Source organism: Rutidosis leptorrhynchoides, chromosome 11 (genome assembly GCF_046630445.1).
Source record: "Rutidosis leptorrhynchoides isolate AG116_Rl617_1_P2 chromosome 11, CSIRO_AGI_Rlap_v1, whole genome shotgun sequence".
In the NCBI taxonomy this organism is placed as follows: Eukaryota; Viridiplantae; Streptophyta; class Magnoliopsida; order Asterales; family Asteraceae; genus Rutidosis; species Rutidosis leptorrhynchoides.
The window spans coordinates 359573135-359717313 of NC_092343.1; the positions used below are offsets into that span (position 1 = coordinate 359573135).

The 144179-nt window shown below is 34.5% G+C and overlaps 2 protein-coding genes across 2 annotated transcripts; both read left to right on the plus strand.

Annotated features, from left to right (window-relative positions):
- The first annotated feature begins 11422 nt into the window (after nucleotides 1-11422).
- Nucleotides 11423-103856, plus strand: LOC139875880 (uncharacterized). The gene is made up of 2 exons (XM_071863172.1): nucleotides 11423-11641; nucleotides 103023-103856. The coding sequence occupies exons 1-2, from the start codon at nucleotides 11423-11425 to the stop codon at nucleotides 103854-103856; spliced, it is 1053 nt and encodes a 350-aa protein (XP_071719273.1).
- A 314-nt stretch (nucleotides 103857-104170) lies between these two features.
- Nucleotides 104171-108183, plus strand: LOC139877491 (lipid phosphate phosphatase delta-like). Its single transcript, XM_071864922.1, has 8 exons — nucleotides 104171-104559; nucleotides 104846-104941; nucleotides 105466-105540; nucleotides 105623-105753; nucleotides 106209-106312; nucleotides 106573-106701; nucleotides 106941-107056; nucleotides 107707-108183. Exons 1-8 carry the CDS (start codon nucleotides 104389-104391, stop codon nucleotides 108115-108117), a joined length of 1233 nt encoding a protein of 410 aa, XP_071721023.1. The 5' UTR covers nucleotides 104171-104388; the 3' UTR covers nucleotides 108118-108183.
- Nucleotides 108184-144179: the final 35996 nt, after the last annotated feature.

A 144179-nucleotide genomic window follows, 5' to 3' on the forward strand; every position in this document is an offset into this window, starting at 1 on the left:
ATTTGAATCGTATGTTTGTTTGGTCCTTCGGGTTGTGGTTGATGTGTTGTACTCAGGTCTAAACGTGGTCCCGAGGCTTTTTGTAAGGCACCCCAAAATTTAGAAGTGAAACGAGCATCTCGATCTGAAACGAGGTACAGTTCTTTTAAGATACATCTGAACAAGCATGTTAGGACCTGAAAATGTTTATTGGAACAAGTTTCTGTTTTTCAAGAATTTCGCGCCGCGGAAGATTTATCAGTTTTCGAAAATGTTCGTTAGGACTATTCTCCCTTGTGGTGAATACTAGTATAACGTGAAGAGTCTCTCCCTCCATTGAGAATTTAGAATAAATATTTCCTTATACGGAAGTACGAGTGTAAGGCGAGAGAAGTTTCCGCCTCGATGTGAGCATACCAAGCATTTTGTAGTTCGTCGATAAAGCTGCGCGAAAACGAGATAGTATACACGTGTAATGAAATGTCCCGTTCTTATTGATTAAAAACGTTCAATATTAATTGATTTCGTTGCGAGGTTTTGACCTCTATCTGAGACGTTTTTCAAAGACTGCATTCATTTTAAAACAAACCATAACCTTTATTTCATCAAAAAAGGTTTAAAAAGCTTTACGTAGATTATCAAATAATGATAATCTAAAATATCCTATTTACACACGACCATTACATAATGGTTTACAATACAAATATGTTACAACAAAATAAGTTTCTTGAATGCAGTTTTTACACAATATCATACAAGCATGGACTCCAAATCTCGTCCTTATTTAAGTATGCGACAGTGGAAGCTCTTAATAATCACCTGAGAATAAACATGCTTAAAACGTCAACAAAAATGTTGGTGAGTTATAGGTTTAACCTATATATATCAAATCATAATAATAGACCACAAGATTTCATATTTCAATACACATCCCACACATAGAGATAAAAATCATTTATATGGTGAACACCTGGTAACCGACATTAACAAGATGCATATATAAGAATATCCCCATCATTTCGGGACACCCTTCGGATATGATATAAATTTTGAAGTACTAAAGCATCCGGTACTTTGGATGGGGTTTGTTAGGCCCAATAGATCTATCTTTAGGATTCGCGTCAAATAGGGTCTCTGTTCCCTAATTCTTAGATTACCAGACTTAATAAAAAGGGGCATATTCGATTTCGATAATTCAACCATAGAATGTAGTTTCACGTACTTGTGTCTATTTTGTAAATCATTTATAAAACCTGCATGTATTCTCATCCCAAAATATTAGATTTTAAAAGTGGGACTATAACTCACTTTCACAGATTTTTACTTCGTCGAGAAGTAAGACTTGGCCACTGGTTGATTCACGAACCTATAACAATATATACATATATATCAAAGTATGTTCAAAATATATTTACAACACTTTTAATATATTTTGATGTTTTAAGTTTATTAAGTCAGCTGTCCTCGTTAGTAACCTACAACTAGTTGTCCACAGTTAGATGTACAGAAATAAATCGATAAATATTATCTTGAATCAATCCACGACCCAGTTATACGTATCTCAGTATTGATCACAACTCAAACTATATATATTTTGGAATTAACCTCAACCCTGTATAGCTAACTCCAACATTCACATATAGAGTGTCTATGGTTGTTCCGAAATATATATAGATGTGTCGACATGATAGGTCGAAACATTGTATACGTGTCTATGGTATCTCAAGATTACATAATATACAATACAAGTTGATTAAGTTATGGTTGGAATAGATTTGTTACCAATTTTCACGTAGCTAAAATGAGAAAAATTATCCAATCTTGTTTTACCCATAACTTCTTCATTTTAAATCCGTTTTGAGTGAATCAAATTGCTATGGTTTCATATTGAACTCTATTTTATGAATCTAAACAGAAAAATTATAGGTTTATAGACAGAAAAATAAGTTACAGGTCGTTTTTGTAAAGGTAGTCATTTCAGTCGAAAGAACGACGTCTAGATGACCATTTTAGAAAACATACTTCCACTTTGAGTTTGTAGTGACCCGAACTAATCCATCCGGACGAAGTCTTCAACAGTTGGTCCCATTGCGTTAATCGACTCCAAGTAAGGTCCTTAATATGAGCTAATGCACAGCGGAAGACTTAAGTCGTACCTGAGAATAACATGCTTTAAAATGTCAACATAAAGTTGGTGAAATATATAGGTTTGATGCTAGCAGCGTTATAACTATGGACCACAAGATTTCATGTTTATACATAATACACTCCTCGTGTATGAAAATTCGTTGAGCACTTGGTAACCATACTTAACATTTAAATCACAGCAGCATATTCTTAAATAAACCCTACACCGTACCAAGTGTAGTAACGAAACGAAGTACTGTGCAACCGTTAAAAACTGGTCGTCCAGCCCGGTTGGGGTTGTCAGGCCCGATAGATCTATCAACAGGATTCGCGTTTACGCTCCTCACGTAAATATTAGCTACCAAGTATAAAGAGATATGCCATGGTACAACTCAACGTAGAATTTATATTTTTGATCACTTGCGTCCATAACGTAAATCATTTATAAAAACAGCGCATGTATTCTCAGCCCAAAATATTTAGAGTTAAAAGGGAACTATATACTCACCAAACTGTATTTTGTAGTAAAAATACATATAACATCATTGAACACGTGTAAGGTTGGCCTCGAATTCACGAACCTATATCATTTGTATATTTATTAATATTCATATCGTAATCGAATAAGTTTGTATATAATTTACTAATTATATCTTCTGTTTATTAAAATAATTATTTTAGTAATACTTAATTAATATTCATAATGATAAATATGATAATCATTTTAATACTAATAATGATAATATTTATAATAATATTTAATGCTTAATAATAACATTAATAATAATATTAATAATAATATTAAAAAAAATGTTAATTTTAATAATAATTGATAATCCTAATAATTATGATAGTTATATATGATAATTTTAATAGAAAAATGGTGATTTTGATAATTCTAGTATTAATGTTAATTTTAATGACAATGATAAAATAATAATAATAATAATGATAATGAAATAATAATGATAATAACAATAATAATAATAAGAATAATAATCATGGTAATATAGTTAAAGCTACCTTCAATTAAATTTGATCTAAAAATAAACTGCCACTCCAAAGACTCGAACCCATGACCTCGTGTTCACCCTGTAACACCCTTGACCATATCACTAAAACTGTTTTTATGAATTATATGTGACCCGTTTATTATTTATTCGATTTCTGATATCCTTCCTCAAAAATTTGATCGGCCAAAGGGATCCTCACTAGTCATAACAGATCCACATAATCATTTATCAGACTTATTTTGTCGGCCCAATCTCATATACAAACACGGCCCAAACATAAAGTTTATAAACATCAACGGCCAAATTAACTAGATATTTGGAATTAGTCATTGATTTATTAGGTCACAAGAAATTCTCCTGTCGACCACAAACGAAAAGGAAGCAACAGAAATATTAACACGTCGACTTCAACTCTTGTAATCATCTCCTCTCAATCATTATCTTATACCGTAAAAAAAATATATCCAGGAATCGTGATGGTGTTTAGGCGAACCAACAAGTAAAATAGAATACTTAAGCAGCGAGCATCAAAGGTTCTATTTATCTTCTTCTTCTTTTCATTATCACCATCAATAATCTCGAATGAATCAGAAACATGAATTTAATCGTAGCAGCTGCAATAGCAGTTCATTATAAGAAGAACAGGAGTATATGTTGATGACAATGAGTGGTAGTTTCGAATTGTGAACAAAACAAACGTTTGCAGCAGTGGTTCAATATGGATTTAAGGGTTTTTGTTCACGACAGGAAATAGAAACAGAAAAACCGAAGGTGGGGATTATTTGGTGTTTGATCACGACTCCAACAGAAAATAAATCAAGAAGAAAGTAGAGAGAGATATAGGGAGGATGAGAGAGAGAGGCTAGAGAGAGTTGGTCTCGAGTAGAAGAAGTGGTGGAGATAGGCGGTTTTACGGTTGCAGGTTTCGTGGTGTTGGCTGCACAGAAAACGTGTGAATTGAAGGAGGTGTTTGTGGACTGTTATTGTTCGAATAGAACACAAAACAATAAGTAGAAGTGAGAGAGTAGTGGTGGGTATTGCAGGCTGTACAGGTGGCAGGTGGCGGATCATGGGTTCAAGGTGGTGATTTTAGTGATATGGTGGTGGTTAAAGATTAAAGGTGGTGTACCATGGTGATAGTCGATGGTGGTTTGGTGTGTTACTTCATGCCGAGAAGGTGTTGGAGGATGGTGACCAATGGTGGTGGCGTATGGTTGTCAGGAGATGGTGAGATGGTGTTGGTTATCTTGGCTCAAAGTGTGATAACAGCTCGACATGGTGGTTTCATGGTGACAATCAAATGGTTGATGAAAGAAATCGATGGTTTGTGCTTGAGGTTCGATATGGGTGCATTTCGGTTTAGCAAGGGATTCCTTGAACGAGTAGGAGTGGTTAAGGGTTCTGTGGTATGATAAATGAAAACGTGGGGTTTTATAACATCAATTAACAACTGTTTTGGATTTATGTAATCAAATGGAAGACATCAAGAATATTTCGTACGTGAAAAAAAAAATATAAAGGACGATTCTAATTGATAACAAATTTGGATTCATTCATACAATTCAACACTTGATTAATACGAATTGGAGACATAAAAACAAATTAACAACAGTTGGAAAGCGATTGAGAAGGGATTGCGTATTTAGTTATGTGTAAATCTGTATATATATATATAATTAGGTATTTTATATATTTATTTATGTATATATAATCTGTATATGTATATATTTATATAAGTATATCTGTATTTATATTTTATTTATATTTATATATGTGTATGTATATCATTTTCTTAATATTTGAAAAATAACTAGTATAATTAGATTAATACCATTAATAATACTAATAATTATATTATTAATAATATTTTTGATAAAGACTTATAATAATAAATGATAATTAATAATATGATAATATTAATACTACATCAATGATAATTTTAGTATTGATAATAATGTAATTGATATAAATATTATAATAGTTTTAATAATAATATTATCACTTATATAACAAATTTTATGTACATTTAGTTTATAAATATTTGTTCGTGAATCGTCAGGCTTGGTCAAAGGGTAACTAATTGTCCAAATATAGATTTCAAACCTTTCTAGACTTAACATTAAGGTTTTTGCTTATCGTGTCGGAAACATATAGAGATTATGGTTTAAATTTGGTCAGAAATTTCCGGGTCGTTACAGTACCCACCCGTTAAAGAAATTTCGTCCCCGAAATTTGGTAGAGGTTGTCATAAATAACAATAGGAATGTTTTCATGACGAATATGAGGTAATAATAGAGTTTTATCATTATTGAAAGATATGGATAAAACAATTCGATCATGTGAAGCGCACGAGTGAAGCTATCACAAAAGAATGAAATGAGTGAATATGGAATTGTTTTAACCGATGACATGATTAGGATTGATTTCCAGAATTTAAGGGATTTAAAAATTTATATAACAAGATTTGGCTCTTTAGGGATAAGAATCTTCTTTAATTTAATGTGGCAATCTGTTTTGATTTCTCTGTCGGATATTTCACTATAAATCTTCCTCCTCCGTTTCCTTATTCTCCACACCTTCTATTCTTGCTTCCTCTACTCATTCCTTAATATGCTTCATCCAATCCTGATTCTTATTATACTTCAAACTTTCATATCTTTCATTCTTCTCTTTCATCTGCCACCAGAAGAATCTATTCACTTTTATGATTTTCTTGGTATTATAATGTTTCTAATTCTCCCGTGTCTTTACGTTGCAATACGTATTGATATACACGGTTTGTAATTTCTGAGTGGTTGTTGAGTTTGATATCTTCCCTTATATTTCGATGTTCCTGCTTTTATCTTCTATAATCATTGTCATCCACAGTTAATACTCTCTTCTATTTGCTGCGATATATACTCCAATTTCTATTTCGGGACATTGTCCCTTCGTTTCTTCTTCCCGTCCTCAAGTCAAGCGAGTAATGATCCGAACTATCAAGACGATATGTTCCTAATACATTTGGGGATTAGATAGAATGTAAGAGCCGTGTAACATGGCACATGATGACGGTACTGTGAATCATCACATTCCATTAGGAACTTAACATGACTTACTGTAATATAATGAAGTTGATCAAGTTTCATTATATTATACTAATTCATGCATCAGTTCCCAACACTGCTTCAGAACATTCCTATTTTAAACTCGAAGGTTTTAGAACTTAGTAACTAACACAGTTTCTTTTATATTGTAACGCAGGTATTACGGAGGAATAAATGATTTCAGATAAGGATAGCTGTGAAAACATTTTCAGAAATATTGAGGATATTTATAATGAAAGATGTGATAATATCTTGGAATTTCTAATGTCGAAGGGTGATGATGAAGATTGACCCTTAAGGGTTTAGATTCAGAAGCAAGATGTTTGCTACAGAATCGTCATGATTTTTTTTTTTTTTTTTTTTTTTTGTACAAGTTTAGTCCTTGTAATTTGTTCAGAGTCTCTTTCACGGTTTGCTCAATCCGGTTTTCAGTACCAAATTTTCTATCGAGCGTTCCTAACACTTCCTCCTTTTATCATCAACTTTTGGTCATTAAGACTGTCTACAACATACAGCTTCGTCAGCATTTCAAGAACTACTTCATAGTTCAAGACGTTTTTCAGAAATTTCACATTCGGGGTATGAAATTCTTAGAGATAAACGTCATAAATATAGCTGGAGAAGTTCTACCAGATTTTCAAAATACGACTTGCGGATTCCGTCAAAAGGATGCCGAGCTGCTGGCACATGATGTCGTGAAAGGTTCTCCAGTAACGACGGCAAAAGGACAACGTATTTATATCGAGATGATAATAAGACTAGTTTTACTGAGAAGTCAAAGTGGAGCTGTGATAAAAGTGGCTAATTTGGAAAGAAATTGCAAAGTTATTTTGGGTAATAATAACACTAAAGAAATTAACACTGCTGCGTGTTAAACGTTGACTCAGTCTCCGAGAGTTTTCGAGTGCATAACTATATGCAAGAATCTTTTCTTCCAGAGATGAGGTGCGGTTGGTTCATTCTCTCGATCGAAATGTTTTCAAGAATTATGAAAGGTTTGAACGCGAATTGTAATTGTCGAGGTACAAATGAGGTTTAGAATGAAATCAAGTGGCAATCTTGAAGAATTGTTTAGTTTCATATGTTATAATCAATATTTTAATTCATTTTTTTTAATCGTCCAAAGTTAGCAGTCCAATAGTCCGATTGTCCAATGGTCCAATAAATTCATATATAAATTAAATATATAATATTCGAATTAATTAATACGTATCGTGACCCGTGTACCGGTCTCAGTGTCGATCACAACTCAAACCATATATATATTTTGGAATCAACTCCAAGCCTGTATAGCCAACTCTCACCTTCACATATAGAGTGTCTACGGTTGTTCTGAAATATATATATAGATGGGTCGATATGATAAGTCGAAACCTTGCATACGTGTCCCGTTATTTAGAGTGCGTAAAATAAATAAATGTATATCATGACCCATTATACAACGTGTTGTCTCAGAATTAATCTGACGTATTGTTGTACATGTGTCCCGACAGTGCAGAAATTAAAATTGCGAGAATGTAAATTGCGATAAATTAAATGTTAATCAGTTAGCTGGGAACAGTTAGCCGGAATAGTTAGCGTGGAATCCTTAACAGATTTTCAATTAGTTAATTCATGTGTTTCTAACAATTTTTAATTTGTCCAATGTTTCTTCTTTATGCCACTTGTTGGATTCTGATAGGTAAAAATCCAAATATGAAATTTGAATGGAAATGGTTATTCTAGAATGAACGGATACGTATATCGGTAGTTGTAAGTAGGATAATAAATGATCATTGAATCAGATTCGAAGAATGTACAGTGTAACTTGTTAATGTGAATTCTAAATATTCCTCGGGTACTACCCACCCGTTAAAATATTTTCATCATTAACAGTTTGTACGAAAGAATTTTTAATTACGGTCTTTATGAAAATATACTTGCATATATATTTTCTTCAGATGTAATTATGGATTTAATGAGTCAATAAAATATTAAACTCATTTGATTTATCGTTAATACTGGATTACATGATCTCTAAAACATTAGAGATTTCATAATCACCATGTCGAACGAAGATATATGAGGTAGAACGTTACGTAAAGCGAAGGTAATCGATGTAAAACGATATATAGAACGAGGATTATACTTGAAATACAGATGATGATATTGAAGCGTGTGATGTTGATATCCGAGGTACAGATCATGATGTTGAGATTTACGACGTGATTGTGGTTGGGGTGTTAAGAGTATTGTCGGCGTTGATGATGATGATACGGATTATGCTGCTGGTACTGCTGCTGATGTTTGTAACCTCCGCACCAGGTTCTCCAAAGCCGTCACACGAGCGCGTAGTTTGTTAACTTCCATTATGCTGGGATGATTGGCGGTTGAGGCGAGCGGCTGAATAAGATTCGAAATATGGGATAGTATATAGTTGTGACGAGATACTCGGAAAAGAGAAGAGAAAATGGTTTCCCCGAACAGGTTCGCCGGTAAGTGTTTTAGGTTCATCGCCAAGAGGCAATTTGGTGAATGGAAGGGATCTTCGATGTGAAATGATTTTCAGGTATCAAATGATATTCTGACTATATAGAATATCTATATATAATCCTAAAGATTTTGTAGACTACGGAGGAATTTACGGCATATGTCATGCAGGTCTACGGATGCGCCAAGATATGAATTACTAGATACGCTAAGATATGAATTTTGTCTATACACTATCGATGCAGTAAATGCAGTAAGACATGTCTAGACTTATGAATGATAAGCAGGCAATTCCCTAAGGATGATAAGTAGATGATTTCCGACTAGATATGATAAGCAAAACTTTTGACATGTAGACACGGTCAAAGTCCAGACTCATTAATGTATCCTAACAACTACTAGTCAGACACACTAATGCAAGACCTGGTTCGCTAAGACCACCGCTCTGATACCAACTGTAGTGACCCGAACTAATCCATCCGGACGAAGTCTTCAACAGTTGGTCCCATTGCGTTAATCGACTCCAAGTAAGGTCCTTAATATGAGCTAATGCACAGCGGAAGACTTAAGTCGTACCTAAGAATAACATGCTTTAAAATGTCAACATAAAGTTGGTGAGATATATAGGTTTGATGCTAGCAGCGTTATAACTATGGACCACAAGATTTCATGTTTATACATAATACACTCCTCGTGTATGAAAAGTCGTTGAGCACTTGGTAACCATACTTAACATTTAAATCACAGCAGCATATTCTTAAATAAACCCTACACCGTACCAAGTGTAGTAATGAAACGAAGTACTGTGCAACCATTAAAAACTGGTCGTCCAGCCCGGTTGGGGTTGTCAGGCCCGATAGATCTATCAACAGGATTCGCGTTTACGCCCCTCACGTAAATATTAGCTACCAAGTATAAAGAGATATGCCATGGTACAACTCAACGTAGAATTTATATTTTTGATCACTTGCGTCCATAACGTAAATCATTTATAAAAACAGCGCATGTATTCTCAGCCCAAAATATTTAGAGTTAAAAGGGAACTATATACTCACCAAACTGTATTTTGTAGTAAAAATACATATAACATCATTGAACACGTGTAAGGTTGGCCTCGAATTCACGAACCTATATCATTTGTATATTTATTAATATTCATATCGTAATCGAATAAGTTTGTATATAATTTACTAATTATATCTTCTGTTTATTAAAATAATTATTTTAGTAATACTTAATTAATATTCATAATGATAAATATGATAATCATTTTAATACTAATAATGATAATATTTATAATAATATTTAATGCTTAATAATAACATTAATAATAATATTAATAATAATATTAAAAAAAATGTTAATTTTAATAATAATTGATAATCCTAATAATTATGATAGTTATATATGATAATTTTAATAGAAAAATGGTGATTTTGATAATTCTAGTATTAATGTTAATTTTAATGACAATGATAAAATAATAATAATAATAATGATAATGAAATAATAATGATAATAACAATAAGAATAATAAGAATAATAATCATGGTAATATAGTTAAAGCTACCTTCAATTAAATTTGATCTAAAAATAAACTGCCACTCCAGAGACTCGAACCCATGACCTCTTGTTCACCCTGTAACACCCTTAACCATATCACTAAAACTGTTTTTATGAATTATATGTGACCCGTTTATTATTTATTCGATTTCTGATATCCTTCCTCAAAAATTTGATCGGCTAAAGGGATCCTCACTAGTCATAACAGATCCACATAATCATTTATCAGACTTATTTTGTCGGCCCAATCTCATATACAAACACGGCCCAAACATAAAGTTTATAAACATCAACGGCCAAATTAACTAGATATTTGGAATTAGTCATTGATTTATTAGGTCACAAGAAATTCTCCTGTCGGCCACAAACGAAAAGGAAGCAACAGAAATATTAACACATCGACTTCAACTCTTGTAATCATCTCCTCTCAATCATTATCTTATACCGTAAAAAAAATATATCCAGGAATCGTGATGGTGTTTAGGCGAACCAACAAGTAAAATAGAATACTTAAGCAGCGAGCATCAAAGGTTCTATTTATCTTCTTCTTCTTTTCATTATCACCATCAATAATCACGAATGAATCAGAAACATGAATTTAATCGTAGCAGCTGCAATAGCAGTTCATTATAAGAAGAACAGGAGTATATGTTGATGACAATGAGTGGTGGTTTCGAATTGTGAACAAAACAAACGTTTGCAGCAGGGTTCAATATGGATTTAAGGGTTTTTGTTCACGACAGGAAATAGAAACAGAAAAACCGAACGTGGGGATTATTTGGTGTTTGATCACGACTCCAACAGAAAAGAAATCAAGAAGAAAGTAGAGAGAGAGATATAGGGAGGATGAGAGAGAGAGGCTAGAGAGAGTTGGTCTCGAGTAGAAGAAGTGGTGGAGATAGGCGGTTTTACGGTTGCAGGTTTCGTAGTGTTGGCTGCACAGAAAATGTGTGAATTGAAGGAGGTGTTTGTGGACTGTTATTGTTCGAATAGAACACAAAACAATAAGTAGAAGTGAGAGAGTAGTGGTGGGTATTGCAGGCTGTACAGGCGGCAGGTGGCAGATCATGGGTTCAAGGTGGTGATTTTAGCGATATGGTGGTGGTTAAAGATTAAAGGTGGTGTACCATGGTGATAGTCGATGGTGGTTTGGTGTGTTACTTCATGCCGTGAAGGTGTTGGAGGATGGTGACCAATGGTGGTGGCGTATGGTTGTCAGGAGATGGTGAGATGGTGTCGGTTATCTTGGCTCAAAGTGTGATAACGGCTCGACATGGTGGTTTCATGGTGACAATCAAATGGTTGATGAAAGAAATCGATGGTTTGTGCTTGAGGTTCGATATGGGTGGATTTCGGTTTAGCAAGGGATTCCTTGAACGAGTAGGAGTGGTTAAGGGTTCTGTGGTATGATAAATGAAAACGTGGAGTTTTATAACATCAATTAACAACTGTTTTGGATTTATGTAATCAAATGGAAGACATCAAGAATATTTCGTACGTGAAAAAAAAAATATAAAGGACGATTCTAATTGATAACAAATTTGGATTCATTCATACAATTCAACACTTGATTAATACGAATTGGAGACATAAAAACAAATTAACAACAGTTGGAAAGCGATTGAGAAGGGATTGCGTATTTTGTTATGTGTAAATCTGTATATATATATATATATATATATATATATATATATATATATATATATATATATATATATATATAATTAGGTATTTTATATATTTATTTATGTATATATAATCTGTATATGTATATATTTATATAAGTATATCTGTATTTATATTTTATTTATATTTATATATGTGTATGTATATCATTTTCTTAATATTTTAAAAATAACTAGTATAATTAGATTAATACCATTAATAATACTAATAATTATATTATTAATAATATTTTTGATAAAGACTTATAATAATAAATGATAATTAATAATATGATAATATTAATACTACATCAATGATAATTTTAGTATTGATAATAATGTAATTGATATAAATATTATAATAGTTTTAATAATAATATTATCACTTATATAACAAATTTTATGTACATTTAGTTTATAAATATTTGTTCGTGAATCGTCAGGCTTGGTCAAAGGGTAACTAATTGTCCAAATATAGATTTCAAACCTTTTTCTAGACTTAACATTAAGGTTTTTGCTTATCGTGTCGGAAACATATAGAGATTATGGTTTAAATTTGGTCGGAAATTTCCGGGTCGTTACAGAGTTTAACCATAATTTTTGGATATAGTTTCATGTTCATAATAAAAATCATTTTCTCAGAATAACAACTTTTAAATCAAAGTTTATCATAGTTTTTAATTAACTAACCCAAAACAGCCCGCGGTGTTACTACGACGGCGTAAATCCGATTTTACGGTGTTTTTCGTGTTTCCAGGTTTTAAATCATTAAGTTAGCATATCATATAGATATAGAACATGTGTTTAGTTGATTTTAAAAGTCAAGTTAGAAGGATTAACTTTTGTTTGCGAACAAGTTTAGAATTAACTAAACTATGTTCTAGTGATTACAAGTTTAAACCTTCGAATAAGATAGCTTTATATGTATGAATCGAATGATGTTATGAACATCATTACTACCTTAAGTTCCTTGGATAAACCTACTGGAAAAGAGAAAAATGGATCTAGCTTCAACGGATCCTTGGATGGCTCGAAGTTCTTGAAGCAGAATCATGACACGAAAACAAGTTCAAGTAAGATCATCACTTGAAATAAGATTGTTATTGTTATAGAAATTGAACCAAAGTTTGAATATGATTATTACCTTGTATTAGAATGATAACCTACTGTAAGAAACAAAGATTTCTTGAGGTTGGATGATGAAATGTCCCGTTCTTATTGATTAAAAACGTTCCATATTAATTGATTTCGTTGCGAGGTTTTGACCTCTATATGAGACGTTTTTCAAAGACTGCATTCATTTTTAAAACAAACCATAACCTTTATTTCATAAATAAAGGTTTAAAAAGCTTTACGTAGATTATCAAATAATGATAATCTAAAATATCCTGTTTACACACGACCATTACATAATGGTTTACAATACAAATATGTTACATCGAAATCAGTTTCTTGAATGCAGTTTTTACACAATATCATACAAACATGGACTCCAAATCTTGTCCTTATTTTAGTATGCAACAGCGGAAGCTCTTAATATTCACCTGAGAATAAACATGCTTTAAACGTCAACAAAAATGTTGGTGAGTTATAGGTTTAACCTATATATATCAAATCGTAACAATAGACCACAAGATTTCATATTTCAATACACATCCCATACATAGAGATAAAAATCATTCATATGGTGAACACCTGGTAACCGACAATAACAAGATGCATATATAAGAATATCCCCATCATTCCGGGACACCCTTCGGATATGATATAAATTTCGAAGTACTAAAGCATCCGGTACTTTGGATGGGGTTTGTTAGGCCCAATAGATCTATCTTTAGGATTCGCGTCAATTAGGGTGTCTGTTCCCTAATTCTTAGATTACCAGACTTAATAAAAAGGGGCATATTCGATTTCGATAATTCAACCATAGAATGTAGTTTCACGTACTTGTGTCTATTTTGTAAATCATTTATAAAACCTGCATGTATTCTCATCCCAAAAATATTAGATTTTAAAAGTGGGACTATAACTCACTTTCACAGATTTTTACTTCGTCGGGAAGTAAGACTTGGCCACTGGTTGATTCACGAACCTTAAGTTCCTTGGATGAACCTACTGGAAAAGAGAAAAATGGATCTAGCTTCAATGGATCTTTGGATGGCTCAAAGTTCTTGTATTAGAATGATAACCTACTGTAAGAAACAAAGATTTCTTGAGGTTGGATGATCACCTTACAAGATTGGAAGTGAGCTAGCAAACTTGAAAGTATTCTTGATTTTATGAAACTAGAACTTTTGGAATTTATGAAGAACACTTAGAACTTGAAGATAGAACTTGAGAGAGTTCAATTAGATGAAGAAAATTGAAGAATGAAAGTGTTTGTAGGTGTTTTTGGTCGTTGGTGTATGGATTAGATATAAAGGATATGTAATTTTGTTTTCATGTAAATAAGTCATGAATGATTACTCATATTTTTGTAATCTTATGAGATATTTCATGCTAGTTGCCAAATGATGGTTCCCACATGTGTTAGGTGACTCACATGGGCTGCTAAGAGCTGATCATTGGAGTGTATATACCAATAGTACATACATCTAAAAGCTGTGTATTGTACGAGTACGAATACGGGTGCATACGAGTAGAATTGTTGATGAAACTGAACGAGAATGTAATTGTAAGCATTTTTGTTAAGTAGAAGTATTTTGATAAGTGTATTGAAGTCTTTCAAAAGTGTATAAATACATATTAAAACACTACATGTATATACATTTTAACTGAGTCGTTAAGTCATCGTTAGTCGTTACATGTAAGTGTTGTTTTGAAACCTTTTGGTTAACGATCTTGTTAAATGTTGTTAACCCAATGTTTATAATATCAAAAGAGATTTTAAATTATTATATTATCATGATATTATGATGTACGAATATCTCTTAATATGATATATATACATTAAATGTCGTTACAACGATAAACGTTACATATATGTCTCGTTTCAAAATCATTAAGTTAGTAGTCTTGTTTTTACATATGTAGTTCATTGTTAATATAATTAATGATATGTTTACTTATCATAATATCATGTTAACTATATATATAACCATATATATGTCATCATATAGTTTTTTTTTACAAGTTTTAACGTTCGTGAATCACCGGTCAACTTGGGTGGTCAATTGTCTATATGAAACCTATTTCAATTAATCAAGTCTTAACAAGTTTGATTGCTTAACATGTTGGAAACATTTAATCATGTAAATATCAATCTCAATTAATATATATAAACATGTAAAAGTTCGGGTCACTACAGTACCTACCCGTTAAATAAATTTCGTCCCGAAATTTTAAGCTGTTGAAGGTGTTGACGAATCTTCTGGAAATAGATTCGGGTATTTCTTCTTCATCTGATCTTCACGCTCCCAGGTGAACTCGGGTCCTCTACGAGCATTCCATCGAACCTTAACAATTGGTATCTTGTTTTGCTTAAGTCTTTTAACCTCACGATCCATTATTTCGACGGGTTCTTCGATGAATTGGAGTTTTTCGTTGATTTGGATTTCATCTAATGGAATAGTGAGATCTTCTTTAGCAAAACATTTCTTCAAATTCGAGACGTGGAAAGTGTTATGTACAGCCGCGAGTTGTTGAGGTAACTCAAGTCGGTAAGCTACTGGTCCGACACGATCAATAATCTTGAATGGTCCAATATACCTTGGATTTAATTTCCCTCGTTTACCAAATCGAACAACGCCTTTCCAAGGTGAAACTTTAAGCATGACCATCTCTCCAATTTCAAATTCTATATCTTTTCTTTTAATGTCAGCGTAGCTCTTTTGTCGACTTTGGGCGGTTTTCAACCGTTGTTGAATTTGGATGATCTTCTCGGTAGTTTCTTGTATAATCTCCGGACCCGTAATCTGTCTATCCCCCACCTCACTCCAACAAATCGGAGACCTGCACTTTCTACCATAAAGTGCTTCAAACAGCGCCATCTCAATGCTTGAATGGTAGCTGTTGTTGTAGGAAAATTCTGCTAACGGTAGATGTCGATCCCAACTGTTTCCGAAATCAATAACACATGCTAGTAGCATGTCTTCAAGCGTTTGTATCGTCCTTTCGCTCTGCCCATCAGTTTGTGGATGATAGGCAGTACTCATGTCTAGACGAGTTCCTAATGCTTGCTGTAATGTCTGCCAGAATCTTGAAATAAATCTGCCATCCCTATCAGAGATAATAGAGATTGGTATTCCATGTCTGGAGACGACTTCCTTCAAATACAGTCGTGCTAACTTCTCCATCTTGTCATCTTCTCTTATTGGTAGGAAGTGTGCTGATTTGGTGAGACGATCAACTATTACCCAAATAGTATCAAAACCACTTGCAGTCCTTGGCAATTTAGTGATGAAATCCATGGTAATGTTTTCCCATTTCCATTCCGGGATTTCGGGTTGTTGAAGTAGACCTGATGGTTTCTGATGCTCAGCTTTGACCTTAGAACACGTCAAACATTCTCCTACGTATTTAGCAACATCGGCTTTCATACCCGGCCACCAAAAATGTTTCTTGAGATCCTTGTACATCTTCCCCGTTCCAGGATGTATTGAGTATCTGGTTTTATGAGCTTCTCTAAGTACCATTTCTCTCATATCTCCAAATTTTGGTACCCAAATCCTTTCAACCCTATACCGGGTTCCGTCTTCCCGAATATTAAGATGCTTCTCCGATCCTTTGGGTATTTCATCCTTTAAATTTCCCTCTTTTAAAACTCCTAGTTGCGCCTCCTTTATTTGAGTAGTAATGTTATTATGAATCATTATATTCATAGATTTTACTCGAATGGGTTCTCTGTCCTTCCTGCTCAAGGCATCGGCTACCACATTTGCCTTCCCCGGGTGGTAACGAATCTCAAAGTCGTAATCATTCAATAATTCAATCCACCTACGCTGCCTCATATTCAGTTGTTTCTGATTAAATATGTGTTGAAGACTTTTGTGGTCGGTATATATAATACTTTTGACCCCATATAAGTAGTGCCTCCAAGTCTTTAATGCAAAAACAACCGCGCCTAATTCCAAATCATGCGTCGTATAATTTTGTTCGTGAATCTTCAATTGTCTAGACGCATAAGCAATCACCTTCGTTCGTTGCATTAATACACAACCGAGACCTTGCTTTGATGCATCACAATAAATCACAAAATCATCATTCCCTTCAGGCAATGACAATATAGGTGCCGTAGTTAGCTTTTTCTTCAATAACTGAAACGCTTTCTCTTGTTCATCATTCCATTCAAATTTCTTCCCTTTATGCGTTAATGCAGTCAAGGGTTTTGCTATTCTGGAAAAGTCTTGGATGAACCTTCTGTAGTAACCAGCTAGTCCTAAAAACTGGCGTATGTGTTTTGGAGTTTTCGGGGTTTCCCACTTTTCAACAGTTTCTATCTTTGCCGGATCCACCTTAATACCTTCTTTGTTCACTATGTGACCGAGGAATTGAACTTCTTCCAACCAAAATGCACACTTTGAAAACTTAGCGTACAATTCTTCCTTCCTCAATACTTCTAACACCTTTCTCAAATGTTCACCGTGTTCTTGGTCATTCTTTGAGTAAATAAGTATGTCATCAATGAAAACAATGACAAACTTGTCAAGGTATGGTCCACACACTCGGTTCATAAGGTCCATGAACACAGCTGGTGCATTAGTTAAACCAAACGGCATGACCATAAACTCGTAATGACCGTAACGTGTTCTGAAAGCAGTCTTTGGAATATCATCTTCTTTCACCCGCATTTGATGATACCCGGAACGTAAGTCAATCTTTGAATAAACAGACGAGCCTTGTAGTTGATCAAATAAGTCGTCGATTCTCGGTAGTGGGTAGCGGTTCTTGATGGTAAGTTTGTTCAACTCTCGGTAGTCGATACACAACCTGAATGTACCATCTTTCTTCTTGACAAACAAAACAGGAGCTCCCCACGGTGATGTGCTTGGTCGAATGAAACCACGCTCTAAAAGTTCTTGTAATTGGCTTTGCAGTTCTTTCATCTCGCTGGGTGCGAGTCTGTAAGGAGCACGAGCTATTGGTGCAGCTCCTGGTACAAGATCTATTTGAAATTCAACGGATCGATGTGGGGGTAATCCCGGTAATTCTTTCGGAAATACATCGAGAAATTCTTTTGCAATGGGAACATCATTGATGCTCTTTTCTTCAGTTTGTACTTTCTCGACGTGTGCTAGAACAGCATAGCAACCTTTTCTTATTAGTTTTTGTGCCTTCAAATTACTAATAAGATGTAGCTTCGTGTTGCCCTTTTCTCCGTACACCATTAAGGGTTTTCCTTTTTCTCGTATAATGCGAATTGCATTTTTGTAACAAACGATCTCCGCTTTCACTTCTTTCAACCAGTCCATACCGATTATCACATCAAAACTCCCTAACTCTACTGGTATCAAATCAATCTTAAATGTTTCGCTAACCAGTTTAATTTCTCGATTCCGACATATATTATCTGCTGAAATTAATTTACCATTTGCTAATTCGAGTAAAAATTTACTATCCAAAGGCGTCAATGGACAACTTAATTTAGCACAAAAATCTCTACTCATATAGCTTCTATCCGCACCCGAATCAAATAAAACGTAAGCAGATTTATTGTCAATAAGAAACGTACCCGTAACAAGCTCCGGGTCTTCCTGTGCCTCTATCGCATTAATATTGAAAACTCTTCCACGGCCTTGTCCATTCGTGTTCTCCTGGTTCGGGCAATTTCTAATAATGTGGCCTGGTTTTCCACATTTATAACAAACTACATTGGCATAACTTGCTCCGACACTACTTGCTCCGCCATTACTCGTTCCGACACCATTTGTTCCTTTCGTTCTATTAGCCCCTGGTCCGTAGACCTCACACTTCGCCGCGCTATGACCATTTCTTTTACACTTGTTGCAAAATTTGGTGCAGAACCCCGAGTGATTCTTTTCACACCTTTGGCATAGCTGCTTCTGATTTTTGTTGTTGCGGTTATTATTGTTGTTGGGATGATTGTTGTAGTTGCTGTTGTTGTTGTTGTTGTTGTTGTTGTTGGGCCGTTTGTTGTAGTTGCGATTGATGTTGCGATTGTTGGGATAATTGTTGCGATTATTGTTGTAATTACTGTTGTTGTTGTATTGGTGATTCTTATCACCGTTTTCCTCCCACTTTCTTTTGACTTGCTTCACATTGGCCTCTTCAGCAGTCTGTTCTTTAATTCTTTCTTCAATCTGGTTCACTAGTTTGTGAGCCATTCTACATGCCTGTTGTATGGAGGCGGGCTCGTGTGAACTTATATCTTCTTGGATTCTTTCCGGTAATCCTTTCACAAACGCGTCGATCTTCTCTTCCTCATCTTCGAATGCTCCCGGACACAATAGGCACAATTCTGTGAATCGTCTTTCGTACGTGGTAATATCAAATCCTTGGGTTCGTAACCCTCTAAGTTCTGTCTTGAGCTTATTGACCTCGGTTCTGGGACGGTACTTCTCGTTCATCAAGTGCTTGAATGCTGACCACGGTAGTGCGTACGCATCATCTTGTCCCACTTGCTCTAGATAGGTATTCCACCATGTTAACGCAGAACCTGTGAAGGTATGCGTAGCGTACTTCACTTTGTCCTCTTCAGTACACTTACTTATGGCAAACACCGATTCAACCTTCTCGGTCCACCGTTTCAATCCGATCGGTCCTTCGGTTCCATCAAATTCCAAAAAATTTGCAGGCAGTGAATTCTTTGTAGGTGCATCCTACACGATTTCCTGTACTGCTAGATCCAAGGTTATTGTTGGTATGTAGCGCAGCCTGTACTGCGGCTATGTTTGAAGCTAGAAAAGTACGGAATTCCTCTTCATTCATATTCACGGTGTGTCGAGTAGTCGGTGCCATTTCCTTCAAAATAGTTAAATGGAACAAGTTAATCATACAGAATATTAAGAGTAGTTAATAGTATTTTTTAGCATAATATGAACTCATTTATAAAAGCTTTTTCTTCATATTAGCGTTTTATAAGTTTAAATTCGGGTAGTACCTACCCGTTAAGTTCATACTTAGTAGCTAATATACAATTCAACTACTACAATTCTATATGAAAAACTGATTGTAATAATATTTCGCGTTCAAACTTTTATACAATATTTTACAAACTTACAATACCGCTTATTTTACATAAAGCATGAAATATAGCACACAATAACTTTGATACAAGATAGTTGTGAAGACAATTCTAGCTAGTACACAAGTCGTTCGGCAAAGGCAATAAAGACACGTAATTCATACGTCCAGAAACAAGTCATGCATTCTGGTTTTACTAGGACTACTTCCCATCCTTGGTCTTGTGCAACATAACCGTTATGGCCGTTGATAAGACAGCGTGTTGTAACGTCATCAAAGGGACGAGGGTTACGTAATGTCCAACAGTCCCGTAATAATCTAAAAACCTCATTTCTTACCCCAATTACCGACTCCGTCACTTGTGGAAACGTTTTGTTTAATAGTTGTAGCCCGATGTTCTTGTTCTCACTTTGGTGAGAAGCGAACATTACTAATCCGTAAGCATAACATGCTTCTTTATGTTGCATGTTAGCCGCTTTTTCTAAATCACGAAGTCCAATATTCGGATATATTGAGTCAAAATAATTTCTTAACCCGTTGCGTAAAATAGCATTTGGGTTCCCCGCAATATATGCGTCAAAGTAAACACATCGTAACTTATGGGTTTCCCAATGTGATATCCCCCATCTTTCAAACGAAAGTCTCTTATAAACCAAGACATTCTTGGAACGTTCTTCGAATGTCTTACAAACTGATCTCGCCTTAAATAGTTGTGCCGAAGAATTCTGGCCGACTCTAGACAAGATTTCATCAATCATGTCTCCGGGTAGGTCTCTTAAAATATTGGGTTGTCTATCCATTTTGTGTTTTTAAACTGTAAAATAGACAAGAGTTAGTTTCATAAAAAAATACTTATTAATACAAGCAATTTTTACATATATCGTAAAGCATAAGAACACTATATTACATATATTACACCACACGAATACAACTATCTTATTCCGACTCGCTCGTTTCTTCTTCTTCGGTTTTGGTTCGTTTTGCCAAGTTTCTAGGGATATATGATGTTCCCCTAATACGAGCCGTCGTTGTCCACATTGGTTTAGAAAAACCTGGTGGTTTAGAGGTTCCCGGGTCATTGTTACAACTTAAGGACTTCGGGGGTTGACGATACATATAAAGTTCATCGGGGTTGGAATTAGATTTCTCTATTTTTATGCCCTTTCCCTTATTATTTTCTTTTGCCTTTTTAAATTCAGTTGGGGTAATTTCTATAACATCATCGGAATTCTCGTCGGAATCCGATTCATCGGAGAATTGGTAATCCTCCCAATATTTTGCTTCCTTGGCGGAAACACCATTGACCATAATTAACTTTGGTCGGTTGGTTGAGGATTTTCTTTTACTTAACCGTTTTATTATTTCCCCCACCGGTTCTATTTCTTCATCCGGTTCCGATTCTTCTTCCGGTTCCGATTCTTCTTCCGGTTCTGACTCTTCTTCCGGTTCCTCTTCGGGAACTTGTGAATCAGTCCACAAATCATTCCAATTTACATTTGACTCTTCATTATTATTAGGTGAGTCAATGGGACTTGTTCTAGAGGTAGACATATATCACATAATATCAAACACGTTAAGAGATTAATATATCACATAATATTCATATGTTAAAATATATAGTTTCCAACAAAAATGTTAAGCAATCATTTTTAAAGAAAACACGGTCGAAGTCCAGACTCACTAATGCATCCTAACAAACTCGATAAGACACACTAATGCAAATTTTCTGGTTCTCTAAGACCAACGCTCGGATACCAACTGAAATGTCCCGTTCTTATTGATTAAAAACGTTCCATATTAATTGATTTCGTTGCGAGGTTTTGACCTCTATATGAGACGTTTTTCAAAGACTGCATTCATTTTTAAAACAAACCATAACCTTTATTTCATAAATAAAGGTTTAAAAAGCTTTACGTAGATTATCAAATAATGATAATCTAAAATATCCTGTTTACACACGACCATTACATAATGGTTTACAATACAAATATGTTACATCGAAATCAGTTTCTTGAATGCAGTTTTTACACAATATCATACAAACATGGACTCCAAATCTTGTCCTTATTTTAGTATGCAACAGCGGAAGCTCTTAATATTCACCTGAGAATAAACATGCTTTAAACGTCAACAAAAATGTTGGTGAGTTATAGGTTTAACCTATATATATCAAATCGTAACAATAGACCACAAGATTTCATATTTCAATACACATCCCATACATAGAGATAAAAATCATTCATATGGTGAACACCTGGTAACCGACAATAACAAGATGCATATATAAGAATATCCCCATCATTCCGGGACACCCTTCGGATATGATATAAATTTCGAAGTACTAAAGCATCCGGTACTTTGGATGGGGTTTGTTAGGCCCAATAGATCTATCTTTAGGATTCGCGTCAATTAGGGTGTCTGTTCCCTAATTCTTAGATTACCAGACTTAATAAAAAGGGGCATATTCGATTTCGATAATTCAACCATAGAATGTAGTTTCACGTACTTGTGTCTATTTTGTAAATCATTTATAAAACCTGCATGTATTCTCATCCCAAAAATATTAGATTTTAAAAGTGGGACTATAACTCACTTTCACAGATTTTTACTTCGTCGGGAAGTAAGACTTGGCCACTGGTTGATTCACGAACCTTAAGTTCCTTGGATGAACCTACTGGAAAAGAGAAAAATGGATCTAGCTTCAATGGATCTTTGGATGGCTCAAAGTTCTTGTATTAGAATGATAACCTACTGTAAGAAATAAAGATTTCTTGAGGTTGGATGATCACCTTACAAGATTGGAAGTGAGCTAGCAAACTTGAAAGTATTCTTGATTTTATGAAACTAGAACTTTTGGAATTTATGAAGAACACTTAGAACTTGAAGATAGAACTTGAGAGAGTTCAATTAGATGAAGAAAATTGAAGAATGAAAGTGTTTGTAGGTGTTTTTGGTCGTTGGTGTATGGATTAGATATAAAGGATATGTAATTTTGTTTTCATGTAAATAAGTCATGAATGATTACTCATATTTTTGTAATCTTATGAGATATTTCATGCTAGTTGCCAAATGATGGTTCCCACATGTGTTAGGTGACTCACATGGGCTGCTAAGAGCTGATCATTGGAGTGTATATACCAATAGTACATACATCTAAAAGCTGTGTATTGTACGAGTACAAATACGGGTGCATACGAGTAGAATTGTTGATGAAACTGAACGAGAATGTAATTGTAAGCATTTTTGTTAAGTAGAAGTATTTTGATAAGTGTATTGAAGTCTTTCAAAAGTGTATAAATACATATTAAAACACTACATGTATATACATTTTAACTGAGTCGTTAAGTCATCGTTAGTCGTTACATGTAAGTGTTGTTTTGAAACCTTTAGGTTAACGATCTTGTTAAATGTTGTTAACCCAATGTTTATAATATAAAAAGAGATTTTAAATTATTATATTATCATGATATTATGATGTACGAATATCTCTTAATATGATATATATACATTAAATGTCGTTACAACGATAAACGTTACATATATGTCTCGTTTCAAAATCATTAAGTTAGTAGTCTTGTTTTTACATATGTAGTTCATTGTTAATATAATTAATGATATGTTTACTTATCATAATATCATGTTAACTATATATATAATCATATATATGTCATCATATAGTTTTTTTTTACAAGTTTTAACGTTCGTGAATCACCGGTCAACTTGGGTGGTCAATTGTCTATATGAAACCTATTTCAATTAATCAAGTCTTAACAAGTTTGATTGCTTAACATGTTGGAAACATTTAATCATGTAAATATCAATCTCAATTAATATATATAAACATGTAAAAGTTCGGGTCACTACAGATGATCACCTTACAAGATTGGAAGTGAGCTAGCAAACTTGAAAGTATTCTTGATTTTATGTAACTAGAACTTGTAGAATTTATGAAGAACACTTAGAACTTGAAGATAGAACTTGAGAGAGATCAATTAGATGAATAAAATTAAAGAATGAAAGTGTTTGTAGGTATTTTTTATCGTTGGTGTATGGATTAGATATAAAGGATATGTAATTTTGTTTTCATGTAAATAAGTCATGAATGATTACTCATATTTTTGTAATTTTATGAGATATTTCATGCTAGTTGAAAAATGATGGTTCTCACATGTGTTAGGTGACTCACATGGGCTTCTAAGAGCTGATCATTGGAGTGTATATACCAATAGTACATACATCTAAAAGCTGTGTATTATACGAGTACGAATACGGGTGCATACGAGTAGAATTGTTGATGAAACTGAACGAGGATGTAATTGTAAGCATTTTTGTTAAGTAGAAGTATTTTGATAAGTGTATTGAAGTCTTTTAAAAGTTTATAAATACATATTAAAACACTACATGTATATACATTTTAACTGAGTCGTTAAGTCATCGTTAGTCGTTACATGTAAGTGTTGTTTTGAAACCTTTAGGTTAACGATCTTGTTAAATGTTGTTAACCCAATGTTTATAATATCAAATGAGATTTTAAATTATTATATTATCATGATATTATCATGTATGAATATCTCTTAATATGATATATATACATTAAATGTCTTTACAACGATAATCGTTACATATATGTCTCGTTTAAAAATTATTAAGTTAGTAGTCTTGTTTTTACATATGTAGTTCATTGTTAATATACTTAATGATATGTTTACTTATCATAGTATCATGTTAACTATATATATATATCCATATATATGTCATCATATAGTTTTTACAAGTTTTAACGTTCGTGAATCACCGGTCAACTTGGGTGGTCAATTGTCTATATGAAACATATTTCAATTAATCAAGTCTTAACAAGTTTGATTGCTTAACATGTTGGAAACATTTAATCATGTAAATATCAATCTCAATTAATATATATAAACATGGAAAAGTTCGGGTCACTACAGTACCTACCCGTTAAATAAATTTCGTCCCGAAATTTTAAGCTTTTGAAGGTGTTGACGAATCTTCTGGAATTAGATGCGGGTATTTCTTCTTCATCTGATCTTCACGCTCCCAGGTGAACTCGGGTCCTCTACGAGCATTCCATCGAACCTTAACAATTGGTATCTTGTTTTGCTTAAGTCTTTTAACCTCACGATCCATTATTTCGACGGGTTCTTCGATGAATTGAAGTTTTTTGTTGATTTGGATTTCATCTAACGGAATAGTGAGATCTTCTTTAGCAAAACATTTCTTCAAATTCGAGACGTGGAAAGTGTTATGTACAGCCGCGAGTTGTTGAGGTAACTCAAGAAGGTAAGCTATTGGTCCGACACGATCAATAATCTTGAATGGTCCAATATACCTTGGATTTAATTTCCCTCCTTTACCAAATCGAACAACGCCTTTCCAAGGTGCAACTTTAAGCATGACCATCTCTCCAATTTCAAATTCTATATCTTTTCTTTTAATGTCAACGTAGCTCTTTTGTCGACTTTAGGCGGTTTTCAACTGTTGTTGAATTTGGATGATCTTCTCGGTAGTTTCTTGTATAATCTCCGGACCCGTAATCTGTCTATCCCCCACTTCACTCCAACAAATCAGAGACCTGCACTTTCTACCATAAAGTGCTTCAAACGGCGCCATCTCAATGCTTGCATGGTAGTTGTTGTTGTAGGAAAATTCTGCTAACGGTAGATGTCGATCCCAACTTTTTCCGAAATCAATAACACATGCTCGTAGCATGTCTTCAAGCGTTTGTATCGTCCTTTCGCTCTGCCCATCAGTTTGTGGATGATAGGCAGTACTCATGTCTAGACGAGTTCCTAATGCTTGCTGTAATGTCTGCCAGAATCTTGAAATAAATCTGCCATCCCTATCAGAGATAATAGAGATTGGTATTCCATGTCTGGAGATGACTTCCTTCAAATACAGTCGTCCTAACTTCTCCATCTTGTCATCTTCTCTTATTGGCAGGAAGTGTGCTAATTTGGTGAGACGATCAACTATTACCCAAATAGTATCAAAACCACTTGCAGTCCTTGGCAATTTAGTGATGAAATCCATGGTAATGTTTTCCCATTTCCATTCCGGGATTTCGGGTTGTTGAAGTAGACCTGATGGTTTCTGATGCTCAGCTTTGACCTTAGAACACGTCAAACATTCTCCTACGTATTTAGCAACATCGGCTTTCATACCCGGCCACCAAAAATGTTTCTTGAGATCCTTGTACATCTTCCCCGTTCCAGGATGTATTGAGTATCTGGTTTTATGAGCTTCTCTAAGTACCATTTCTCTCATATCTCCAAATTTTGGTACCCAAATCCTTTCAGCCCTATACCGGGTTTCGTCTTCCCGAATATTAAGATGCTTCTCCGATCCTTTGGGTATTTCATCCTTTAAATTTCCCTCTTTTAAAACTCCTTGTTGCGCCTCCTTTATTTGAGTAGTAAGGTTATTGTGAATCATTATATTCATAGATTTTACTCGAATGGGTTCTCTGTCCTTCCTGCTCAAGGCATCGGCTACCACATTTGCCTTCCCCGGGTGGTAACGAATCTTAAAGTCGTAATCATTCAATAATTCAATCCACCTACGCTGCCTCATATTCAGTTGTTTCTGATTAAATATGTGTTGAAGACTTTTGTGGTCGGTATATATAATACTTTTGACCCCATATAAGTAGTGCCTCCAAGTCTTTAATGCAAAAACAACCGCGCCTAATTCCAAATCATGCGTCGTATAATTTTGTTCGTGAATCTTCAATTGTCTAGACGCATAAGCAATCACCTTCGTTCGTTGCATTAATACACAACCGAGACCTTGCTTTGATGCATCACAATAAATCACAAAATCATCATTCCCTTCAGGCAATGACAATATAGGTGCCGTAGTTAGCTTTTTCTTCAATGACTGAAACGCTTTCTCTTGTTCATCATTCCATTCAAATTTCTTCCCTTTATGCGTTAATGCAGTCAAGGGTTTTGCTATTCTGGAAAAGTCTTGGATGAACCTTCTGTAGTAACCAGCTAGTCCTAAAAACTGGCGTATGTGTTTCGGAGTTTTCAGGGTTTCCCACTTTTCAACAGTTTCTATCTTTGCCGGATCCACCTTAATACCTTCTTTGTTCACTATATGACCGAGGATTTGAACTTCTTCCAACCAAAATGCACACTTTGAAAACTTAGCGTACAATTCTTCCTTCCTCAATACTTCTAACACCTTTCTCAAATGTTCACCGTGTTCTTGGTCATTCTTTGAGTAAATAAGTATGTCATCAATGAAAACAATGACAAACTTGTCAAGGTATGGTCCACACACTCAGTTCAAAAGGTCCATGAACACAGCTGGTGCATTAGTTAAACCAAACGGCATGACCATAAACTCGTAATGACCGTAACGTGTTCTGAAAGCAGTCTTTGGAATATCATCTTCTTTCACCCGCATTTGATGATACCCGGAACGTAAGTCAATCTTTGAATAAACAGACGAGCCTTGTAGTTGATCAAATAAGTCGTCAATTCTCGATAGTGGGTAGCGGTTCTTGATGGTAAGTTTGTTCAACTCTCGGTAGTCGATACACAACCTGAATGTACCATCTTTCTTCTTGACAAACAAAACAGGAGCTCCCTACGGTGATGTGCTTGGTCGAATGAAACCACGCTCTAAAAGTTCTTGTAATTGGCTTTGCAGTTCTTTCATCTCACTGGGTGCGAGTCTGTAAGGAGCACGAGCAATTGGTGCAGCTCCTGGTACGAGATCTATTTGAAATTCAACGGATCGATGTGGGGGTAATCCCGGTAATTCTTTCGAAAATACATTGGGAAATTCTTTTGCAATGGGAACATCATTGATGCTCTTTTCTTCAGTTTGTACTTTCTCGACGTGTGCTAGAACAGCATAGCAACCTTTTCTTATTAGTTTTTGTGCCTTCAAATTACTAATAAGATGTAGCTTCGTGTTGCCCTTTTCTCCGTACACCATTAAGGGTTTTCCTTTTTCTCGTATAATGCGAATTGCATTTTTGTAACAAACGATCTCTGCTTTCACTTCTTTCAACCAGTCCATACCGATTATCACATCAAAACTCCCTAACTCTACTGGTATCAAATCAATCTTAAATGTTTCGCTAACCAGTTTAATTTCTCGATTCCGACATATATTATCTGCTGAAATTAATTTACCATTTGCTAATTCGAGTAAAAATTTACTATCCAAAGGCGTTAATGGACAACTCAATTTAGCACAAAAATCTCTACTCATATAGCTTCTATCCGCACCCGAATCAAATAAAACCTAAGCAGATTTATTGTCAATAAGAAACGTACCCATAACAAGCTCCGGGTCTTCCTGTGCCTCTGCCGCATTAATATTAAAAACTCTTCCGCGGCCTTGTCCATTCGTGTTCTCCTGGTTCGGGCAATTTCTAATAATGTGGCCCGGTTTTCCACATTTATAACAAGCTACATTGGCATAACTTGCTCCGAAACTACTTGCTCTGCCATTACTCGTTCCGACACCATTTGTTCCTTTCGTTCTATTAACCCCTGGTCCGTAGACCTCACACTTCGCCGCGCTATGACCATTTCTTTTACACTTGTTGAAAAATTTGGTGCAGAACCCCGAGTGATACTTTTCACACCTTTGGCATAGCTGCTTCTGATTGTTGTTGTTGTTGCGGTTATTATTGTTGTTGGGATGATTGTTGTAGTTGCTGTTGTTGTTGTTGTTGTTGTTGTTTTTGGGCCGTTTGTTGTAGTTGCGATTGATGTTGCGATTGTTGGGATAATTGTTGCGATTATTGTTGTAATTGCTGTTGTTGTTGTATTGGTGATTCTTATCACCGTTTTCCTCCCACTTTCTTTCGACTTGCTTCACATTGGCCTCTTCAGCAGTCTGTTCTTTAATTCTTTCTTCAATCTGGTTCACTAGTTTGTGAGCCATTCTACATGCCTGTTGTATGGAGGTGGGCTCGTGTGAACTTATATCTTCTTGGATTCTTTCCGGTAATCCTTTCACAAACGCGTCGATCTTCTCTTCCTCATCTTCGAATGCTCCCGGACACAATAGGCACAATTCTGTGAATCGTCTTTCGTACGTGGTAATATCAAATCCTTGGGTTCGTAACCCTCTAAGTTCTGTCTTGAGCTTATTGACCTCGGTTCTGGGACGGTACTTCTCGTTCATCAAGTGCTTGAATGCTGACCACGGTAGTGCGTACGCATCGTCTTGTCCCACTTGCTCTAGATAGGTATTCCACCATGTTAACGCAGAACCTATGAAGGTATGCGTAGCGTACTTCACTTTGTCCTCTTCAGTACACTTACTTATGGCAAACACTGATTCGACTTTCTCGGTCCACCGTTTCAATCCGATCGGTCCTTCGGTTCCATCAAATTCCAAAGGTTTGCAGGCAGTGAATTCTTTGTAGGTGCATCCTACACGGTTTCCTGTACTGCTAGATCCAAGGTTATTGTTGGTATGTAGCGCGGCCTATACTGCGGCTATGTTTGAAGCTATAAAAGTACGGAATTCCTCTTCATTCATATTCACGGTGTGTCGAGTAGTCGGTGCCATTTCCTTCAAAATAGTCAAATGGAACAAGTTAATCATACAGAATATTAAGAGTAGTTAATAGTATTTTGTAGCATAATATGAACTCATTTATAAAAGCTTTTTCTTCATATTAGCGTTTTATAAGTTTAAATTCGGGTAGTACCTACCCGTTAAGTTCATACTTAGTAGCTAATATACAATTCAACTACTACAATTCTATATGAAAAACTGATTATAATAATATTTCACGTTCAAACTTTTACACAATATTTTACAAACTTACAATACCGCTTATTTTACATATAGCATGAAATATAGCACACAATAAATTTGATACAAGATGGTTGTGAAGATAATTCTAGCTAGTACACAAGTCGTTCAGCAAAGGCAATAAAGACACGTAATTCATATGTCCAGAAACAAGTCATGCATTCTAGTTTTACTAGGATTACTTCCCATCCTTGGTCTTGTGGAACATAACCGTTATGGCCGTTGATAAGACAGCGTGTTGTAACGTCGTCAAAGGGACGAGGGTTACGTAATGACCAACAGTCCCGTAACAATCTAAAAACCTCATTTCTTACCCCAATTACCGACTCCGTCACTTGTGAGAACGTTTTGTTTAATAGTTGTAGCCCGATGTTCTTGTTCTCACTTTGGTGAGAAGCGAACATTACTAATCCGTAAGCATAACATGCTTCTTTATGTTGCATGTTAGCCGCTTTTTCTAAATCACGAAGTCCAATATTCGGATATATTGAGTCAAAATAATTTCTTAACCCATTGCGTAAAATAGCATTTGGGTTCCCCGCAATATATGCGTCAAAGTAAACACATTGTAACTTATGGATTTCCCAATGTGATATCCCCCATCTTTCGAACGAAAGCCTTTTATAAACCAAGGCATTCTTGGAACGTTATTCGAATGTCTTACAAACTGATCTCGCCTTAAATAGTTGTGCCGAAAAATTCTGACCGACTCTAGACAAGATTTCATCAATCATGTCTCCGGGTAGGTCTCTTAAAATATTGGGTTGTCTATCCATTTTGTGTTTTTATACTGTAAAATAGACAAGAGTTAGATTCATAAAAAAAATACTTATTAATACAAGCAATTTTTACATATATCATAAAGCATAAGCACACTATATTACATATATTACACCACACGAATACAACTATCTTATTTCGACTCGCTTGTCTCTTCTTCTTCGGTTTTGGTTCGTTTTGCCAAGTTTCTAGGGATATATGATGTTCCCCTAATATGAGCCATCGTTTTACACATTGGTTTAGAAAAACCTGGTGGTTTAGAGGTTCCCGGGTCATTGTTACAACTTAAGGACTTCGGGGGTTGACGATACATATAAAGTTCATCGGGGTTGGAATTAGATTTCTCTATTTTATGCCCTTTCCCTTATTATTTTCTTTTGCCTTTTTAAATTCAGTTGGGGTAATTTCTATAACATCATCGGAATTCTCGTCGAAATCCGATTCATCGGAGAATTGGTAATCCTCCCAATATTTTGCTTCCTTGGCGGAAACACCATTGACCATAATTAACCTTGGTCGATTGGTTGAGGATTTTCTTTTACTTAACCATTTTATTATTTCCCCCACCGGTTCTATTTCTTCATCCGGTTCCGATTCTTCTTCCGGTTCCGATTCTTCTTCCGGTTCCGACTCTTCTTCCGGTTCCTCTTCGGGAACTTGTGAATCAGTCCACGAATCATTCCAATTTACATTTGACTCTTCATTATTATTAGGTGAGTCAATGGGACTTGTTCTAGAGGTAGACATCTATCACATAATATAAAACGCGTTAAGAGATTAATATATCACATAATATTCACATGTTAAAAATATATAGTTTCCAACAAAATTTGTTAAGCAATCATTTTTCAAGTAAACACGGTCAAAGTCCAGACTCACTAATGCATCCTAACAAACTCAATAAGACACACTAATGCAAAATTCTGGTTCTCTAAGACCAACGCTCGGATACCAACTGAAATGTCCCGTTCTTATTGATTAAAAACGTTCCATATTAATTGATTTCGTTGCGAGGTTTTGACCTCTATATGAGACGTTTTTCAAAGAATGCATTCATTTTAAAACAAACCATAACCTTTATTTCATCAATAAAGGTTTAAAAAGCTTTACGTAGATTATCAAATAATGATAATCTAAAATATCCTGTTTACACACGACCATTACATAATGGTTTACAATACAAATATGTTACAACAAAATAAGTTTCTTGAATGCAGTTTTTACACAATATCATACAAGCATGGACTCCAAATCTTGTCCTTATTTAAGTATGCGACAGCGGAAGCTCTTAATAATCACTTGAGAATAAACATGCTTAAAACGTCAACAAAAATGTTGGTGAGTTATAGGTTTAACCTATATATATCAAATCATAATAATAGACCACAAGATTTCATATTTCAATACACATCCCATACATAGAGATAAAAATCATTCATATGGTGAACACCTGGTAACCGACATTAACAAGATGCATATATAAGAATATCCCCATCATTCCGGGACACCCTTCGGATATGATATAAATTTCGAAGTACTAAAGCATCCGGTACTTTGGATGGGGTTTGTTAGGCCCAATAGATCTATCTTTAGGATTCGCGTCAATTAGGGTGTCTGTTCCCTAATTCTTAGATTACCAGACTTAATAAAAAGGGCATATTCGATTTCGATAATTCAACCATAGAATGTAGTTTCACGTACTTGTGTCTATTTTGTAAATCATTTATAAAACCTGCATGTATTCTCATCCCAAAATATTAGATTTTAAAAGTGGGACTATAACTCACTTTGACAGATTTTTACTTCGTCGGGAAGTAAGACTTGGCCACTGGTTGATTCACGAACCTATAACAATATATACATATATATATCAAAGTATGTTCAAAATATATTTACAACACTTTTAATATATTTTGATGTTTTAAGTTTATTAAGTCAGCTGTCCTCGTTAGTAACCTACAACTAGTTGTCCACAGTTAGATGTACAGAAATAAATCGATAAATATTATCTTGAATCAATCCACGACCCAGTGTATACGTATCTCAGTATTGATCACAACTCAAACTATATATATTTTGGAATCAACCTCAACCCTGTATAGCTAACTCCAACATTCACATATAGAGTGTCTATGGTTGTTCCGAAATATATATAGATGTGTCGACATGATAGGTCGAAACATTGTATACGTGTCTATGGTATCTCAAGATTACATAATATACAATACAAGTTGATTAAGTTATGGTTGGAATAGATTTGTTACCAATTTTCACGTAGCTAAAATGAGAAAAATTATCCAATCTTGTTTTACCCATAACTTCTTCATTTTAAATCCGTTTTGAGTGAATCAAATTGCTATGGTTTCATATTAAACTCTATTTTATGAATCTAAACAGAAAAATTATAGGTTTATAGACAGAAAAATAAGTTACAAGTCATTTTTGTAAAGGTAGTCATTTCAGTCGAAAGAACGACGTCTAGATGACCATTTTAGAATACATACTTCCACTTTGAGTTTAACCATAATTTTTGGATATAGTTTCATGTTCATAATAAAAATCATTTTCTCAGAATAACAACTTTTAAATCAAAGTTTATCATAGTTTTTTATTAACTAACCCAAAACAGCCCGCGGTGTTACTACGACGGCGTAAATCCGGTTTTACGGTGTTTTTCGTGTTTTCAGGTTTTAAATCATTAAGTTAGCATATCATATAGATATAGAACATGTTTTTAGTTGATTTTAAAAGTCAAGTTAGAAGGATTAACTTTTTTTTGCGAACAAGTTTAGAATTAACTAAACTATGTTCTAGTGATTACAAGTTTAAACCTTCGAATAAGATAGCTTTATATGTATGAATTGAATGATGTTATGAACATCATTACTACCTTAAGTTCCTTGGATAAACCTACTGGAAAAGAGAAAAATGGATCTAGCTTCAACGGATCCTTGGATGGCTCGAAGTTCTTGAAGCAGAATCATGACACGAAAACAAGTTCAAGTAAGATCATCACTTGAAATAAGATTTTTATTGTTATAGAAATTGAACCAAAGTTTGAATATGATTATTACCTTGTATTAGAATGATAACCTACTGTAAGAAACAAAAATTTCTTGAGGTTGGATGATCACCTTACAAGATTGGAAGTGAGCTAGCAAACATGAAGAACACTTAGAACTTGAAGATAGAACTTGAGAGAGATCAATTAGATGAAGAAAATTGAAGAATGAAAGTGTTTGTAGGTATTTTTGGTCGTTGATGTATGGATTAGATATAAAGGATATGTAATTTTGTTTTCATGTAAATAAGTCATGAATGATTACTCATATTTTTGTAATTTTATGAGATATTTCATGCTAGTTGCCAAATGATGGTTCCCACATGTGTTAGGTGACTCACATGGGCTGCTAAGAGCTGATCATTGGAGTGTATATACCAATAGTACATACATCTAAAAGCTGTGTATTGTACGAGTACGAATACGGGTGCATACGAGTAGAATTGTTGATGAAACTGAACGAGGATGTAATTGTAAGCATTTTTGTTAAGTAGAAGTATTTTGATAAGTGTATTGAAGTCTTTCAAAAGTTTATAAATACATATTAAAACACTACATGTATATACATTTTAACTGAGTCGTTAAGTCATCGTTAGTCATTACATGTAAGTGTTGTTTTGAAACCTTTAGGTTAACGATCTTGTTAAATGTTGTTAACCCAATGTTTATAATATCAAATGAGATTTTAAATTATTATATTATCATGATATTATCATGTATGAATATCTCTTAATATGATATATATATACATTAAATGTCTTTACAACGATAATCGTTACATATATGTCTCGTTTAAAAATTATTAAGTTAGTAGTCTTGTTTTTACATATGTAGTTGATTGTTAATATAGTTAATGATATGTTTACTTATCATAGTATCATGTTAACTATATATATATCCATATATATGTCATCATATAGTTTTTACAAGTTTTAACGTTCGTGAATCACCGGTCAACTTGGGTGGTCAATTGTCTATATGAAACATATTTCAATTAATCAAGTCTTAACAAGTTTGATTGCTTAACATGTTGGAAACATTTAATCATGTAAATATCAATCTCAATTAATATATATAAACATGGAAAAGTTCGGGTCACTACATGTAACATATGGTTGAAGTCGAAAGAATTTGTCATTCATTCAGAAGCATAAATATGGTTCGACAATAATCGACGATGTGTCCTGGGTATGGTTGTTATCAGTATTCTCGGAGTTTTCGGATGTTCAAACAAGAAAAATGAAGTCATGTACATGGCACATGGTGGTGATTAGGTTGATCGAGTCCAATCACCATCACGAGTAATTAGAACTTTGGTATGACTTACTATAATATAACCACGTTGATCGAGTGTCGTTATATTATACTAACTCATACCTCCATTCCCACATCACCCCATAGATTCAAGTTTGTGTAATCGTGAAGATCTAAAATGAACAAAGTGTAACGACGTCTCAAACGTGACTCGTATTGGATAGAAAGAATTTATGCTACTCTGAAGATGCGTTTCCCGAAGGAAGTGTATAAATGATTGTTCATGTCAATGCAGTTCAAAACAAACAATAATGCATTTAGGTACGAAAAGAGTAATGCATCATGATAACGAATAGTACGCAACTGTAGTGATAAGTAATGATGACGATACTCACCTAGAGTAGTGATGGTAGTAACAAGAAGTGGTAGATAGTAAGGCACACCGGTGTGACACCGATAGTAAATTGAGACGGTGGCGAATAACAATCTGGGAGGCAGAGTTCCCGAATAAGTGTGACTAATGAAGTCGTTATCATCCTTACGCGTATGAATCTTGAATTTACGTGTGTTACCAGAAAGTTGCAGAATACGAGTTCGTATGATGAAAACTTGGTACCATTAAGAAGTTTGCCTAAGAATGATTCAAGTATAATGCACAAGTAGTCAAGTAAGTGCTATCTATAGCAAATGTATGTCAGAATGCAATGGCTAACCATCCGGTTGTAGTCTAGATTCACTAATGCGTCCTAACGACTCTGTCAGACACACTAATGCATATCCTAGTTCCCTACAACCAACACTATGATACCATCTGTAGCAACCCGACAAAATCGTCATTGATGGCGCCATTAACTTAGGTCCCGTTACGTGGTCATAGTCCCTAAATTAGACATGTTTGACCAAAATTATGTCGCATTCATTTGAAACATATAAGACTTACAAAGTTTAGTTTACCAAACGGATCGACAACAAGTTTAAGTTTACAAAAGTAGTAATGTATAAATGAAATAACTTGCGACATAATTAGTTGAAAATCACGGTTGCTATAAATAGCGTAAGTATGTAAACATTTGTTTGAATCCAAAGGTGCTATCACTAGCGTATGCATGTATGCTTGACTCCAAGCAAGTAATCAAAGTGTATGCATGTATGCTTGACCCCAAGCAAGTATGAGTGTACGCGGAAGCATGTATCAAATAGCCCTTCATGAACCTGAGAAACATATAGAAAACTGTCAATGAAAAACGTTGGTTAAATCATAGGTGTTTGTAAACGTTGTTTTTGAACCACAAGATTTTGTATAGTTGATTATCCAAATTGTTTGCATTTTAAAAGTATGTTCGCGAGCACCCAATTATCAAGACTTAACTGTTTTGCACCCTGTTGCGTAGTGTTAGAACATACACTAAACCCGAAAATATATTTCATCCGCTAACGGTAGCTGATATTGCTCAATTACATTATATATATCTCTCGCAATATCGTGTGAAATACTCTAGAATCAAGGATAATGAAGGAGTTTCTACAAGTAATAGACAAAGATATGCAAATTTGTATCGGAAAGTGATTTGTGAAGAGTTTTGATGAATTATGACCATTCGATAAGTTGTGATATCATCATAGTTGATCCCGATACAAGTTATGGTCAAATTAGCGCTCTAAAATGGTAAAACAAGGCTTCAGATATGTTGGACGTCGTCCAAAATGATTGGGACTCCGTCCAAATTAAGGGAGATTACGAAAAAACAGAACAGTGAAATTCAGCACATCTGGACGCCGTCCAGAAATCTGGACGCCGTCCAGCCCTTTACAACTGGACGCCATCCAGTATTCTGGATGCTGTCCAGTCCTTCTAACTGGATGCCATCCAGTTCCTTGGACGCCGTCCAAAAGTAGGTTTCAGCCTACTTTTGACTTTTGGGCCACTTTAACTACTTTAAAAACCAGATGATTGAGAGAGAGATGATTAGATACGAACCAGAGGCGTTAGAAGACGATTTTAGGAGCATTTTTGGAGAACTCCAAGCTCTTTCAAGTGGTCTAACATCCAAGAATCAAGAAACCAATCCTTCTCCATCTAAGATTCATTCTCCTAATAGGTTGTTTTCTTTTTCTCAAACAATGAATTCTACTTATCATTTGATTGTTATTTTGCTTGTTATCATGATTGTTGGCTAAACTCTATAATGTTTGTCTAGATTAATAACCAAAGTATTGGATGTAAACTTATTGATTGAATGTATTATGTGTGATAGATTAAAGCTTGAATTAACGAACCATGCTTATTGATGTTAAATCATTTGTATCTAGTTAATTGATATGTTGTTGATAAAGAGAACTCTTGTTGATGTATCATATTGATTTATAATCAACTTATCTTAGATTGATTGTTTACTAAACCGGACCAAGGGGTAAATTAGATCAAAACGATTAGATGATATAGGGATGAATTGTGTAGAGCGAACGCAAAAGACAATTGGTATTCAAGTCTTTGATCTAGCTAATCAACTAGTCACAAACGAAAAGGTCTAAGTGATAGGGAACCCTCCACTTAGTAATTCTAGTTTGAGTACTTGCTAAAGAGAACTCTTGGCAAGTCGATTTGGGTGATTAGAATATATATCATAGTTATTTGGTTACAAACACGAGAACTATAGAGAAAAGGGAACCCTTGATCTTGTAATCGAGTTTGCGTGTTTACTAAAAGAGAACTCTTGGTAAATCTATTAGGTAACTTACACACATATTCATTCAACCGGGTCTTAACAATATAACTTACATCCAATATCGAGGGTAAAATATCTAGATGAACATTTCGTCTCTTTGATCTAAATCAAACTATCTTATTTGCTTTCTTTGCACTTGTTTTCATTATATAAACTTAAAAGACCAAAAATATTGTTTTTACTTTTAATCTTCTCTGATTTGGCTAAATCGTTAAATAGCCACAAAAACATAATATCTTATACCTTTAAGTTTCATTTACTTAGTTAATCATAATATAGTTTCTAATTCTAGTTTGACTAATACAACTGTCCTTGGAACGATACACGGAACTAAACCATTATTTATACTACTACCCGATCGGGTACACTGCCCGTTAGTGTGTAGCAATATTTAATCGGTATTTTTCCATACTATTTCATACAACAATTCATATACCACGTTTTGCACATCAGTAGCGAACCGTCCGAATGAGGCTCGTCAAGCCCATGTGATCACATAATATAAGTTCTCGCTTACACCCTGCAAATGTAACTAATGATAATCGAATTGAGGATTTTTGTTCTAACTCGCTGTGGAATGTTTGTTTCCGTACTTGTGTTCAAAGTATAAAAGTATGTAGTATAAAACTGTATATGTTTCTCATCCCATGATTTAAAAGTATAAAAGTTGTTGAAAGATGGGAATATGATCTCACCTCGAGTGCACGAGTATAAATGTACTTCACAAAGTAAACGTGTGCATGAAAGTTGCTTAGCCTTGACCTAAATAAGTAAGTTGTATCAATTAACCGGTTACGACACAAGGTCGGGTGAAATGTGTTCAATTAGTCCTATGGCTCGTTATGACTCGAATATATAGCATGTGAATCACGTTGTCAAGTTTCATGCAAGAATCAAGTATAAAAGCATGTTATAATGATTGCATAAACATTTGGTTAAGTTTGACTAAAAGTCAAACTTGGTCAAAGTCAACGAAAAAGTCAACACGTTCGGGTCGTGTCCCGAACTATTTTTCTAAGCTTAGAAGTCATATATGAGCATATTGGCCAAGTTTCATGTCAATCGGAGGTGCATAGCATAGTTAGAATTAAACGTCAATCAGAGGTGCATAGCAAGTTTCATGTCATATATGAGCATGCGCCGCATCTGTCACTGATGCGCCGCATCCAGAGGTGATGCGCCGCATCTGTGTCTGTTTCAGCAATTCTGGGCAGTTTTAAACACTTAAATGATTTCAACTTCAAACAACCATAACTTATGAACCTAAAACATTCAAAACACGTATCTTATATTGTTGGAAATGTATTTTGACGAGAAATACAACTAAACATATTTCATCAAACAAAAACATCATTTACAAAAACAAAAACCTCGTCGAATGATCGTTAAATGTTCAAAATCAAAGTTTCAAGTTCATAAAATGCATTTCATGATCCGGGAATCCAATTTACACATATGATATGCCGTTTTGAAGGTAATGAAACATACAACACAACTAAACACTTACTAACAACATTTAATAGCATTCAATGCATCAAAAGTTCATTTCAAAGTTCATCAAACCCTAACCAAAATCATGAATTCCACCATTTTGTAAATGAAGCTTTTCTAAATCAACCTACACATCAAAATGAAGCTAATGATGCTAGTAACACATTTAATACATGAACTTTCACATTTAAACAACATTTAATCATCCAAAATCAAAGATTAAACTAACCCATTTCAAGTGTTCATGCTAGTTACTCAAAACAACAAATCGAGCAAACCAAACACATGTAGTGACCCGAACTTTTCCATGTTTATATATATTAATTGAGATTGATATTTACATGATTAAATGTTTCCAACATGTTAAGCAATCAAACTTGTTAAGACTTGATTAATTGAAATATGTTTCATATAGACAATTGACCACCCAAGTTGACCGGTGATTCACGAACGTTAAAACTTGTAAAAACTATATGATGACATATATATGGATATATATATATATATATAGTTAACATGATACTATGATAAGTAAACATATCATTAAGTATATTAACAATGAACTACATATGTAAAAACAAGACTACTAACTTAATGATTTTTAAACGAGACATATATGTAACGATTATCGTTGTAAAGACATTTAATGTATATATATCATATTAAGAGATATTCATACATGATAATATCATGATAATATAATAATTTAAAATCTCATTTGATATTATAAACATTGGGTTAACAACATTTAACAAAATCGTTAACCTAAAGGTTTCAAAACAACACTTACATGTAACGACTAACGATGACTTAACGACTCAGTTAAAATGTATATACATGTAGTGTTTTAATATGTATTTATACACTTTTGAAAGACTTAAATACACTTATAAAAATACTTCTACTTAACAAAAATGCTTACAATTACATCCTCGTTCAGTTTCATCAACAATTCTACTCGTATGCACCCGTATTCGTAGTCGTACAATACACAGATTTTAGATGTATGTACTATTGGTATATACACTCCAATGATCAGCTCTTAGCAGCCCATGTGAGTCACCTAACACATGTGGGAACCATCATTTGGCAACTAGCATGAAATATCTCTTAAAATTACAAAAATATGAGTAATCATTCATGACTTATTTACATGAAAACAAAATTACATATCCTTTATATCTAATCCATACACCAACGACCAAAAAAACCTACAAACACTTTCATTCTTCAATTTTATTCATCTAATTGATCTCTCTCAAGTTCTATCTTCAAGTTCTAAGTGTTCTTCATATATTCTACAAGTTCTAGTTACATAAAATCAAGAATACTTTCAAGTTTGCTAGCTCACTTCCAATCTTGTAAGGTGATCATCCAACCTCAAGAAATCTTTGTTTCTTACAGTAGGTTATCATTATAATACAAGGTAATAATCATATTCAAACTTTGGTTCAATTTCTATAACTATAACAATCTTATTTCAAGTGATGATCTTACTTGAACTTGTTTTCGTGTCATGATTCTGCTTCAAGAACTTCGAGCCATCCAAGGATCCGTTGAAGATAGATCCATTTTTCTCTTTTCCAGTAGTTTTATCCAAGGAACTTAAGGTAGTAATGATGTTCATAACATCATTCGATTCATACATATAAAGCTATCTTATTCGAAGGTTTAAACTTGTAATCACTAGAACATAGTTTAGTTAATTCTAAACTTGTTCGCAAACAAAAGTTAATCCTTCTAACTTCACTTTTAAAATCAACTAAACACATGTTCTATATCTATATGATATGCTAACTTAATGATTTAAAACCTGGAAACACGAAAAACACCGTAAAACCGGATTTACGCCGTCGTAGTAACACCGCGGGCTGTTTTGGGTTAGTTAATTAAAAACTATGATAAAGTTTGATTTAAAAGTTGTTATTCTGAGAAAATGATTGTTATTATGAATATGAAACTATATCCAAAAATTATGGTTAAACTCAAAGTGGAAGTATGTTTTCTAAAATGGTCATCTAGACGTCGTTCTTTCGACTGAAATGACTACCTTTACAAAAACGACTTGTAACTTATTTTTCCGACTATAAACCTATACTTTTTATGTTTAGATTCATAAAATAGAGTTCAATATGAAACCATAGCAATTTGATTCACTCAAAACGGATTTAAAATGAAGAAGTTATGGGTAAAACAAGATTGGATAATTTTTCTCATTTTAGCTACGTGAAAATTGGTAACAAATCTATTCCAACCATAACTTAATCAACTTGTATTGTATATTATGTAATCTTGAGATACCATAGACACGTATACAATGTTTCAACCTATCATGTCGACACATCTATATATATTTCGGAACAACCATAGACACTCTATATGTGAATGTTGGAGTTAGCTATACAGGGTTGAGGTTGATTCCAAAATATATATAGTTTGAGTTGTGATCAATACTGAGATACGTATACACTGGGTCGTGGATTGATTCAAGATAATATTTATCGATTTATTTCTGTACATCTAACTGTGGACAACTAGTTGTAGGTTACTAACGAGGACAGCTGACTTAATAAACTTAAAACATCAAAATATATTAAAAGTGTTGTAAATATATTTTGAACATACTTTGATATATATATATATATATATATATTGTTATAGGTTCGTGAATCAACCAGTGGCCAAGTCTTACTTCCCGACGAAGTAAAAATCTGTGAAAGTGAGTTATAGTCCCACTTTTAAAATCTAATATTTTTGGGATGAGAATACATGCAGGTTTTATAAATGATTTACAAAATAGACACAAGTACGTGAAACTACATTCTATGGTTGAATTATCGAAATCAAATATGCCCCTTTTTATTAAGTTTGGTAATCTAAGAATTAGGGAACAGACACCCTAATTGACGCGAATCCTAAAGATAGATCTATTGGGCCTAACAAACCCCATCCAAAGTACCGGATGCTTTAGTACTTCGAAATTAATATCATATCCGAAGGGTGTCCCGGAATAATGGGGATATTCTTATATATGCATCTTGTTAATGTCGGTTACCAGGTGTTCACCATATGAATGATTTTTATCTCTATGTATGGGATGTGTATTGAAATATGAAATCTTGTGGTCTATTATTATGATTTGATATATATAGGTTAAACCTATAACTCACCAACATTTTTGTTGACGTTTTAAGCATGTTTATTCTCAGGTGATTATTAAGAGCTTCCGCTGTCGCATACTTAAATAAGGACGAGATTTGGAGTCCATGCTTGTATGATATTGTGTAAAAACTACATTCAAGAAACTTATTTTGTTGTAACATATTTGTATTGTAAACCATTATGTAATGGTCGTGTGTAAACAGGATATTTTAGATTATCATTATTTGATAATCTACGTAAAGCTTTTTAAACCTTTATTGATGAAATAAAGGTTATGGTTTGTTTTAAAATGAATGCAGTCTTTGAAAAACGTCTCATATAGAGGTCAAAACCTCGCAACGAAATCAATTAATATGGAAAGTTTTTAATCAATAAGAACGGGACATTTCAGTTGGTATCCGAGCGTTGGTCTTAGAGAACCAGAATTTTGTATTAGTGTGTCTTATCGAGTTTGTTAGGATGCATTAGTGAGTCTGGACTTCGACCGTGTTTACTTGAAAAATGATTGCTTAACAAATTTTGTTGGAAACTATATATTTTTAACATGTGAATATTATGTGATATATTAATCTCTTAACGCGTTTTATATTATGTGATAGATGTCTACCTCTAGAACAAGTCCCATTGACTCACCTAATAATAATGAAGAGTCAAATGTAAATTGGAATGATTCGTGGACTGATTCACAAGTACCCGAAGAGGAACCGGAAGAAGAGTCGGAACCGGAAGAAGAATCGGAACCGGATGAAGAAATAGAACCGGTGGGGGAAATAATAAAACGGTTAAGTAAAAGAAAATCCTCAACCAACCGACCAAGGTTAATTATGGTCAATGGTGTTTCCGCCAAGGAAGCAAAATATTGGGAGGATTACCAATTCTCCGATGAATCGGATTCCGACGAGAATTCCGATGATGTTATAGAAATTACCCCAACTGAATTTAAAAAGGCAAAAGAAAATAATAAGGGAAAGGGCATAAAAATAGAGAAATCTAATTCCAACCCCGATGAACTTTATATGTATCGTCAACCCCCGAAGTCCTTAAGTTGTAACAATGACCCGGGAACCTCTAAACCACCAGGTTTTTCTAAACCAATGTGGAAAATGACGGCTCGTATTAGGGGAACATCATATATCCCTAGAAACTTGGCAAAACGAACAAAAATCGAAGAAGAAGAAACAAGCGAGTCGGAATAAGATAGTTGTATTCGTGTGGTGTAATATATGTAATATAGTGTGCTTATGCTTTATGATATATGTAAAAATTGCTTGTATTAATAAGTATTTTTTTATGAATCTAACTCTTGTCTATTTTACAGTATAAAAACACAAAATGGATAGACAACCCAATATTTTAAGAGACCTATCCGGAGACATGATTGATGAAATCTTGTCTAGAGTCGGTCAGAATTCTTCGGCACAACTATTTAAGGCGAGATCAGTTTGTAAGACATTCGAAGAACGTTCCAAGAATGCCTTGGTTTATAAAAGGCTTTCGTTCGAAAGATGGGGGATATCACATTGGGAAATCCATAAGTTACGATGTGTTTACTTTGACGCATATATTGCGGGGAACCCAAATGCTATTTTACGCAATGGGTTAAGAAATTTTTTTGACTCAATATATCTGAATATTGGACTTCGTGATTTAGAAAAAGCGGCTAACATGCAACATAAAGAAGCATGTTATGCTTACGGATTAGTAATGTTCGCTTCTCACCAAAGTGAGAACAAGAACATCGGGCTACAACTATTAAACAAAACGTTCCCACAAGTGACGGAGTCGGTAATTGGGGTAAGAAATGAGGTTTTTAGATTGTTACGGGACTGTTGGACATTACGTAACCCTCGTCCCTTTGACGACGTTACAACACGCTGTCTTATCAACGGCCATAACGGTTATGTTCCACAAGACCAAGGATGGGAAGTAATCCTAGTAAAACCAGAATGCATGACTTGTTTCTGGACGTATGAATTACGTGTCTTTATTGCCTTTGCTGAACGACTTGTGTACTAGCTAGAATTATCTTCACAACCATCTTGTATCAAATTTATTGTGTGCTATATTTCATGCTATATGTAAAATAAGCGGCATTGTAAGTTTGTAAAATATTGTGTAAAAGTTTGAATGCGAAATATTATTATAATCAGTTTTTCATATAGAATTGTAGTAGTTGAATTGTATATTAGCTACTAAGTATGAACTTAATGGGTAGGTACTACCCGAATATAAACTTATAAAACGCTAATATGAAGAAAAAGCTTTTATAAATGAGTTCATATTAGGCTACGAAATACTATTAACTACTCTTAATATTCTGTATGATTAACTTGTTCCATTTGACTATTTTGAAGGAAATGGCACCGACTACTCGACACACCGTGAATATGAATGAAGAGGAATTCCGTACTTTTCTAGCTTCAAACATAGCCGCAGTACAGGCTGCGCTACATACCAACAACAACCTTGGATCTAGCAGTACAGGAAATCGTGTAGGATGCACCTACAAATAATTCACTACCTGCAAACCTTTGGAATTTGATGGAACCGAAAGACCGATCGGATTGAAATGGTGGACCGAGAAGGTCGAATCGGTGTTTGCCATAAGTAAGTGTACTGAAGAGGACAAAGTGAAGTACGCTACGCATACCTTCACAGGTTCTGCGTTAACATGGTGGAATACCTATCTATAGTAAGTGGGACAAGACAATGCGTACGCACTACCGTGGTCAGCATTCAAGCACTTGATGAACGAGAAGTACCGTCCCAGAACCGAGGTCAATAAGCTCAAGACAGAACTTAGAGGGTTACGAACCCAAGGATTTGATATTACCACGTACGAAAGACGATTCACAGAATTGTGCCTATTGTGTCCGGGAGCATTTGAAGATGAGGAAGAGAAGATCGACGCGTTTGTGAAAGGATTACCGGAAAGAATCCAAGAAGATATAAGTTCACACGAGCCCGCCTCCATACAACAGGCATGTAGAATGGCTCACAAATAGTGAACCAGATTGAAGAAAGAATTAAAGAACAGACTGCTGAAGAGGCCAATGTGAAGCAAGTCAAAAGAAAGTGAGAGGAAAACGGTGATAAGAATCACCAATACAACAACAACAGCAATTACAACAATAATCGCAACAATTATCCCAACAATCGTAACATCAATCGCAACTACAACAAACGGCCCAACAACAACAATAACAACAACAACAACAGCAATTGCAACAATCATCCCAACAATAATAATAACCACAACAACAACAACAATCAGAAGCAGCTATGCCAAAGGTGTGAAAAGTATCACTCGGGGTTCTGCACCAAATGTTGCAATAAGTGTAAAAGAAATGGTCATAGTGCGGCGAAGTGTGAGGTCTACGGACCAGGGGTTAATAGAACGAAAGGAACAAATGGTGTCGGAACGAGTAATGGCGGAGCAAGTAGTGTCGGAGCAAGTTATGCCAATGTAGTTTGTTATAAATGTGGAAAACCGGGCCACATTATTAGAAATTGCCCGAACCAGGAGAACACGAATGGACAAGGCCGCGGAAGAGTTTTCAATATTAATGCGGCAGAGGCACAGGAAGACCCGGAGCTTGTTACGGGTACGTTTCTTATTGACAATAAATCTGCTTACGTTTTATTTGATTCGAGTGCGGATAGAAGCTATATGAGTAGAGATTTTTGTGCTAAATTAAGTTGTCCATTGACGCCTTTGGATAGTAAATTTTTACTCGAATTAGCAAATGGTAAATTAATTTCAGCAGATAATATATGTCGGAATCGAGAAATTAAACTGGTTAGCGAAACATTTAAGATTGATTTGATACCAGTAGAGTTAGGGAGTTTTGATGTGATAATCGGTATGGACTGGTTGAAAGAAGTGAAAGCAGAGATCGTTTGTTACAAAAATGCAATTCACATTATACGAGAAAAAGGAAAACCCTTAATGGTGTACGGAGAAAAGGGCAACACGAAGCTACATCTTATTAGTAATTTGAAGGCACAAAAACTAATAAGAAAAGGTTGCTATGCTATTCTAGCACACGTCGAGAAAGTACAAACTGAAGAAAAGAGCATCAATGATGTTCCCATTGCAAAAGAATTTCCCGATGTATTTCTGAAAGAATTACCGGGATTACCCCCACATCGATCCGTTGAATTTCAAATAGATCTTGTACCAGGAGCTGCACCAATAGCTCGTGCTCCTTACAGACTCGCACCCAGCGAGATGAAAGAACTGCAAAGCCAATTACAAGAACTTTTAGAGCGTGGTTTCATTCGACCAATGAAAGGACCCGTTCATATACATTATAAACGATTCACAATAGTTGATTACATCGCGAGGTATTTGACCTCTATATGATACATTTTACAAACATTGCATTCATTTTTAAAAGATAAACTTTCTTTACAACGAAAGTTGACGGCATGCACACCATTTCATAATACATCCAACTATAATTGGCTTAATAATAATCTTGATGAACTCAATGACTCGAATGCAACGTCTTTCAAAATATGCCATGAATGACTCCAAGTAATATCCTTAAAATGAGCTAATGCACAGCGGAAGATTTCTTTAATACCTGAGAATAAACATGCTTTAAAGTGTCAACCAAAAGGTTGGTGAGTTCACAGGTTTATCATAACAATCATTTCAATATATTAATAGACCACAAGATTTCCGTTTATAAATATATGTACACTCGCAAGTGTATAAAAGTATTCTATAAGTTGTAGGCACCCGGTAACAAGCCTTAACGTTCATGTTTTACCCTCTGAAGTACACCAGATCAGGTGTGTTTAAAATAACCTCGAAGTACTAAAGCATCCCATAGTCAGGATGGGGTTTGTCAGGCCCAATAGATCTATTTTTAGGATTCGCGCCTACCGTACATAGACAAGTAGTTTAATGTTACCAAGCTAAGGGTATATTTCTGGTTTAAACCCACGTAGAATTAGTTTTAGTACTTGTGCCTATTTCGTAAAACATTTATAAAAACAGCGCATGTATTCTCAGTCCCAAAAATATATATAAAAGGGAGCAAATGAAACTCACAATACTATATTTCGTAGTAAAAATACATATAATGTAATTTAACAAGTGCAAGGTTGGCCTCAGATTCACGAACGTATCAATATTGAGATTCAATATTGCAGGAAAGTACGTAGACGCAACGGAGATGATAAACACTAGATTGACCTCACGAGCATACCCATGAACCATACCCATCACCACCATAGCTATAACCCATAATTTCCATAGCTTCAACTCATTCAAAAAAACTATTTGAAATCACTCGGACAGCACTCCGTCGTAATATTTTATGTATACTAATAATATCTTAAAATAATACAGAGCAAATATATATATATATATATATATATATATATATATATATATATATATATATATATATATATATATATATATATATATATAAATCGATTGATAGAGTTTAGAGAAATATATTTTCAAGTTTCTATGAAATAATGAAACCTATTGAATTCTATTTATAATAGATTTTTGAATTATTAAAGTGAATTATTAAAGTATGAATTATTAAAGTGAATTATTAAAGTATGAATTATTAAAGTGAATAATTAAAGTATGAATTATTAAAGTGAATTATTAAAGTGAATTATTAAAGTATGAATTATTAAAGTGAATTATTAAAGTATGAATTATTAAAGTGAATTATTAAAGTTAAAGTAAAGTAAAAGTAAAGTAAAAGTATAGTTAAAGTATAGTAAAAGTATAAAAACTATGTATGTATAATACGCGTATAAATATATATAATATTAATTTAAATTGTTATATATATATTTAATGAAATAAAATATAAATATCGTTATATTTATTATACTGGTTAAGTAATGAGTTGTCAAAAGTGATTCTAGATATTTATAAAAGTTATATACGTTTTAATAATAAAGTTCTTTTTAAACTGAAAACGTCTTTGTACGTTTGAAAATAGATCAATAGAATATTATGGAAACCAATTCTCCACTAACTTTTGTCTAACTTTCGTAAATGACACTTTTTGTTTTTTATTTATAAATAACTTTACAAATTATTCTGAATATCGTTAAGAGGAATAGATTTTCTCAAATCATAGTGGACCTCTCAACAGAGATTTGTAATCATAATTGATAATTCAATCATTTAATATATATATTTTTTTAATTTCGTCGAAAATCATATTGAAACAAATACGTTCGTGTAAAGTATTATACGTTTAATACTTTATTAATATTCTCAAGTTATAATATATATACATATACATATCTATTTATATATAACGGTTCGTGAATCGTCAAAATTTGGTCGAGGTTATAATGAATGTATGAACACAGTTTAAAATTCTTGAGATTTAACTTAACAAACTTTGCTTATCGTGTCGGAATAATATAAAGATTAAAGTTTAAATTTGGTCAGAAATTACCGGGTCGTCACAACCAAGCACATCACCGTGGGGAGCTCCTGTTTTGTTTGTCAAGAAGAAAGATGGTACATTCAGGTTGTGTATCGACTACCGAGAGTTGAACAAACTTACCATCAAGAACCGCTACCCACTATCGAGAATCGATGACTTATTTGATCAACTACAAGGCTCGTCTGTTTATTCAAAGATTGACTTACGTTCCGGGTATCATCAAATGCGGGTGAAAGAAGATGATATTCCAAATACTGCTTTCAGAACACGTTACGGTCATTACGAGTTTATGATCATGCCGTTTGGTTTAACTAATGCACCAGCTGTGTTCATGGACCTTATGAACCGAGTGTGTGGACCATACCTTGACAAGTTTGTTATTGTTTTCATTGATGACATACTTATTTACTAAAAGAATGACCAAGAACATGGTGAACATTTGAGAAAGGTGTTAGAAGTATTGAGGAAGGAAGAATTGTACGCTAAGTTTTCAAAGTGTGCATTTTGGTTGGAAGAAGTTCAATTCCTCGGTCACATAGTGAACAAAGAAGGTATAAAGGTGGATCCGGCAAAGATAGAAACTGTTGAAAAGTGGGAAACCCCGAAAACTCCGAAACACATACGCCAGTTTTTAGGACTAGCTGGTTACTACAGAAGGTTCATCCAATACTTTTCCAGAATAGCAAAACCCTTGACTGCATTAACGCATAAAGGGAAGAAATTTGAATGGAATGATGAACAAGAGAAAGCGTTTCAGTTATTGAAGAAAAAGCTAACTACGGCACCTATATTATCATTGCCTGAAGGGAATGATGATTTTGTGATTTATTGTGAAGCATCAAAGCAAGGTCTTGGTTGTGTATTAATGCAACGAACGAAGGTGATTGCTTATGCATCTAGACAATTGAAGATTCACGAACAAAATTATACGACGCATGATTTGGAATTAGGCGCAGTTGTTTTTGCATTAAAGACTTGGAGGCACTACTTATATGGGGTCAAAAGTATTATATATACCGACTACAAAAGTCTTCAACACATATTTAATCAAAAACAACTGAATATGAGGCAGCGTAGGTGGATTGAATTGTTGAATGATTACGACTTTGAGATTTGTTACCACCCGGGGAAGGCAAATGTGGTAGCCGATGCCTTGAGCAGGAAGGACAGAGAACCCATTCGAGTAAAATCTATGAATATAATGATTCATAATAACCTTACTACTCAAATAAAGGAGGCGCAACAAGGAGTTTTAAAAGAGGGAAATTTAAAGGATGAAATACCCAAAGGATCGGAGAAGCATCTTAATATTCGGGAAGACGGAACCCGGTGTAGGGATGAAAGGATTTGGGTACCAAAATTTGGAGATATGAGAGAAATGGTACTTAGAGAAGCTCATAAAACCAGATACTCAATACATCCTGGAACGGGGAAGATGTACAAGGATCTCAAGAAACATTTTTGGTGGCCGGGTATGAAAGCCGATGTTGCTAAATACGTAGGAGAATGTTTGACGTGTTCTAAGGTCAAAGCTGGGCATCAGAAACCATCAGGTCTACTTCAACAACCCGAAATCCCGAAATGGAAATGGGAAAACATTACCATGGATTTCATCACTAAATTGCCAAGGACTGCAAGTGGTTTTGATACTATTTGGGTAATAGTTGATCGTCTCACCAAATCAGCACATTTCCTGCCAATAAGAGAAGATGACAAGATGGAGAAGTTAGCACGACTGTATTTGAAGGAAGTCGTCTCCAGACATGGAATACCAATCTCTATTATCTCTGATAGGGATGGCAGATTTATTTCAAGATTCTGGCAGACATTACAGCAAGCATTAGGAACTCGTCTAGACATGAGTACTGCCTATCATCCACAAACTGATGGGCAGAGCGAAAGGACGATACAAATGCTTGAAGACATGCTACGAGCATGTGTTATTGATTTCAGAAACAGTTGGGATCGACATCTACCGTTAGCAGAATTTTCCTACAACAACAGCTACCATTCAATCATTGAGATGACGCCGTTTGAAGCACTTTATGGTAAAAGTGCAGGTCTCCGATTTGTTGGAGTGAAGTGGGGGATAGACAGATTACGGGTCCGGAGATTATACAAGAAACTACCGAGAAGATCATCCAAATTCAACAACGGTTGAAAACCGCCCAAAGTCGACAAAAGAGCTACGCTGACATTAAAAGAAAAGATATAGAATTTGAAATTGGAGAGATGGTCATGCTTAAAGTTGCACCTTGGAAAGGCGTTGTTCGATTTGGTAAACGAGGGAAATTAAATCCAAGGTATATTGGACCATTCAAGATTATTGATCGTGTCGGACCAGTAGCTTACCGACTTGAGTTACCTCAACAACTCGCGGCTGTACATAACACTTTCCACGTCTCAAATTTGAAGAAATGTTTTGCTAAAGAAGATCTCACTATTCCATTAGATGAAATCCAAATCAACGAAAAACTTCAATTCATCGAAGAACCCGTCAAAATAATGGATCGTGAGGTTAAAAGACTTAAGCAAAACAAGATACCAATTGTTAAGGTTCGATGGAATGCTCGTAGAGGACCCGAGTTCACCTGGGAGCGTGAAGATCAGATGAAGAAGAAATACCCGCATCTATTTCCAGAAGATTCGTCAACACCTTCAACAGCTTAAAATTTCGGGACGAAATTTATTTAACGGGTAGGTACTGTAGTGACCCGAACTTTTCCATGTTTATATATATTAATTGAGATTGATATTTACATGATTAAATGTTTCCAACATGTTAAGCAATCAAACTTGTTAAGACTTGATTAATTGAAATATGTTTCATATAGACAATTGACCACCCAAGTTGACCGGTGATTCACGAACGTTAAAACTTGTAAAAACTATATGATGACATATATATGGATATATATATAGTTAACATGATACTATGATAAGTAAACATATCATTAAGTATATTAACAATGAACTACATATGTAAAAACAAGACTACTAACTTAATGATTTTTAAACGAGACATATATGTAACGATTATCGTTGTAAAGACATTTAATGTATATATATCATATTAAGAGATATTTATACATGATAATATCATGATAATATAATAATTTAAAATCTCATTTGATATTATAAACATTGGGTTAACAACATTTAACAAGATCGTTAACCTAAAGGTTTCAAAACAACACTTACATGTAACGACTAACGATGACTTAACGACTCAGTTAAAATGTATATACATGTAGTGTTTTAATATGTATTTATACACTTTTAAAAGACTTCAATACACTTATCAAAATACTTCTACTTAACAAAAATGCTTACAATTACATCCTCGTTCAGTTTCATCAACAATTCTACTCGTATGCACCCGTATTCGTACTCGTACAATACACAGCTTTTAGATGTATGTACTATTGGTATATACACTCCAATGATTAGCTCTTAGCAGCCCATGTGAGTCACCTAACACATGTGGGAACCATCATTTGGCAACTAGCATGAAATATCTCATAAAATTACAAAAATATGAGTAATCATTCATGACTTATTTACATGAAAACCAAATTACATATCCTTTATATCTAATCCATATACCAACGACCAAAAAAACCTACAAACACTTTCATTCTTTAATTTTCTTCATCTAATTGATCTCTCTCAAGTTCTATCTTCAAGTTCTAAGTGTTCTTCATATATTCTACAAGTTCTAGTTACATAAAATCAAGAATACTTTCAAGTTTGCTAGCTCACTTCCAATCTTGTAAGGTGATCATCCAACCTCAAGAAATCTTTGTTTCTTACAGTAGGTTATCATTATAATACAAGGTAATAATCATATTCAAACTTTGGTTCAATTTCTATAACTATAACAATCTTATTTCAAGTGATGATCTTACTTGAACTTGTTTTCGTGTCATGATTCTGCTTCAAGAACTTCGAGCCATCCAAGGATCCGTTGAAGCTAGATCCATTTTTCTCTTTTCCAGTAGGTTTATCCAAGGAACTTAAGGTAGTAATGATGTTCATAACATCATTCGATTCATACATATAAAGCTATCTTATTCGAAGGTTTAAACTTGTAATCACAAAAACATAGTTTAGTTAATTCTAAACTTGTTCGCAAACAAAAGTTAATCCTTCTAACTTGAATTTTAAAATCAACTAAACACATGTTCTATATCTATATGATATGCTAACTTAATGATTTAAAACCTGGAAACACGAAAAACACCGTAAAACCGGATTTACGCCGTCGTAGTAACACCGCGGACTGTTTTGGGTTAGTTAATTAAAAACTATGATAAACTTTGATTTAAAAGTTGTTATTCTGAGAAAATTATTGTTATTATGAATATGAAACTATATCCAAAAATTATGGTTAAACTCAAAGTGGAAGTATGTTTTCTAAAATGGTCATCTAGACGTCGTTCTTTCGACTGAAATGACTACCTTTACAAAAATGACTTGTAACTTATTTTTCCGACTATAAACCTATACTTTTTCTGTTTAGATTCATAAAATAGAGTTCAATATGAAACCATAGCAATTTGATTCACTCAAAACGAATTTAAAATGAAGAAGTTATGGGTAAAACAAGATTGGATAGTTTTTCTCATTTTAGCTACGTGAAAATTGGTAACAAATCTATTCCAACCATAACTTAATCAACTTGTATTGTATATTATGTAATCTTGAGATACCATAGACACGTATACAATGTTTCGACCTATCATGTCGACACATCTATATATATTTCGGAACAACCATAGACACTCTATATGTGAATGTTGGAGTTAGCTATACAGGGTTGAGGTTGATTCCAAAATATATATAGTTTGAGTTGTGATCAATACTGAGATACGTATACACTGGGTCGTGGATTGATTCAAGATAATATTTATCGATTTATTTCTGTACATCTAACTGTGGACAACTAGTTGTAGGTTACTAACGAGGACAGCTGACTTAATAAACTTAAAACATCAAAATATATTAAAAGTGTTGTAAATATATTTTGAACATACTTTGATATATATGTATATATTGTTATAGGTTCGTGAATCAACCAGTGGCCAAGTCTTACTTCCCGACGAAGTAAAAATCTGTGAAAGTGAGTTATAGTCCCACTTTTAAAATCTAATATTTTTGGGATGAGAATACATGCAGGTTTTATAAATGATTTACAAAATAGACACAAGTACGTGAAACTACATTCTATGGTTGAATTATCGAAATCGAATATGCCCCTTTTTATTAAGTCTGGTAATCTAAGAATTAGGGAACAGACACCCTAATTGACGCGAATCCTAAAGATTGATCTATTGGGCCTAACAAACCCCATCCAAAGTACCGGATGCTTTAGTACTTCGAAATTAATATCATATCCGAAGGGTGTCCTGGAATGATGGAGATATTCTTATATATGCATCTTGTTAATGTCGATTACCAGGTGTTCACCATATGAATGATTTTTATCTCTATGTATGGGATGTGTATTGAAATATGAAATCTTGTGGTCTATTATTATGATTTGATATATATAGGTTAAACCTATAACTCACCAACATTTTTGTTGATGTTTTAAGCATGTTTATTCTCATGTGATTATTAAGAGCTTCCGATGTCGCATACTTAAATAAGGACGAGATTTGGAGTCCATGCTTGTATGATATTGTGTAAAAACTGCATTCAAGAAACTTATTTTGTTGTAACATATTTGTATTGTAAACCATTATGTAATGGTCGTGTGTAAACAGGATATTTTAGATTATCATTATTTGATAATCTACGTAAAGCTTTTTAAACTTTATTGATGAAATAAAGGTTATGGTTTGTTTTAAAATGAATGCAGTCTTTGAAAAACGTCTCATATAGAGGTCAAAACCTCGCAACGAAATCAATTAATATGGAACGTTTTTAATCAATAAGAACGGGACATTTCAACACATATTCATGTTAGACTTGAGCCATAGACACTAACTAACACCATTTCAAGTCTATAAAAAGAATTTGAGAAATCTAGAGTTTTAGAAATGTTACTCAAACGAGATGAAATTGGTACCAAAATGAAGAGGATGAAGAGAGGATCACGAATGTGTTGTCGGATTTGTTGTGAGCTCCCTAGATGTGAAATGGATGATGAATCCTTGTTTGTGTGAGTTGAGAGTAAAAAAGGAAGTAAGAAAAGAGAGGAGATGATGGAATGAAATGAGTGGTGGTGGTGGTGGGTTACTAGTTAACCAAATTTGCCCAAGTGACAAGATTAGTCCCTCAAGTTTGTAGTCGGGTGCGGGAATTAACCAAACGAATTATTTTTAAATACGCGACAAAAACGGGAGATGTTATAATCGAATAACGGAATTATCAAGAACATTAGTTAACGAAGTGTACGAATATAGATGAGGAAAGATATTATTTAAAAAAAAAAGACGGTGTTAAAATAAATTTAACAGAAAAATGCGGGATGTTACAATCGTCTTCATAGATGATATCCTAATCTATTCCAAAAGCGAAGAAGAACATGAGAAACATCTTCGACTCATACTTGAACTCTTGAGACAAGAGCAACTTTATGCCAAATTCTCCAAGTGTGAATTTTGATTGAAGGAATTTCAATTTCTTGGTCATATCGTGAGCGATCAGGGTATCAAAGTCGATCCCGCAAAGATTGAAGCTATCAGCAAGTGGGAAACTCCCACTACTCCTACTCATATCCGCCAATTTTTAGGCCTCGCCAGTTATTACCGAAGATTCATTGAAGGTTTCTCCCTGATTGAACGCCCATTAACCGCACTAACTCACAAAGGGAAGAAGTTCGTTTGGGCAACCGAGCAAGAGTCAGCATTTCAAACCCTAAAGCAGAAGTTAACCACCGCTCCTATTCTATCCCTTCCCGAAGGCAGTGATGACTTGGTTGTGTATTGCGATGCCTCCCGACAAGGTTTTGGGTGTGTATTGATGCAACGGAAGAAGGTTATTGCTTATGCCTCCCGACAACTGAAGATTCACGAGCGAAACTACACTACTCACGATCTTGAACTTGGAGATGTTGTCTTCGCACTCACACTATGGAGACACTATCTTTATGGAACCAAGAGTACTATCTTCACCGATCACAAAAGCCTCCAACACATATTCGACCAGAAGCAGCTGAACATGAGATAGTGTCGATGGATTGAGACGTTGAACGACTATGATTGTGAACTTCGTTACCACCCTAGCAAGGCAAATGTTGTGGCTGATGCCTTGAGCCGAAAGGAGAGAACGGTACCACTTCGTGTCTGTGCCTTGAATATTACCATTCAGATGAATCTCAATAACCAGATGCGCGTAGCTCAAGATGAGGCTCTCAAGGAGAGAATATTTCTCAAGAACCCTTGAACATTCTCGTTTCTCGATTTGAGGTCAAGGAGACTGGACTCCGATACTTTGTCGGAAGAATTTGGGTACCTAAATATGGAGATTTACGGAGCCTTATTCTAGACGAAGCTCACAAGTCAAGGTATTCAATTCATCCAGGAGCTGGTAAGATGTACCACGACCTCAAGGTTCAATATTGGTGGCCGAACCTCAAAAGGGATGTTGCAGCTTATGTTGGAAAGTGTTTGACTTGTTCTAAGATCAAAGCCGAACATCAGAAGTCATCTGGATTACTCCAACAACCCGAAATCCCGCAATGGAAGTGGGAAGGAATAACAATAGATTTCATCACGAAACTACCGAAGACGGTAGGAGGTTATGATACCATCTGGGTTATCGTTGACCGTCTTACCAAATCTGCTTACTTCCTAGCCATGAAAGAAACTGATACGATGGAGAAACTGGCGCAATTATACATAAAGGAAGTTGTATCTCGACACGGTGTACCCTTATCGATTATCTCAGATCGCGATACCCGTTTTGCTTCTAGGTTTTGGCGTTCTTTACAAGAAGCCTTGGGAACACGTCTTGACATGAGTACCGCATATCACCCACAGACCGACAGATAGAGCGAGCGCATGATTCAGACTTTAGAGGATATGATGCGTGCTTGTGTTATAGATTTCGGAAAAACCAGGGAGAAGCATTTACCGCTAGCAGAATTCTCTTACAACAATAGCTATCATGCAAGCATTAATGCCGCACCTTTCGAAGCGTTGTACAGCCGCAAGTGTCATTCTCCTATCTGTTGGGCTGAAGTAGGTGAAAAGAAACTCACCGGGCCCGAGTTAGTCCATGAAACCACCGAGAAGATTGTCCAAATTCAAGCAAGACTCAAGACGGCCCGTGATCGTCAAAAGAGTTATGCCGACCTTAAATGTGGAGATCGTGAATTCCTAATTGGCAACCGCGTTATATTGAAAGTCACACCTTGGAAAGGTGTAATCCGTTTTGGAAATCTTAGGAAGTTGAATCCGCGATATATTGGTCCTTTCGAGATCTTAGAGTGTATTGGACCCGTTGCTTACCGTTTAGATCTTCTGACTCAATTGAGCGCAGTTCATCCTACTTTTCACGTGTTGAATCTAAAGAAATGTCTTGCTGAACTAGAACTCGTCATACCTCTCAAGGAGCATACGATTGATGACAAACTTCATTTCGTGGAAGAACCTGTCGAAATTATGGACTGTGAGGTCAAAACCTTGAAACGCAATAAGATTCCGATCGTCCGAGTCCGATGGAATGCAAAACGAGGACTTGAGTTTACTTGGGAACGAGAGGATAAAATGATGCAGAAGTATCCTCACCACTTCCCGACTCTACCGTCTACCTCATCCTAAAATTTCGGGATGAAATTTTCATTAACAGGAGGTTAATGTAACGACCCGACTTTTTCGACTTGCTTTTGTGCTTTGTGCTTTTTGCGAAACTGCGTATTTGTGTGTACTGAACTATATTATGCTCTGGGAACTTCCTACATGTTGATTACTTTCGTTTATATGTTAAAACGTATCATTAAGTACATAGGATACTTAACTTAACCCCCGGAATCCTTTATGACCGTTAGTGTTACTTGACGTTTTTAACGAACTGCGTCCTGCGTACACGTTTAACTTTTGTCATAATCGAAATATTATGACTATGAAATACTAATTGTTATTTTATAATAACGATTACTTGGGCTTTTGGATGCTTAATTACGCTTAGTAATTTACTTATGCACACTAGTTAGTCTTGTTGAACTTTCTACCTTGTTAGACCTTAGCCCACCCTACACTAGTTAGTGGACTATTTAATTAGCCCAATTATAAATAACTATTGACCCATTAATAAATAAGACAAATACCCATTTATTAGAGGGAACATACTAGCATTTTTGTCAAGTATTATCCTTAATGTTGCATGGGATCCTAACATAAGCATCAACTTTAGACAACCATTAAACAAAAAGTGAAAAAGGTGTCTCCCTTGTCCCCTTGGAAACCCACGGCCACATCACCCCCTCCCTCACCTCACCACCTATAAAATACAAGCCTTATTCCATCCATTTCACACTTGCTCTCATTTGCATTTTACACACACTTACTCTCTAATTCTTTCTCTAGTCTTTCTCTCTCTAAAAAGTGTAAGTATTTGATTTTTCTTCTTCTTCTTCCCTTCACTTTCACGAAATCATCATCATCATCATCAAAGGGTCTAGCTTTTTAGCTTTGATCTTGATTACATCTTGTAGATTCAAACATGGATTTGAATCTTTCAAGAACATGGAAGATTCAAGCTTTCTAGCTTTGAATCTTCACCTACTTTGTAGATCTAAATCTTTTAGCTTTAATCTTATTATTTTGTTATAAAGATTCGAACTTGTGTTTGTAATCTTCATGTAACTTAAAGATCCAAGCTTTATGCTTCAAGATCTTTAAGAACAACCAAGATTCAAGCTTTCTAGCTTTGAATCTTCATATGTTTTGTTGGATCTAAGTTTTCTAACTTATGATCTCATTACTTTGTTATAAAGATCAAAACTTGTATTTATGGTCTTCATGTAACTTAAAGATCTAAGCTTTATGCTTCAAGATCTTCAAGAACACCAAAGATTCAAGCTTTCTAGCTTTGTAATCTTATAAGTTTTGTGAAAAGGATCCAAGCTCTCTAGCTTAGGGTTCCATCACATCATTTGATTAAGATTGTGTTCATACTTGTTTGATTGAAGTAAAGTTTGTAGCTTTAGTTGTAAATAGAATTTTTATTTGTGTTAAGACTAAGGATATGATGTAACCTTGGTTCATCATCCATCTAAGACTCTTAAATGAGTTGTGTTCTTACTTGGTCTTAACATATTGTGTGTTGATAGTTGAATCTTGGACTGTAAATTGATTACGAAGATTTTAGAATTGTCAAAAATATTTTTACCTTTTTAAGATTAAATATTAGTACTCCGTACCTATAAATTGGAACAAAAAATTAATAATTATCAAACCTTTTTGATCAGGTTTCAAACAGTTAACGAGTGAAATAATTAATTATATTTAATCTAAAAGTTTGGGATTTTTAGGAACACTGTTATATTCTAACTGTTTAGCAATGAACCACATTATAGCACAGTCCGTGAAAACTGTCGGTAGATTTAATAGGTTGCTTTATATTATGCACTGCTACTTTAATCATTCTTAGATTATTATATTATAATTATAATAAATTATTATTATTTACGGATTTATATTTATATCTATATACATATATAGATGATAGATGAGAGATAAGAAAATAACCATCCAATATTCTTCTTCTCCTTTCTTGTTTCTTTTTGTGATCACTGCAACCACCACCGACTCCCATCATCACCACGAACCATCATCATCAAATACCACCACCTCGGACCATCATCTTCAATTAATCACCACCTTTCACTTTCCACCGTAAAACTACACCATCACCACCACTAACCGTCTCCAACACCTTCACCATCCTCCACCATCCCATCGTGAATGCCACCACCACCTTGTGGTTACTGTTTCAACCGTAAACCCACTCCATCACATACGAGCTTTCACCTGCACCATCATCATCACTCCTCTCAACCTACGACACATACCTACTAATTCTGTTTCTGTTCCAATCGTCATCATTAAAATAAACACTAGCTACTGCAAATCATTATTCTGTTTTCTGTTTTGTTTAGCCTGAAAACCAACCCATCGCCACCCTTTTCAGCCCATTACTACTGTAGCTGCAGCTATATTGATACTACAAATATGTTGTGTTGATCGATTGCTGCACGCTAATAATTAATGTAAGTGTTTCATGTTTTTATTCCCTATCCAAACACCACACACAAACCACTGCTGTGTCTTTATTTTTCTCACGAAACCCATGATGAACGATGATGGTATAGATGATAGACGGATCGAATTATGCAGATGAAAGAACCGAAGCATTTTTGTTGGTTACTGCTGCAACTTTTGGCCACCAAACACCACACTTGTTACGTGTATTACTTGTCGTTATAATCTTTTCTGTACAAACGACTGCTACTGCTGCAGTACACTTTCCCTATCTATTGTTATTTAAGGATAAAGCATGATGAAGATGTTAAGATGATGATGATTTAGATAGTGGTGAAGAGGTAAAAAGATAACGATAGTGATGATGAAGATAATTCGATTAAGATTATGATTATAATTATGATTATGATGGTATTAGTGATGGTACGGTGGTTGATCGATGTCGGGTTAATATTGAAAGATAGGACGATGTGGAAGAAGAAAGAAACAGAAACGTACGGGTCAATAAAATATAGAGTAGTAATTTAAACAAGAAATAACGAGTAGACGAGTGGTTAGAGTGGAGGTTGGGTGATTGAGAGGTCCTAGGTTCAATACTAGGCCACAACATTTTTATTTTACAATAAAAGTTGTTGTTGGGCCAGGTACATGTATGTTCCATTGGGCCGAGATCAAATTACTTGTTGGGCCTAATAAACAAGCTTATCAAACTTAAACAATGAGTCTATCGGGCTTATGTTGTTGGGCCGTATTAATAGAGTGGATTGTAAATGGGAACCAGAAAACATACGGGTTATATTATGTGTGGGTATGACATATTCAGAGAGACAGAAATGGGGGGATGGTTGCGAATGTGTGTGTGTGACTGACAGGTTGCAGGTTCGAGTCCGAGCAGTGGCAGTTTATTCTTTTTAAATCTTGTTACTAATTTGAGGTAGAATTATTAATATCCTTATTATTTGTATTATTATTATTATTAATTATTGTTATTATTATTATTAGTATTATATTATCTATTATCTATGATTGATTGTTGTTAGGTAAAATAAATATTATTATTATTATTTATTATCATTATTATTATTCTACCATTAGGATTAATACTACAATTAAACCAGTATCATAATTACCATTAGCAATAAAATTATTAGTTTTATAGTTATTATAATTATCATTATTAAAAATAATTAATTTTGCTAAAACTATCATCTTTACTTTATCATTATTATTAAAACTATCATTTTTATTAAAATTACTACTATTAGTATCATTATTATTATTCTTAATCTAGAAATTCTAAAATTATAAATTTTACAAAAACTAAAGATTTATATATATAAAATATATTTACCACATAAAGTATATTAGTATTACATAAAATTATGTTTTAACTAATATTATTGATATAACATTAACTAAATATCAAATAAGTATCATAACGTATTATAATTATTAATAAAATTATATATAAGAATATTGATCTTAATACATAACAAAATATATAAACTTAATTGATTTATATTATAGTGTGTTAATATATATACTTAATATAGGTTCGTGAATCCGAGGCCAACCCTACATTGTTTAATGTCATCATATGTATTTTTACTACAAAATACAGTACGGTGAGTTTCATTTGATCCCTTTTACTCTTTACATTTTTGGGCTGAGAATACATGCGCTGCTTTTATAACTGTTTTACGAAATAGACACGAGTAAATGAAACTACATTCTATGGTTGGATTATTAAACTGAATATGCCCCTTTATAGTCTGGTAATCTAAGACTTAGGGAACAGACACCCTAATTGATGCGAATCCTAAAGATAGATCTATCGGGCCTAACAAACCCCATCCAAAGTACCGGATGCTTTAGTACTTCGAAATTTATATCATGTCCGAAGGAGGATCCCGGAATGATGGGGATATTCTAATATGCATCTTGTGAATGTCGGTTACCAGGTGTTCAATCCATATGAATGATTATTTTGTCTCTATGTATGGGACGTATGTTTATGAGAAATGGAAATATGAAATCTTGTGGTCTATTAAAAGTTATGAAATGAATATTTATGATAAACTAATGAACTCACCAACCTTTTGGTTGACACTTGAAAGCATGTTTATTCTCAGGTATGAAAGAAATCTTCCGCTGTACATTTGCTCATTTTAGAGATATTACTTGGAGTCATTCATGACATATTTCTAAAGATGTTGCATTCAAGTCGATTGAGTTCATCAAGATTATTATTAAGTCAATTATAGATAGATATATTATGAAATGGTATGCATGCCGTCAACTTTCGATGTAATGAAAGATTGTCTTTTCAAAAACGAATGCAATGTTTGTAAAATGTATCATATAGAGGTCAAGTACCTCGCAATGTAATCAACTGTTGTGAATCGTTTATAATCGATATGGACCTCGTCCGGATGGATTAGGACGGGTCTTCACAACAACCAATAACTAGAATATCGAAGCCCTAATGCACTAACATGCCCTTGATGTTTTGCACCATGTAAGAGCTTCGTGAGTGGATCCGCTATATTAAGATCTGTGTGAACTTTGCGAATACATATGTTTCCCTTTTCAACTTCATCCCTTATGTAGTTGAATCTTCGCTCAATGTGACGGGTCTTTTGGTGAGCACGAGGTTCCTTGATTTGAGCAATCGCACCCTCGTTGTCACAAAAGATCTCAAGAGGGTCCTGAATGGAAGGGACTACTCCTAAGTCCTCGATGAATTTCTTCATCCATGCAGCTTCCTGAGCTGCCAATGAGGCGGCAATGTACTCCGAATCTGTAGTGGATAAAGCAACAACATCCTGTTTAGAACTCTTCAAAGAGACCGCACCTCCATTTAATGTGAAGACATAACCGGATTGTGATCGAGAATCATCTCGATCAGTTTGGAAACTCCCGTCCACGTAACCTTTTACAGCGAGTTCCTCCTCACCAGACCCATATATTAGAAACATATCCTTAGTCCTCCTAAGGTATTTCAATATACTTTTAACCACAATCCAATGACTGTTTCCTGGGTTATTCTGGTATCTACTTGTCAAGCTGAGAGCGCATGACACATCCAGTCTAGTGCATATCATTGCATACATGATTGACCCAATAGCAGATGCGTACGGGACTTTCTTCATTCTCTCCTGTTCATCTTTCGTGGTAGGACACTGGGATGAACTGAGAAGCGTTCCTCTTTGAATAGGTACCAAACCTTTCTTAGAGTTGTCCTTCTTGAACCTTTTCAAGATCTTTTCAATGTATGCACTTTGATTCAAACATATCAGTTTCTTGGATCTATCCCTGTAGATCCCAATCCCCAAAACGTATTGTGCTTCTCCAAGATCCTTAATGGAGAAGCATTTACTTAGCCAAGTTTTAACACCTTGCATTGCAGGAATATCATTTCCAAATAACAATATATCATCCACATATAGTACAAGGAACATGATTGTGCTCCCACTAGCTTTCTTGTATACACAAGCTTCATCACCATTTTTAATGAAGTCAAATATCTTGGCCTCCTCATTAAAATGATGATTCCACATTCTTGATGCTTGTTTCAATCCGTAGATTGACTTCTTTAACTTGCATACCTTTTTAGGATATTTCGGATCAACAAAACCTTCAGGCTGAACCATATAGACATCTTCCTCAAGATGTCCATTTAGGAAAGCGTTCTTGTCATCCATTTGCCATATTTCATAATCATAATGAGCAGCAATGGCAAGTAATATCATAATAGACTTTAGCATTTCCACAGGCGAAAAGGTTTCATCATAGTCAACCCCTTGAGTTTGAGTGAAACCTTTTGCTACAAGTTTAGCTTTATATGTATCCAAGTTACCATGTATGTCGGTTTTTATCTTGAAAAGCCATTTATAATCAACTAGCCTTGAGCCAGTAGGTTGTGCAACAAGTTCCCAAACTTGGTTCTCATACATGGATTGCATCTCAGCATTCATGGCTTCCTGCCATTTATCTTTATCAATCCTTGATAAAGCATCTTGGTAGTTTGTTGGTTCATCCAAATCAACCACATAGCAACCATCCATGAGAAACCCATATCTCTCAGGAGGATTACTAATCTTACCAGATCTACGAACGTCTTGTACACTTTGATCATCCATTTGATCATTCTCAACATTTTCATGTTGAGTGCTAGTGTCAACCAATTGTGTATCATCTACTTGATCTTGAACCTCTTCAAGATCTATCTTCCTTTCACTATTACCTTCCATTAGGAACTTAGTTTCAAGGAATTCAGCCTTCCGAGCAACAAATACATTCTGCTCGGAAGGATCATAGAAATAGTATCCCATATCATCCTTGGGATATCCTATGAAGATACACTTCGTGGATCGAGCATTCAACTTATTAGGGACGTAACGCTTAGGGTAAGCTTCACATCCCCATACCTTTAAGTATGACAGAGATGGAGGTTTTCCAAACCACATCTCATGAGGTGTTCGTTCCACTTTCTTGGTTGGGGCCATATTTAAAATACGAGGCACAGATCATAGACAATAACCCCAAAATGATAGAGGTAACGAGCTTCTAGCCATCATTGATCGAACCATATCTATTAGGGTTCGGTTCCTCCTTTCAGAAACTCCATTAAGTTGGGGTGTTCCAGGTGGAGTAAGTTGCGAGATAATCCCACAACTTCTAAGATGATCCTGGAAAGCATCGCTTAGGTATTCACCTCCTCTATTGGTACGAAGTACCTTGATTGTCTTATTGAGTTGATTTTGTACTTCATTTTGATATTCCTTGAATGCTTCAAAAGTTTCGTCCTTATGTCTTAACAAGTAGACATATCCGAAACGACTAAAGTCATCAATGAAAGTGACGAAGTATCTTTCACCTTTCCTAGTCATGGGCTTAAAGGGTCCACATACATCCGAATGTATTAATCCCAATAAGTCTTTAGCCCTTTCATAGGTCCTTTTGAAAGGTGCTTTAGTCATTTTGCCTTGTAAACAAGACTCACATACATCAAATGAGTCCAGTTCATTTGATTTCAAAAGTCCATTCTTTTAAAGTGTATGCATTCGATTCTTGTTTATGTGACCAAGGCAACAATGCCATAAGTAGGAATCACTCAAATCCCTTTTGAGTTTCTTGGTGTTTGCATGGAACATTGAGCTATTGTATGATGTGTCGTCATGAACCAATTCATAAATACCATTCAAAGGCGAAGACTTAAAATAGAACACATTATCTAAATAAACATGGATATCATCATTAATGAAATTAAGATTAAAACCATATTATTTCAAACGGGATACAGAAATAATGTTTCGTGATAAACCGGGTGCATACAAAACATTTTTCAAAATAAGCTCCAAACCACTTGGAAGCTGATATCGGGCAAAAAGTCACGTTTTTACCCCCTAAATCAGGCCCTAAAACAATAAAGATTAAAAATTTGTCGGAAAAATTATCGTTTTTCAGTTGATTTTTTAGATTAAGTAATTACAAAGGCGATGCAAAAAGAATCAAGTAAAACGGAGCTAAAACGAAGATTCTAGAGCGAAAACGGTGAAAGACAAGAAATCAAGTTACGATCCAGTGAATCAAGTCTGACCAAGCAAGCCATACGGCCTGCCACTATGGAAACGGCCTGCCAAATACGTGCCACCACACGAGCCACCATGCGGCCTGCCAAGCATACGGCCTGCCAAAAACGTGCTGCCATACGCCCTGCCATACGCCCTGCCAGGTGTATGCAGGCAAATTCCAAGTCTATTTAAAGGGCCTTTCTCCATCCATTCCAACACACACTCAAATTGAAATACAATTTATATTTTCAATATTTTAGGTAGTTTTTAGTAGTAGTTAGCTTAGCTTTTATTTTCCGGAGGATATCCCGGCGAGTCCCTGCGATCCTGGACAGATTAGTTCGTCTTTTTCAGGTTTTATTCGAAACGCTTGTCTTTTGTATTAAACATGTATTCTTACTCTTTATGTTTAATAATGCGTTCCGATATTGCCATGATAGCTTAATTTATCTGTATGCTGCCATGATAGAAGTTTGGGTTAGCGTAATTATGTTAATATATTACGATTACTGTTATAATACTGAACTAGGAAGTCTGATAGATTTGTATGCTAGCATCTTAAGGATTGACCAACTTAGGTTGTGATCAGGACTTGTCCACCTATATGAAATTAGCTACTTCATAGGATTAAGACCCCTGGTTATACTGTATCTGAAGATTCTATGAACTCGGTATGGCCGGAGTTCCCGAGAGGCATCTAATGCACTTTTAGGACACGGAACCTAGGAATTGAGACATGAATGACCTAGTATGCCTATTGACTGTTCCGAAGAGACCTCTTAGGAGCTGTTAAGATCTAGTTAGTGCCTCTACTGTATGACTCAAGCCTATTGCATGTTCTTGTTTGATTGTTGCCCTAGGTCTTAGTCATATCAACTGTTTAGGTACTTATTAGGTTTCTATCTGCTTTACTATCAGTATATTAACTGTAATGCTGTATAATATTTGATTTGTTGTGATCTCACTAGTATGATGAAATGGTTGTTAGTCTTCATTTAAGGTTTTGCCAACTTAAACCGACAGACTCCTCCCGTTTGTGATCAGTGTTCAATCAACACGGCACGTTGTTATTCAGTTATCTAAACTGATAACGAGGGTTAGGATTAGAGCTTAACTCACTAATAAACCTAGTACTCTACTGAGGATAACCTCCGAGGTATTGTTACACTTCAGTTATACGACCAAGTGACATACTTCTCACTGCTCAAAGAGAACTCCAAGAGTTCAGAGATAAGTAGGTCTGTGTAATTGGCTCATCCAACTAGATCAACATCAATCCAAGCATAGTCTTAACATAAGCATAATTAACTTTCCCTAACCCAATACTGATATCTTGGTTAACATTTCCTTGATCTGCATACTCCAGATATCCTCCCACTTTTTTACCTTTTTTCTGCATTTAGGACCTTTAGCTAAAATCAACTACTATCTTTTATCCAGGTAATTTAACTAAAAGACAATTATCCACTTGATCTTCAATTCGTTAATCAGCATAAAATTCGACACTAGGTTAACTTACACCTTCTACACCTTAGAAAGTAAAGTAAATTTAGGCCCCGCAAAATATAAATAAATAAAACGACTGAGTGCTACCTTGATCGACTAATTCAGACGTCCTGCGACCTAATAACACCGCAGAAATAAAATCGTCCGTTTCGGCCATATCTTTGTATCCACATCAAGTTTTTTTCTGGCGTCGCTGCCGGTGATCGAATATTTTGATCGAGAAAGATTTTAAACAGGCAAAGTGTTATTTGGCGGTGTCTAAGAAAGGCAATCATACACGGACTTGGTTATTGGATTTTCCGAATAGTCTCCAATTATATTGGAACCAAAAGGATCCTGCCTCTCCGTAGTCGGCCTGGCCTCCTCGATACAAGTAATCTGTGAGAAGTCCTATCAGTTAAGATATCCGATCTGGTTAACGACCGAATTTCAAGAATAATTGTTTTTATTAAATTATCGATCCTTTTAGTAAATTCATATTTTCTAAAAGTTACTTTTAAGTCTTTTTATTAACAGAAAATTAGAAAAAAATGGAACAACAAGACACCCTTGCTTCTATGCATAAGTCATGCTTAGAGGAAAGAGGATGACCAATCACCTTAAGAACCGAAGGAATTCCTGAAATTAGTTCACACATGATTAAACTAGTCAGTATGATCTGTAAATTTCAAGGATTATCGACTGACGATCCTAATTTTCATATAAACAAATTTATCAGTCTGGTTGACTCTTTTAAGAAGGAATCAAACGAGAAAAATATTTTAAAACTTCATCTTTTTCAATATTCATTTTCTAAACACGCTTCAGCATGGTTTGAAGCACTTAACCCGAATTCAATCCATACGTGGGAGGAATTAGCCACTAAATTTTTAAATAAATATTATCCACCCTCCCTGCAAACCTGTTTAAGAAATGACATCACTAACTTTTCCCAAAAAGAAAATGAGTCATTGTGTCTAGCATGGAATAGAGTAAAGATGATGCTTAAAAGATGTCCGAATCATTTGTTAAGTCGGGCAGACATAGTCTGTACGCTTTACAATGGTTTGACCAAGGTTGATAAGTCTCTCCTAGACATGGCCTCGCAAGGAAATTTCATGTCTCGAATAGCAGATGAAGCATGAGATCTCTTGGATACGATAGTTGCACAACAGGAAGACTGGAACAATGAAGCTACTGAGAAGGATGATGTCTTCGCTCATACGGTAAAAATACTGGAAACTAGGTTACAAGATCTCACCCTCACTCTTCAAAGTTTACAAATTCCTAAGAACTCTGATGCTACTATAACCGATCTAAGGTATCCTTACCCTAGATGGGCATACAAATAGCAAAATAGCTCGGATCATAATATAATTTTTTCATTGCACAAACCTACTCTCCACTCTAAGGAAATTTTAGCTGAATTTATGAAAAAGCAAAACATGATAAACCTTCAAGTCATAGAATCCCAGAATAAGTTCGACACGTTGATAAAGACTTTTGAAGAATTAATCACTAATTTTCAGCTTACGCTTAGACGTTTAACCACTAAAATTGATATAGAGTGTAGTGAGTTTGATGCCCTAGTAATTACTAAAGGAGGAAAAGAAACAACTGTTAACATACCCATACAAGATTTTTCCGATAAGGAGCCTGTGCCAATTGACCCAGTCGTCAATCCACCGGAACCTATCTCTCCTAAGGCCTCAGAAATTATTCTGCGCGCCAGCATACCTTTCCCAGGTAGGCTTAGGAAGGAAAAACAAGAAGCACAATTTGCTAAGTATTGGGATATTATTAAGAATTTGCATTTGAATGTACGTCTAGTAGATGCTTTAGTATAAATGTCAAACTGCGCTAAATTTTTCAAAGAACTGCTTTCAAATAAAGAGAGATTAAGAGAGATAGTTAGCTTGCCCTTAAGTAAAGAATGCTCATTAGTGTTACAGCATGGAATACCCCCTAAATTAGGAGATACAGGAAGATTTACGGTAGCTTGGTAACTACCATTTACATGCGGTATTGTAAACGCGAATCCTGTTGATAGATCTATCGGGCTTGACAACTCCAACCGGACTGGACGACCAGTATTCAACGGTTGCACAGTACTTCATTTTCAGTGACTACACTTGGTACAGTGTAGTGAGATTTCATAATAAAGGGAATATGCGACGTTGATTAAATGTTAAGTATGGTTACCAAGTGCTCAACCACTTAGAATATTTTTATTAAAACGTTTATGTATATGAAATCTTGTGGTCTATTACTATTACGAAAATGATTGATTATGATAAACAAATGAACTCACCAACCTTTTGGTTGACACTTTAAAGCATGTTTATTCTCAGGTATTAAAGAAATCTTCCGCTGTGCATTAGCTCATTTTAAGGATATTACTTGGAGTCATTCATGACCTACTTTGAAAGACGTTGCATTCGAGTCGTTGAGTTCATCAAGATTAATATTAAGTCAATTATAGTTGGATGTAATATGAAATGGTATGCATGCCATCAATTTTTGATGTAAAGAAAGTTTGTCTTTTAAAAACGAATGCAATGTTTGTAAAACGTATCATATAGAGGTCAAATACCTCGCGATGTAATCAACTATTGTGAATCGTTTATAATGTATATGAACAGGTCCTTTCAGATAGGCACGAATCAAAGGTACTGCCAAAGACTGAGAAGTCGTCCATGAAGACTTCCATACAACATTCAATCATGTCGTGGAATATTGCTACCATGCGTCGCTGAAATGTAGCTGGTGTATTGCATAACCCAAAGGGCATACGTCGATAGGCAAATGTTCCATAAGGACAGGTGAAGGTTGTTTTCTCTGACCTACTCGCACTTAAACCGTCGCCACGGTCAAACGAAGACGAGTTAGGTTCTGAAAATTGGTCAGCGGTTAGAGGACTCATATACGGAGCCATAGCCACTGACTAAGCATATTTTTGTTTTGTATAGAGGTCGTAGCAGCTGACCGAAGTCAGCCTATTGTTTCGATCTCTATTCTTGTCAAACTTACTTAGCTTTTATGATGATGATGATGACACTTAAACTTAATTTATGCACTTTTAAACCTTTGGGAACAACATACTGACCTAGTGACCTTTGACTTAAATTGACGACCTTTCGGACCGACTTACTACTTGCATACTTTCATTATCGACTTTACCGCTTTTATCACTGTGAGTTATAGCTTCCCTTTTTACTTATAGTATTTTCGGGACTGAGAATACATGCGCTTTTTATGTTTTACTTACTTGACACGAGTACTTAAACTTTACATAAGTGTGGCTTATTATCATTATCATTACTAGTAACATTATATTAGCGTTAATATTATCATTAGTATTACTAAAAGTAAATACTAATATTATTAATCATACCATTTTAATATTATTATCAATATTATGAATATGTTTAGTATTATTAATATTATTATAAAAATGATACCATTTATTAGTACTTTCATAAAAATTAATATTATTATCTTTTAAAAAAATAGTATAACTATTATTATTAACATAAGTATATTAAAAAGGTTATTATCATTATTTTTATCATTACTAATATTAACTTAGTATAATTAGAACTACTGTTTGGATAAACGAATGAAATACATAATTATATATATTCAACACATATAACATAACAAAATATATTTTTTTTATATAAAAGGAATATATGAAATATAACTATATTATTAATATAAAAATAACATCATTAATAAGTTATATATATAAACTTATTCGATTACGAGTATGTGTATTAATGTATATACACAAATGATATAGGTTCGTGAATCCGAGGCCAAACCTGCTTTGTTCAATATAGTCATATGTATTATTACTACAAAATACATTAGGTGAGTTTCATTTGCTCCCTTTTTAAATGCTTTTGCAATATATATTTTTTGGGACTGAGAATACATGCGCTTTTATAACTGTTTTACGAAATAGACACAAGTAATTGAAACTACATAATATGGGTGAATGATCGAAGCCGAATATGCCCCTTTTGCTTGGTAACTTAAGAATTAGTAAACCGATATACTAATTGACGCGAATCCTAAAGATATATCTATTGGGCCTAACGAACCTCATCCAAAGTACCGGATGCTTTAGTACTTCGATGTTATTTTTATCATGTCCGAAGGATTTCCCGGAATGATAGGGGATATTCTTATATGCATCTTGTTAATGTCGGTTACCAGGTGTTCACCATATGAATGATTTTTGCCTCTGTGCATGGGACGTATATTTATGAGAACTGGAAATGAAATTCTTGTGGTCTATTAAAATGATGAAAATGATTATTTATGTTAAACTAATGAACTCACCAACCTTTTGGTTGACACTTTAAAGCATGTTTATTCTCAGGTATGAAAGAAATCTTCCGCTGTACATTTGCTCATTTTAGAGATATTACTTGGAGTCATTCATGACATATTTCAAAAGACGTTGCATTCGAGTCGTTGAGTTCATCAAGATTACTATTAAGTCAATTATAGTTGGATATATTATGAAATGGTATGCATGCCTGTCAACTTTTGTTGAAATGAAAGTTTGTCTTTTAAAAACGAATGCAATGTTTGTAAAATGTACCATATAGAGGTCAAGTACCTCACGATGTAACCAAATGTAATGTATTCGTCCGGATGGATTAGGACGGGTCATTAAAGTTGGTATCAGAGCGGTGGTCTTAGCGAACCAGTTCTTGCATTAGTGTGTCTAACTGATAGTTGTTTAGATGCATTAGTGGGTCTGGACTTCGACCGTGTCTGCATATCAAAAGTTTTGCTTATCATTTCGTGTCGAAAATCATCTACTTATCATCCTTAGGAAATTACCTGCTTATCATTCCTAAGTCTAGACACATCCTACTGCTTTTATTGCATAGATAGTGTATAGATAAATTCATATCTTAGCGTATCTATTACAGTAGACTTTGCCTGATATCTTCCGTAAATTCTCCGTAATTTAAGGGAACCTGGTACTATATATATCTATGCATATTATTCCTTGAGAATACATAAAACTATCAATTGCTGTCACTAAACTCTTCATACCAAAAATCTTTTCTGTGATCGTGTAAGGTGGCCTCTACGAATCGACCAAGTTCCTCTGACTCTTAAGATAGCGTGACAGGAGCACACCAACCAATCAACTACCGTGATTACTGGAGAAAATGGGGGTGGGTTCGCGACATACTCACCCTATGGAGAAGGGAAGAAGGTACTCCATATCATGAACCAAATCTACCACCTAACCTTGGAGTACTTGACCCGCTCACCGGCGAACCTGTTCGCAACACCGTTTATACCCTTTTTGCAAGAATTTTTCGTCTTGAGGCTACCATTAACGGAACTAGAGAAGATATCCCACCTCTACCTCACACTGATAACCAACCAGGGTTAGTAGATGAAGTTAAAGAAATCCGAGCTCGAGTGTTAACTTTAGAGAGCACGATACACAATTTGCAAGCACCAGTAGTATCAACAACACCAGTAATATCACCAGCCACGGCACCAATAGCACTTGTACCACCAACAACAACATCCGCATCACCAGCTTTGACATCTCATACTGTACCTCGAGTATAATCATCGTTCTACATGACGTTCTACATCATTTATCTTCGTTCGACATAGCGATTATGTAATCTCTAATGTTTTAGAGATTATATATATTCTTGTTCTAACGGTAAATCAAATGAGTTTAATATCATATTGACTCATTAAATCCATGATTACATCTGAAGAAAATATATAGGTATATATATTTTTTCATAAAGATTGTAATTAAAAATTCTTTCGTACAAACTGTTAATGGTGAAAATATTTTATCGGGTAGGTAATACCCGATGAATATTTAGATTTCACATTAATAAGTACACTGTACATTCTTTCAAATCTAATTCAACAGTCATTTACTATCCTATTTACAACCACCGATATACGTATCCGTTCACTGCAGAATAACCTTTTCATTCAATTTCATATTTGGATTTTGATCTATCAGAATCCAACAAGTGGCATAATGAAGAAAACATTGGACAAAAATAAAATTTGTTAGAAACAAACAAATTAACCATGAGAAAATTTTGTTAAGAATCCACGCTAACAAAATCCTAGCTAACTGTTCCTAGCTAACTGATTACATTTTATTTATCATAGTTTATTTATCGCAATTTAATTATAGCAATTTTATTTATCGTCATTTAATTTCTGTTATTTACTTTACGCACTTTATTTATCGTCATTTAATTTTTGTTATTTATTTTACGCACTTTAAATATCAGGACACGTATACAAGGTTTTGACATATCATATCGACGCATCTATATATATTATTTGGAATAACCATAGACACTCTATATGCAGTAATGCTGGAGTTAGCTATACAGGGTCGAGGTTGATTCTATAATAATATATATACTTTGAGTTGTGATCGAGTCTGAGACATGTACACGGGTCACGATACGTATTAATTAATTCGAATATTATATATTAAACTATATATGAATTATTGTACTGTCAACTGTGGACTATCAACTGAGGACTACCAACATTGGACAATTAAAATGAATTAAAATATTGATTATAACATATGAAACTAAACAATTCTTCAAGTTTGCCACTTGATTTCATCTTAAACTTCATTTGTATCTTGACGATTACAATCTGCGTTCAAACCTTTCATGATTCTTGAAAACACCTCAATCGAGAGGATGAATCAACCGCACTTCATCTACGGAAGAAAAGATTAATATGTATAGTTATGCACCTGAAAACACTCGGAACCCGAGTGAACGTTTAACACGTATCTGTGCTAGCTTCTTTGGCGTTGCTATTACTGAAAATAACTTTACAATCTCTCTCCAAATTAGCCAATTTTGTCACAGCTCCAGCAAGTCAACTTCTACTTTTCGTTCAAAACAACCATATCATAACCTTGATATATATGTGTACTCTTTTATTATTACCGGGGAACCTTTTATATTCCACCTTTATAACCATAGACGTATCAGTAACCTCGTCGCTCCGTGGCTTAAATCTCTCCGATAAATCACTATATTTATCCATTGAAACCCTATCATATACTCATCCGCATCTTGTAACGAGAATTGCCATACCAAATACCGGGAATCAACAATCAGTACTTTGAAAACTCACAGCATGTCTACATCAACAGTTATATGTATACGTATAACATTTACCTCTTAGAATTATGATCTTCCATTCTAAAATTATAAAAAGCACTTAGTCTACAAATCAATACTCTGAATGTTGAAAAAGCTGAATGAAGCAGCAGAAACTGTAGACAACCGTAAACGACCTTAATCTTCAGAAGTTTGATGATAAAGAACAGTATGTTGGAAAAGCTCAGAAAAGTTGGAACTGGAAAGCGGATTGAGCTAACCACGAAGGAGACCAAGGAAAAATACAAGGACCATACCCTATATTCAAAAGAATCCAGGTAATTCTGGATCCGATGAAATCTTTAGAGAATATCCTGCTCCAAAGTCATATTAAAATCTTACGATAAATTTTCCCTTATCAACTTTCGAACTTAGAAATTCCAAAATATCATCAAAAGTATCTTCGATACTTCTGAAGATATTTTCATAAATATTCTCGTCCGAAATTATATACCTCTTCGTGCTATCTGTAATACATTATATTGGAAAATTCTGTAAAATCTAAGTATAAGCTATGAATGATTTTGAAGTAGTGTTGGAAATTGATGCATGAGTTAGTATAATATAATGACACTTGATCAACTTGATTATATTACAGTAAGTCATGCTGAGTTTCTAATGAAACATGATGATTCACAGACTATAACGTCATCATGTGCCATGTTACACGACTCTTACATTCTATCTAATACATAAACATATCAAGAACATAATTTCTTGATAGTTCTATCTTTTATCTTAAATTCTGGTAATTTAACCAATCAAGATCGTGCTATTACCATTTCTCTCTTAGAACATTAGTCATGTACATTCGAAACTCCATACCTACGAATTCTGGACCATTACTTGCTTTATTTAAAGTCGTGAAGAGAAAACAAAAGCATGGAGCTCCAAAATATAAAGGAGGATATAAACCCCGATACCAACACATAAATTACAAACCGTGGATGTTAATACGAATAGCAATATAAAGACGCGGTAGAAATAAGAATGGTATCACCCCAAGGTAATAGTAAAACTAAACAGATTTTTCTGGTGGAAGATTGAAAAGAAGGATGACAGAAATGATAATTAGGAAAATATCAAGGATTAGAACTGGACTAAGCATTTTCACAATCTTTTGATGTATAAACTAAGAAAGAAAGTATAGGAATTGTGAGAATAATGGAACGGAAGAGTTTAATTTATAATGGATATATCAGACGGAGTAATCGAGGCAGATCACCGTATTTAATTATAGAGATCTTAATTTCCTTATTCGCCGAAGAATCAAATCTTTTAGATTTCGAAGATTTTCTTTAAATTCCTTGATTTCCGGAAATCAACCATGACTACGTCAAAAGTCAAGACAAATCTTATTTTCATCATTCCACTATTTTGTGATAGCTTCATTCATACGCTTCTAGTAATCGAATTATCTTGTTCATATTACTCATTGATGATAAAACTCTAAATTTTAACATGTACGAGTCATGAAAACATATTTATTGTTAGCAATGACCATCCCAATCAAATTTCGGGATGAAATTTCTTTAACGAGTAGGTACTGTGACGACCAGGAAACTTCCGACCAAATTTAAACTTGATCTTTATGTGATCTCGACACGATAAGCAAAGTCTGTAATGTTGAGTCTCGAAAACTTTGGAATAGTTTACATGAATGCATTTGCCCTTTTTACTATTCCCGATGATTCACGAACCATTAATTGTAAATAAATGTGTATACAGATAAATTTAAATTTAAATATAAATATATGTATATAAAATAATTTGACATAATAATATATGATTTAATTGCTTAAACTAAATATAAAAAATATGATACAAAAATATATAAGTTGTAATTGAAATGAATATACCAACGAAGCATTGCTTCAATGGTACCGCGATTACACTTGTGTACTCGCAGGGCTAGAGGTCTCGGGTTCGAGCCTCGTCACCCGCTCTAGGAATTGAAATATATTCCTTGAAGGTGGCCCAAAGGGAAGGTTTTACCGACCCGCTCCGGGACTAAGATCCGGCCCGCCTGCCCCTCGGGATGGTTAAAGGGTCGGATTCTCAGAGTGTGGTTCGGGTTTCCTGCCCGAAAGCGTGTGTGTGTGTGCAAATGATGACTAGGCTTCGGTCTGGACTGATGCAAGCTTGCCTTTAAAAAAAATTGAAATGAATATATATAAAGACATACGATTTCTATACATAATTAATATATGTATATTGGGATACATATAAAAGTTATAGATATTATATAATACATAATTAATAATATGTAATATTAATGTATTAGATACAATTACAAGTTAAGGATATAGTATCATAATATTAGTATTATTATTTTCATTATTATTATTAATACTAATATCAATATTAGTATTCACTATATTATTACTATTATTATTGTTATATTTGTAATTGATAAATTCTAATAATTCCAGGGTTATCATAATAAAGATCCTCGTTATAAATATTACTATGAGAAAGATTGGAATTACAAATTAATTATGAATTAAATAAATTATTAGTTAGTATTATCTTTAAAATTATAATTCTTATTACTTATTATTATGATTATCATTATTACTAAAATTAATATTAAAATTTTTATAAAAATTGTTATTGCTATTACAATACAACTTATTATCATTATCATTAGTAATATATTATTATTATTATTATATTATTATTATTATTAATTTATTATTATTAATATTAACTACATTATTATTAATAATTGATATTAATTAAATTTATGAAGACAGATAACACCGCGTCCATATAGATATCAATCAGCTTTCTTTTATTTTTTTATATACTTCTGCTTACCCGTGATTATGTGTCGAGTAACATCTGCATCGTATATCAATTGAATAACTCAGGTACTTGGGAAAATTACTCGTTCAGTTATCCATCATCAATCTCAAACGTAATCATTTTTATAATTTCTGTTAACTGATGAATCAAACAGGGTTTATTTTTTTTAAAAAAACTCGATATCTCTGTTATGTAACTTTTTGCTCAATATTCGAAATCGAATCCTTTTTAAAAATCTAATAATGCAGAAGTGTTCTAAATCCGATCGTGAATGTTTCCTCAAATTCTCAAGTCTTAGTTCGTTATATCGACTTCGAATTTTTGAGTCAAAGTTTAGGACTTAAAAAGTCAAAAAATGTTCTTCAATTAAATTTGAATTTCATGTTATCATTCAAGTGAAAATGAGGATTGAGATAGATTCTAGGAAGGATTTTAAACTTAATTCTTGTTATATCAATTGTCTAAAATTTTCATAAAATCAAAAATCATTTTTTTTTAACTTCATAACAGCGACGCAGCTGTTGTCTTTCTTCATTTTTTTTATTTATTATTATTTTTTATTTATGGTAGGATCACACTTATAGTTTATTATTTACAAGTCTCAATTTAAGTCACAAAATTCGTTAATAAGTTATGAATTGAATACGGGTCGACTGGATTTTTGGGAAGAAGAACATGAATCAGGAAATAAAGGAATACGGGTTATAATAAATTTGGGGGCATTATAAAACAGAAAATGGACCGCAGTCCAATGGTTAGGAGATTGATGGGTGAGCGGGAGGTCGGGGGTTCGAGCCCGGTTCGGAACACTTTCTTTTTAGAAAGAGCTTTTGAGGTAGTTATCATTTTTAAAAAACTATTATTATTATTTTTTTATTATTATTGTTGATGTTATTTTTATTATTGTTGTTATTAATTTTAAAATTAATATTTGTTAATATTATCATTATTTGTTAGTATTACTATTATGCATAATGAAACTTAGAGTTATTATTATGATTACCATTATCAATTAGTGTTATTATTATAATTATTAATACTATTATTATTACTAATATATGTATTATTATTATTATTATTATTATTATTATTATTATTATTATTATTATTATTATTATTAATATTATTAGGTTTGTTATTAGTATTATGATAAAAATAATAAAAGTTACTATTTATTATTACTAACAAGTGAAAATTACAATCATGACTACTATTATTATTATCATTATCATTTCTAGTAATATTATATTAGTGTTAATATTATCATTAGTATTACTAAAATTAAATACTAATATTATTAATCGTACCATTTTAATATTAGTATCAATATTATGAATATGTTTAGTATTATTAATATTATTATAAAAATGATACCATTTATTAGTACTTTCATAAAAATTAATATTATTATCATTTTAAAAAAAATAGTATAACTATTATTATTAACATAAGTATATTAAAAAGGTTATTATCATTATTTTTATCATTACTAATATTAACTTAGTATAATTAGAACTACTGTTTGGATAAACGAATGAAATACATAATTATATATATTCAACACATATAACATAACAAAATATATTTTTTTTATATAAAAGGAATATATGAAATATAACTATATTATTAATATAAAAATAACATCATTAATAAGTTATATATATAAACTTATTCGATTACGAGTATGTGTATTAATATATATACACAAATGATATAGGTTCGTGAATCCGAGGCCAACCCTGCTTTGTTCAATATAGTCATATGTATTATTACTACAAAATACATTAGGTGAGTTTCATTTGCTCCCTTTTTAAATGCTTTTGCAATATATATTTTTGGGACTGAGAATACATGCGCTTTTATAACTATTTTACGAAATAGACACAAGTAATTGAAACTACATTATATGGGTGAATGATCGAAGCCGAATATGCCCCTTTTGCTTGGTAACCTAAGAATTAGTAAATCGATCTACTAATTGACGCGAATCCTAAAGATAGATCTATTGGGCCTAACGAACCCCATCCAAAGTACCGGATGCTTTAGTACTTCGATGTTGTTTTTATCATGTCCGAAGGATTTCCCGGAATGATAGGGGATATTCTTATATGCATCTTGTTAATGTCGGTTACCAGGTGTTCATCATATGCATGATTCTTGTCTCTATGCATGGGACGTATATTTATGAGAACTGAAAATGAAATTCTTGTGGTTTATTAAAATGACGAAAATGATTATTTATGTTAAACTAATGAACTCACCAACCTTTTGGTTGACACTTTAAAGCATGTTTATTCTCAGGTATGAAAGAAATCTTCCGCTGTGCATTTGCTCATTTTAGAGATATTACTTGGAGTCATTCATGACATATTTCAAAAGACGTTGCATTCGAGTCGTTGAGTTCATCAAGATTATTATTAAGTCAATTATAGTTGGATATATTATGAAATGGTATGCATTCCTGTCAACTTTCGTTGAAATGAAAGTTTGTCTTTTAAAAACGAATGCAATGTTTGTAAAATGTACCATATAGAGGTCAAGTACCTCGCGATGTAACCAAATGTAATGTATTCGTCCGGATGGATTAGGACGGGTCATGAAAACATTCGTGTTGACTTTTAAGCGTGTATTTCTCAGGTGCTTAGACTGTAGTGACCCGAACTTTTTCATGTTTATATATATTAATTGAGATTGATATTTACATGATTAAATGTTTCCAACATGTTAAGCAATCAAACTTGTTAAGACTTGATTAATTGAAATATGTTTCATATAGACAATTGACCACCCAAGTTGACCCGTGATTCACGAACGTTAAAACTTGTAAAAACTATATGATGACATATATATGGATATATATATATAGTTAACATGATACTATGATAAGTAAACATATCATTAAGTATATTAACAATGAACTACATATGTAAAAACAAGACTACTAACTTAATGATTTTTAAACGAGACATATATGTAACGATTATCGTTGTAAAGACATTTAATGTATATATATCATATTAAGAGATATTCATACATGATAATATCATGATAATATAATAATTTAAAATCTCATTTGATATTATAAACATTGGGTTAACAACATTTAACAAGATCGTTAACCTAAAGGTTTCAAAACAACACTTACATGTAACGACTAACGATGACTTAACGACTCAGTTAAAATGTATATACATGTAGTGTTTTAATATGTATTTATACACTTTTGAAAGACTTCAATACACTTATCAAAATACTTCTAATTAACAAAAATGCTTACAATTACATCCTCGTTCAGTTTCATCAACAATTCTACTCGTATGCACCCGTATTCGTACTCGTACAATACACAGCTTTTAGATGTATGTACTATTGGTATATACACTCCAATTATCAGCTCTTAGCAGCCCATGTGAGTCACCTAACACATGTGGGAACCATCATTTGGCAACTAGCATGAAATATCTCATAAAATTACAAAAATATGAGTAATCATTCATCACTTATTTACATGAAAACAAAATTACATATCCTTTATATCTAATCCATACACCAACGACCAAAAACACCTACAAACACTTTCATTCTTCAATTTTCTTCATCTAATTGATCTCTCTCAAGTTCTATCTTCAAGTTCTAAGTGTTCTTCATATATTCTACAAGTTCTAGTTACATAAAATCAAGAATACTTTCAAGTTTGCTAGCTCACTTCCAATCTTGTAAGGTGATCATCCAACCTCAAGAAATCTTTGTTTCTTACAGTAGGTTATCATTCTAATACAAGGTAATAATCATATTCAAACTTTGGTTCAATTTCTATAACTATAACAATCTTATTTCAAGTGATGATCTTACTTGAACTTGTTTTCGTGTCATGATTCTGCTTCAAGAACTTCGAGCCATCCAAGGATCCGTTGAAGCTAGATCCATTTTTCTCTTTTTCAGTAGGTTTATTCAAGGAAATTAAGGTAGTAATGATGTTCATAACATCATTCGATTCATACGTATAAAGCTATCTTATTCGAAGGTTTAAACTTGTAATCACTAGAACATAGTTTAGTTAATTCTAAACTTGTTCGCAAACAAAAGTTAATCCTTCTAACTTGACTTTTAAAATCAACTAAACACATGTTCTATATCTATATGATATGCTAACTTAATGATTTAAAACCTGGAAACACGAAAAACACCGTAAAACTGGATTTACGCCGTCGTAGTAACACCGCGGGCTGTTTTGGGTTAGTTAACTAAAAACTATGATAAACTTTGATTTAAAAGTTGTTATTCTGAGAAAATGATTTTTATTATGAACATGAAACTATATCCAAAAATTATGGTTAAACTCAAAGTGGAAGTATGTTTTCTAAAATGGTCATCTAGACGTCGTTCTTTCGACTGAAATGACTACCTTTACAAAAACGACTTGTAACTTATTTTTCCGACTATAAACCTATACTTTTTCTGTTTAGATTCATAAAATAGAGTTCAATATGAAATCATAGCAATTTTATTCACTCAAAACGGATTTAAAATGAAGAAGTTATGGGTAAAACAAGATTGGATAGTTTTTTTCATTTTAGCTACGTGAAAATTGGTAACAAATCTATTCCAACCATAACTTAATCAACTTGTATTGTATATTATGTAATCTTGAGATACCATAGACACGTATACAATGTTTCAACCTATCATGTCGACACATCTATATATATTTCGGAACAACCATAGACACTCTATATGTGAATGTTGGAGTTAGCTATACAGGGTTGAGGTTGATTCCAAAATATATATAGTTTGAGTTGTGATCAATACTGAGATACGTATACACTGGGTCGTGGATTGATTCAAGATAATATTTATCGATTTATTTCTGTGCATCTAACTGTGGACAACTAGTTGTAGGTTACTAACGAGGACAGCTGACTTAATAAACTTAAAACATCAAAATATATTAAAAGTGTTGTAAATATATTTTAAACATACTTTGATATATATGTATATATTGTTATAGGTTCGTGAATCAACCAGTGGCCAAGTCTTACTTCCCGACGAAGTAAAAATCTGTGAAAGTGAGTTATAGTCCCACTTTTAAAATCTAATATTTTTGGGATGAGAATACATGCAGGTTTTATAAATGATTTACAAAATAGACACAAGTACGTGAAACTACATTCTATGGTTGAATTATCGAAATCGAATATGCCCCTTTTTATTAAGTCTAGTAATCTAAGAATTAGGGAACAGACACCCTAATTGACGTGAATCCTAAAGATAGATCTATTGGGCCTAACAAACCCCATCCAAAGTACCGGATGCTTTAGTAGTTCGAAATTTATATCATATCCGAAGGGTGTCCCGGAATGATGGGGATATTCTTATATATGCATCTTGTTAATGTCGGTTACCAGGTGTTCACCATATGAATGATTTTTATCTCTATGTATGGAATGTGTATTGAAATATGAAATCTTGTGGTCTATTATTATGATTTGATATATATAGGTTAAACCTATAACTCACCAACATTTTTGTTGACGTTTTAAGCATGTTTATTCTCAGGTGATTATTAAGAGCTTCCGCTGTCGCATACTTAAATAAGGACGAGATTTGGAGTCCATGCTTGTATGATATTGTGTAAAAACTGCATTCAAGAAACTTATTTTGTTGTAACATATTTGTATTGTAAACCATTATGTAATGGCCGTGTGTAAACAGGTTATTTTAGATTATCATTATTTGATAATCTACGTAAAGCTTTTTAAACCTTTATTGATGAAATAAAGGTTATGGTTTGTTTTAAAATGAATGCAGTCTTTGAAAAACGTCTCATATAGAGGTCAAAACCTCGCAACGAAATCAATTAATATGGAACGTTTTTAATCAATAAGAACGGGACATTTCAGTTGGTATCCGAGCGTTGGTCTTAGAGAACCAGAATTTTGCATTAGTGTGTCTTATCGAGTTTGTTAGGATGCATTAGTGAGTCTGGACTTCGACCGTGTTTACTTGAAAAATGATTGCTTAACAAATTTTGTTGGAAACTATATATTTTTAACATGTGAATATTATGTGATATATTAATCTCTTAACGCGTTTGATATTATGTGATAGATGTCTACCTCTAGAGCAAGTCCCATTGACTCACCTAATAATAATGAAGAGTCAAATGTAAATTGGAATGATTCGTGGACTGATTCACAAGTTCCCGAAGAAGAACCGGAAGAAGAGTCGGAACCGGAAGAAGAGTCGGAACCGGAAGAAGAATCGGAACCGGAAGAAGAAATAGAACCGGTGGGGGAAATAATAAAACGGTTAAGTAAAAGAAAATCCTCAACCAACCAACCAAGGTTAATTATGGTCAATGGTGTTTCCGCCAAGGAAGCAAAATATTGGGAGGATTACCAATTCTCCGATGAATCAGATTCCGACGAGAATTCCGATGAGGTTATAGAAATTACCCCAACTGAATTTAAAAAGGCAAAAGAAAATAATAAGGGAAAGGGCATAAAAATAGAGAAATCTAATTCCAACCCCGATGAACTTTATATGTATCGTCAACCCCTGAAGTCTTTAAGTTGTAACAATGACCCGGGAACCTCTAAACCACCAGGTTTTTCTAAACCAATGTGGATAACGACGGCTCGTATTAGGGGAACATCATATATCCCTAGAAACTTGGCAAAATGAACCAAAACCGAAGAAGAAGAAACAAGCGAGTCGGAATAAGATAGTTGTATTCGTGTGTGTAATATATGTAATATAGTGTGCTTATGCTTTATGATATATGTAAAAATTTCTTGTATTAATAAGTATTTTTTTTTTGTGAATCTAACTCTTGTCTATTTTACAGTATAAAAACACAAAATGGATAGACAACCCAATATTTTAAGAGACCTACCCGGAGACATGATTGATGAAATCTTGTCTAGAGTCGGTCAGAATTCTTCGGCACAACTATTTAAGGCGAGATCAGTTTGTAAGACATTCGAAGAACGTTCCAAGAATGCCTTGGTTTATAAAAGGCTTTCGTTCGAAAGATGGGGGATATCACATTGGGAAATCCATAAGTTACGATGTGTTTACTTTGACGCATATATTGCGGGGAACCCAAATGCTATTTTACGCAATGGGTTAAGAAATTATTTTGACTCAATATATCCGAATATTGGACTTCGTGATTTAGAAAAAGCGACTAACATGCAACATAAAGAAGCATGTTATGCTTACGGATTAGTAATGTTCGCTTCTCACCAAAGTGAGAACAAGAACATCGGGCTACAACTATTAAACAAAACGTTCCCACAAGTGACGGAGTCGGTAATTGGGGTAAGAAATGGGGTTTTTAGATTGTTACGGGACTGTTGGACATTACGTAACCCTCGTCCCTTTGATGACGTTACAACACGCTGTCTTATCAATGGCCATAACGGTTATGTTTCACAAGACCAAGGATGGGAAGTAATCCTAGTAAAACCAGAATGCATGACTTGTTTTTGGACGTATGAATTACGTGTCTTTATTGCCTTTGCTGAACGACTTGTGTACTAGCTAGAATTATCTTCACAACCATCTTGTATCAAATTTATTGTGTGCTATATTTCATGCTATATGTAAAATAAGCGGTATTGTAAGTTTGTAAAATATTGTGTAAAAGTTTGAACGCGAAATATTATTATAATCAGTTTTTCATATAGAATTGTAGTAGTTGAATTGTATATTAGCTACTAAGTATGAACTTAACGGGTAGGTACTACCCGAATTTAAACTTATAAAACGCTAATATGAAGAAAAAGCTTTTATAAATGAGTTCATATTATGCTACGAAATACTATTAACTACTCTTAATATTCTGTATGATTAACTTGTTCCATTTGACTATTTTGAAGGAAATGGCACCGACTACTCGACACACCGTGAATATGAATGAAGAGGAATTCCGTACTTTTCTAGCTTCAAACATAGCCGCAGTATAGGCTGTGCTACATACTAACAATAACCTTGGATCTAGCAGTACAGGAAATCGTGTAGGATGCACCTACAAAGAATTCACTGCCTGCAAACCTTTAGAATTTGATGGAACCGAAGGACCGATCGGATTGAAACGGTGGACCGAGAAGGTCGAATCGGTGTTTGCCATAAGTAAGTGTACTGAAGAGGACAAAGTGAAGTACGCTACGCATACCTTCACAGGTTCTGCGTTAACATGGTGGAATACCTATCTAGAGCAAGTGGGACAAGACGATGCGTACGCACTACCGTGGTCAGCATTCAAGCACTTGATGAACGAGAAGTACCGTCCCAGAACCGAGGTCAATAAGCTCAAGACAGAACTTAGAGGGTTACGAACCCAAGGATTTGATATTACCACGTACGAAAGACGATTCACAGAATTGTGCCTATTGTGTCCGGGAGCATTCGAAGATGAGGAAGAGAAGATCTACGCGTTTGTGAAAGGATTACCAGAAAGAATCCAAGAAGATATAAGTTCACACGAGCCCGCCTCCATACAACAGGCATGTAGAATGGCTCACAATCTAGTGAACCAGATTGAAGAAAGAATTAAAGAACAGACTGCTGAAGAGGCCAATGTAAAGCAAGTCAAAAGAAAGTGGGAGGAAAACGGTGATAAGAATCACCAATACAACAACAACAGCAATTACAACAGTAATCGCAACAATTATCCAAACAATCGCAACATCAATCGCAACTACAACAAACGGCCCAACAACAACAACAACAACAACAACAACAACAGCAACTACAACAATCATCCCAACAACAATAATAACCGCAACAACAACAACAATCAGAAGCAGCTATGCCAAAGGTGTGAAAAGTATCACTCGGGGTTCTGCACCAAATTTTGCAACAAGTGTAAAAGAAATGGTCATAGCGCGACGAAGTGTGAGGTCTACGGACCAGGGGTTAATAGAACGAAAGGAACAAATGGTGTTGGAACGAGTAATGGCGGAGCAAGTAGTGTCGGAGCAAGTTATGCCAATGTAGTTTGTTATAAATGTGGAAAACCGGGCCACATTATTAGAAATTGCCCGAACCAGGAGAACACGAATGGACAAGGCCGCGGAAGAGTTTTCAATATTAATGCGGCAGAGGCACAGGAAGACCCGGAGCTTGTTACTGGTACGTTTCTTATTGACAATAAATCTGCTTACGTTTTATTTGATTCGGGTGCGGATAGAAGCTATATGAGTAGAGATTTTTGTGCTAAATTAAGTTGTCCATTGACGCCTTTGGATAGTAAATTTTTACTCGAATTAGCAAATGGTAAATTAATTTCAGCAGATAATATATGTCGGAATCGAGAAATTAAACTGGTTAGCGAAACATTTAAGATTGATTTGATACCAGTAGAGTTAGGGAGTTTTGATGTGATAATCGGTATGGACTGGTTGAAAGAAGTGAAAGCAGAGATCGTTTGTTACAAAAATGCAATTCGCATTATACGAGAAAAAGGAAAACCCTTAATGGTGTACGGAGAAAAGGGCAACACGAAGCTACATCTTATTAGTAATTTGAAGGCACAAAAACTAATAAGAAAAGATTGCTATGCTGTTCTAGCACACGTCGAGAAAATACAAACTGAAGAAAAGAGCATCAATTATGTTCCCATTGCAAAAGAATTTCCCGATGTATTTCCGAAAGAATTACCAGGATTACCCCCACATCGATCCGTTGAATTTCAAATAGATCTTGTACCAGGAGCTGCACCAATAGCTCGTGCTCCTTACAGACTCGCACCCAGCGAGATGAAAGAACTGCAAAGCCAATTACAAGAACTTTTAGAGCGTGGTTTCATTCGACCAAGCACATCACCGTGGGGAGCTCCTGTTTTGTTTGTCAAGAAGAAAGATGGTACATTCAGGTTGTATATTGACTACCGAGAGTTGAACAAACTTACCATCAAGAACCGCTACCCACTACCGAGAATCGACGACTTATTTGATCAACTACAAGGCTCGTCTGTTTATTCAAAGATTGACTTACGTTCCGGGTATCATCAAATGCGGGTGAAAGAAGATGATATTCTAAAGACTGCTTTCAGAACACGTTACGGTCATTACGAGTTTATGGTCATGCCGTTTGGTTTAACTAATGCACCAGCTGTGTTCATGGACCTTATGAACCGAGTGTGTGGACCATACCTTGACAAGTTTGTCATTGTTTTCATTGATGACATACTTATTTACTCAAAGAATGACCAAGAACACGGTGAACATTTGAGAAAGGTGTTAGAAGTATTGAGGAAGGAAGAATTGTACGCTAAGTTTTCAAAGTGTGCATTTTGGTTGGAAGAAGTTCAATTCCTCGGTCACATAGTGAACAAAGAAGGTATTAAGGTGGATCCGGCAAAGATAGAAACTGTTGAAAAGTGGGAAACCCCGAAAACTCCGAAACACATACGCCAGTTTTTAGGACTAGCTGGTTACTACAGAAGGTTCATCCAAGACTTTTCCAGAATAGCAAAACCCTTGACTGCATTAACGCATAAAGGGAAGAAATTTGAATGGAATGATGAACAAGAGAAAGCGTTTCAGTTATTGAAGAAAAAGCTAACTACGGCACCTATATTGTCATTGCCTGAAGGGAATGATGATTTTGTGATTTATTGTGACGCATCAAAGCAAGGCCTCGATTGTGTATTAATGCAACGAATGAAGGTGATTGCTTATGCGTCTAGACAATTGAAGATTCACGAACAAAATTATACGACACATGATTTGGAATTAGGCGCGGTTGTTTTTGCATTAAAGACTTGGAGGCACTACTTATATGGGGTCAAAAGTATTATATATACCGACCACAAAAGTCTTCAACACATATTTAATCAGAAACAACTGAATATGAGGCAGCGTAGGTGGATTGAATTATTGAATGATTACGACTTTGAGATTCGTTACCACCCGGGGAAGGCAAATGTGGTAGCCGATGCCTTGAGCAGGAAGGACAGAGAACCCATTCGAGTAAAATCTATGAATATAATGATTCATAATAACCTTACTACTCAAATAAAGGAGGCGCAACAAGGAGTTTTAAAAGAGGGAAATTTAAAGGATGAAATACCCAAAGGATCGGAGAAGCATCTTAATATTCGGGAAGACGGAACCCGGTATAGGGCTGAAAGGATTTGGGTACCAAAATTTGGAGATATGAGAGAAATGGTACTTAGAGAAGCTCATAAAACCAGATACTCAATACATCCTGGAACGGGGAAGATGTACAAGGATCTCAAGAAACATTTTTGGTGGCCGGGTATGAAAGCCGATGTTGCTAAATACGTAGGAGAATGTTTGACGTGTTCTAAGGTCAAAGCTGAGCATCAGAAACCATCAGGTCTACTTCAACAACCCGAAATCCCAGAATGGAAATGGGAAAACATTACCATGGATTTCATCACTAAATTGCCAAGGACTGCAAGTGGTTTTGATACTATTTGGGTAATAGTTGATCGTCTCACCAAATCAGCACATTTCCTGCCAATAAGAGAAGATGACAAGATGGAGAAGTTAGCACGACTGTATTTGAAGGAAGTCATCTCCAGACATGGAATACCAATCTCTATTATCTCTGATAGGGATGGCAGATTTATTTCAAGATTCTGGCAGACATTACAGCAAGCATTAGGAACTCGTCTAGACATGAGTACTGCCTATCATCCACAAACTGATGGGCAGAGCGAAAGGACGATACAAACGCTTGAAGACATGCTACGAGCATGTGTTATTGATTTCGGAAACAGTTGGGATCGACATCTACCGTTAGCAGAATTTTCCTACAACAACAGCTACCATTCAAGCATTGAGATGGCGCCGTTTGAAGCACTTTATGGTAGAAAGTGCAGGTCTCCGATTTGTTGGAGTGAAGTGGGGGATAGACAGATTACGGGTCCGGAGATTATACAAGAAACTACCGAGAAGATCATCCAAATTCAACAACGGTTGAAAACCGCCCAAAGTCGACAAAAGAGCTACGCTGACATTAAAAGAAAAGATATAGAATTTGAAATTGGAGAGATGGTCATGCTTAAAGTTGCACCTTGGAAAGGCGTTGTTCGATTTGGTAAACGAGGAAAATTAAATCCAAGGTATATTGGACCATTCAAGATTATTGATCGTGTCGGACCAGTAGCTTACCTACTTGAGTTACCTCAACAACTCGCAGCTGTACATAACACTTTCCACATCTCGAATTTAAAGAAATGTTTTGCTAAAGAAGATCTCACTATTCCATTAGATGAAATCCAAATCAACGAAAAACTTCAATTCATCGAAGAACCCGTCGAAATAATGGATCGTGAGGTTAAAAGACTTAAGCAAAACAAGTTACCAATTGTTAAGGTTCGATGGAATGCTCGTAGAGGACCCGAGTTCACCTGGGAGCGTGAAGATCAGATGAAGAAGAAATACCCGCATCTATTTCCAGAAGATTCGTCAACACCTTCAACAGCTTAAAATTTCGGGACGAAATTTATTTAACGGGTAGGTACTGTAGTGACCCGAACTTTTTCATGTTTATATATATTAATTGAGATTGATATTTACATGATTAAATGTTTCCAACATGTTAAGCAATCAAACTTGTTAAGACTTGATTAATTGAAATATGTTTCATATAGACAATTGACCACCCAAGTTGACCGGTGATTCACGAACGTTAAAACTTGTAAAAACTATATGATGACATATATATGGATATATATATATATATAGTTAACATGATACTATGATAAGTAAACATATCATTAAGTATATTAACAATGAACTACATATGTAAAAACAAGACTACTAACTTAATGATTTTTAAACGAGACATATATGTAACGATTATCGTTGTAAAGACATTTAATGTATATATATCATATTAACAGATATTCATACATGATAATATCATGATAATATAATAATTTAAAATCTCATTTGATATTATAAACATTGGGTTAACAACATTTAACAAGACCGTTAACCTAAAGGTTTAAAAACAACACTTACATGTAACGACTAACGATGACTTAACGACTCAGTTAAAATGTATATACATGTAGTGTTTTAATATGTATTTATACACTTTTGAAAGACTTCAATACACTTATCAAAATACTTCTACTTAACAAAAATGCTTACAATTACATCCTCGTTCAGTTTCATCAACAATTCTACTCGTATGCACCCGTATTCGTACTCGTACAATACACAGCTTTTAGATGTATGTACTATTGGTATATACACTCCAATGATCAGCTCTTAGCAGCCCATGTGAGTCACCTAATACATGTGGGAACCATCATTTGGCAACTAGCATGAAATATCTCATAAAATTACAAAAATATGAGTAATCATTCATGACTTATTTACATGAAAACAAAATTACATATCCTTTATATCTAATCCATACACCAACGACCAAAAACACCTACAAACACTTTCATTCTTCAATTTTCTTCATCTAATTGATCTCTCTCAAGTTCTATCTTCAAGTTCTAAGTGTTCTTCATATATTCTACAAGTTCTAGTTACATAAAATCAAGAATACTTTCAAGTTTGCTAGCTCACTTCCAATCTTGTAAGGTGATCATCCAACCTCAAGAAATCTTTGTTTCTTACAGTAGGTTATCATTCTAATACAAGGTAATAATCATATTCAAACTTTGGTTCAATTTCTATAACTATAACAATCTTATTTCAAGTGATGATCTTACTTGAACTTGTTTTCGTGTCATGATTCTGCTTCAAGAACTTCGAGCCATCCAAGGATCCGTTGAAGCTAGATCCATTTTTCTCTTTTCCAGTAGGTTTATCCAAAGAAATTAAGGTTGTAATGATGTTCATAACATCATTCGATTCATACGTATAAAGCTATCTTATTCGAAGGTTTAAACTTGTAATCACTAGAACATAGTTTAGTTAATTCTAAACTTGTTCGCAAACAAAAGTTAATCCTTCTAAATTAACTTTTAAAATCAACTAAACACATGTTCTATATCTATATGATATGCTAACTTAATGATTTAAAACCTGGAAACACGAAAAACACCGTAAAACCGGATTTACGCCGTCGTAGTAACACCGCGGGTTGTTTTGGGTTAGTTAACTAAAAACTATGATAAACTTTGATTTAAAAGTTTTTATTATGAGAAAATGATTTTTATTATGAACATGAAACTATATCCAAAAATTATGGTTAAACTCAAAGTGGAAGTATGTTTTCTAAAATGGTCATCTAGACGTCGTTCTTTCGACTGAAATGACTACCTATACAAAAACGACTTGTAACTTATTTTTCCGACTATAAACCTATACTTTTTCTGTTTAGATTCATAAAATAGAGTTCAATATGAAACCATAGAAATTTGATTCACTCAAAACGGATTTAAAATTAAGAAGTTATGGGTAAAACAAGATTGGATAATTTTTCTCATTTTAGCTACGTGAAAATTGGTAACAAATCTATTCCAACCATAACTTAATCAACTTGTATTGTATATTATGTAATCTTGAGATACCATAGACACGTATACAATGTTTCGACCTATCATGTCGACACATCTATATATATTTCGGAACAACCATAGACACTCTATATGTGAATGTTGAAGTTAGCTATACAGGGTTGAGGTTGATTCCAAAATATATATAGTTTGAGTTGTGATCAATACTGAGATACGTATACACTGGGTCGTGGATTGATTCAAGATAATATTTATCGATTTATTTCTGTACATCTAACTGTGGACAACTAGTTGTAGGTTACTAACGAGGACAGCTGACTTAATAAACTTAAAACATCAAAATATATTAAAAGTGTTGTAAATATATTTTGAACATACTTTGATATATATGTATATATTGTTATAGGTTCGTGAATCAACCAGTGGCCAAGTCTTACTTCCCGACGAAGTAAAAATCTGTGAAAGTGAGTTATAGTCCCACTTTTAAAATCTAATATTTTTGGGATGAGAATACATGCAGGTTTTATAAATGATTTACAAAATAGACACAAGTACGTGAAACTACATTCTATGGTTGAATTATCGAAATCGAATATGCCCCTTTTTATTAAGTCTGGTAATCTAAGAATTAGGGAACAGACACCCTAATTGACGCGAATCCTAAAGATAGATCTATTGGGCCTAACAAACCCCATCCAAAGTACCGGATGCTTTAGTACTTCGAAATTTATATCATATCCGAAGGGTGTCCCGGAATGATGGGGATATTCTTATATATGCATCTTGTTAATGTCGGTTACCAGGTGTTCACCATATGAATGATTTTTATCTCTATGTATGGGATGTGTATTGAAATATGAAATCTTGTGCTCTATTATTATGATTTGATATATATAGGTTAAGCCTATAACTCACCAACATTTTTGTTGACGTTTTAAGCATGTTTATTCTCAGGTGATTATTAAGAGCTTCCGCTGTCGCATACTTAAATAAGGATGAGATTTGGAGTCCATGCTTGTATGATATTGTGTAAAAATTGCATTCAAGAAACTTATTTTGCTGTAACATATTTGTATTGTAAACCATTATGTAATGGCCGTGTGTAAACAGGTTATTTTAGATTATCATTATTTGATAATCTACGTAAAGCTTTTTAAACCTTTATTGATGAAATAAAGGTTATGGTTTGTTTTAAAATGAATGCAGTCTTTGAAAAACGCCTCATATAGAGGTCAAAACCTCGCAATGAAATCAATTAATATGGAACGTTTTTAATCAATAAGAACGGGACATTTCATAGACGATGTTGCTTTCGCTGTTAGACTTGCTGTCTTGGTGTTATAGACTTGCTGTTATGGATCTGCTGTGTTAGATTTCCACTGCATTACTTAGAGATGTCTCAATCATGAAATTTTTATCTTGCATTCGTAACTTATGTTATTTTCAAATAATGACTTTGTAACGACCTTGGTGTCACGTTATCTTTTGTAAACGCTATCTTTTTATGAATGCAAAACTGGTTTTCAAACAGCATGTAGTATTTGACCATGTAAAGATCCTGTTGTTGACGAATCGTACACAATGGTTTTGTACGGGCCGTCACAACTTCATACTCTATTAATGTAAATGGCAACTTGTACGGGTATTTTAAGGGTAAATGTGGCCTAAGACAAGGGGATCCAATTGAAGGTATTTCGTATGCCCGAGAGACATATTAAATTAACGTGGCTAATGTGTTTTGATCCAAGTCGGGTCATACCCAATAACAAACTTACCGACACCTCATTCGTATTTAATATTAGCGATTGGATCGTTGATTAATTACGCGACACTTGTGATTTAAGAAAAATGGTTTTCTAAAATAATGTCATTTGATGTGTATATAAATTATGGAATAATTTATATAATAAGTGTTTAATTATTTATAGGTTAAATAATTAAATTTAGTTATGTTACATTTTATATAATTGGTTTTATAAATATAAATGTACATAACTAATAAAATGCATGGAAGTTTATAAAAAAAGGGAAGGGTTTTATAAAATTAGATTTTATAAAAACTAATCTTTAAATAAATGGAGGAACATATTAGGAGTGCAAGTTCTTGTCTCCAAGGCTCCATTTAGTGATCAACACTTCCTATGTACATGTGTATATGGACCTTGACTCTTTGAGAAACCAAGACACATGCAAACACATCATTTTACATCAAAAAAAAAAAAACTGCAAAACTCTCTCAGCTGCTGCTGATTGCCGTGGCCATTAGGGAGGAAAAAAAAAGGTTCCTCACTTGGTTTTGAAAGTTCATATTAAGTGTCTATTAAATCCTAACTAAAGGCTAGGTGTTGGTGCACAAGTTTGGGGTATAACAACTTGAGGTTTCATATTTTTGGAGCTCCATTCAACATCATCATCTTCATCATTCATTACCTAGCTTGGAATAGGTATAACCTCCTTACTATCTTATAGTTTGTAAGTATATATCACAACTTGATCCTACTTGGGGTTTAACTTTAATTGGTTAAAGATTAACAAGTTTTAAATGGTAATATACACATGCTTCCGCTTTAATTTGTTTCTTAAAATGTTTTATGTTTATTGAAACTTGTTAAATCCCAACAATGGTATCTAGAGCCGAGGTTGTTGAAATATGCTTCGAGATGGTTATTAAACTCACTATATATTTTGCATTTTATGTACATGCATGAAAGTAAAATGCAAAAATTAAAGGTTTTGGGTGGGTTTGATTTTATGGCCGAATTTTAGGAGACCCAAAATGGGTTTTTGGGTTCTTCCATTTGGTCATATTTTGGTTGTATGTTAATGTTCACAATCTAAGCCTTGGCCTTGTGTTTGGTTAGATGTTTCGTTGATTTGTTATTCATTCAATTTGGTATGTAATAATATTTATTCAATTGGTTTGTAATATTATTCATTTTGGTTATGTAATTTATTTTATATTTGGTATGTAAAATAGATTATGTTGTATTTTCATTTTTTTAGAAAAATGTATTAGGATATATTTTTTTTTTTGTAAAAATGAAGATGCAAGATGGAGACAAGGAAGATGCAAGATTAAGTGGGAGATTTGAAATCTCCTACTTTGTGTTATAACCCTAACCGGTGGCATTTGTTTTTGGCTAAACAAATGTCTACCAAAATGGCTTGATTGTGAACATATTTGTTTTGCATGCATGGTTGTTTATTGTATGATTGTGGATTGTATGTTTGTATGCTACAAGTTAATCACACAAGTTAACACCAAACTAAAATGGCAATTTAATTGGTTAAATTAAACATTATTAACGACATGCAAAACGATTGGTTAAATTAAAAGTGGCAAAAGGACATTAATAAATGGTTGTTAACAACAGTAAAAGGATTATAATAAATGGTTATTGAATCACATATATAAAATGGTTTATATCAAGTAATTGGCTAAATTACAAGACATGAAAATAGTTTTTCATAAGTACCATACACTAAATGCATGTTGGTGTATGGCATAAAAGTTTTCTTAAACTAAAGATAATGGAAACTTAAAATCCCTTTAATTAACAAGGTAAACAAGTTAAACGCCATCCTTATTGTGTGACACTTAGGCATATTAGGGAACTCATAATGGGATAAAGGTCACCTAACTGTTATGAGCAAACTAATATGATTAAGGTGAATTTTACACACTTGTGGGATAAAGGTCACCTAACCACTTGTGTGTTGAATTTACACGTTTACACAAGTAGGACGACTTGATTTGGGAATCATGAACTTAGGGTCACCGAAGCATGAGGAACAAATAGGCGTTGATGGGATAAATATGCGATGCAAAAGGATTGCATGATCCCATAACTTAGAAGTTGCAAAAGGATTGCAATTGTCATAATGACTGCCTAGCTAAATCAAATGACGGGATAAAGGTCACCTAACCAAAATTTGGTTTACCGTTGGATTCTAAAATTTAATAAATATCAATTGGATTTAAAGGGTATTGATTGTTAAATTAAAATTTAATACTTAAACAACTTTGTTAAATTTTGTAGATGGCCGCCAATAACAACAACATTCCAAACGCACCAATAAACTTTAACAACCTATCGTTAAGGTCAATCCTCGAAAAGGAAAAACTCAACCATACAAACTTCATGGATTGGTTTCGCAATCTAAGAATTGTCCTCAAACTAGAGGATAGGGCGTATGTGTTGGAAGACCCCATTCCCGATCAATCGGACGAGGATGATACGGAAGTCATGGCCTATTGGGAGAAATATTGCACCGATTCGTTGCAAGTTTCTTGCCTCATGCTTGGGACTATGGTACCCGAACTCCAAAAGAACTTCGAGCATCATAGTGCATATAACATGATCACACAGTTGAAGGAGATGTTCCTTCAACAAGCTCGTGTCGAGCGCTTTAAAATGGTCCGAGCGCTTCATGTATGTCGGATGGACGACTCCCAATCCGTTTCATCTTATGTCCTTAAGATGAAAAGCCTAATTGATCGAGCAAACCGTCTAAATTGCAACGTGTCTAATGAATTAGCCACGGACCTTATTCTCAACTCATTGTCAAAAAGGTTTGACACATTTGTAATGAATTACAACATGAATGGTTGGGATAAAAGCATTGACGAATTACATGCCATGCTTAAGACGACAGAAGCAAGCATGGGTAAAAGGGCTTCACCCGTGTTTACGATCAATGAAGGCGGGTCCAAAAACAATATCACTTCTAAGCTGAAGGCAGCTAAGAGGAAAGGACCCACCTACCAAGGCAAGGGCAAGGGAAAGGGGAAGATGGTTACTCCAACCAACAACAACAAGAAGCAAAAGGTTGCCAGAAAAGCTAACCCCAAGGAAGATCCGTGTTTTGGTTGCGGTGAAATGGGTCACTGGAAACGCAACTGCCCGGTCTACCTTAAGGAGTTGAAGGAAAAGAGGGATGCAGGGCAAACCTCAGGTAATGTATATATGGTATACATTGAGCTTAGTATTACTTCTTCTAATACATGGGTATTAGACACAGGATGTGGAACTCATATTTGCAATACTTTGCAGGGGTTCAAAAGAAGTGATCAAGATGCGGGAACAACAAGTCTCTTCATGGGAAATGGAGCAAGGGTGCAAGTGAAAGCTCAAGGAGACTTTGTTTTAAAGCTACCAAGTGGTTTGGAGCTTGTTTTGAAAAATGTTTTGTATGCACCCGATTTATCTCGAAACATTATTTCTGTATCCCGTTTGAAACAATATGGTTTTAATCTTAATTTCATTAATGATGATATCCATGTTTCTTTAGATAATGTGTTCTATTTTAAGGCTTCACCTTCGAATGGTATTTATGAATTGGTTCATGATGACACATCATACAATAGCTCAATATACCATGCAAACACCAAGAAACTCAAAAGGGATTTGAGTGATTCCTACTTATGGCATTGTTGCATTGGTCACATAAATAAGAATCGAATGCATACACTTCAAAAGAATGTCCTTTTGAAATCAAATGAACTAGACTCGTTTGATGTATGTGAATCTTGTTTACAAGGCAAAATGACTAAAGCACCTTTCAAAGGGACCTATGAAAGGGCTAAGGACTTATTGGGATTAATACATTCGGATGTATGTGGACCCTTTAAGCCCATAACTAGGAATGGTGAAAGATACTTCGTTACTTTCATTGATGACTTCAGTCGTTTTAGATATGTCTACTTGTTAAGACATAAGTACGAAACTTTTGAGGCATTCAAAGAGTATCAAAACGAAGTACAAAATCAACTCAATAAGATAATTAAGGTACTTCGTACCGATAGAGGAGGTGAATACCTAAACGATGCTTTGCAAGATCATCTTAGAAGTTGTGGGATTATCTCGCAACTCACTCCTCCTGGAACACCCCAACTAAATGGAGTTTCCGAAAGGAGGAACCGAACCCTAATGGATATGGTTCGATCTATGATGGCTAGAAGCTCGTTACCTCTATCATTTTGGGGTTATTGTCTATGCTCCGCGGCTCGTATTTTAAATATGGCCCCAACCAAGAAAGTGGAACGAACTCCTCATGAGATGTGGTTTGGAAAACCTCCATCTCTATCATACTTAAAGGTATGGGGATGTGAAGCTTACCCTAAGCGTTACGTCCCTAATAAGTTGAACGCTCGATCCACGAAGTGTATCTTCATAGGATATCCCAAGGATGATATGGGATACTATTTCTATGATCCTTCCGAGCAGAATGTATTTGTTGCTCGAAAGGCTGAATTCCTTGAAACTAAGTTCCTAATGAAAGGCGAAAGTGAAAGGAAGATAGATCTTGAAGAGGTTCAAGATCAAACAGATGATACACAATTGGTTGACACTAGCACTCAACGTGAAAATGTTGAGAGTGATCAAATGGATGATCAAAATACACAAGACGTTTGCAGATCTGGTAGGATTAGTAATCCTCCTGAGAGATATGGGTTTCTCATGGATGGTTGCTATGTGGTTGATTTGGATGAACCAACAAACTACCAAGATGCTTTATCAAGGATTGATAAGGATAAATGGCAAGAAGCCATGAATGCTGAGATGCAATTCATGTATGACAACCAAGTTTGGGAACTTGTTGCACAACCTGCTGGCTCAAGGCTAGTTGATTGTAAATGGCTTTTCAAAATGAAAACCGATATACATGGAAACTTGAATACATATAAAGCTAGACTTGTAGCAAAAGGTTTCACTCAAACTCAAGGGGTTGACTATGATGAAACATTTTCGCCTGTGGCAATGCTAAAGTCTATTAGGATATTATTTTCCATTGCTGCTCATTATGATTATGAAATATGGAAAATGGATGTCAAGACCGCTTTCCTAAATGGATATCTTGTGGAAGATGTCTATATGGTTCAGCCTGAAGGTTTTGTTGATCCGAAATATCCTAAAAAGGTATGCAAGTTAAAGAAGTCAATCTACAGATTGAAAAAAGCATCTAGAATGTGGAATCATCATTTTAATGAGGAGGCCGAGAAATTTGCCTTCATTAAAAATGGTGATGAAGCTTGTGTATATAATAAAGCTAGTAGGAGCACTATCATATTCCTTGTACTATATGTGGATGATATATTGCTATTTGGAAATGATATTCTGGCAATGGAAGGTGTTAAAACTTGGCTAAGTAAATGCTTCTCCATTAAGGATCTTGGAGAAGCACAATACGTTTTGGGGATTGGGATCTACAGGGATAGACCCAAGAAACTGATAGGTTTGAATCAAAGTGTATACATTGAAAAGATCTTGAAAAGGTTCAAGATGGAGAACTCTAAAAAGGGTTTGGTACCTATTCAAAAGGGAACACTTCTCAGTTCATCTCAGTGCCCCACCATGAAAGATGAACAGGAGAGAATGAAGAAAGTCCCATATGTGTCTGCCATTGGGTCAATCATGTATGCAATGATATGCACTAGACCGGATGTGTCATGCACTCTTAGCCTGACAAGTAGATACCAGAATAACCCAGGAAACAGTCATTGGATTACTGTTAAAAGTATATTGAAATACCTTAGGAGAACTAAGGATATGTTTCTTATATACGGGTCTGGTGAGGAGGAACTCGCTGTAAAAGGTTACGTGGACGCGAGTTTTCAAACTGATCGAGATGATTCTCGATCACAGTCCGGTTATGTCTTCACATTAAATGGAGGTGCGGTCTCTTGGAAGAGTTCAAAACAGGATGTTGTTACATTATTCACTATAGAGTCGGAGTACATTGCCGCCTCATTGGCAGCTCAGGAAGCTGCATGGATGAAGAAATTCATCGACGACTTAGGAGTAGTCCCTTCCATTCAGGACCCTCTTGAGATCTTTTGTGACAACGAGGGTGCGATTGCTCAAATCAAAGAACCTCGTGCTCACCAAAAGACCCGTCACATTGAGCAGAGATTCAACTACATAAGGGATGAAGTTGAAAAGGGAAAGATATGTATTCACAAAGTTCACACGGATCTTAATATAGCGAATCCTCTCACGAAGCTCTTACATGGAGCAAAACACGCAGGACATGTTTGTGCATTAGGGCTTCGATATTCTAGTGATTGGTCATGATCTGTTTTAAGTATTGTAATGGAACGAAATTGTTCAAACTCATTAATATAATTATAGCATTAATTTATTTTGAGTTATGTTCCTATTTTGCATATTTTATCCATGAATAAGTAATTATTCTAAATTCCGTAGTCGATCACATTTGTGGGAACAAGTGTGAGGTTTATACTATTATGAACTTGGATTGGTATACATTCACGGGATAATTGTGGGGCAAGGTTGCAACCAAGGTTCATAGATATTTGTGGGATACAAATATTGGAAGACCCGCCCTCAAGATTTACTAAATGGAGCCTTTGTGGTTGATCGCATGTAATCTTGAGTAAAGGCGCATATCATTGTATCCTCTGACCTGAGATACAAATTGGGTTCAGATATTTACCAAGTATTGTGCCTTGATTCTTTTCTTCGCTATTCTGAAATTTGGTAGTTCATAAGGAAGAGCTCAGGTATAATACAAGGTATATGTTTAGGACGTATGTAGTCAAGATGGAATTTGTCCCTCTTATTCGTTGAGAGTCAGATGTCTAAGGCCTGATAAAGTTAAATCTAGAAGAGAGTGATCACTCTGTATCTCTTGGATTTAACATGACATCTAGGACAAAAGGATGTGATGAAAGATTCACCTATTCATATTCGAGATGGGAACTCGAAAAGGATGATGTTATTGAATGGCACAAAGTCATAACATATTGGGGGTGATGGACGGTCGTTAGGTGGTATCCATCGCTTGCATTAATTTCTTATGTTTCTCGTGCAAGTGGGAGATTGAAGGTATTTCGTATGCCCGAGAGACATATTAAATTAACGTGGCTAATGTGTTTTGATCCAAGTCGGGTCATACCCAATAACAAACTTACCGACACCTCATTCGTATTTAATATTAGCGATTGGATCGTTGATTAATTACGCGACACTTGTGATTTAAGAAAAATGGTTTTCTAAAATAATGTCATTTGATGTGTATATAAATTATGGAATAATTTATATAATAAGTGTTTAATTATTTATAGGTTAAATAGTTAAATTTAGTTATGTTACATTTTATATAATTGATTTTATAAATATAAATGTACATAACTAATAAAATGCATGGAAGTTTATAAAAAAAAAGGGAAGGGTTTTATAAAATTAGATTTTATAAAAACTAATCTTTAAATAAATGGAGGAACATATTGGGAGTGCAAGTTCTTGTCTCCAAGGCTCCATTTAGTGGTCAACACTTCCTATGTACATGTGTATATGGACCTTGACTCTTTGAGAAACCAAGACACATGCAAACACATCATTTTACATCAAAAAAAAAAAAAAAAAAACTGCAAAACTCTCTCAGCTGCTGCTGATTGCCGTGGCCATTAGGGAGGAAAAAAAGGTTCCTCACTTGGTTTTGAAAGTTCATATTAAGTGTCTATTAAATCCTAACTAAAGGCTAGGTGTTGGTGCACAAGTTTGGGGTATAACAACTTGAGATTTCATACTTTTGGAGCTCCATTCAACATCATCATCTTCATCATTCATTACCTAGTTGGAATAGGTATAACCTCCTTACTATCTTATAGTTTGTAAGTATATATCACAACTTGATCCTACTTGGGGTTTAACTTTAATTGGTTAAAGATTAACAAGTTTTAAATGGTAATATACACATGTTTCCGCTTTAATTTGTTTCTTAAAATGTTTTATGTATATTGAAACTTGTTAAATCCCAACACCAATGTCGCCGTATTTATTCACCTTAGTAATGCAAGTGCTATCCCTCATGCTTCAACGTAATGTTCGTAATGTTGAGGGGTTTCGTTATCATCCGAAGTGTCAAAAACAAAGGATAATCAATCTTTGTTTCGCGGATGATCTCTTTTTATTTTCTCATGGTAATTTGAGCTCTGTTAAAGTTATATCGGATGCGATTGAAGAATTTAAAAGATGTTCTGGATTGACTCCTAGCATGCAAAAAAGTACTTATTTTGCTAATGTTCCATATTATATCAAAAATCAGATTATTGGCATTATGCCTTATGAAGAGGGAACCCTTTATTCGTTATTTGGGTGTCCCATTGATATCGTCTCGACTTTATTATCAAGACTGCAAATTGTTGGTTGAAAGGGTTCGAAACCGTATAGGGGACTGGAAAAACAAATCCTTATCGTTCGCGGGCAGGGTACAACTAATTACTTCAGTTTTATCGTCGATGCAAACATACTGGTCATCGGTATTTATATTGCCAACTTCTATTATTAAGGAGATCGAAAAGCTCATGAGAGGTTTTCTTTGGTGTCAAGGCGAGATGAAGCGCGGAAAGGCAAAAGTTAAATGGGAGAAAGTGTGTCTTCCAAAGGATGAAGGTGGACTTGGTATTAAAAATCTAAAAATCTAGAATATGGCTCTCATGTCTACCCACATCTGGCGCCTATTGTCAAATAAAGAATCTTTATGGGTCAAGTGGATTCATTCCTATCACTTGTACAATCATAATTTTTGCTAGGTATCCATTAAACAAAGTGATAGTTGGAGCCAGGCCCGGCCCCACTTTATGGGTCAAGTGGATTCATTCCTATCACTTGTACAATCATAATTTTTGCTAGGTATCCATTAAACAAAGTGATAGTTGGAGCCAGGCCCGGCCCAATGGGGTGTACAAAGTGTACATTTATACAGGGCTATTATGTTTAGGGGCCCAACTTTTCATTAACAAGGCCTGTTCAATTTTTTATTAAGGCCTGCTACTGAAATAAATAAGCCCGATACTGAAATAAAAGATTTATGAAAAGGGCCTGCTAAGAATAAACTCACATGTCTAACATGTACAAATTTTCTAATGATAGCTGATCCACTCTATAAATATCTTTTGACAAATTAGGGATACACCGATGTGGGATGTGAAGTGAGAACATAATTTTCTAATAAGAAAATTCTATTATTGCCCTCATCGGGCTATCAATTTTTCTCTAACATTTTAAATTATTTAGGATTATTTATTTAAATTGATTAAAGGTGTATAAAGTATATATATCTAAATAAGAAAACAGTACATATTAATTTAAGTCTAAATAAGAAAACTAGAGTGCAACAACACCAACTATTTTAAGGCTCGAAATAAGTAAGAAAACTAGATGGCCATAATAAAAACCAACTCAAATCGAGCCTCAACCAGACATGCAAGCTATGACAAAAACTAAGCAAACGAATACAACACAAACCATAAGTTATAAATTAAAAGACTTAAAGCCAACAAAATAACGGAAACCGGCGATTCACAATTAAACCAATAAAAGATCCCGGACCCGAATTAAAAAGAGATCGTATCGTTGGGTGAGGGCCTTTTTTTTTACCTCGTTCAGGGCACTTAAATTCTCGGGACCGGCCCTGGTTGGAGCTGGCGCAAACTATTGCTTTGTCGTGACGTTATTCGAGGAAAATTTATTCATAAGCTTGGAGATGGTAGATTGACATCCGCTTGGTATGACGTTTGGTCAAATATTGGGCGAATAACAGAGTTTGTTACTATCCGATCAATATTTCAAGCTGGTTTGAAGAACATGGACAGTGTGCATGATATTATAGATAATGGTGTTTGGAAATGGCCTCAATCTTGGTACATTGATTTTCCTATTTTGCAGCAATTGCAAGTCCCACCTCTTTCTAACTCAAAGGATGTTATTCTTTGGAAAGATATAGATGGTGGAGTAAAGGAGTTTACAGTTAGTTTGGCTTGGAATACATTACGTCCTCGTGCAACAAAAGTTCCGTGGTATCGAGTGGTGTGGTTTGAACATTGCATTCCAAGACATGCATTCTTGCTTTGGCTTCTTATGGGAGAAAATTTGAAGACTCAAGACAAGTTAAAAGATTGGGAGCGGAATGCGAGTTTATCGAATAGTTTTGTCTGCGCATTGTGTAAGTCACAAATTGACTCTCATGATCATCTTTTTTACAATTGTGTATTTTCTAGTCAATTATGCTTGATGGTTAGCACTCTGTTGGAATGGCCATCTTGGAATAATAGTTGGAGAGATATTCGAGATTCCTTAGTACCGTATACCTCAAGAAGAATTGTTCGGGTTGTCGTGACTAAACTTGCTTATGCGGCAATGACGTATTTTATATGGCAAGAAAGGAATAATAGGTTTTTTAAAGGAAAATCAAGAACGGTGAACCAAGTGTTTGAAGTTATTTACTCGACGGTTCGAATGAAGATTTTATCATTAAAGTTCAAGGACTCTTCACATCTTAGAGTTATGAAAGACACATGGAAAATTCCCTAACGGGTGCGTCTTGTTTAGTTGGGGTTTTTAGGCTATTCTTTAATTGTATAGAGTAGTTTATGTGGTTCGTTACAAAGGTTACAAGAGCCACTTGTAACATTGATCTTCATTGTAATCATTCTTTATTATTTTAATAATATCCACCGGGTAACCCTTTACCAAAAAAAAAAAAAAAAAAAAATTGTGGAGTATTATACTTTATTAATTATTAATTATAATTATATATATTTGTTCACATCTAAATCTATTTTTTTCTTAATGGAACCTAACTAACATATCACCCTCAAAATCCACCCAGAACCATATAGTAGTTGAACTATGCCGCCTAGCTACAAATTCTTCTCCTTTAATAAAATCCAAAATCAAGTCTGTCAAACTCCAATTAATTTCGGTCATTCCCAAGTTATTATTTTTAATATTATATTCAAAAAACCCAATTCAAATATCACAAATTTATCATACAATTCACCTTCGTCTTTGATCCCTTTAATTCCATAAAATTGAAGGGAACAAAGAACAATAAAGCAAAATAATGGAGAGCATAATGTCAATACCCACATGGCAATTGTCTTTTTTGTTTGGGGTTTGCATATGGATATTTGTATCTTCAATGTTTAATGTGACCCAAAAGATTAGATCTTTAATACAACCTTGGGTGTATCATAGTGTTATATCTGGTACTCCTACTATTCTTCAGATCCAGGTATAATGAATTTCACAATTGAATGTTTGATTTTGCATAAACCCATGTTGTTAATTAAAAAAATTTGTGATTTTGTTAATCTTTATGTTGGAATTTTGTTGATTTTACACTTGGATTTTGATGGGTATGTGGTAAAATTACAGCATTATAAGGATATAGAGATACCCATTTCTCACATTTTATGAATTTTATTAATTTGCTTGTTATTTGTGTTGGCTATTTGAAAAAAATGTGAATAGTTATTAAGTTATTAATTTTTACATCAGTTTTAATTGTATCTTTGCAGAGATATCAGCATGGTTTTTTGGATGCTTTCTTCTCTGTGTTATCTTGTGTTGTTTCTGTTCCTTTTTATACTGGCTTTCTTCCCTTGCTATTTTGGGTAAGTTTTGCATTCTATGTGTGATAAACATTTGCAATTATTTTATCTGGCAATTTGTTTCGAAACAAACAGTCCCAATATAGGTCACGTACGTCCTTGTAAAAATACTCCCCAGTAGTCTGAACATGGAAAACCTTATCAGTTTACCGTTTATTTGTTTCAAAACAAGAAATACATTTGTGAAAATACAAAACGAATGAAAACACAATAGTCAGCCAGTAGCTGTTTTTCATTATTTTTGCAATTTTTTAAAGTTGGCTGGGTAGAAACGAAATCATAAAGTTCATGTTTTTCAGTTGATACATACTCGTCTTGAAATTTCTTATTTGGAAAGCTTCATATTTCTACTTCTTTAGTTGTATAGTTAGCTTTGCTTCTCACTTATTGCATATGTGACTAGCTATAGCAAGTACCAAAGACTTTAAACTATCGATGTTGTCATATTAAAAAACTTATCAGATCTTAGTTAAATATATGAGACTGTTTGTTTCTTGTATATATTGAATGATGTTAAATTGTTATAGAGTGGACACGGGAAATTGGCGAGGCTAATGACTCTTTTGATGGCATTTTGTGATTATTCAGGGAATTGTATAAAGGTATCATGCCATTTTTTGTTTTTCATATTTGATATTTATATTTATTATATTCTTAATCACTAATTATACGTGTGTTGTGTAGGATGTGGTGTCTGCTCCTAGACCCAAATCACCATCCGTGAGAATACTAGCTGCTACTAAAGACGAGAAAGAAAATGCATTGGAATATGGTTTCCCGTCTTCGCACACTCTCAATACAGTTTGTTTATCTGGGTACGTTACTGCTTTTTGATATATTTATCTGGGGCCACTAGAGGCTAGGTTGTAAAAGTCACGAGTTGGGACGAGTTGGGCGTTGACCAACGTTGACTTTTAGTACTAGATAAATTAAACTTATATACCTAAATATATCAAACATAGATATATGCCAACTTTGACCGACTCGACTCAGACTCGACTCAGCCCGACTTTGACCCAACTTTTTAACGTTAACCAACTTATAAGGCATTTTTGGGCGAGTCAGGATGGGCTACTCCCCAAATGGACGCGGCGGCCTAACTTGACTCCGTATTAATAGTTACCCCTTCAAACGATCCCTTTTGTCGTTGCCTGATCTGTCCCTATTGCTATCCTATATAAACTAGATTCGGGTGATAATCTTTGTTTTGCAATAGAGTTTGTTTGTACTCGTAATCTCATTTTTCAAATCATATTCTCTTGGATTTCAGGTACCTCTTGCACTACATCTTTTCATGCCACGAAAATTTGGATCCATCTTATCAAATAGTCGGATTTACATTTGTTTGTATGTTCGTAAGCCTTATTGGTCTCGGTAAGTGTTAACTTTATATAAAAAGTTGTAAGGTTTTCCTTGTTCGGGTTACCCGGGAAGGGTGAGTAATCAGACCCATACTCTACTGCACGAAGCCCATCAGGAATACTCCCTAACTGTTTCTAACCCTTCCCTGGCCACCCAAAGATTCGAACCTGAGACCTCTTGTAAGGATGCCAGTGTTAACTTTATATTCTATCAAATCAACTTATCTTGATATTCATCTGCACTTCGCTTATTCCTTCTATTTCTCGTTATAGGAAGAATATATCTTGGCATGCATAGTGTGATCGACATTTTCGGTGGTCTTGTTCTCGGACTAACGATTCTTGCTTTATGGCTTCATGTTCATAACTACATCGACAGTTTTGTGACTTTAGGACAAAACGGTATGCTTTCTTGTACTTGATCAACTTGTTAATTCAATTATTGAAAGGTACACACTCTTATTAATTACATTACATGCTTACATTCGCTATCTACTTTCTTACATGGATTTCTTTTACATATCCAAAAATAAATGCAACATTTGATGGAAATATTTTAATAAACTTCGTTCGGCTTTCGATCAGATTTCTTACTTAACCTCAGAATGAAAAAATTAATTTTGAATTTCTTTTACTTCCAGTTACATCCTTTTGGATTGCGTTCAGCTTCTTGTTGCTCTTTGCGTACCCAACTCCCGAGCATCCAACTCCGAGTTTTGAGTTTCATACGGCTTTCACTGGCGTGGCATTGGGAATTGTAAGCATATACTCTTTTATATACATTTTTGGCAGTTTTTTTTTTTTTTTTTAATCGGAACAAGTTTTTTAAGGAAATCTCTATAACTCCATTTTTAGGATTTTGTTTTTTTACTATTGGGTACTTAGTTATCGACCGTGTTAATTACACAAGTTGGTGATTTTACTCGGGCACACAAGTATTCTTGTTTTGTCCGTGTAAGGATATTTTAGTCTTTTGACAAATATTTAAACATCTTGAAAAATTATATAAACATTGATATTTTCGTCGGATGATATTTTGTTTAGGAAATTTTTGTATTCTTTAAGTCAAAATTCCTTCACTTTTATGTGTATGTACTATAAACGAAAACTAACAGATGGAACGTCACGAAAAGTTGTGTTTTGTATCATGCAGTTTTCCTGATGTCGAAAATATTTCAAATTCTTGAAATTTATTTTCGTGTAAAATTGGTAACTGAACGAAACATCAACATGAAGAGCGTCATGGAACGTAAATGCATGAAAAGTTTTTTCTCGTGTCCCTTGGTGAATTGACCAAAATACCCTTTTTCATGTTTTACTACTAAATTTTTCAACTTGGTGACCATGCTATATTTTAGCCCCATGCCCCTTGTACAATTGACCAGAATACCCTTTTCCTACTTATAGGTAACCGGTGTCCAACAAACTTACCATCAATTCCACCACGAAAATGCGGCTCGTTTATTCACACCTCAACTTACGATCTCGGCCTTTGCTACCAGAACCCTAATCGGGATCCCAACAATCCTGACCGTTAAATTCTGCAGCAAAGCTCTTGCAAAATGGATCCTACCCATTACAGCAAGTGTACTGGGTATCCCAGTCAGATCATCAGGTTACGTTGCAGGTTTGACCGTTTCTTCACCGGTCAAAAAGTCAAATGAAGTCAAACAAACTGATGGGTATCTTCAGAAAATGTTTTTTAGCAGTCAAGATTCGTTCGATGTTGATACGGGCATTCGGTTGCTGCAATATGCTGGTCTTGCTTGGTCTGTGGTTGATCTTGTTCCTTCTTTGTTTTCTCAACTTAACTTGTGATATAATTATTTATTAAATTGATTTTAAGATGTGTATAAAATGTAATTTAGCATTAGGTATATATGTTACTAGTAAAAGTACTGTAATATTTTTGCTATAAAATTATGAAGTTACTCTTGGAAGATTAATTTGAAGCGTTAGTTTTTCTTGCTACAACTTTTAAGTATGTTGTAGCTAGAATGCAAAATATATGTTTTATGCAAGTTATCTAGTTATGAAAAGGGATTTAAGAAGTTTTGGATATTTATAAGATCAGTTTGTACATGTCAAAACCATGCATGACTATAGGAAACACATGATGCACACTATTTGTCTATGATGTTGAATTATAAGATGCTAGATAAATTAATGGTTTTCCAGATTAAAATATGTGAAGGATATTCATTTGAGTTCAAGTTTTATCTTGGGTTTGAGAGAATCATTTTCAGTCCTTAGATTCACTTTGATCAATGGCTTAGGATTAACTTTAACAAATATTAGTATTTTGGGCGGAGGGGCATTTTCGTCCAATCAGTGCAAATATTTTTTACACCCACACTCAAACGTCCAGCATCTGTTTCAATTCTCTCTCAATCTCCTTCTCTATTCAAGGGTTTCAAAACTATCTATCGATCTCTCGTTCTTCTCTCGATCTCTCTCGTTCTTCTCTCGATCTCAAACTCTTTCACGATCATCTAATCCGCCATCAACAATCATCAATTTACAGCATTCATCAACAATGGCAAAATCAAACGATTCTAGGGTTTCGAACGCATCTCAGCTGAAAAACAAACTCCGGCCATTAAACAAGCTTCAGGCAAATCTATAGGTAATTTTACTATGTTTTATTGAACAATCAATCAATTGTTGTTCTATTCCTTTATTATTTTTTTATTTTTTAGGGTTTTGTGATATACTGATTCATGTGTGTTGCTTCTTCAATTACACGTGATTTGTTTGTGATTATTTTATACGTATATTTGTTTCATTTTTGTTGTTGAACAATCAGAATGCAAGTATACAATTTTTGTGTTCAGAATGTAATTTTTATGATTTTTAATCACATGTGATTTTTACAAGAAATCAGTTGGTAGTCACATTTAAATGTTAAAAAATTGCATCAACCTCTGATTGTATTTGGTTTAATGTCACATTTAGGTTTTTTTATACCATTTTTGTGATCAGATTGTAATTTTTATGGTTTTCAATCACTTGTGATCATAGAATGAAATTACTTCAAAGTCACAATTTAGATGTTAACATTCAGTTTTTTTGCTTGTTCAAATTACTTAGATGTTAACAAATGTCATCACCTGTGATTTATTGTTTTAATGTTTAGTAATTTACATGTTTTTACAGTTAAATCAGAATGTATTCATTTCTTTAATGTTTGTGATTTAATGCCATCACATGTGATTACAACATTCAATCACATATATGATTACTTTATTCAATCACATGTGATTATATCTTTCAATTCCATGTGCTAAACTAAAATGAGGTTATGTTAGGTTATCATTCAATCATATTTACTTTTCTGATTTGTTTTTCCAGGGATATGCCTTTGGTAAGCATCTCAAACTGCATAAGCATTATGTCGAAAGAATGATTGAAAAACTAAAGCCTCATAAAATGACAATTCCAAGGATGACAAGAGATATTGTGGTAGATTGTGGTGTTTTTGTCATGTACCACATGGATAGGTGTAAAGCCACAACTGGGAGTGATTAGACTCAGGAATTAGTGGTTGAATCTTTGGAGCAAAAAAAAAAAAAAAAAACAGCTTCGGAAGTTGAGAGTCCGGTATGCATCGAAGATATTAACACGTACTCTAAACTGACATTCTGACAAGATGGTTCGAAATGCTAGAGTATTCAACAGATTTCATCGGGTGGAAGACTATAGAGATGTTGTCGTTGCTGCACAAAAATAAAGAGTGGGTCGTGTTGAAAAATCAAAAGAGGTTGTCTCTGCTGCACAAGAAAAGTGAAGTGTTTAATGACGAGTGTAGTGTATTGTACACGATATTGTTTGTTGCATGTTTGATGATGATAAGTGTGGTGTAATTTAAATGATTAAACATACATGTATGTTTTTGTTGGATAGTAAATGACATGCTAGTGGTTTAGATTTCGATTTATGTATTCTTCTTTTTATATCTAATATTGGTATTGGTTTTATTTTGTTGATTGTTTGATGGTTGATTGAATTTATTAAACAGCTACAGGTTACAATCACATATAAATATATAATTCAACATTAAAATCACTTGTAATTACGCATTTCACATGTGATTTACCTTTCCAAACACTTGTGATTATGCATTTCAGTCACTTGTACATGCCAATCACTTGTGATTCTGCATAACAATCACTTGTTATTCTATATAACAATCACTTGTGATTCTTCATAACAATCACAGTGCACTTAATATAATCACTTGTAATTTTACTTTTTGCCAATCACTTGTGATTCTTTTGCCAATCACTTGTGATTCTGCATAACAATCACAAGTGATTCTGCATAACAATTACAAGTGATTCTGCATAACAATCACAGTCCATTCAATATAATCACTTGTAAGTTTACTCTTGACAATCACTTGTGATTCTGCATCTGCCAATCACTTGTGATTCTTCATATCAATCACAGTGCACTTAATATAATCACTTGTAATTTTACTTTTTTCCAATCACTTGTGATTCTTTTGCCAATCACTTGTGATTCTGCATAACAATCACAAGTGATTCTGCATAACAATTACAAGTGATTCTGCATAACAATCACAGTCCATTCAATATAATCACTTGTAAGTTTACTTTTGACAATCACTTGTGATTCTTCATAACAATCACAGTGCACTTAATATAATCACTTGTAATTTTACTTTTTGCCAATCACTTGTGATTCTTTTGCCAATCACTTGTAATTATGCATAACAATCACAAGTGATTATGCATAAATTACAGTCCATTCAATATAATCACTTGTAATTTTACTTTTGACAATCACTTGTTGATATTACTCAAATTAGTCATATCTTTAGTCGTAATATCGCGTCCTATTGTTATTTATTTCATATGTAAACATAGTAATTCTGTTTGTATTTCATAGTATTGTAATATAGTCTAGAATCATTGTAAACTTGAAGAAATATGAAGATTATGTATGATAACAGCTCAGAGATCGAAAACAAGACCAGAAACCCAAAGACAGAAGAGTGCGCTCAGCGCACCACAAAATGTGCGCTCAGCACACATTGCATAAATTTGATCAGAGGATTTCTTGTCCAAAACCAAAGTACCCCAAGCGCACTTTTTGATGGTGCGCACCGCGCACAGTGGTGCTCTCAGCGCACCCATACGCGCACTTTTAACAGAAAAGAAGATTTGAACGTGCGTTGTCGAGCTGTAAAGGAAAAAGTGAAGTAGGTGAGAGTGATCTCAACGCACCCTTACTGTGCGCGCCGCGCACAGTGCTTTTCACCAACTTTTCAGCTTATTTAATTCCATTTCCAGTTTCATTTCAAGGGTACCAGTTTCCTTTCTGTTCAGAGACGAAAACATACGATTCAAAGCAGTTCTTGGGCTTATCAAAGTGCATCTAAGCACTCAAATCATTGAAGAATCCAAGATCATTCAAGAGCTTCATCCAAGATTACTCCTAAAAGGTTAATCTTGTATTTACAATGAATTCTATCTTTGTTACTGTTGTGTTTAAGTTTTCAAGCATGATTGTTGGCTAGTCCATTTTATGTTCATCTAGATAAATAACCGAGATGTTGAATGTTTACTATTGATTGATTGTAATTATGCACGATAGTTTGATGTTTGAATACAAGAACCATTCTTGTTAAGTTTAATCCTTTCGATTCAACTAGTTGATATGTTCATTTGATTAAGAAACATCATCTTGTTAAGTTAATGTATTGATTTACACCTAGTGACATGTGTTTATCCGTCTTTTACCAAAAGGGATAAGTTGAGTTCAAATGGTTAATTTACATAAGAATGTAAGAACGACTCTTGTAGATACTTTGGAATAGCTTAATTAGTATGTGTAATTGTCTAGGAGAATGACCAATTCCTTAGAATCTATTATACACACTTTCAACTACCTAGTTCCATCAATTAACATGTGTTAGTGATTTGCCTTATCTAGTGACGTTTATAGGGATCTTATTATAACACTTAGTTAATTATTTGGGTTGGGTGAATTGAGCATTTAACCGGACCAAGGGAATGAACTAAGTTAAACCTTTAGTTGATATAGGAGTGGATCATGTGCAACACACCATTGACTTGATCATTCTTCAAGTCTTCAAACTAGTTGAATTAGTTGATTACAAATAGGAGGTCTTAGATGACAAGAACATCACTTGCATCATGTAATCCCATTTGAGTGTTTGCGCAAGACTACTCTTGGTGAACCAATTAATTAGTTCTCGTGCATAACCAATCAATCTGATCTTAATCCTAAATAACATTCAACATTAAGGGTAAAAAGTCTAGATGAGCATATTTCTTTAATTTGAATTCAAAACTATCTTTCTGTTTTCATAAACTAAAAATACCAAAAATATTGTCTTTTTAATCTTATTCATCACTTGATTCGCCTATCGTAAAAGGGCAAACCAAAATATATCTTGTACTTGTAATTTTCTTAGTTAATCACAATTTAGTCTATAATCCTAATTTGATTTAGATACTGTCCTTGGAACGATACACGGATTTTACCATTTACTATACTACTACACGATCGGGTACACTGCCTGTTAGTGTGTAGCAATCTCTAATCGGTATTTTTCCATACTATTTCATACGATAAATCATATACCACGTTTTGCACATCAAGTTTTTGGCGCCGCTGCCGGGGACAGTTTTGTGTCAAAATAGAATTATTAACTAATTTGTGATTAAGTAGTTTCTTAATTATTTTTAAATTATTAATAGTCTTTGAATTTTAAACTTATAGAATCGGTACGTTTAATAGTTTTTGTTAGCTGTGTGATTGATAGATTTTAGGTTGCATATGCCACATACCCGAAGTTCAGATTCTCCATTACTTACAACGCTTACGGAACCTGATAGAAAGCTTGGTAGGATCCCAAAAGAAGTACTTGAACTTTTTGAATCTTCATCAAAGCAGGAAACTTTTAATTCAGAATCAAGTACAACCAAGCCGAGATATTCTAAATTTGGTGAGCCCATTCATCCTCCAAAATTTGAAATGGAAGGAGAAGCAAGACCGGTGGTACCAAGACAATCAATGGCGGTCAAGATGAAGGCAACCCGAACCAGACAAGGTAGTGCTATTACTACGTCCACTGGTGAGGTAAATTTTGAAATAAAAGGACCTATTCTCCAAATGATTAATAACAGGTGTCAATTTGGTGGTGGTCCGAATGAAGATGCAAACGAACATATTCGTCTTTTTCAAGAGATATGTCTTCTTTTCAAACTTAAACCAGACACTGACCAGGCCATATTTTTAAGACTTTTCCCATGGACACTCCACGGGGAAGCACGAAGTTGGTTAGTGAAATGTCCCGTTCTTATTGATTAAAAACGTTCCATATTAATTGATTTCGTTGCGAGGTTTTGACCTCTATATGAGACGTTTTTCAAAGACTGCATTCATTTTAAAACAAACCATAACCTTTATTTCATCAATAAAGGTTTAAAAAGCTTTACGTAGATTATCAAATAATGATAATCTAAAATATCATGTTTACACACGACCATTACATAATGGTTTACAATACAAATATGTTACAACAAAATAAGTTTCTTGAATGCAGTTTTTACACAATATCATACAAGCATGGACTCCAAATCTCGTCCTTATTTAAGTATGCGACAGCGGAAGCTCTTAATAATCACCTGAGAATAAACATGCTTAAAACATCAACAAAAATGTTGGTGAGTTATAGGTTTAACCTATATATATCAAATCATAATAATAGACCACAAGATTTCATATTTCAATACGCATCCCATACATAGAGATAAAAATCATTCATATGGTGAACACCTGGTAACCGACATTAACAAGATGCATATATAAGAATATCCCCATCATTCCGGGACACCCTTCGGATATGATATAAATTTCGAAGTACTAAAGCATCCGGTACTTTGGATGGGGTTTGTTAGGCCCAATAGATCTATCTTTAGGATTCGCGTCAATTAGGGTGTCTGTTCCCTAATTCCTAGATTACCAGACTTAATAAAAAGGGGCATATTCGATTTCGATAATTCAACCATAGAATGTAGTTTCACGTACTTGTGTCTATTTTGTAAATCATTTATAAAACCTGCATGTATTCTCATCCCAAAAATATTAGATTTTAAAAGTGGGACTATAACTCACTTTCACAGATTTTTACTTCGTCGGGAAGTAAGACTTGGCCACTGTTGATTCACGAACCTATAACAATATATACATATATATTAAAGTATGTTCAAAATATATTTACAACACTTTTAATATATTTTGATGTTTTAAGTTTATTAAGTCAGCTGTCTTCGTTAGTAACCTATAACTAGTTGTCCACAGTTAGATGTACAGAAATAAATCGATAAATATTATCTTAAATCAATCCACGACCCAGTGTATACGTATCTCAGTATTGATCACAACTCAAACTATATATATTTTGGAATCAACCTCAACCCTGTATAGCTAACTCCAACATTCACATATAGAGTGTCTATGGTTGTTCCGAAATATATATAGATGTGTCGACATGATAGGTCGAAACATTGTATACGTGTCTATGGTATCTCAAGATTACATAATATACAATACAAGTTGATTAAGTTATGGTTGGAATAGATTTGTTACCAATTTTCACGTAGCTAAAATGAGAAAAATTATCCAATCTTGTTTTACCCATAACTTCTTCATTTTAAATCCGTTTTGAGAGAATCAAATTGCTATGGTTTCATATTGAACTCTATTTTATGAATCTAAACAGAAAAGTATAGGTTTATAGTCGGAAAAATAAGTTACAAGTTGTTTTTGTAAAGGTAGTCATTTCAGTCGAAAGAACGACGTCTAGATGACCATTTTAGAAAACATACTTCCACTTTGAGTTTAACCATAATTTTTGGATATAGTTTCATGTTCATAATAAAAATCATTTTCTCAGAATTACAACTTTTAAATCAAAGTTTATCATAGTTTTTAATTAACTAACCCAAAACAGCCCGCGGTGTTACTACGACGGCGTAAATCCGGTTTTACGGTGTTTTTCGTGTTTCCAGGTTTTAAATCATTAAGTTAGCATATCATATAGATATAGAACATGTGTTTAGTTAATTTTAAAAGTCAAGTTAGAAGAATTAACTTTTGTTTGCGAACAAGTTTAGAATTAACTAAACTATGTTCCAGTGATTACGAGTTTAAACCATCGAATAAGATAGTTTTATATATATGAATCGAATGATGTTATGAACATCATTACTACCTTAAGTTCCTTGGATAAACCTACTGGAAAAGAGAAAAATGGATCTAGCTTCAACGGATCCTTGGATGGCTCGAAGTTCTTGAAGCAGAATCATGACACGAAAACAAGTTCAAGTAAGATCATCACTTGAAATAAGATTGTTATAGTTATAGAAATTGAACCAAAGTTTGAATATGATTATTACCTTGTATTAGAATGATAACCTACTGTAAGAAACAAAGATTTCTTGAGGTTGGATGATCACCTTACAAGATTGGAAGTGAGCTAGCAAACTTGAAAGTATTCTTGATTTTATGTAACTAGAACTTGTAGAATATATGAAGAACACTTAGAACTTGAAGATAGAACTTGAGAGAGATCAATTAGATGAAGAAAATTGAAGAATGAAAGTGTTTGTAGGTGTTTTTGGTCGTTGGTGTATGGATTAGATATAAAGGATATGTAATTTTGTTTTCATGTAAATAAGTCATGAATGATTACTCATATTTTTGTAATTTTATGAGATATTTCATGCTAGTTGCCAAATGATGGTTCCCACATGTATTAGGTGACTCACATGGGCTGCTAAGAGCTGATCATTGGAGTGTATATACCAATAGTACATACATCTAAAAGCTGTGTATTGTACGAGTACGAATACGGGTGCATACGAGTAGAATTGTTGATGAAACTGAACGAGGATGTAATTGTAAGCATTTTTGTTAAGTAGAAGTATTTTGATAAGTGTATTGAAGTCTTTCAAAAGTGTATAAATACATATTAAAACACTACATGTATATACATTTTAACTGAGTCGTTAAGTCATCGTTAGTCGTTACATGTAAGTGTTGTTTTTAAACCTTTAGGTTAACGGTCTTGTTAAATGTTGTTAACCCAATGTTTATAATATCAAATGAGATTTTAAATTATTATATTATCATGATATTATCATGTATGAATATCTGTTAATATGATATATATACATTAAATGTCTTTACAACGATAATCGTTACATATATGTCTCGTTTAAAAATCATTAAGTTAGTAGTCTTGTTTTTACATATGTAGTTCATTGTTAATATACTTAATGATATGTTTACTTATCATAGTATCATGTTAACTATATATATATATATCCATATATATGTCATCATATAGTTTTTACAAGTTTTAACGTTCGTGAATCACCGGTCAACTTGGGTGGTCAATTGTCTATATGAAACATATTTCAATTAATCAAGTCTTAACAAGTTTGATTGCTTAACATGTTGGAAACATTTAATCATGTAAATATCAATCTCAATTAATATATATAAACATGAAAAAGTTCGGGTCACTACAGTACCTACCCGTTAAATAAATTTCGTCCCGAAATTTTAAGCTGTTGAAGGTGTTGACGAATCTTCTGGAAATAGATGCGGGTATTTCTTCTTCATCTGATCTTCACGCTCCCAGGTGAACTCGGGTCCTCTACGAGCATTCCATCGAACCTTAACAATTGGTATCTTGTTTTGCTTAAGTCTTTTAACCTCACGATCCATTATTTCGACGGGTTCTTCGATGAATTGAAGTTTTTCGTTGATTTGGATTTCATCTAACGGAATAGTGAGATCTTCTTTAGCAAAACATTTCTTCAAATTCGAGACGTGGAAAGTGTTATGTACAGCCGCGAGTTGTTGAGGTAACTCAAGTCGGTAAGCTACTGGTCCGACACGATCATTAATCTTGAATGGTCCAATATACCTTGGATTTAATTTCCCTCGTTTACCAAATCGAACAACTCCTTTCCAAGGTGCTACTTTAAGCATGACCATCTCTCCAATTTCAAATTATATATCTTTTCTTTTAATGTCAGCGTAGCTCTTTTGTCGACTTTGGGCGGTTTTCAACCGTTGTTGAATTTGGATGATCTTCTCGGTAGTTTCTTGTATAATCTCCGGACCCGTAATTTGTCTATCCCCCACTTCACTCCAACAAATCGGAGACCTGCACTTTCTACCATAAAGTGCTTCAAACGGCGCCATCTCAATGCTTGAATGGTAGCTGTTGTTGTTGGAAAATTATGCTAACGGTAGATGTCGATCCCAACTATTTCCGAAATCAATAACACATGCTCGTAGCATGTCTTCAAGCGTTTGTATCGTCCTTTCACTCTGCCCATCAGTTTGTGGATGATAGGCAGTACTCATGTCTAGACGAGTTCCTAATGCATGCTGTAATGTCTGCCAGAATCTTGAAATAAATCTGCCATCCCTATCAGAGATAATAGAGATTGGTATTCCATGTCTGGAGATGACTTCCTTCAAATACAGTCGTGCTAACTTCTCCATCTTGTCATCTTCTCTTATTGGCAGGAAATGTGCTGATTTGGTGAGACGATCAACTATTACCCAAATAGTATCAAAACCACTTGCAGTCCTTGGCAATTTAGTGATGAAATCCATGGTAATGTTTTCCCATTTCCATTCCGGGATTTCGGGTTGTTGAAGTAGACCTGATGGTTTCTGATGCTCAGCTTTGACCTTAGAACACGTCAAACATTCTCCTACGTATTTAGCAACATCCGCTTTCATACCCGGCCACCAAAAATGTTTCTTGAGATCCTTGTACATCTTCCCCGTTCCAGGATGTATTGAGTATCTGGTTTTATGAGCTTCTCTAAGTACCATTTCTCTCATATCTCCAAATTTTGGTACCCAAATCCTTTCAGCCCTATACCGGGTTCTGTCTTCCCGAATATTAAGATGCTTCTCCGATCCTTTGGGTATTTCATCCTTTAAATTTCCCTGTTTTAAAACTCCTTGTTGCGCCTCCTTTATTTGAGTAGTAAGGTTATTATGAATCATTATATTCATAGATTTTACTCGAATGGGTTCTCTGTCCTTCCTGCTTAAGGCATCGGCTACCACATTTGCCTTCCCCGGGTGGTAACGAATCTCAAAGTCGTAATCATTCAATAATTCAATCCACCTACGCTGCCTCATATTCAGTTGTTTCTGATTAAATATGTGTTGAAGACTTTTGTGGTAGGTATATATAATACTTTTGACCCCATATAAGTAGTGCCTCCAAGTCTTAAATGCAAAAACAACCGCGCCTAATTCCAAATCATGCGTCGTATAATTTTGTTCGTGAATCTTCAATTGTCTAGACGCATAAGCAATCACCTTCGTTCGTTGCATTAATACACAACCGAGACCTTGCTTTGATGCGTCACAATAAATCACAAAATCATCATTCCCTTCAGGCAATGACAATATAGGTGCCGTAGTTAGCTTTTTCTTCAATAACTGAAACGCTTTCTCTTGTTCATCATTCCATTCAAATTTCTTCCCTTTATGCGTTAATGCAGTCAAGGGTTTTTCTATTCTGGAAAAGTCTTGGATGAACCTTCTGTAGTAACCAGCTAGTCCTAATAACTGGCGTTTGTGTTTCGGAGTTTTCGGGGTTTCCCACTTTTCAACAGTTTCTATCTTTGCCGGATCCACCTTAATACCTTCTTTGTTTACTATGTGAACGAGGAATTGAACTTCTTCCAACCAAAATGCACACTTTGAAAACTTAGCGTACAATTCTTCCTTCCTCAATACTTCTAACACCTTTCTCAAATGTTCACCGTGTTCTTGGTCATTCTTTGAGTAAATAAGTATGTCATCAATGAAAACAATGACAAACTTGTCAAGGTATGGTCCACACACTCGGTTCATAAGGTCCATGAACACAGCTGGTGCATTAGTTAAACCAAACGGCATGACCATAAACTCGTAATGACCGTAACGTGTTCTGAAAGCAGTCTTTGGAATATCATCTTCTTTCACCCGCATTTGATGATACCCGGAACGTAAGTCAATCTTTGAATAAACAGACGAGCCTTGTAGTTGATCAAATAAGTCGTCGATTCTCGGTAGTGGGTAGCGGTTCTTGATGGTAAGTTTGTTCAACTCTCGGTAGTCGATACACAACCTGAATGTACCATCTTTCTTCTTGACAAACAAAACAGGAGCTCCCCACGGTGATGTGCTTGGTCGAATGAAACCACGCTCTAAAAGTTCTTGTAATTGGCTTTACAGTTCTTTTATCTCGCTGGGTGAGAGTCTATAAGGAGCACGAGCTATTGGTGTAGCTCCTGGTACAAGATCTATTTGAAATTCAACGGATCGATGTGGGGGTAATCCCGGTAATTCTTTCGGAAATACATCGGGAAATTCTTTTGCAATGGGAACATCATTGATGCTCTTTTCTTCAGTTTGTACTTTCTCAACGTGTGCTAGAACAGCATAGCAACCTTTTCTTATTAGTTTTTGTGCCTTCAAATTACTAATAAGATGTAGCTTCGTGTTGCCCTTTTCTCCGTACACCATTAAGGGTTTTCCTTTTTCTCGTTTAATGCGAATTGCATTTTTGTAACAGACGATCTCTGCTTTCACTTCTTTCAACCAGTCCATACCGATTATCACATCAAAACTCCCTAACTCTACTGGTATCAAATCAATCTTAAATGTTTCGCTAACCAGTTTAATTTCTCGATTCCGACATATATTATCTGCTGAAATTAATTTACCATTTGCTAATTCGAGTAAAAATTTACTATCCAAAGGCGTCAATGGACAACTTAATTTAGCACAAAAATCTCTACTCATATAGCTTCTATCCGCACCCGAATCAAATAAAACGTAAGCAGATTTATTGTCAATAAGAAACGTACCCGTAACAAGCTCCGGGTCTTCCTGTGCCTCTGCCGCATTAATATTGAAAACTCTTCCGCGGCCTTGTCCATTCGTGTTCTCCTGGTTCGGGCAATTTCTAATAATGTGGCCCGGTTTTCCACATTTATAACAAACTACATTGGCATAACTTGCTCCGACACTACTTGCTCCGCCATTACTCGTTCTGACACCATTTGTTCATTTCGTTCTATTAACCCCTGGTCCGTAGACCTCACACTTCGCCGCGCTATGACCATTTCTTTTACACTTGTTGCAAAATTTGGTGCAGAACCCCGAGTGATACTTTTCACACCTTTGGCATAGCTGCTTCTGATTGTTGTTGTTGTTGCGGTTATTATTGTTGTTAGGATGATTGTTGTAGTTGCTGTTGCTATTGTTGTTGTTGTTGTTGTTGTTGTTGTTGTTATTGGGCCGTTTGTTGTAGTTGTGATTGATGTTGCGATTGTTGGGATAATTGTTGCGATTATTGTTGTAATTGCTGTTGTTGTTGTATTGGTGATTCTTATCACCGTTTTCCTCTCACTTTCTTTTGACTTGCTTCACATTGGCCTCTTCAGCAGTCTGTTCTTTAATTCTTTCTTCAATCTGGTTCACTAGTTTGTGAGCCATTCTACATGCCTGTTGTATAGAGGCGGGCTCGTGTGAACTTATATCTTCTTGGATTCTTTCCGGTAATCCTTTCACAAATGCGTCGATCTTCTCTTCCTCATCTTCGAATGCTCCCGGACACAATAGGCACAATTCTGTGAATCGTCTTTCGTACGTGGTAATATCAAATCCATGAGTTCGTAACCCTCTAAGTTCTGTCTTGAGCTTATTGACCTCGGTTCTGGGACGGTACTTCTCGTTCATCAAGTGCTTGAATGCTGACCACGGTAGTGCGTACGCATCGTCTTGTCCCACTTGCTCTAGATAGGTATTCCACCATGTTAACGCAGAACCTGTGAAGGTATGCGTAGCGTACTTCACTTTGTCCTCTTCAGTACACTTACTTATGGCAAACACCGATTCGACCTTCTCGGTCCACCATTTCAATCCGATCGGTCCTTCGGTTCCATCAAATTCCAAAGGTTTGCAGGCAGTGAATTCTTTGTAGGTGCATCCTACACGATTTCCTGTACTGCTAGATCCAAGGTTATTGTTGGTATGTAGCGCAGCCTGTACTGCGGCTATGTTTGAAGCTAGAAAAGTACGGAATTCCTCTTCATTCATATTCACGGTGTGTCGAGTAGTCGGTGCCATTTCCTTCAAAATAGTCAAATGGAACAAGTTAATCATACAGAATATTAAGAGTAGTTAATAGTATTTCGTAGCATAATATGAACTCATTTATAAAAGCTTTTTCTTCATATTAGCATTTTATAAGTTTAAATTCGGGTAGTACCTGCCCGTTAAGTTCATACTTAGTAGCTAATATACAATTCAACTACTACAATTCTATATGAAAAACTGATTATAATAATATTTCGCGTTCAAACTTTTACACAATATTTTACAAACTTACAATACCGCTTATTTTACATATAGCATGAAATATAGCACACAATAAATTTGATACAAGATGGTTGTGAAGATAATTCTAGCTAGTACACAAGTCATTCAGCAAAGGCAATAAAGACACGTAATTCATACGTCCAGAAACAAGTCATGCATTCTGGTTTTACTAGGATTACTTCCCATCCTTGGTCTTGTGGAACATAACCGTTATGGCTGTTGATAAGACAGCATGTTGTAACGTCGTCAAAGGGACGAGGGTTACGTAATGTCCAACAGTCCCGTAACAATCTAAAAACCTCATTTCTTACCCCAATTACCGACTCCGTCACTTGTGGGAACGTTTTGTTTAATAGTTGTAGTCCGATGTTCTTGTTCTCACTTTGGTGAGAAGCGAACATTACTAATCTGTAAGCATAACATGCTTCTTTATGTTGCATGTTAGCCGCTTTTTCTAAATCACGAAGTCCAATATTCGGATATATTGAGTCAAAATAATTTCTTAACCCATTGCGTAAAATAGCATTTGGGTTCCCCGCAATATATGCGTCAAAGTAAACACATCGTAACTTATGGATTTCCCAATGTGATATCCCCCATCTTTCGAACGAAAGCCTTTTATAAACCAAGGCATTCTTGGAACGTTCTTCGAATGTCTTACAAACTGATCTCGCCTTAAATAGTTGTGCCGAAGAATTCTGACCGACTCTAGACAAGATTTCATCAATCATGTCTCCGGGTAGGTCTCTTAAAATATTGGGTTGTCTATCCATTTTGTGTTTTTAAACTGTAAAATAGACAAGAGTTAGATTCATAAAAAAAAAATACTTATTAATACAAGCAATTTTTACATATATCATAAAGCATAAGAACACTATATTACATATATTACACCACACGAATACAACTATCTTATTCCGACTCGCTCGTTTCTTCTTCTTTGGTTTTGGTTCGTTTTGACAAGTTTCTAGGGATATATGATGTTCCCCTAATACTAACTGTCGTTTTCCACAACGGTTTAGAAAAACCTGGTGGTTTAGAGGTTCCCGGGTCATTGTTACAACTTAAGGACTTCGGGGGTTGACGATACATATAAAGTTCATCGGGGTTAGAATTAGATTTCTCTATTTTTATGCCCTTTCCCTTATTATTTTCTTTTGCCTTTTTAAATTCAGTTGGGGTAATTTCTATAACATCATCGGAATTCTCGTCGGAATCCGATTCATCGGAGAATTGGTAATCCTCCCAATATTTTGCTTCCTTGGCGGAAACACCATTGACCATAATTAACCTTGGTCGGTTGGTTGAGGATTTTCTTTTACTTAACCTGTTTTATTATTTCCCCCACCGGTTCTATTTCTTCATCTGGTTCCGATTCTTCTTCCGGTTCTGATTCTTCTTCCGGTTCCGACTCTTCTTCCGGTTCCTCTTCGGGAACTTGTGAATCAGTCCACGAATCATTCCAAATTACATTTGACTCTTCATTATTATTAGGTGAGTCAATGGGACTTGTTCTAGAGGTAGACATCTATCACATAATATCAAACGCGTTAAGAGATTAATATATCACATAATATTCACATGTTAAAAATATATAGTTTCCAACAAAATTTGTTAAGCAATCATTTTTCAAGTAAACACGGTCGAAGTCCAGACTCACTAATGCATCCTAACAAACTCGATAAGACACACTAATGCAAAATTCTGGTTCTCTAAGACCAACGCTCGGATACCAACTGAAATGTCCCGTTCTTATTGATTAAAAACGTTCCATATTAATTGATTTCGTTGCGAGGTTTTGACCTCTATATGAGACGTTTTTCAAAGACTGCATTCATTTTAAAACAAACCATAACCTTTATTTCATCAATAAAGGTTTAAAAAGCTTTACGTAGATTATCAAATAATGATAATCTAAAATATCATGTTTACACACGACCATTACATAATGGTTTACAATACAAATATGTTACAACAAAATAAGTTTCTTGAATGCAGTTTTTACACAATATCATACAAGCATGGACTCCAAATCTTGTCCTTATTTAAGTATGCGACAGCGGAAGCTCTTAATAATCACCTGAGAATAAACATGCTTAAAACGTCAACAAAAATGTTGGTGAGTTATAGGTTTAACCTATATATATCAAATCATAATAATAGACCACAAGATTTCATATTTCAATACGCATCCCATACATAGAGATAAAAATCATTCATATGGTGAACACCTGGTAACCGACATTAACAAGATGCATATATAAGAATATCCCCATCATTCCGGGACACCCTTCGAATATGATATAAATTTCGAAGTACTAAAGCATCGGGTACTTTGGATGGGGTTTGTTAGGCCCAATAGATCTATCTTTAGGATTCGCGTCAATTAGGGTGTCTGTTCCCTAATTCCTAGATTACCAGACTTAATAAAAAGGGGCATATTCGATTTCGATAATTCAACCATAGAATGTAGTTTCACGTACTTGTGTCTATTTTGTAAATCATTTATAAAACCTGCATGTATTCTCATCCCAAAAATATTAGATTTTAAAAGTGGGACTATAACTCACTTTCACAGATTTTTACTTCGTCGGGAAGTAAGACTTGGCCACTGTTGATTCACGAACCTATAACAATATATACATATATATTAAAGTATGTTCAAAATATATTTACAACACTTTTAATATATTTTGATGTTTTAAGTTTATTAAGTCAGCTGTCTTCGTTAGTAACCTATAACTAGTTGTCCACAGTTAGATGTACAGAAATAAATCGATAAATATTATCTTGAATCAATCCACGACCCAGTGTATACGTATCTCAGTATTGATCACAACTCAAACTATATATATTTTGGAATCAACCTCAACCCTGTATAGCTAACTCCAACATTCACATATAGAGTGTCTATGGTTGTTCCGAAATATATATAGATGTGTCGACATGATAGTTCGAAACATTGTATACGTGTCTATGGTATCTCAAGATTACATAATATACAATACAAGTTGATTAAGTTATGGTTGGAATAGATTTGTTACCAATTTTCACGTAGCTAAAATGAGAAAAATTATCCAATCTTGTTTTACCCATAACTTCTTCATTTTAAATCCGTTTTGAGAGAATCAAATTGCTATGGTTTCATATTGAACTCTATTTTATGAATCTAAACAGAAAAGTATAGGTTTATAGTCGGAAAAATAAGTTACAAGTCGTTTTTGTAAAGGTAGTCATTTCAGTCGAAAGAACGACGTCTAGATGACCATTTTAGAAAACATACTTCCACTTTGAGGTTAACCATAATTTTTGGATATAGTTTCATGTTCATAATAAAAATCATTTTCTCAGAATTACAACTTTTAAATCAAAGTTTATCATAGTTTTTAATTAACTAACCCAAAACAGCCCTCGGTGTTACTACGACGGCGTAAATCCGGTTTTACGGTGTTTTTCGTGTTTCCAGGTTTTAAATCATTAAGTTAGAATATCATATAGATATAGAACATGTGTTTAGTTAATTTTAAAAGTCAAGTTAGAATTATTAACTTTTGTTTGCGAACAAGTTTAGAATTAACTAAACTATGTTCTAGTGATTACGAGTTTAAACCTTCGAATAAGATAGTTTTATATATATGAATCGAATGATGTTATGAACATCATTACTACCTTAAGATCCTTAGATAAACCTACTGGAAAAGAGAAAAATGGATCTAGCTTCAACGGATCCTTGGATGGCTCGAAGTTCTTGAAGCAGAATCATGACACGAAAACAAGTTCAAGTAAGATCATCACTTGAAATAAGATTGTTATAGTTATAGAAATTGAACCAAAGTTTGAATATGATTATTAACTTGTATTAGAATGATAACCTACTGTAAGAAACAAAGATTTCTTGAGGTTGGATGATCACCTTACAAGATTGGAAGTGAGCTAGCAAACTTGAAAGTATTCTTGATTTTATGTAACTAGAACTTGTAGAATATATGAAGAACACTTAGAACTTGAAGATAGAACTTGAGAGAGATCAATTATATGAAGAAAATTGAAGAATGAAAGTGTTTGTAGGTGTTTTTGGTCGTTGGTGTATGGATTAGATATAAAGGATATGTAATTTTGTTTTCATGTAAATAAGTCATGAATGATTACTCATATTTTTGTAATTTTATGAGATATTTCATGCTAGTTGCCAAATGATGGTTCCCACATGTGTTAGGTGACTCACATGGGCTGCTAAGAGCTGATCATTGGAGTGTTTATACCAATAGTACATACATCTAAAAGTTGTGTATTGTACGAGTACGAATACGGGTGCATACGAGTAGAATTGTTGATGAAACTGAACGAGGATGTAATTGTAAGAATTTTTGTTAAGTAGAAGTATTTTGATAAGTGTATTGAAGTCTTTCAAAAGTGTATAAATACATATTAAAACACTTCATGTATATACATTTTAACTGAGTTGTTAAGTCATCGTTAGTCGTTACATGTAAGTGTTGTTTTGAAACCTTTAGGTTAACGATCTTGTTAAATGTTGTTAACCCAATGTTTATAATATCAAATGAGATTTTAAATTATTATATTATCATGATATTATCATGTATGAATATCTCTTAATATGATATATATACATTAAATGTCTTTACAACGATAATCGTTACATATATGTCTCGTTTAAAAATCATTAAGTTAGTAGTCTTGTTTTTACATATGTAGTTCATTGTTAATATACTTAATGATATGTTTACTTATCATAGTATCATGTTAACTATATATATATCCATATATATGTCATCATATAGTTTTTACAAGTTTTAACGTTCGTGAATCACCGGTCAACTTGGGTGGTCAATTGTCTATATGAAACATATTTCAATTAATCAAGTCTTAAGAAGTTTGATTGCTTAACATGTTGGAAACATTTAATCATGTAAATATCAATCTCAATTAATATATATAAACATGGAAATGTTCGGGTCACTACAGTTAGATTCATTGGCCGAGGCTACGATAGAAACTTGGGATGGTATGTTGGAAAAATTTCTTAAGAAATATTTTCCAGCTTCTAAGTCCGCGAGACTCCAACACGAAATTACCCAATTTTGTCAAAAGCCGATGGAAACCTTGTACGAAGCACGGAATCGATTTTTCAAAATGCTAAGAGGTTGTCCAAACCATGGTTTGGATACCTTCTAAAAAGTCCAAATCTTTTACAAGGGTTGTGATGTTGCAACCCGAATTTCCATTGATCAAGCGTCCGGAGGTTCACTCATGGATAAAACCGAGCAAGAGGCTTATGAGATAATCGAGAAGCTAGACGATTATTCTCATGAATGGCATCAAGAACGACCAATTACTCGTAATGCTCAAGTCCAAAGCGCCGGTGCTTATGATGACCTTAGTTCCCTAAGTGTTAAAATAGACGGTGTTGCTCGAAACATGGACAAAATCACCAAGGAAATTTATAGTATGAAGGTAGGTTGTGAATACTGTGGTAGTCTCCATTTAGGAAAAGATTGTGATGCCGGTCTAACAATGGCTCAAAAAGAAGAAGTGGCTTTCATAAGCCAAAGAAATAATAATCAATTTCAAGGCAGTGCCCAGTTTAACCGAAACTTCAACAACCCATACAACCCTCAAGGTCAAAATTCCAATTACCAACAAGGGTCAAGTAGTGGGTTCCAATAACAAACTCCGGGTTTTTATCAAAAACCCCAACAGGAAGAAAAAAAGTCAAATTTGGAGAGTATGTTGGAAAAGTTGATTGCATCACAAACCCAGCTTGTTACAAACATAAACCAACCAAACGAGAAAAACGAACACCAGTTTAGAAACCAACAAGCCTCAATTCAGAATTTGGAGAAGCAAATGAATGGTTTAGCTAGTTTACTTAGTGAGAGAAAACCAGGAAGTTTACCGGGCGATACCAATAAGAACCCCCGAAATGAGCACGCCAATGTTATCACCACACGGAGTGGTCTAGCATACGAAGCTCCAAGAATGCCTGAAGATTCTGATTTCAGTGTTCCATTGAACAAAAATGATGAACCGGTTAAGGAGCCGGAACAAGTAGTTGAGAAGGAAGAACGGGAAAAACCCGTAGTGAAGCCATATCAACCACCGCTCCCATACCCAAGGAAACAACAACAAGAAAGGCTCGAAGCCGAAAGGTCAAAATTTTTAGATATGTTTAAACAAATTAACATAAATATGCCTTTCATTGATGTGATTTCAGGTATGCCCAAGTATGCTAAGTTCTTAAAAGACTTACTTACTAATCGGAAGAAAATGGAGGAACTTTCATCCGTCACCATGAATGCTAATTGTTCCGCAATTTTGATGAACAAAATACCAAAGAAGTTAGTAGATCCTGGGAGTTTTACCATACTATGTCTTCTAGGAGATTTGGAATGCATTAAAGCATTAGCGGATTTAGAGGCTAGCATTAATTTGATGCCTTATTCATTATATGTTAAGCTAGACCCCGGGGTGCTAAAACCAACCCGAATGGCAATTCAACTAGCAGACCGCTCTGTTAAATTCCCTCTTGGAATTTTAGAGAATATGTTAGTAAAAGTGGGTACCCTAGTATTTCCGGCCGATTTTGTAATTTTGGACATGGAAGAGGATACACATGTGCCTCTTATATTGGGTCGACCTTTTCTCAATACTGCTAGAGCTATGATAGATGTTAATGGGCAGAAATTGACCCTTAGCATTGAGGATATTAAGATTACCTTATCCGTTGACCATGCCTTGCAATACCCTGAGTCTACTGATGATAAATATTATTATTTGCAAACCATAGACACATATTCAGAATTATTGTAGGAATTTCCAGAATTTTAAGGTTCGGGAGAATGCATTTTGGCAGAAGGTGATGAAGAGAACATGGTGGAAAAAGTGGAGATGTTGACCACCTTGATGGCTAACGGTTATGAGCCAAATGATGAAAAATACAGAAAGTTGGATTTTGTATTGACCCAGAATTTTCTGACCAAATTATACTTATGAGATTAATATTTACATAAATTAAACTATACCATCATGATAAGCAATCCAAATTGTTGAGACTTGTGTTTTTGAAAAGAGTTTTACACAGCGTTTGACCGTCCAATATGACCGATGATATCACGAACTATATAACAGACGATAATTATACGTTTGTGTATATATATGTATTTATATATATTTAACATGATCTAAGGATGGTTTAACATCTCATTGTGTACTAATGACAATGAGTTATAAGTATATTTTGAAACTACTAACTTAAGTTTTCAAAACGATAACTATACGTAACATTCTTTGATATATATACTTATAATCTATAATGCTTATACATGTATCGTATATATAATGTATTTAATCACTTTTTAAGAAATTAAATACATAAAACAATATAAGTATATTCACAAAAGATAGCTATATTTGAATTCTCGTTCTGTTTCCTCAAGATTTCTATACGTATATCTAGGGTATATGTACCCGTATCATACCCATCTTCTATACGTATTTACTATTGGTATATACACATCAAATCAACATCCTAATCAACATTATTACTGCCCTAGATATGAGGTAACTAGGATTTGTCAAGTAGTATGAATTATTAGTAAGAAAACAAAATTAGGAATCCTTTTCTTTCTTTATAAACTAAAAACGTTTTTATAAATGAACACCATTTCTTCACTCCATTTTCTCATACCTACACCCTAATTTCTCTCTCAAAATACTCCTAACTTCATACTTGATCATCTCCAAGCATTTTCCCCATCATTTAGCTTCAATTACAAGCCTTAAACACCATAAGAAAACTCTTTCAAGAACATATCAAAATAACCACCCATTTGAAGAAGTTTACTTCCAACCTTTTGATCTAACTCCACCACTCTTTGATTCCAAGATTATTTCTTATCTTTTGCAGTAACTTTGTCCAAGTAACTTGAGGTAGTAACCTTGTTCATAATCTTATTCAATTCATATTCATATAGCTATCTTATTTTGTGGTATAAAATTTTAACAACAAGAACATAGTTTGAATGATTTCAAACTTGTTCGCAAACTAAATAGATCCTTCTAACTTGACTTTTAAAATACTTCAAGACCTGTAATATATCATAATGATATGCTAACCTAACAAGATATAACTTGGTTTTACAAAGAACATCTTAAAAACTGAATCTACGTCGTCGGAGTGCAACCGGGGGCTGTTTTGGGTTAGATAATTAAAAACCATCTTGAACTTTGAATTGGAAGTTTATGTTCTGGAAAAATGATATTTCTTATGAATATGTTAACACATAAAAATTTCATGGTTTAACTCAAAGTGTAAGTATTTTTAGAAAAATGATCATTAAATGTTGTTTTTATGATGGAAAATGATCACTTTCATAAGTTTCACCAAAGTTTGACCTATAACCTATAATTTTGAATACAAACTAAGGTATTTTCAGTTCATATTCTTAAAATTTGACTCGATCCAAGGAAGTGGCAAGTTGAATCAACAAAAACGGAGTTGTAATGAAGAAACTACGACTAAAACAAGATTGGGTATCCGAAGCTAGTTTAGCTACGAAAATATTTGGAGAAAAAGTAAATTAATCATATCTTTTCTAATTATTATGATATTTTATATATAATTACTTATGATTTGATTTTATATATTTCAGGACCACCCGTAAACAACACGAGAAGATTAATCATAAGACCTCATTATTGTACGCAACACGTCATTTGACAACACGGTACTTTATGTACGCAACACGTCATTTGAAAACATGGTACCATGGGTCGAGATTAATTCTGATCAATACGAATACGATGGGGTCTTTATTTATTTTATTTAAGCAACTAATTGTGGACCACTAACATCGGACTGCTAACTACGGACTAAAAAAATATTAAAAGTATTAAAAGTATATATATATGTAACGATTACTTAAAAAGAAAATATGTTGATATATTATATATATGGTTAGGTTCGTGATATCTATCGGAGACCAAGTCGAATTAAATACCTTCAAGGCAAAAGTGAGTTTCATTCGCTCCCTTTTTAATTGCTTTTGCAATATATATTTTTGGGTTGAGAATACATGCGCTGCTTTTATAAATGTTTACAAAATAGACACAAGTACTTAAAAATATATTCTACGTTGAGTTGTACCACTGGCATATTTCCCTGTAGCTTGGTAACTACTATTTACATGGGTATTGTAAACGCGAATCCTGTTGATAGATCTATCGGGCCTGACAACCCCAACCGGACTGGACAACCAGTATTCAACGGTTGCACAGTACTTCGTTTTGGTGACTACACTTGGTACGGTGTAGTGAGATTTCATAATAAAGGGAATATGCGACATTGATTAAATGTTAAGTATGGTTACCAAGTGCTCAACCACTTAGAATGCTTTACATACACTTGCGAGTGTATTATGTTTATGATTATGAAATCTTGTGGTCTATTAACATATTGAAATGATTGTTATGATAAACCTATGAACTCACCAACCTTTTGGTTGACACTTTAAAGCATGTTTATTCTCAGGTATGAATTAAGTCTTCCGCTGTGCATTTGCTCAATATAAGGACATTACTTGGAGCCGATCATCGCAATGAGACCAAATGTTGATGACTTCGTCCAGGTGGATTAGGACGGGTCCTTTCAGTTGGTATCAGGGTGGTGGTCGTAGCGAACTAGGTCTTGCATTAGTGTGTCTAACTAGTAGTTGTTAGGATGCATTAATGAGTCTGGACTTCGACCGTGTCTACATGTCAAAAGTTTTGCTTATCATTTCAAGTCGGAAATCATCTGCTTATCATCCTTAGGAAATTACCTGCTTATCATTCATAAGTCTAGACACATTTTACTGCATTTACTGCATTGATAGTGTATAGACGAATTCTTATTTTAGCATATCTGTTATTGCGAACTTTGACTGATATCTTTTCAAAGATTCTCCGTAATTTACGGGATTTTGGTATTATATATACATATGTAAATTATGTATTGAAGAGTACCAAATCTAACTCCTATAATCTATTCCATACCAAAAATTCATTTTCCCCATTATACAAGATGGATTCCGCATCTAGTTCGAATTCTTCAGATTCCGACAGTTATGCCGATATGGATTTCCATTCGGGCTCCGAAAGCAGCGTCACCGGAATGGATCAACCAGTTTCCCATCATCTATTCTGGATGAATTGGGGATGGGTTCGTAATATACTAAATCACTGGAGACAAGAAGAAGGTGATCCATTCCATCCACCAAATTGCCCTCTTGGCGATGAACCTGAAGCACTTACCGGCGAACCTATTCGAAACACCATTTTCTCTCTCATTTCTAGAGTATCTCGTCACGATTATATACTATCCCATATTACAAATCTTGTTTATTCGCTCGCTCCAACCGCCAATCATCCCGGTGTACTAGCAGAAGTTAACGAACTTCGCGCTCGCGTGACGGCTTTAGAGAACATGGTGCGAAGGTTGCAAACACCAGCAGTAGCACCAGCAGCATAATCAGCACCACCATCAATAACATCAACAATACCATCATCACCACTAACAAACAACATCCGCATCACACCTCTCGACATCATAATCTGTCCCACAAACATCAACATCATACGCACCATAGATACCAATGAGTACCAACAATAATGAACGGTGAAGTATTGATCCATAACTTCATTGATATTCTGTGAAGAATATGTGGTTTCAAAAAGTTTTAGAGATTTCTTATTCTAGCTCAAACCGAAAAGCAAATGAGATTAATATCATATTAACTCATTAAATTCATGATTTCATCTGAAGAAAATATATATGTATATATGTTTTTATAAAGATTGTAATTAAAAGTTCTTTTGTACAAAATATTAATGGTGAAAATTTTTTTTAATGGGTAGGTAATACCCGAAGAATAATTAGATTTCATCTTAATAAGTTACATTGTACATTCGTCGAAGCTGATTCAACAGTCATTTACTATCCTACTTACAACCACCGATATACGTATCCGTTCACCGCAGAATAACCATTTTCATTCAATTTCATATTTGGATTTTGACTTCCCAGAATCCAACAAGTGGCATATGAAGAAAACATATGACAAAATAAAATCTGTTAGAAACAAACAAATTAACTATGAAAAATTTTGTTAAGAATCCACGCTAACTGTTCCAGCTAACTGTTCCTAGCTAACTGATTACATTTTATTTATCGCAGTTTATTTATCGCAATTTAATTATCGCACTTTTATTTATCGTCATTTAATTTCTGTAATTATTTTACGCACTTTAAATATCGGAACACGTATACAATGTTTTGACATATCATATCGACGCATCTATATATATTATTTGGAATCACCATAGACACTCTATATGCAGTAATGATCGAGTTCTCTATACATGGTTGAGGTTGATTCTACAATAATATATATAGTTTGAGTTGTGATCGAGTCTGAGACATATACGGGTCACGACACGTATTAATTAATTCGTATATTATATATTAAACTATATATGAATTATTGGACTGTTACTGTGGACTATCGACTGTGGACTAATGACATTGGACAATTAAAATGAATTAAAATATTGATTATAACATATGAAACTAAACATTTCTTCAAGATTGCCACTTGATTTCATCTTAAACCTCATTGTATCTCGACGATTACAATCAGCGTTCAAATCTATCATGATTCTTAAAAACACCTCAATCGAGAGGATAAACCAACCGCACTTCATCTTCGGAAGAAAAGATTGATGCATATAGTTATGCACCTAAAAAACCCTCGGAAACTGAGTAAACGTTTGACACGTATCTGTTCTAGTTCCTTTGACATTGTTATTACCGAAGATCGTTTTGCAATCCCTTTCCAAAGTAGCTAATTTTGTCACAGCTCCAGCAAGTCAACTACGACTTTTCATCCGAAACAACTTTATTATAACAGCGATATATATGCGTACTCTTTATTGTTACTGGGGAACCTTTTATATTCCACAATATTACCATCAACGATTAATCATTCTAAAAACACAATTCTCCTGAAACTACCTCGGTTTGATAACTGATGACCCAGATCAGTTAACTTTGAAAATGCTGACGAAGCAGCATGTTGTAGATGATCTTAATGGCCAAAAGTTTGATGATAAAGAAAGGAGTGTTAGGAACGCTCGATAGAAAATTTAGTACCGAAAAGCGGATTATGCGAAACTATGAAGAAAGCTGTGGACAAATCACAAAGAATAAGTTTTCCTTCAAAGAATCCAAATGATTCTGTACCTGCTGAAATCGTTAGCAAACATCTTATTTCTCATTCTAAACCTTCACAGACAAATCTTCTTCATCATCCATTGATATTAGAAATTCTAAGATATTCTCGTATGTTCTATTATAAATATCCTCCATATTTCTGGCGATATTTTCACAACTATTCTTATCTGAGATCATTTATCTCTCCGTAATATCTGTAACATAAAAGAAACTGTGTTAGTTTCTAAATTCTGAAACCTTCGAGTTTAAAATATGAATGTTTTGAAGTAGTGTTGGGAACTGAAGCATGGATTAGTATAATATAATGACACTTGATCAACGTCATTATATTACAGTAAGTCATGCTGAGTTTCTAATGACGCATGATGATTCACAGTACCATCATCATGTGCCATTTACACGATTCTTACATTCTATCTAATCTCTAAACATATCAAGAGAATATTTTTCTGGATGACTCGGTCTTCTCCAGGGTATTCTGGTAATTTAACAAATCAGAATCGTTCTATTACCATTTTCTTCTTAGAGCATTAGCTATGTTCATTCTGAATTTCATATCTACGAATTCCGGACCATTACTCGCTTGACTCGAAGTCGGGAAGAGAAAATGAAAGCATGAAGCTTCGAAAAATAATGAAGAATATAAACTCCGATAATAACCCCGAAATTACAAACCGTATATATCGATGCAGATAGCAATATAGAGACACGGGAGAATTAGAAACACTATAAACACAAGAGTATAGTAGAAGTAAATAGATTCTTCTGGTGGTAGATGAAAAAGAAGAATGACAGATATAAAAGTTAGGAGTATATCAAGAATCAGGACTGGATGGAGCATATTGATGAATGGTTTAAAGTAAGAATCAAGGGAGAAAGAATAGAAGGTGTGAGTCGTGGAAAATAAGGAAACGAAGGGGTGAATTTATAGTGAAATATCTGACAGAGCAATCGAAACAGATTATTGCATATAATCAAAGAAGATCTTGATTTCCTTAATCACCAAAGAACCAAATCTTATTACGTAAGATTCTCTTTAAATCTCTTAAATCCCGAAAATCAATCATAACTACGTCATCGATTAAGACGAATATATTTTACTCATCTCACTCTTTTACGATAGTCTCATTTATATTCTTCGCATAATCGAATCGTTTTATCTACATTACTCAATGATGATAAAACTCCATTATCACCTTATATTTGTCATGAAAACCTTCTTATTGTTATCCATAACAACCTCTATCAAATTTCGGGGACGAAATTTCTTTAACGGGTAGGTACTGTAATGACCCAGAATTTTCTGACCAAATTATACTTATGAGATTAATATTTACATAAATTAAACCATACCAACATGATAAGCAATCCAAATTGTTGAGACTTGTGTTTTTGAAAAGAGTTTTACACAGTGTTTGACCGTCCAATATGACCGATGATATCACGAACTATATAACATACGATAATTATACGTTTGTGTATATATATGTATTTATATATATTTAACATGATCTAAGGATGGTTTAACATCTCATTGTGTACTAATGACAATGAGTTATAAGTATATTTTGAAACTACTAACTTAAGTTTTCAAAACGATAACTATACGTAACATTCTTTGATATATATACTTATAATCTATAATGCTTATACATGTATCGTATATATAATGTATTTAATCACTTTTTAAGAACTTAAATACATAAAACAATATAAGTATATTCACAAAAGATAGCTATATTTGAATTCTCGTTCTGTTTCCTCAAGATTTCTATACGTATATCTAGGGTATATGTACCCGTATCATACCCATCTTCTATACGTATTTACTATTGGTATATACACATCAAATCAACATCCTAATCAACATTATTACTGCCCTAGATATGACGTAACTAGGATATGTCAAGTAGTATGAATTATTAGTAAGAAAACAAAATTAGGAATCCTTTTCTTTCTTTATAAACTAAAAACGTTTTTATAAATGAACACCATTTCTTCACTCCATTTTCTCATACCTACACCCTCATTTCTCTCTCAAAATACTCCTAACTTCATACTTTATCATCTCCAAGAATTTTCCCCATCATTTAGCTTCAATTACAAGCCTTAAACACCATAAGAAAACTCTTTCAAGAACATATCAAAATAACCACCCATTTGAAGAAGTTTACTTCCAACCTTTTGATCTAACTCCACCACTCTTTGATTCCAAGATTATTTCTTATCTTTTGCAGTAACTTTGTCCAAGTAACTTGAGGTAGTAACCTTGTTCATAATCTTATTCAATTCATATTCATATAGCTATCTTATTTTGTGGTATAAAATTTTAACAACAAGAACATAGTTTGAATGATTTCAAACTTGTTCGCAAACTAAATAGATCCTTCTAACTTGACTTTTAAAACACTTCAAGACCTGTAATATATCATAATGATATGCTAACCTAACAAGATATAACTTGGTTTTACAAAGAACGTCTTAAAAACTGAATCTACGTCGTCGGAGTGCAACCGGGGGCTGTTTTGGGTTGGATAATTAAAAACCATCTTGAACTTTGAATTGGAAGTTTATGTTCTGAAAAAATGATATTTCTTATGAATATGTTAACACATAAAAATTTCATGGTTTAACTCAAAGTGTAAGTATTTTTAGAAAAATGATCATTAAATGTTGTTTTTATGATGGAAAATGATCACTTTCATAAGTTTCACCAAAGTTTGACCTATAACCTATGATTTAAAATACAAACTAAGGTATTTTCAGTTCATATTCTTAAAATTTGACTCGATCCAAGGAAGTGGCAAGTTGAACCAACAAAAACGGAGTTGTAATGAAGAAACTACGACTAAAACAAGATTGGGTATCCGAAGCTAGTTTAGCTACGAAAATATTTGGAGAAAAAGTAAATTAATCATATCTTTTCTAATTAATATGATATTTTATATATAATTACTTATGATTTGATTTTATATATTTCAGGACCACCCGTAAACAACACGAGAAGATTAATCATAAGACCTCATGATTGTATGCAACACGTCATTTGACAACACGGTACTTTATGTACGCAACACGTCATTTGACAACATGGTACCATGGGTCGAGATTAATTCTGATCAATACGAATACGATGGGGTCTTTATTTATTTTATTTAAGCAACTAATTGTGGACCACTAACATCGGACTGCTAACTACGGACTAAGAAAATATTAAAAGTATTAAAAGTATATATATATGTAACGATTACTTAAATAGAAAATATGTTGATATATTATATATATGGTTAGGTTCGTGATATCTATCGGAGACCAAGTCGAATTAAATACCTTCAAGGCAAAAGTGAGTTTCATTCGCTCCCTTTTTAATTGCTTTTGCAATATATATTTTTGGGCTGAGAATACATGCGCTGCTTTTATAAATGTTTACAAAATAGACACAAGTACTTAAAAATATATTCTACGTTGAGTTGTACCACTGGCATATTTCCCTATAGCTTGGTAACTACTATTTACATGGGTATTGTAAACGCGAATCCTGTTGATAGATCTATCGGGCCTGACAACCCCAACCGGACTGGACGACCAGTATTCAACGGTTGCACAGTACTTCGTTTTGGTGACTACACTTGGTACGGTGTAGTGAGATTTCATAATAAAGGGAATATGCGACGTTGATTAAATGTTAAGTATGGTTACCTAGTGCTCAACCACTTAGAATGCTTTACATACACTTGCGAGTGTATTATGTTTATGATTATGAAATCTTGTGGTCTATTAACATATTGAAATGATTGTTATGATAAACCTATGAACTCACCAACCTTTTGGTTGACACTTTAAAGCATGTTTATTCTCAGGTATGAATTAAGTCTTCCGCTGTGCATTTGCTCAATATAAGGACATTACTTGGAGCCGATCATCGCAATGGGACCAAATGTTGATGACTTCGTCCAGGTGGATTAGGACGGGTCCTTTCAGATTTAAAAAATGAGTACTGTTGTAAGACATCGATTGAAGAACCTCCCGTTTTGGAACTGAAGTCACTTCCAAGTCACTTGGAATATGCTTACCTTCAAGAGGATTCTACTCTCCTGGTTATCATTTTATCCGAACTCTCTGTAAGTGAGAAATCTAAACTTGTTTCCATGTTAAAAGCCCATAAACCGGCTCTAGCATGGAAAATTCATGACATCAAGGGTATAAGTCCCTCTTATTGTACACATAAGATTTTAATGGAAGATGACTATAAGCCATGTGTACAAAGACAAAGGCGACTGAACCCTAAAATGCAAGAAGTCGTTAAAAAGGAGATTGTCAAACTCCTTGATGCGGGTCTTATTTACCCAATTTCGGATAGTCCTTGGGTGAGCCGGTCTAATGTGTACCCAAAAAGGGTGGCATGACCGTTATCACCAACGAAAACGATCAATTAATTTCCACTAGGACTGTCACGGGTTGGAGGGTATGTATTGATTACAGAAAATTAAATGATGCTACCTGAAAAGACCATTTTCTCCTTCTTTACATTGATCAAATGTTGGAAAGGTTGGCAGGAAAGAACTTTTATTGTTTTCTTGACGGTTTCTCGGGATATTTCCAAATCCCTATAGCACCCGAGGACCAAGAGAAAACCACCTTTACATGCCCTTATGGTACTTTCTCCTATCGACGTATGCCCTTTGGCTTATGCAATGCTCCTGCTACCTTTCAAAGGTGTATGGTAGCTATTTTTCATGATATGATTGAAGACTTTATGGAAGTATTCATGGATGACTTTTCAGTCTTCGGTGATTCTTTTGACTCATGTCTTAATAATCTTGAGCGTATGTTGATAAGGTGTGAAGAATCTGATCTTGTGCTTAACTGGGAAAAATGCCATTTCATGGTAAGAGAGGGAATTGTATTAGGTCATAAAATTTCTTGTGCGGGATTGGAGGTGGATAGAGCTAAAGTGGAAGTCATAGCCAAATTACCACCACCGACAAATGTGAAAGGTGTAAGAAGTTTTCTGGGGCACGCCGGTTTTTATCGACGGTTCATTAAAGATTTTTCTAAAATTGCAACCCCGATGAACAAACTTCTTGAGAAAGACGCTCCATTTGTCTTTAAGGACGAGTGTCTTAACGCCTTTAACGTCCTTAAAGCAAAGCTCACACAATCACCCATTCTCATATCGCCGAATTGGTCAATTCCATTCGAACTTATGTGTGATGCAAGTGACTTTGCTATTGGTGCCGTCTTGTGGCAAAGAATTGAAAAACATTTTCAGCCCATTTATTATGCTAGTAAGGCATTGCAAGGAGCCCAACTTAATTATACTACCACCGAGAGGGAACTCCTGGAAATTATCTTTTCGTTTGATAAATTCTGATCCTATTTGGTACTAGCAAAGACGGTTGTCTATACAGACCATTCAACATTAAAGTACTTGCTTGCTAAGCAAGATGCTAAACCCCGATTAATACATTGGGTCTTGCTTTTGCAAGAATTCGACATTGATATTAAAGACAAAAAGGGGGCCGAAAACCTAGCTGCCGATCACCTTTCTCGCCTTGAGAACCCGAATCTTGAGGTTCTCCATGAGACTGTTATCCAAGATAACTTTCCGGACGAAAATCTCATGAAAATCGAGAAAATTGATAATCCTTGGTTTGTTGACATAGCCAACTATCTTGCGGGTGGGTTCCTAGAAGCCAGTATGTCACATCAAAAATGAAAGAAATTTTTCAGTGACTTAAAATATTATTTTTGAGAAAACCCGTATCTCTTCAAACGGTGCCCCGATGGGATAATCCGTCGATGTGTCTCCGGGGAAGAATGCAATCAAATTCTTCTTGAATGTCATCTTGGTCCCACTGGTGGACATTTCGGACCCCAAATCACGGGGAGAAAAGTCTATGAGGCCAGTTTTTATTGGCCTACCATCTTTAAAGATGCCCACCGTATATGTAAATCATGCGATTCTTGCCAAAGGGCAGGAAAGATTAGTCAAAGAGACGAAATGCCTCAAGACATAATCCAAGTTTGTGAGGTTTTCGATATTTGGGGCATTGATTTCATGGGACCATTCTCAAAATCTCATTCCAACCAATACATACTCGTCGCCGTTGACTACGTATCAAAATGGACTGAGGCAAAGGCCCTCCCCACAAACGATGCACGAGTTGTTGTAACTTTTCTTAAAGACCTTTTAGCCCGGTTCGGTACCCCGAAGGCTTTAATTAGTGATCGTGGTACCCATTTTTGCAACACTCAATTAGAAAATGTGTTAAAACGATATGGGATAACCCATAAAATTTCTACATCTTATCACCCACAAACAAGTGGGCAAGTTGAAAATACGAATCGGGCACTTAAAAGGATCCTTGAGAAAACGGTTGGGTCCAATCCTAAGGTGTGGTCAACGAAGCTTGACAATACTTTGTGGGCATTTAGAACTGCCTACAAAACTCCTATTGGAACCACACCTTACTGCCTAGTCTATGGGAAGGCATGTCATCTCCCTTTGGAGATAGAGCACAAATCACATTGGGCTCTTAAGACTTGTAATCTCGATCTTGAAGACGCGAGAAACCTTCGTTTAAACCAACTAAATGAGTTAGATGAGTTGAGACATAACGCCTATGAAAACTCGCTCATATACAAGGAAAAGACCAAAATTTGGCACGATAACCGCCTTAAGAATTCGAAAGATTTTAAAGAGGGTGATAGTGTTTTGTTATTCAACTCATGATTTAAACTTTTACCTAGAAAACTCAAGTCCCGATGGATGGGACCATTTGTTGTTCACAAGGTTTTTCCGTATGGAATGGTGGAATTACGGAATGCGAGGGTGATACGTTTAAGGTAAACGGACACATGGTTAAAATATATGTTGATGGACCCATGAACATTGAAGATGAGGTAAAACTCATTTTCAACCCCAAAGCTACCTAAGTTTGGGGGAAGAGTCAGGTGAAGCGACTCGTTTTTAAAACCTTCACAAATGTTAAAAATAGATTTTTGTGTGAATTACATGATTTTGAGTGATTTTAATTTTTGTTGAATGCCATTACGTTCACCAATCTGTTACCAACCTCCCTGTACTGACCAAACGCGAAAACAGCTGAAAAACAACTGTGCGCGTCGCGTACCCCTCAGATGTGCGCTCAGCGCACTTTGCAAAAACTCGGTCAGAAGAATTTTTAGCTCGGATCAATAGTGCGCGCCGCGCACCCACAAATGTGCGCTTGGCGCACTCTCTCAAAAAGCTCGGATCTGCTTCAAATTTTTGTGAGGTCCACGATTTTATCTCCTCTTTACCACCACACACTCGTTTTTCACTCACTCCTCACCCAAAATTGCAGATTCATTCTCTCTTTCACTCTAAAACACTCCAAACCCTAATTTAAATTCTTCCAAATCTAACCAAGTCTTCTCAAATCAAAGCTAAATCAAGATGCCTAGGGTATGTTCATGTGATTCCACTTAATTTTCTTTCCAATACTTCGATTTCATGCTTAATTTTTCGGATTGTTTAAGAAATTTATGTGGGTTTTCTTGAATTGTTAATTATTATGAACATTAACATGCTTTAGGTTGTTATAAGCATTGTATGCCTTGAAATCATATTACATTGTGTTTTTAGGGTATATTCATGATTCTAGGGTTTATGTAGAATTTAAATCCGAATTTTGGCTTTGAATTAGGTTGAATTTGGTTCCTAGCTAAGTGTTTGTGAATGTTTGAGATAATTTGTGTACTTCATAAGTATGTATCACATTTTGAGCATGACATGGTTCGTGTTTTGGAAATCTAACATGTTTTGGTTCTTAATTGAGATAAATACTTAAAAATTATTAAGTTTTCATTACTTTGTGTCTAATGTAATAGTTTGTCAAAGGGATGAGAATAATATGAGGTTCATGTTCAAATTTGGTTTCTAGAACGCTAGACTAGTTATGTTGATCTTGGATCTTTTGAGAAAATGTTTACATGAATGATTAACATGATTATGTGCTATATGTATTTTTGAACATATACTTGATTTACGATGAACTCACACTAATGCATACTATTGTCTATGCGCCTCTTTTGTTTTGGTGTATGTTTTATGTGTGCAGTACAACTTTAGATCAAGGGGAAGTCAACAACAAGAAGAACCTTCCCACCGGTACCGAGAAGAACAAGATGCTTTAGATGAACAAAATTCTCCACCAAATGAACGACAATCTTCACCTGAAGGATCACCGGATCAAAATGATCCAAGGGTTTGGTTAGCTTATGTCCGGGATCATTCGGATTACGCAAGTGCATATAATTGGGTAGCGAACAAATCATGTGATGCCACTTGGTATTTTGACCCGGCTCCATTGGTTGAAGCAAGGGAATATGATAGAGTGTCGAGAATGTTGGAGGTTAATTACCGGCTTTTAACTGGCAGGTTAATAACAATCAGGGCATGGGAAAGAATTATGGGATTCAATGATGTCATATACCCGGAATTATGCAAAGAATTCATAGCATCTTTACGTTTTGATCTCATTATGGACCCAACAAATCAAAACTTCATGAGATTTCATTTAGGTGGAATCGATCGGAATTATGCCCGACTATTTGATCTGTATATCGAACTAGATGATGCCCAACTCAATGCTTACTTACGGTCAGCCGAGTATTATGACGATTCTTATGATCCACGCCCATTTTGGAACGATATGAGCGACACTCAATTCTCCTCTAGCCGAAGCAAGTTCACCGATATAAATGATAAAGACAAAAGAATGCTTCATCGACTAGTTGCATGTACGTTTAATGCAAGAAAACATGGCACAAATAAGGTAACACGTCAAAATGTTTTTCTTGTAGACAAAATCTACAACCAAAGTAGTGTCGACATTCTATCTACTTTGGCGGATTATCTTGACAATTCGCGGGGAGATAGAGGGTTGAATCAGATTATTGGTGGGCATTACATCACCCAGATTGCCAGGCATTTTGGTGTCGATTTCTCTCGGTTGATTCCAAATAGTACAATAATGAAGCCTTTAAGCAAGACTTATTATCTGAATGCAGAATTTTTGAGCGATAATAATCATCAAAGGCTTATTCCATTTTTCCCGAGGGTAAACGAACCACCACGTGCCCATGATCATGAAGCGGGTGGTAGCGGTGTTGGAAGAGATGATGTGGAGGGAGAGGTTCGCATGGAAGAACCTGAAACTGAAGAAGAGTTACCAAAAGCTCAAAGGCGAAGGCGTAGGCGGACACAAAGGTCAAGGGAAGAAGAGTTGGAAGAAGTGATTTTCGGTTTTCATGATATGAGGGTAGGTTATCAACACAGGGATAACCAATATGAGGAACAAAGGCAACAATTTAACCAATATCATGAAGAACAACGCGAGCATAATAGGGTGGTAAGATATGACCAAAGGTGGGGGAATTACAGGGGTGATTGGCTTCGCCATAATGTTGGTTTATATATGCAAAACCCACAAGAATATTATGCTACTTCCTACCAACATCCGACCTATTACAACACCCCAAACCGAATTCCAAGTCCTCCGTTATATGAGGAACAGGCGGCCATGCAAGATGCTCAAAGACGCTTTGAGGAGCAATACCCGCAAGGAAGACCTAGGAATGATGGTTCGGGAACCTACTCCGGCTGGCCTTTTGGTAACTTCTTTGGTGACAATTAGAGGGCTCATGTGCCCTATTTGGTAATATTTGGTAATTTTTCAGAATTGTTTCTTTTAATACAATGGTGTGTAATAATTAGAATATTTATGTTGTACGCTTGACATTTGTGGTGGTTGTGTTACATATACCACTTTTATCTATTCTATTTTGTGTGTTTGTTTATTTCTTATTGTTAAGGTTTAGTGATGCTGGCATTAAGTTCAGCGAAGTACAATCAATTGGGAATTGGTGATAGAGATCAAGGAAGAAAGATGTTCTTATGCTGGCATTAAGTTCAGCGCCATCGCTCACCTACATTTCACGATCTCTGGCTTTATGCCAAGGTTTTTCGAACTCTTTTCACACTAATGCCCTCGTGAATTTTTAAATTATTTCTGATTTTAAGTAATGAGGGCCTTACTTAATCTTAAGTGTGGGGGAGGGGGTAATTCTCTCGGAT

Bases quoted from the DNA above. Each gene is read 5' to 3' on its own strand.
- LOC139875880 (XM_071863172.1), top strand. From the start codon at position 11,423: ATGGTGACCAATGGTGGTGGCGTATGGTTGTCAGGAGATGGTGAGATG. The intron at 11,642-103,022 runs GTATGATAAATG...TTTATTCATAAG, and splicing joins GAGTGGTTAAGGGTTCTGTG to CTTGGAGATGGTAGATTGAC.
- LOC139877491 (XM_071864922.1), top strand. From the start codon at position 104,389: ATGGAGAGCATAATGTCAATACCCACATGGCAATTGTCTTTTTTGTTT. The intron at 105,754-106,208 runs GTACGTTACTGC...CTTGGATTTCAG, and splicing joins AATACAGTTTGTTTATCTGG to GTACCTCTTGCACTACATCT. The intron at 106,702-106,940 runs GTATGCTTTCTT...TTTTACTTCCAG, and splicing joins TGTGACTTTAGGACAAAACG to TTACATCCTTTTGGATTGCG.